This window comes from Lithobates pipiens, unplaced genomic scaffold (assembly GCF_037356315.1).
Source record: "Lithobates pipiens isolate NorthernLeopardFrog02 unplaced genomic scaffold, aLitPip1_a1.2 Scaffold_22, whole genome shotgun sequence".
Classification (NCBI taxonomy): Eukaryota; Metazoa; Chordata; class Amphibia; order Anura; family Ranidae; genus Lithobates; species Lithobates pipiens.
This window is the reverse complement of record NW_027507784.1, coordinates 253,777-378,775: the sequence shown is the minus strand read 5'-3', so window position 1 is coordinate 378,775 and position 124,999 is coordinate 253,777. Positions and strand designations below refer to the sequence as shown.

The 124,999-nt window shown below is 51.4% G+C and overlaps 1 protein-coding gene across 2 annotated transcripts; it reads left to right on the top strand.

The window, feature by feature from the left end:
* The first annotated feature begins 59,414 nt into the window (after positions 1-59,414).
* LOC144000288 (carbonic anhydrase 4-like) lies at positions 59,415-112,869 on the top strand. 2 transcript variants are annotated; one of them, XR_013278216.1, is made up of 10 exons: positions 59,415-59,454; positions 93,568-93,636; positions 93,828-93,854; positions 95,818-95,982; positions 97,971-98,113; positions 104,599-104,688; positions 107,753-107,825; positions 110,343-110,506; positions 111,325-111,667; positions 111,820-112,869. XR_013278216.1 is itself a non-coding variant. In XM_077494018.1 (9 exons), the coding sequence occupies exons 2-9, from the start codon at positions 93,579-93,581 to the stop codon at positions 111,559-111,561; spliced, it is 957 nt and encodes a 318-aa protein (XP_077350144.1). In that variant the 5' UTR covers positions 59,415-59,454; positions 93,568-93,578; the 3' UTR covers positions 111,562-112,869. The 2 variants fall into 2 exon arrangements, 1 of the variants encoding a protein (XP_077350144.1); XM_077494018.1 differs by having other exon boundaries at positions 111,325-112,869.
* The last annotated feature ends 12,130 nt before the right edge of the window (positions 112,870-124,999 follow it).

Below are 124,999 nucleotides of genomic sequence, written 5' to 3'. Positions count from 1 at the left end.
GGTTGGTCCCTGTTGCATGGAGTGGACGGAGTTGGTCCCTGTTGCATGGAGTGGACGGGGTTGGTCCCTGTTGCATGGAGTGGAAGGGGTTGGTCCCTGTTGCATGGAGCGGATGGGGTTGGTCCCTGTTTCATGGAGCGGACGTGGTAGGTCCCTGTTGCATGGGACAGATGTCTGTACAGATACGTGGGCCACTCCGGCTGCGTGCATGGGGTAGGTCCACATTGCATGGAGTGGATGGGGTAGGTCCCTGTTGCATGGAGTGGGCTGGGTAGGTCCCTATTGCATGGAGTGGACGGGGTAGGTCCCTGTTGCATGGAGTGGGCTGGGTAGGTCCCTGTTTCATGGAGCGGACGGGGTTGGTCCCTGTTGCATGGAGCGGACGGGGTAGGCCCCCTGTTGCCTGGAGCGGATGGGGGTAGGTCCCTGTTGCATGGGACAGATGTCTGTACAGATACGTGGGCCACTCCGGCTGCGTGCATGGGGTAGGTCCCCGTTGCATGGAGTGGATGGGGTAGGTCCCTGTTGCATGGAGTGGACGGGGTTGGTCCCTGTTGCATGGAGCGGACGGGGTAGGTCCCTGTTGCATGGAGCGGACGGGGTAGGTCCCTGTTGCATGGAGCGGACGGGGTAGGTCCCTGTTGCATGGAGCGGACGGGGTAGGTCCCTGTTGCATGGAGCGGACGGGGTAGGTCCCTGTTGCATGAAGCGGACGGGGTAGGTCCCTGTTGCATGAAGTGGACGGGGTAGGTCCCTGTTGCATGGAGTGGATGGGGTAGGTCCCTGTTGCATGGAGCGGACGGGGTAGGTCCCTGTTGCATGGAGCGGACGGGGTTGGTCCCTGTTGCATGGAGTGGACGGGGTTGGTCCCTGTTGCATGGAGTGGACGGAGTTGGTCCCTGTTGCATGGAGTGGACGGAGTTGGTCCCTGTTGCATGGAGTGGACGGAGTTGGTCCCTGTTGCATGGAGTGGACGGGGTTGGTCCCTGTTTCATGGAGCTGACGTGGTAGGTCCCTGTTGCATGGGACAGATGTCTGTACAGATACGTGGGCCACTCCGGCTGCATGCATGGGGTAGGTCCCCATTGCATGGAGTGGATGGGGTAGGTCCTTGTTGCATGGAGTGGGCTGGGTAGGTCCCTGTTGCATGGAGTGGATGGGGTAGGTCCTTGTTGCATGGAGTGGGCTGGGTAGGTCCCTGTTGCATGGAGCGGACGGGTAGGTCCCTGTTGCATGGAGCGGACGGGGTAGGTCCCTGTTGCATGGAGCGGACGGGGTAGGTCCCTGTTGCATGGAGCGGACGGGGTAGGTCCCTGTTGCATGGAGCGGACGGGGTAGGTCCCTGTTGCATGGAGCGGACGGGGTAGGTCCCTGTTGCATGGAGCGGACGGGGTAGGTCCCTGTTGCATGGAGCGGACGGGGTTGGTCCCTGTTGCATGAAGCGGACGGGGTAGGTCCCTGTTGCATGAAGTGGACGGGGTTGGTCCCTGTTGCATGGAGCGGACGGGGTTGGTCCCTGTTGCATGGAGCGGACGGGATTGGTCCCTGTTGCATGGAGTGGGCTGGGTAGGTCCCTGTTGCATGGAGTGGACGGGGTAGGTCCCTGTTGCATGGAGTGGGCTGGGTAGGTCCCTGTTTCATGGAGCGGACGGGGTTGGTCCCTGTTGCATGGAGCGGACGGGGTAGGTCCCTGTTGCCTGGAGCGGATGGGGTTGGTCCCTGTTTCATGGAGCTGACGTGGTAGGTCCCTGTTGCATGGAGCGGACGTGGTAGGTCCCTGTTGCATGGGACAGATGTCTGTACAGATACGTGGGCCACTCCGGCTGCGTGCATGGGGTAGGTCCCCGTTGCATGGAGTGGATGGGGTAGGTCCCTGTTGCATGGAGTGGACGGGTTGGTCCCTGTTGCATGGAGTGGACGGGGTTGGTCCTGTTGCATGGAGCGGACGGTATTGGTCCCTGTTGCATGGAGCGGAGGGGGTTGGTCCCTGTTGCATGGAGCGGACGGGGTTGGTCCCTGTTGCATGGAGCGGACGGTATTGGCCCCTGTTGCATGGAGCGGACGGTATTGGTCCCTGTTGCATGGAGCGGAGGGGGTTGGTCCCTGTTGCATGGAGCAGACGGGGTTGGTCCCTGTTGCGTGGAGCGGACGGGGTAGGTTCCTGTTGCATGGAGCGGACGGGGTTGGTCCCTGTTGCGTGGAGCGGACGGGGTAGGTTCCTGTTGCATGGAGCGGACGGGGTAGGTCCCTGTTGCGTGGAGCGGACGGAGTAGGTTCCTGTTGCGTGGAGTGGACAGGGTAGGTTCCTGTTGCATGGAGTGGACGGGGTAGGTTCCTGTTGCATGGAGTGGATGGGGTAGGTTCCTGTTGCATGGAGGTGTCCTTGCGGACGGAGTAGGTTCCTGTTGCGTGGAGTGGACGGGGTAGGTTCCTGTTGCATGGAGTGGACGGGGTAGGTTCCTGTTGCATGGAGTGGACGGGGTAGGTTCCTGTTGCATGGAGTGGACGGGGTAGGTTCCTGTTGCATGGAGTGGACGGGGTAGGTTCCTGTTGCATGGAGTGGACGGGGTAGGTTCCTGTTGCATGGAGCGGACGGAGTAGGTTCCTGTTGCATGGAGTGGACGGGGTAGGTTCCTGTTGCATGGAGCGGACGGAGTAGGTTCCTGTTGCATGGAGTGGACGGGGTAGGTTCCTGTTGCATGGAGCGGACGGAGTAGGTTCCTGTTGCGTGGAGTGGACGGGGTTGGTCCCTGTTGCATGGAGCGGACGGGGTAGGTCCCTGTTGCATGGAGCAGACGGGGTTGGTCCCTGTTGCATAATTGCTGCCATGTCTTCACCTCCAGGAATGTCTGAGAGTCCTCCCTACAGCAGGAATACTATCTTGATCCCTATGGTGAAGTATGCCGAGTACTACTCTCAGCTGCACTACCCTTCGTAAGGATAGGGATTAGAGATTGGGTTTGGGGTAAGAGTTAGGGGTTTGGTTTGGAGTTAAGGAGTTAGGGTTAGAGTAAGGGGCCACAGTTATGTTTAGGGTTTAGAGATAGGAGTTAGGGATTAGAGTTTGGGATAAGGGGTTAGCGTTAAAGGTTAGAGTTAGGGGTTACGGTTAGACTTGGGGTTATGAGCTAGGGTTAGAGTAAGGGGGTTAAGGTTTAAGTTAGGGGCTAGAGATAGTGTTAGTGTTTAGAGTTAGATTCATGGTTAGGGGTTAGAGTTAGGGGTTATGTTAAGGAGTTAAAGCATTTAAGGTTAGAGGTAGGGGTTAGCAGTAGTGGTTAGGGGTCGGGGTTGGAAATATGGTTTAGGGTTAGGGGTTGGGATTGGGGTTAGAGATAGAGTTAGGGGTTAAGGCAGTGTTAATTTAGCGACTAAAACAACCAAAACATTTTTTTTAGTCGACCAAAATGACTAAAACATTTTAGTCGAGTAAATGAATGCTATTTTAGTCAACTAAAAGACAACTAATACAAAAACAATTGAGATGACTAAAATACGACTAAAAACCATTTTAGTTTCATAGGTATGAATACAACCAAATTGCAATTACTGAAATGTACTGGAGATTTTAGTCGACTAAATAGGACTAAAACTGAAACAATTGCAGAAGACTAAAATGGGACTAAAATGCCATTTTAGTCCTGAGACAACTGAGTTAAGATTAGAGTTAGGGGCTAGAGTTAGGGGTTGGGGTTAGTATTAGGGGTTGTGGGTAGGGTTAGGGTTGGGATTAAGGGGTTAGGGGTTAGAGGTGGGGGCTAGAGTTAGGGGTTAGATGTAGGGGTTCGGGTTGAGATTACGGGGTTAGAATTAGAGGTTAGGGTTAGAGTTAGGTGTTAAGGTTAGACTTAGGGGTTAGCAGTAGGGTTAGGGTTGGAGTTAGGGGTTTGGGGTAGGGTTGGGATGAAAGGGTCACAGGATTAGGGGTTAGCGGTTACAGTTATGGGTTACAGTTAAGGGTTATGTTTAGGCTTAGGGGTTAAAAGTAGGGGTTTGGTGTTGGGTGTAGAATTAGGGTAAGGTGAGGGTTAGGGGTGGGGTTTGGTGTTGGTGTTAGATTAGGGGTAGGGTTAGATGTTGGGGTTAGTGGTTTAGTGTTGGGTGATAGGAGTGGTGTTTGGTGTTGGGGGCAGGTTAGGTGTTTGATGTTAGGGTTAGGGTTTTGGTGTTAGGGTTGGGTGTTAGGGGTGGGGTTTGGTGTTAGGTTTAGGGGTGGGGGTAGGGCTTGTGATGGAATCTGGACACCCTGACTGGGTATCTCCACCAATAAGCTGCTTCCTAAAGCTCTGGAACACGGGACCAGTGGATCTGGCTATAGTTACCCCAAGAACTAGGCAACATCTGTTTTGGAATAAACCAGAATAAGAACTGTTTATTTGAATGAGAATACAGGCGTTTATACACTTGAGAAGGAGGTCACTCACCTCATTAAAGATGACCCAAAGTTTTACCCAAAACATTGCGCAGTAGTTTAGTATTACGGGGTACAGCTGACTCATGGCTAATCCCATCACAGAGGATCATTAATTAACCACCTGGATGACTCAGATGTCTCATTGTGGGGTTTGGTGTTGGGGGTAGTGTTAGGGGTGGGGTTAGGTGTTTAGGTTAGGGGTGGGGTTAAGGTCTTGGAGTAGAGATAGGGGTGGGGTTTGGTGTTAGGATTAGGGGTGGGGTTTAGGTATTGGGGGTGGTGTTTGGGGTAGGATTAGGGGTAGTGTTTGGAGTAGTATTAGGGGGGGGTTAGGTGTTGGAGTAGTATTAGGGGTGGGGTTAGGTGTTGGAGTAGTATTAGGGGTGGGGTTTGGGGTTAGGGTGGGGTTATGTGTTTGGATAGGATTAGGGGTGGGGTTAGGTGTTGAGGGTAGGATTAGGGGTGGTGTTAGGTGTTGGGAATTTTGGTGTTGGGGGTAGGATTAGGGACGGGGTTAGGTGTTGGGGGTAGGATTAGGGGTGGGGTTAGGTTTGGGGGTAGTATTAGGGGGGTGGTTAGATGTTGGGGGTAGGATTAGGGGTGGAGTTAGGTGTTGGGATAGGATTAGTGGTGGGGTCAGGGATAGAATTAGGGGTGGGGCTAGGTGTTGGCAGTAAGATTAGAGGTGGGGCTTGGTGTAGGGTTAGGGGTGGGGTTAGGTGTTGGGGGTAGGATTAGGGGTGGGGATTGGTGTTGGGGTAGGATTAGGGGTGGGGTTAGGTGTTGGGGATAGGATTAGGGGTGGGGCTAGGTGTTGAAAGTTGGATTAGGGGTGGGGTTCAGTGTTGGGGTAGGATTAGGGGTGGGGTTAGGTGTTGGGGGTAGGATTAGGGGTGGGGTTAGGTGTTGGGGGTAGGGTTAGGGTGGGGTTAGATGTTGGGATAGGATTAGGGATGGGGTTTGGTGTTTGGGTAGGATTAGGGGTGGGGTTTGGTGTTTGGGTAGTATTAGGGGTGGGGTTAGGTGTTGGGGATAGGATTAGCGGTGGGGCTAGGTGTTGAAAGTTGGATTAGGGGTTGGGTTCAGTGTTGGGGGTAGGATTAGGGGTGGGGTTAGGTGTTGGGGGTAGGATTAGGGGTGGGGTTAGGTGTTGGGGGTAGGGTTAGGTTGGGGTTAGATGTTGGGATAGGATTAGGGGTGGGGTTTGGTGTTTGGGTAGTATTAGGGGTGGGGTTTGGTGTTTGGGTAGGATTAGGGGTGGGGTTAGGTGTTGGGGATAGGATTAGGGGTGGGGCTAGGTGTTGAAAGTTGGTTTAGGGGTGGGGTTCAGTGTTGGGGGTAGGATTAGGGGTGGGGTTTGGTTTTTGGGTAGTATTAGGGATGGGGTTTGGTGTTTGGGTAGTATTAGGGGTGGAGTTAGGTGTTAGGGATAGGATTAGGGGTGGGGTTTGGTGTTTGGGTAGTATTAGGGATGGGGTTTGGTGTTTGGGTAGTATTAGGGGTGGGGTTAGGTGTTAGGGATAGGATTAGGGGTGGGGTTTGCTGTTGGGGTGGGGTTTGGTGTTGGGGATTTTGGTGTTGGGGAAGTATTAGGGGTGGGGTTTGGTGTTGGGGGTGGAGTTTGGTGTTGGGGTAGTATTAGGGGTGGGGTTTGATGTTGGGGTAGTATTAGGGGTTGGGTTTGATGTTGGGGTAGGATTAGGGGTTGGGTTTGGTGTTGGGGTAGGATTAGGGGTGGGGTTCGTTGTTGGGGTGAGGTTTGGTGTTTTGTGTAGTATTAGGGGTGGGGTTTGATGTTGGGGTAGGATTAGGGGTTGGGTTTGGTGTTGGGGTTAGGATTAGGGGTGGGGTTTGGTGTTGGGGTAGGATTAGGGGTGGGGTTCGTTGTTGGGGTGAGGTTTGGTGATAGGGTAGTATTAGGGGTGGGGTTTGGTGTTGGGGGTGGAGTTTGGTGTTGGGATAGGATTAGGGGTGGGGTTTGGTGTTGGGGTAGTATTAGGGGTGGGGTTTGTTTTTGGGGTGGGCTTTGGTGTTGGGGATAGGATTAGGGGTGGGTTTTGGTGTTGGGGGTGGAGTTTGGTGTTGGGGTAGTATTAGGGGTGGGGTTAGGTGTTGGGGTAGTATTAGGGGTGGGGTTTGGTGTTAGGAGTGGGGTTTGTTGTTGGGGGTGGAGTTAGGGGTAGGATTAGGGGTGGGGTTTGGTGTTGGGGGTAGGATTAGGGGTGGGGTTAGGTGTTGGGATAGGATTAGGGGTGGGGTTTGGTGTTGGGGGTAGGATTAAGGTGGGGTAGGTGTCAGGGTGGGGTTTGGTGTTGGGGGTAGGATTAGGGGTTTGGAGTTTGGGATAGGATTAGGGGTGGGGTTTGGTGTTGGGGAAAGGATTAGGGGTGGGGTTTGGTGTTGGGGGGTAGGATTAAGGTGGGGTAGGTGTCGGGGGTAGAATTAGGGGTGGGGTTTGGTGTTGGGGGTAGGATTAGGGGTTTGGAGTTGGGGATAGGATTAGGGGTGGGGTTTGGTGTTGGGGGTGGGGTTTGGTGTTGGGGATAGGATTAGGGGTGGGGTTTGGTCTTGGGGTGGGGTTTGGTGTTGGGGGTAGGATTAGGTGTGGGATTTGGTGTTGGGGTGGGGTTTGGTGTTGGGGTAGTATTAGGGGTGGGGTTTGGTGTTGGGGTAGTATTAGGGGTAGGGTTTGGTGTTGGGGTGGGGTTTGGTGTTGGGGATAGGATTAGAGGTGGGTTGAGTGTTGGGGGTGGGATTAGGAGTAGGGTTTGGTGTTAGGGGTGGGGTTTGGAGTTGGGGATAGGATTAGGGGTGGGGTTTGGTGTTGGAGGTGGGGTTGGTGTTAGGGGTGGGGTTTGGGGTTGGGGATAGGATTAGGGGTGGGGTTTGGTGTTAGGGGTGGGATTTGGGGGTGGGGATTGGTGTTGGGGGTGGGGTTTGGTGTTGGGGGTGGGGTTTGGTGTTAGGGGTGGGATTAGGAGTAGGGTTTGGTGTTAGGGGTGGGGTTTGGAGTTGGGGATAGGATTAGGGGTGGGGGTTGTGGTGGGGTTTGGTGTTGGGGTAGTATTAGGGGTGTGGTTTGGGGTTGGGGTGGGGTTTGGTGTTGGGGTAGTATTAGGGGTGGGGTTTGGTGTTGGGGGTGGGGTTTGGTGTTAGGGGTGGGGTTTGGTGTTGGGGGTGGGGTTTGGTGTTGGGGATAGGATTAGGGGTGGGGTTTGGTGTTTTGGATAGGATTAGGGGTGGGGTTTGGTGTTGGGGATAGGATTAGGGGTGGGGTTTGGTGTTGGGGTAGTATTAGGGGTGGGGTTTGGTGTTGGAGGTGGGGTTTGGCGCTTGGGATAGGATTAGGGGTGGGGTTTGGTGTTGGGGTGGGGTTTGGTGTTGGGGATAGGATTAGGGGTGGGTTTAGTGTTGGGGATAGGATTAGGGGTGGGGTTTGGTGTTGGGGATAGGATTAGGGGTGGGGTTTAGTGTTGGGGTAGTATTAGGGGTGGGGTTTGGTGTTGGGGTGGGGTTTGGTGCTTGGGATAGGATTAGGGGTGGGGTTTGGTGTTGGGGGTGGGGTTTGATGGTGGGGATAGGATTAGGGGTGGGGTTTGGTGTTGGGGTGAAGTTTGGTGTTGGGGTAGTATTAGGGGTGGGGTTTGGTGTTGGGGTGGGGTTTGGTGCTTGGGATAGGATTAGGGGTGGGGTTTGATGTTGGGGGTGGGGTTTGGTGTTGGGGATAGGATTAGGGGTGGGGTTTGGTGTTGGGGTGAGGTTTGGTGCTTGGGATAGGATTAGGGGTGGGGTTTGGTGTTGGGGGTGGGGTTTGGTGTTGGGGATAGGATTAGGGGTGTGGTTTGGTGTTGGGGATAGGATTAGGGGTGGGGTTTGGTGTTGGGGGTGGGGTTTGGTGTTGGGGTAGTATTTGGGGTGGGGTTTGGTGTTGGGGTGAGGTTTGGTGCTTGGGATATGATTAGGGGTGGGGTTTGGTGTTGGGGGTGGGGTTTGGTGTTGGGGATAGGATTAGGGGTGGGGTTTGGTGTTGGGGTGAGGTTTGGTGTTGGGCTGAGGTTTGGTGTTGGGGTAGTATTAGGGGGTGGGTTTTGGTGTTGGGGGTGGGGTTTGGTGTTGGGGGTGGGATTAGGAGTAGGGTTTGGTGTTAGGGGTGGGATTTGGTGTTATGGGTGGGATTAGGGGTGGGGTTTGGTGTTGGGGTAGTATTAGGGGTGGGGTTTGGTGTTGGGCTGAGGTTTGGTGTTGGGGTAGTATTAGGGGTGGGGTTTGGTGTTGGGCTGAGGTTTGGTGTTGGGGATAGGATTAGGGGTGGGGTTTTGGTGTTGGGGGTGGGGTTTGGTGTTAGGGGTGGGATTAGGAGTAGGGTTTGGTGTTAGGGGTGGGATTTGGTGTTAGGGGTGGGATTAGGGGTGGGGTTTGGTGTTAGGGGTGAGGTTTGGTGTTGGGGATAGGATTAGGGGTGGGGTTTGGTGTTAGGGGTGGGATTAGGGGTGGGATTTGGTGTTAGGGGTGGGATTAGGGGGTGGGATTTGGTGTTGGGGGTGGAGTCAGGGCATACAGTAAGGTCCTCGGTGTGGGTTGGACGGTGTAATCTGCTCTCACCATACATGATACAATTTCTGTACAATCTCCTCTTCCCTCCAGTAGAGGAATGACCTCGTATCGGAAGGAATGTTGTATTTTGTGGAGTGATGTTATTGTGCAGAGACAGGAGCGGACTGACAACTCATGGGGCCCCCGGGCAATAGGAGATTATGGGGCCCCCAAGCAATCAGATAATATGGGGCCACACAGGAAAATTCCTCTCCGAAACTCGGGCAGTCACCTGCGGAGTCCCTCAAGGCTCTCCGTTGTCACCCGTTCTCTTCAACATTTACATTCGCCCACTCCTTCCAATCATCAGATGCTCAGATCTCGGCTTCCACTCTTATGCAGGCCATACACGGTCGAATTTCGAACGAATTTTCTTTTCAAAATCAGAAAATTCGTTTTTTTTGTGATCCGATGGCGCCACCATTGATTTTCGAAATTCGGCCGACCAAGCCTTCAATTTCACCTCATGTTGCTACAGAAAAGAATTTTCTTGGCTGGGAATCTTCTTTTCTCTCCGTACATTTTCTTTTATCTCCGTACATTTTCTTACGTTTCTCGCACGATTCTCCCATCATTGATTAGAAAATCGTTCGTTTTTCTAAAAATTTCCAACATGTCCGATTCCTCAAATTTTATTTCTGCACGAAAATCGGCTGTTGCTGCAGCCCACTAATGGTGCGAAATTCATACGAAAATTCTTAGATACGATTTTCGAAAGAAAATTCTTTCGAAATTCGAACCGTGTATGGCTAGCATTACGCTGACGACACGCAACTTTATTTCCGGATCAATGGAAAAAAAGATCACCAACAACAACTTGAAAACTGCCTCAAATCAATAGAGGACTGGATGACCACCAACTCCCTCCAGCTGAACCAATCAAAGACAGAGCTTCTTATCTTACACCCAAATCATAAGCCCGCAACCAAAACCTCCTGGTCTCCACCAACCGTCTTTGGGCAGACTATCTCCCCAAAGACCAAAGCCAAGAGTCTCGGGGTTATTTTAGACGCACAAATGTCAATGGATGCGCAAATAGGATCTGTAGTCAGTGGATCTCACCATCTGCTGCGCATGCTTCGCAGACTCCTCCCTTTTATCCCAAAGAATGACAAAGCAGTGGTAGTTGGAACAATCATTAATTCAGGACTGGACTACGCAAACTCGCTTTACATAGGATTACCACAATATCAACTTGTGTGATTACAACTGATCCAAAACACGGCGGCAAGGCTGATAACAGGAAAAAAACCCTGGGAATCCATTTCTCCTTCGCTGAGGAGCTTACATTGGCTAACCGTAAAAAATCGGATCACGTTCAAGACCCTTTGTCTCACCCACAAATGCGTGCATAGAGAAGCTCCGCAATACCTAATGGAGAAAATAAATCATTACACACCAAACCGCAGTCTTCCATCAGCCAACAAAAACCTCCTCCTCGTGCCCAAAGCCCGGTATAAATCCAAGGGGGATCGGAGATTCGCTGTCCAAGGGCCTCGGCTATGGAATGCTCTACCAATCAACATCCGCCTGGAAGAAAATCACCTGGCTTTTAGGAAAAGACTCAAGACCTTCCTCTTTTAGCAGATGATCAAAGCTCGCCACAGCGCCTAGAGGCGATTCAGTTCGCATTGTGCGCTATACAAGTATTTCATTCATTCATTCATTCACAGTATACACAAACACACACACACAGTATACAATCACACAGTATACACAAACACACACACACAGTATACAATCACACAGTATACACAGGCACACAAAAGGATGTCGGTAAGGGACATTTCAGAGACAGATGTAAGAAAAAACACAGATTTTTACATACTTTCCATGGTTTTACTGAGGCTGGCAACCTTGATGGGGCCCCCTAGTGGCACGGGGCCCTCGGGCAGTGCCCGAGTGGCCCAATGGTCAGTCCGCCCCTGTGCAGAGAACTTTGTACTGCTCTGCAGATCGTGTTGGTGATATAAGGATGATGGGAAATTCTTGCAGAGACAGATCGTTCTCTGACCTCCCCCTCCCCCTTCTCACAATTGGTCTCACTTCTATTTATTGTACACAAATTTACAGGAAGCGTCTCGCTGGGTGAATCTCTGGAATCCGATCTGGTGTGTGCTGGAAGGAAGATGCAGGTGAAAGGGGCGGGGCTTTCCTGCAGCTGGCTGTCCAAAGGTCGATCGGAATTCATCTCCGGGACCACCGAACGTCCGTCCCCCCCGACACAAGTCCATCGTTCAGCTGGAAAACGTTCCTCCTTATTATTATTATTATTATTGCCCTATCTAAGTGTCACATCCTATTAATAATAAGAATATCTGTGACCCCCAGGCTGGGGGACGATAATAATATTCTTATTATTGGGGTCATTTCTATTTATTATGATGATTATTATTACCGGGCAAAAGACAGAAACCACAAAACATTGGGGGGGGGAGGGGGGTTCTACTCACAGAATGACAATTATATCAAATCCCACAGAACACCGTCCAGTCCCTCCTACCTCGAGCCCCCCAGACCGACAGTCGTGTGGTCATCAGTGCCGATACCAAGGATTTATATATGTACGGGCCCGCCTCCTCAGTGTAGCAGGGGGGTCGGGGCAGCCTCACTGATTGGGGGGGTACAAGCACCAATCTCCCTGTATAGCCTTTCAATAAAGCAGCTGACAGACGCTTCTCCTCCTCTCCCTGCTGACAGACGCTCCTCCTCCTCTCTCTCCCACAGCTTTAATGAAAGGCTAAACAGGGAGATCAGTGCTTGTAACTGCCCCACCACTGCACCGATCACCCCTGACTGACTTCTGAGTCCTCCTCCATCTCGCTGTGTCCTCCCCTGGCTTCCTGGGTCCTCCTGCAGCTCCCGGGGTCCTCCTCTGGCTCCCCTGGTCCTCCTCCAGCTCCCTGTGTCCTCCTCCGGCTCCCTGTGTCCTCCTCTGGATCCCCCGGTCCTCCTCCAGCTCCCTGTGTCCTCCTCTGGCTCCTCCGGTCCTCCTCCAGCTCCCTGTGTCCTCCTCTGGCTCCCCCGGTCCTCCTCCAGCTCCCTGTGTCCTCCTCTGGCTCCCCTGGTCATCCTCTGGCTCCCTGTGTCCTCCTCCGGCTCCCTGTGTCCTCCTCCGGCTCCCCCGGTCCTCCTCCGGCTCCCCCGGTCCTCCTCCAGCTCCCTGTGTCCTCCTCTGGCTCCCCTGGTCATCCTCTGGCTCCCTGTGTCCTCCTCTGGCTCGCCGGGTCCTCCTCCGGCTCCCTGTGTCCTCCCCCGGTCCTCCCCTGGCTCCTCCGGTCCTCCTCCGGTTCCCCCGGGCCTTCCCGGTCCTCCTCCGGCTCCCCCGGTCCTCCCCGGTCCTCCTCTGGCTCCCCCAGGCCTCCTACAGCTCCCTGTGTCCTCCTCCGCCTCCCCAGTGCCCATCAGTGATGCGTATTGGTGCCTCATCATCAGTGTCACCTATCAGGGCCAGCTACCAGTGCGCTTCAGTGCTATCTTATCAGTGCTGCATTTTAGAGTGTCCTCATCAGTGCCGCCTCATCAGTGCCGCCTCATCAGTGCCGCCTCAGCTCTGCTGCATATTAGTGCCATTGTCACAAGTATCGGTATCGGCGAGTACTGAAAAAACATATCGGTTACTTATCAGTCTTATAAAAGTCGTATCGGTGCAACACTAATCGTAACGTGTGACAGGACAAATAGTGATCCAATAGGCTGGCTCTGAGGAGGAGGTTGGTCCTCAAAACGCATTAGCTTACTGGATCTCCATTTGTTCTGTGGTTCCAGACTCCCCAAGTCTTATGAGGGCAGCAAGGCGAGACTTATCCACGAAAGCCAGGATGGAATTATAGTTTATCATCATCTCTTGGCCCACTCTGTGTTTGTGACTACTTAGAAGTAGGGATGAGCCGAACACCCCCCGGTTCGGTTCGCACCAGAACTTTCGAACGGACCCCACGTTCGTTACGAACGTTAGAACCCCATTGAAGTCTATGGGACTCGAACGTTCGAAATGAAAAGTGCTAATTTTAACGGCTAATATGCAAGATAGTGTCCTAAAAAGGGTTTGGGGACCTGGCTCCTGCCCCAGGGGACATGGGTCAATGCCTAAAATGTTTTTAAAAATTGCCGTTTTGGCGGGAACACTGATTTTAATGACGATTAAAGTGAAAAAAAAAAGTGAAATATTCCTTTAAATATGGTGCCTGGGGGGTGTCTGTAGTATGCCTGTGAAGTGCCACGTGTTTCCCGTGTTTAGAACAGTCCCTGCACAAAATGACATTAAGCGGAAATAACACCATTTAAAACTGCTTGCGGTTTTAATGTTATATCTGGTTCCTGCAATATGGATGAAAATCATTGAGAAACATGGCATGGGTAGCCCTCCCTGCCCATTACCAGCCTATTTGGGTCTTGTACGCATATTAAGGGAAACCCTGTACCCATATTTAAAAAATGAAATGCGTGTGGCCCCCAGGCCCTATATACTCAGAACAGCAAGGGACTGTGTAGGTTTGTTGTGTTAAGTAGAATCTGTTTGTCATTTTCAACTGGTACATTTTTAAAGTGTAGCTCCAGTCAAAAAAACTATTTTTAAGCTTTTTGGAAAACATAGGGAAGGGTTATCACCCCTGTATAATTTGTTTTGTCGTCCATCTTTTTTCATCTCACTTGCTGTTGTCTCCTTCCGTTTGCAAGTAGGAGTTGTTTGTAAGTTGGATGTTTGAAAGTAGGGGCCTGCCCTATATGCTCTGCAGAAATGGCGGAACAAGGTGTTGGTTTTGCCACAACATTGTAAGCCCTGAAAGTGACTCTTGGTGGGTGGTGGAGCGCCCTGCTGTGAACGATTATATCAAGAATTGTAATTACATGCCATTGTTGAACAGTGGTAGAAAAATTGACCTTTGGTGGTTGTGGTGCTGGTGCCACAACACTATAAGTCCTCACCGTTACTCTGGGTGGGCACAGGAACGGGCCCTCCTGTGAAATATTATATCAAGAATTGTAATTACATGTCCCTGTTAAACAGGGGCAGAAAAATTGGGTCTTAGGCACTGGTGCTGGTGCCACCACACTGCAACCTCTCCCATATACTCTAGTTTTATTGCAGGAATTAGCCCTGCTGCAAAGCATTGCATCAAAAATTGTAATTAAACGCCCCTGTTAAACAGGGGCAGAAAAATTGGGCCTTAGGCACTGGTGCTGGTGCCACCACACTCCAACCTATGCCATATACTCTAGTTTTATTGCAGGAATTAGCCCTGCTGCAAAGCATTGCATCAAAAATTGTAATTAAACGCCCCTGTTAAACAGGGGCAGAAAAATTGGGCTGCTGGCATCACCCAGAACCAAAAATGTTCTTCCAACATATCAGAGGAAGAGGATAGACAATCAACATAACAGGACAGTCACTCAGCATCAGCATAGGCAGTCTTGAAGGGATGTGGTATTTCAAAAAAAATTATTCGGTTACATCAGCTTCAGGTGCTTGGTAGCTGTGGGTGATCCAAGACTGATTCATCTTGATGAAGGTCAGTCGATCAACTGATTCGGTGGACAGGAGCACCCTGTGATCGGTAACAAAGCCACCAGCAGCACTGAAGGTGCATTCCGAAAGAACGCTGGATGCAGGACAGGCCAGTAGCTCAATTGCATACTGTGCAAGCTCTGGCCAGTGATCCATCCTCAAGACCCAGTAAGCCAGAGGATTTTCGGTGGGAAAGGTGTCCAAGTCTGACCTTGCCCCTAGGTATTCCTGCACCATGTAAATCAGACGCTGGCGATGGGTGCTGGAACCAATCATACCTTGGGGCTGCGGACTAAAAAATTGTCTGAAAGCATCAGTCAGACGGCCACCTTCTCCACCGCTCCTTCTGACCGATGCCTCAGCAACACGTTGTCCAGGACCAGGAGTTTGTAACCTCCCAGTCTCTGGGAACGCGTTGCACAGAGCTTTCTGCAAGGCCTCCCGGAGATGTCTCATCCTCTGCTCCCTCTGCGATGGCAAGATAAGGTCGGCAACCTTACCCTTGTACCGTGGATCAAGGAGAGTGGCCAGCCAGTAATGGTCCGTCTCCTTGATCCGAAGAATACGAGGATCCTTCCGCAGGCTTTGCAGGATCAGGGAGGCCATGCAGCGTAGGTTAGCTGAGGCATTCGGTCCGGAGTCCTCTGGGTCACTAAGGACAACATGATCCGCAGCTACCTCCTCCCAGCCACGTACAAGTCCACGTGTTTCTTGGGACTGTAAATCATCCCTATAAGACTGCTGCTGCTGATGCTGAGTGCCAGCCTCCACCTCCATGCTGACACAATCTTCCTCCTCCTCCTCTTCCTCCTCCTCACCCTCTTCCTGTGTGATGGGTGGCACAGCAGGAACACTGTCTGGATAAAGGGGGCCTTGAGAGGCAAGGAAGTCCTCCTCTTCCTGCCTCTGTTCTGCCTCAAGTGCCCTGTCCATTATTCCACGCAGCGTATGCTCCAAGAGGTGGACAAGAGGTACAGTGTCACTGATGCATGCACTGTCACTGCTCACCATCCTTGTGGCCTCCTCAAACGGTGACAGGACAGTGCATGCATCCCTGATCATGCCCCACTGGCGTGGTGAGAAAAAACCAAGCTCCCCTGACCCTGCCCTGGTGCCGTAGTCACACAGATACTCATTGATGGCCCTCTGCTGCGTGTGCAGCCGCTGCAGAATGGCCAATGTTGAGTTCCATCTGGTGGGCATGTCACATATAAGGCGGTTCTTGGGCAGGTTCAACTCCTTTTGGAGCTCAGCCAGCCGAGCACAGGCATTAAATGATCGGCGGAGATGCACACAGACTTTCCTGGCCTGCTTCAGGACATCATGTAAGCCGGGGTACCTGCCCAAGAACCGCTGCACCACCAGGTTAAGGACGTGAGCTACACAGGGCACATGGGTCAGTTGTCCCTGTCGGAGGGCGGAGAGGAGGTTGGTGCCATTGTCGCAAACCACCATTCCTGGCTTAAGCTGGCGTGGCGTCAACCACCTCTCGGCCTGCCCCTGCAGAGCTGACAAAACATCCGCCCCAGTGTGGCTCCTGTCCCCCAAACAAACCAGCGCAAGCACGGCATGGCATCGTTTTGCCTGCGTACTTGCGTAGCCCCTGGGACGCCTACGGAGCACCGCTGGTTCTGAGGACAGAGCACTGGAAGAGGCCATGGAGGAAGAAGAAGAGGAGGGGGTGGAGGAGAGAGGTGTGTCACAACCAATAGTAGCATTTTGGAGGCGTGGTGGCGGAACAACCTCCAACACTACTGCACCTTGTCCTGCATCCTTCCCAGCAGCCAGAAGAGTGACCCAATGGGCCGCGAAAGACAGGTAACGTCCCTGTCCATGCCTGCTGGACCATGAGTCAGCGGTAATATGCACCTTACCGCTGACCGCCCTGTCCAGCGAGGCAAGGACATTGCCTTCCACATGCCGGTAGAGAGCCGGAATCGCCTTTCGTGAGAAAAAGTGGCGTTTGGGGACCTGCCACTGAGGAACCGCACATTGTACAAACTCACGGAAGGGGGCCGAGTCTACCAACTGAAAAGGCAGCAGTTGAAGTGCTAGCAATTTAGCCAAGCTAGCATTCAACCGCTGGGCATGTAGATGGCTGGGAGTAAACTTCTTCCGCCGGTCCAGCAGCTGGGGCAGGGACATTTGCCTGCTATAATCGGACGTGGGTGTACCGCTAGCAGAGTTCCCGGAAGCACTTGGCTGTGACACACCTAATTCTACCCCTTCAGTCCTCTCAGAGCAGGTTTCAGAGAGGACTGAAGGTCTAGTGGGGTTGGAGATGCCAGCTGATGAGGAGCAAGGAGAGGTCCGCTTTGTTCTTTGGTGTGGGTCTTTGAGATACGCTTGCCAACGAGCTGCATGGCAGGTCAACATATGTCTGGTCAAGCATGTGGTGCCCAAGCGGCTGATGTTTTGGCCACGTGAGATACGCTTGAGACATATGTTGCAAATAGCAGCGGTGCGATCTGATGCACTCGTCTCAAAAAAGGCCCACACCAAAGAACTTTTAGAATAACGCGCAGAGGAAGCGCTCTGCGCAGGCGGAGCTCTGCGGTGTGATTCAGTCGGTGTGCTGCCCCTAAGCTGGCCCCCGGAGGGCATCCTGCCTCGTTGGACATGTGCCTCCTCCTCCCTCCTTCCAGGCACCCACGTGGAGTCAGTGCCCTCATCATCCCCTCCCTCTTCATCGCTGTAGCAAACCTGGCAGTATGCTGCAGCTTGTGGAACATGACTGCCAGATTGCTGTGCTTCTTGAGCATCCCCTCTCTCTGCATTCACGCTACTGCCTTCCTCTAGCTGAGTGTCATCATCAGAGCCCACCAAACACTGGGCATCCTCCTGGAGCATGTACCCAACACTGTGCTCAAAGAGTTCAGGAGACTCCTCAGGAGGACGTGGTGGGTCTAGGGAAGGAGTCACTGATGATGACATTGAGAGGAGGGACGACGATGTGTTAGCAGCTGCTTTGCTAGTACCCTGAGACTGGGTGAGAGAGGATGAGGAGGATGAAGAGGGCTTGGTCATCCACTCTACCAAGTCGTTGGCATGTTGCGGTTCAACATGTCCAGCTGCAGAAAAGAAGGACAAGCGTGTCCCATGGCCACGTGCTGATGACAATGCACCACGTCCACGACCAGCACTGTTGTCTCTAGACACAGAGCCTGCTTGCCCTCTTTTATCGGCTCGTGCCTGTCTGCCTCTCCTTGCTGGCCTTCCAGACATGGTAATGGCCTGAAGGGAGTTGGGTAAAACAGTAGTTGGGTAGTTTATATTGTGCTGGAGGCACACAACACCCACTAACTCCTGCAGATGCCTTTATTATAGAACAGCAGAGATAAAGGGGTATATACAGATGTATACTGTGCTGTGCTGGAGGCACACACAACTTCCAATAACTCCTGCAGATGGCAATTGGGCTCAAATAGAGAACAGCTATGTAGGTGGATTATAGCGGTATGTACTGGGTACAGAGCACGCAGACAGCACGCACTATCTCCTAACACTACTGACTGCAAGCTCTATTATTAAAGATGGACCACTAGCTATATAGGTGAGGTGAATATCACGGTGTATACTGCGGTCAGGGCATGCAGACAATAACCAGAAAACAGCAGAGATAAAGGGGTATATACAGATGTATACTGTGCTGTGCTGGAAGCACACACAACTTCCAATAACTCCTGCAGATGGCAATTGGGCTCAAATAGAGAAGAGCTATGTAGGTGGATATAGCGGTATGTACTGGGTACAGAGCACGCAGACAGCCCGCACTATCTCCTAACACTACTGACTGCAAGCTCTATTATTAAAGATAGATCACTAGCTATATAGGTGAGGTGAATATAGTGGTGTATACTGCGGTCAGGGCACGCAGACAATAACCACTACACAGCAGCAAGATAGGAAATCAGCCAAAAACGATCGGTGTGTACTGTGTTTAAGGTACACAGAACACCCACTGCTTCAGATGCCAACACACTACACGAGGCCGCCTCAAAGGCGGCCTTATATAGTGTGGGGCGTGCACTACACAGCCTGAGCTATGATTGGCCACAGGCAGGATGCCTGTGGCCAATCATGGCTCTCCTCGCTGCTGGCGATGCGATTGGCCAAGCATGCGGGGTCACAGTGCATGCTTGGCCAATCACGAGCCAGCAATGCACTGCGCCATCGCAGTGCATTGTGGGCCGTGAGCGCCACACGAATTTTGACACGAACGGACCAAGAGTTCGGATTTCGCCGAACGGACGGACAGCCAATGTTCGAGTCGAACACGAAGCTCATCCCTACTTAGAAGGCCAAAAGCCTGAATGGCCACCAGGAGGTAGAAATGGTCATCTCCATGGTGCCCTTCCTCCAAAACCAAGTGAAAAATGTTGGTGCCAGCACTAAGATCCGGTCTCATCGATGGCAACCAAGGCAGGACGTTTTCTCTGGGAGGGATAGGGGAAGGTAGAAGGTTTTCCCCCGGGAGGGACAAGGGAAGGCAGAACGTTTTCTCCGGAAGGGACAGGAGAAGGTAGAACGTTTTCTCCGGAAGGGACAGGGGAAGGTAGAACGTTTTCTCTGGGAGGGACAGGGGAAGGCAGAACGTTTTCTCTGGGAGGGACAGGGGAAGGCAGAACGTTTTCTCTGGGAGGGACAGGGGAAGGCAGAACGTTTTCTCTGGGAGGGACAGGGGAAGGCAGAACGTTTTCTCCGGGAGGGACAGGGGAAGGCAGAACGTTTTCTCCGGGAGGGACAGAGGAAGGCAGAACGTTTTCTCCGGGAGGGACAGGGGAAGGCAGAACATTTTCTCCGGGAGGGACAGGGGAAGGCAGAACGTTTTCTCCGGGAGGGACAGGGGAAGGCAGAACGTTTTCTCCGGGAGGGACAGGGGAAGGCAGAACGTTTTCTCCGGGAGGGACAGGGGAAGGCAGAATGTTTTCTCCGGGAGGGACAGGGGAAGGCAGAACGTTTTTCTCCGGGAAGGAAAGGGGAAGGCAGAACGTTTTCTCTGGGAGGGACAGGGGAAGGTAGAACGTTTTCTCCGGGAGGGACAGGGGAAGGCAGAACGTTTTCTCCGGGAGGGACAGGGGAAGGCAGAACGTTTTCTCCGGGAGGGACAGGGGAAGGCAGAACGTTTTCTCTGGGAGGGACAGGGGAAGGCAGAACGTTTTCTCTGGGAGGGACAGGGGAAGGCAGAACGTTTTCTCTGGGAGGGACAGGGGAAGGCAGAACGTTTTCTCTGGGAGGGACAGGGGAAGGTAGAACGTTTTCTCCGGAAGGGACAGGGGAAGGTAGAACGTTTTCTCCGGAAGGGACAGGGGAAGGCAGAACGTTTTCTCCAGGAGGGACAGGGGAAGGCAGAACGTTTTCTCTGGGAGGGACAGGGGAAGGCAGAACGTTTTCTCTGGGAGGGACAGGGGAAGGCAGAACGTTTTCTCTGGGAGGGACAGGGGAAGGCAGAACGTTTTCTCTGGGAGGGACAGGGGAAGGCAGAACGTTTTCTCCGGGAGGGACAGGGGAGGGTAGAACGTTTTCTCTGGGAGGGACAGGGGAAGGCAGAACGTTTTCTCTGGGAGGGACAGGGGAAGGTAGAACGTTTTCTCTGGGAGGGACAGGGAAAGGCAGAACGTTTTCTCTGGGAGGGACAGGGGAAGGCAGAACGTTTTCCCCCGGGAGGGACAGGGGAAGGTTGAACATTTTCTCCGGGAGGGACAGGGAAAGGCAGAACGTTTTCTCTGGGAGGGACAGGGGAAGGCAGAACGTTTTCTCTGGGAGGGACAGGGGAAGGCAGAACGTTTTCTCTGGGAGGGACAGGGGAAGGCAGAACGTTTTCTCTGGGAGGGACAGGGGAAGGCAGAACGTTTTCTCCGGGAGGGACAGGGGAAGGCAGAACGTTTTCTCCGGGAGGGACAGGGGAAGGTAGAACGTTTTCTCCGGGAGCGACAGGGGAAGGCAGAACGTTTTCCCTGGGAGGGACAGGGGAAGGCAGAACGTTTTCTCTGGGAGGGACATGGGAAAGGTAGAACGTTTTCTCCGGGAGGGACAGGGGAAGGCAGAACGTTTTCTCTGGGAGGGACAGGGGAAGGCAGAACGTTTTCTCTGGGAGGGACAGGGGAAGGCAGAACATTTTCTCCGGGAGGGACAGGGGAAGGTAGAACGTTTTCTACAGGAGGGACAGGGGAAGGTAGAGCGTTTTCTCTGGGAGGGACAGGGGAAGGCAGAACGTTTTCTCCGGGAGGGAGAGGGGAAGGCAGAACGTTTTCTCCGGGAGGGACAGAGGAAGGCAGAACGTTTTCTCCGGGAGGGACAGGGGAAGGCAGAACATTTTCTCCGGGAGGGACAGGGGAAGGCAGAACATTTTCTCCGGGAGGGACAGGGGAAGGCAGAACGTTTTCTCCGAGAGGGACAGAGGAAGGCAGAACGTTTTCTCCGGGAGGGACAGGGGAAGGCAGAACGTTTTCTCCGGGAGGGACAGAGGAAGGCAGAACGTTTTCTCCGGGAGGGACAGGGGAAGGCAGAACATTTTCTCCGGGAGGGACAGGGGAAGGCAGAACATTTTCTCTGGGAGGGACAGGGGAAGGCAGAACGTTTTCTCCGGGAGAGACAGGGGAAGGCAGAACATTTTCTCCGGGAGGGACAGGGGAAGGCAGAACGTTTTCTCTGGGAGGGACAGGGGAAGGCAGAACGTTTTCTCCGGGAGGGACAGGGGAAGGCAGAACGTTTTCTCCGGGAGGGACAGGGGAAGGCAGAACCTTTTCTCCGGGAGGGACAGGGGAAGGTAGAACGTTTTCTCCGGGAGGGACAGGGGAAGGTAGAACGTTTTCTCCGGGAGGGACAAGGGAAGGCAGAACGTTTTCTCCGGGAGGGACAGGGGAAGGCAGAACGTTTTCTCTGGGAGGGACAGGGGAAGGCAGAACGTTTTCTCTGGGAGGGACAGGGGAAGGCAGAACGTTTTCTCTGGGAGGGACAGAGGAAGGCAGAACGTTTTCTCCGGGAGGGACAGGGGAAGGCAGAACGTTTTCTCCGGAAGGGACAGGGGAAGGCAGAACGTTTTCTCCGGGAGGGACAGGGGAAGGCAGAACGTTTTCTGTGGGAGGGACAGGGGAAGGCAGAACGTTTTCTCCGGGAGGGACAGGGGAAGGCAGAACGTTTTCTCCGGGAGGGACAGGGGAAGGCAGAACGTTTTCTCCGGGAGGGACAGGGGAAGGCACAACGTTTTCTCTGGGAGGGACAGGGGAAGGTAGAACGTTTTCTCCGGGAGGGACAGGGGAAGGCAGAACGTTTTCTCCGGGAGGGACAGGAGAAGGCAAAATGTTTTCTCCGGGAGGGACAGGGGAAGGCAGAACGTTTTCTCCGGGAGGGACAGGGGAAGGCAAGACGTTTTCTCCGGGAGGGACAGGGGAAGGCAGAACGTTTTCTCCGGGAGGGACAGGGGAAGGCAGAACGTTTTCTCTGGGAGGGACAGGGGAAGGCAGAACATTTTCCCCCGGGAGGGACAGGGGAAGTTAGAACGTTTTCTCCGGGAGGGACAGGGGAAGGTAGAACGTTTTCTCCGGGAGGGACAGGGGAAGGCAGAACGTTTTCTCCGGGAGGGACAGGGGAAGGCTAAATGTTTTCTCTGGGAGGGACAGGGGAAGGCAGAACGTTTTCTCTGGGAGGGACAGGGGAAGGCAGAATGTTTTCTCCGGGAGGGATAGAAGAAGACAGAACGTTTTCTCTGGGAGGGACAGGGGAAGGCAGAACGTTTTCTCTGGGAGGGACAGGGGAAGGCAGAATGTTTTCTCCGGGAGGGATAGAAGAAGACAGAACGTTTTCTCTGGGAGGGATAGAAGAAGACAGAACGTTTTCTCTGGGAGGGACAGGGGAAGGCAGAACGTTTTCTCTGGGAGGGACAGGGGAAGGTAGAACGTTTTCTCCGGAAGGGACAGGGGAAGGTAGAACGTTTTCTCCGGGAGCGACAGGGGAAGGCAGAACGTTTTCCCTGGGAGGGACAGGGGAAGGCAGAACGTTTTCTCTGGGAGGGACATTGGAAAGGTAGAACGTTTTCTCCGGGAGGGACAGGGGAAGGCAGAACGTTTTCTCTGGGAGGGACAGGGGAAGGCAGAACGTTTTCTCTGGGAGGGACAGGGGAAGGCAGAACATTTTCTCCGGGAGGGACAGGGGAAGGTAGAACGTTTTCTACAGGAGGGACAGGGGAAGGTAGAGCGTTTTCTCTGGGAGGGACAGGGGAAGGCAGAACGTTTTCTCCGGGAGGGAGAGGGGAAGGCAGAACGTTTTCTCCGGGAGGGACAGGGGAAGGCAGAACGTTTTCTCCGGGAGGGACAGAGGAAGGCAGAACGTTTTCTCCGGGAGGGACAGGGGAAGGCAGAACATTTTCTCCGGGAGGGACAGGGGAAGGCAGAACATTTTCTCCGGGAGGGACAGGGGAAGGCAGAACGTTTTCTACGGGAGAGACAGGGGAAGGCAGAACATTTTCTCCGGGAGGGACAGGGGAAGGCAGAACGTTTTCTCTGGGAGGGACAGGGGAAGGCAGAACGTTTTCTCCGGGAGGGACAGGGGAAGGCAGAACGTTTTCTCCGGGAGGGACAGGGGAAGGCAGAACCTTTTCTCCGGGAGGGACAGGGGAAGGTAGAACGTTTTCTCCGGGAGGGACAGGGGAAGGTAGAACGTTTTCTCCGGGAGGGACAAGGGAAGGCAGAACGTTTTCTCCGGGAGGGACAGGGGAAGGCAGAACGTTTTCTCTGGGAGGGACAGGGGAAGGCAGAACGTTTTCTCTGGGAGGGACAGGGGAAGGCAGAACGTTTTCTCTGGGAGGGACAGAGGAAGGCAGAACGTTTTCTCCGGGAGGGACAGGGGAAGGCAGAACGTTTTCTCCGGAAGGGACAGGGGAAGGCAGAACGTTTTCTCCGGGAGGGACAGGGGAAGGCAGAACGTTTTCTCTGGGAGGGACAGGGGAAGGCAGAACGTTTTCTCCGGGAGGGACAGGGGAAGGCAGAACGTTTTCTCCGGGAGGGACAGGGGAAGGCAGAACGTTTTCTCCGGGAGGGACAGGGGAAGGCACAACGTTTTCTCTGGGAGGGACAGGGGAAGGTAGAACGTTTTCTCCGGGAGGGACAGGGGAAGGCAGAACGTTTTCTCCGGGAGGGACAGGAGAAGGCAAAATGTTTTCTCCGGGAGGGACAGGGGAAGGCAGAACGTTTTCTCCGGGAGGGACAGGGGAAGGCAAGACGTTTTCTCCGGGAGGGACAGGGGAAGGCAGAACGTTTTCTCCGGGAGGGACAGGGGAAGGCAGAACGTTTTCTCTGGGAGGGACAGGGGAAGGCAGAACATTTTCCCCCGGGAGGGACAGGGGAAGGTAGAACGTTTTCTCCGGGAGGGACAGGGGAAGGTAGAACGTTTTCTCCGGGAGGGACAGGGGAAGGCAGAACGTTTTCTCCGGGAGGGACAGGGGAAGGCTAAATGTTTTCTCTGGGAGGGACAGGGGAAGGCAGAACGTTTTCTCTGGGAGGGACAGGGGAAGGCAGAATGTTTTCTCCAGGAGGGATAGAAGAAGACAGAACGTTTTCTCTGGGAGGGACAGGGGAAGGCAGAACGTTTTCTCTGGGAGGGACAGGGGAAGGCAGAATGTTTTCTCCGGGAGGGATAGAAGAAGACAGAACGTTTTCTCTGGGAGGGATAGAAGAAGACAGAACGTTTTCTCTGGGAGGGACAGGGGAAGGCAGAACGTTTTCTCTGGGAGGGACAGGGGAAGGTAGAACGTTTTCTCCGGAAGGGACAGGGGAAGGTAGAACGTTTTCTCCGGAAGGGACAGGGGAAGGCAGAAGGTTTTCTCCGGGAGGGACAGGGGAAGGCAGAACGTTTTCTCCGGGAGGGACAGGGGAAGGCAGAACGTTTTCTCCGGGAGGGACAGGGGAAGGCAGAACGTTTTCTCTGGGAGGGACAGGGGAAGGCAGAACGTTTTCTCTGGGAGGGACAGGGGAAGGCAGAACGTTTTCTCCGGGAGGGACAGGGGAGGTTAGAACGTTTTCTCTGGGAGGGACAGGGGAAGGCAGAACGTTTTCTCTGGGAGGGACAGGGGAAGGTAGAACGTTTTCTCTGGGAGGGACAGGGAAAGGCAGAACGTTTTCTCTGGGAGGGACAGGGGAAGGCAGAACGTTTTCCCCCGGGAGGGACAGGGGAAGGTTGAACATTTTCTCCGGGAGGGACAGGGAAAGGCAAAATGTTTTCTCTGGGAGGGACAGGGGAAGGCAGAACGTTTTCTCTGGGAGGGACAGGGGAAGGCAGAATGTTTTCTCCGGGAGGGATAGGGGAAGGCAGAACGTTTTCTCTGGGAGGGACAGGGGAAGGCAGAACGTTTTCTCTGGGAGGGACAGGGGAAGGTAGAACGTTTTCTCCGGAAGGGACAGGGGAAGGTAGAACGTTTTCTCTGGGAGGGACAGGGGAAGGCAGAACGTTTTTTCCCGGAGGGACAGGGGAAGGTACAACGTTTTCTCTGGGAGGGAAAGGGGAAAGCAGAACGTTTTCTCCGGGAGGGACAGGGGAAGGTAGAACGTTTTCTCTGGGAGGGACAGGGAAAGGCAGAACGTTTTCTCTGGGAGGGACAGGGGAAGGCAGAACGTTTTCTCTGGGAGGGACAGGGAAAGGCAGAACGTTTTCTCTGGGAGGGACAGGGGAAGGCAGAACATTTTCTCCGGGAGGGACAGGGGAAGGTAGAACGTTTTCTCTGGGAGGGACAGGGGAAGGCAGAACGTTTTCTCTGGGAGGGACAGGGGAAGGTAGAACGTTTTCTCTGGGAGGGACAGGGAAAGGCAGAACGTTTTCTCTGGGAGGGACAGAAGGCAGAACGTTTTCCCCCGGGAGGGACAGGGGAAGGTTGAACGTTTTCTCCGGGAGGGACAGGGATAGGCAAAATGTTTTCTCTGGGAGGGACAGGGGAAGGCAGAACGTTTTCTCTGGGAGGGACAGGGGAAGGCAGAATGTTTTCTCCGGGAGGGATAGGGGATGGCAGAACGTTTTCTCTGGGAGGGACAGGGGAAGGTAGAGCGTTTTCTCTGGGAGGGACAGGGGAAGGCAGAACGTTTTCTCTGGGAGGGAGAGGGGAAGGCAGAACGTTTTCTCCGGGAGGGACAGGGGAAGGCAGAACGTTTTCTCCGGGAGGGACAGAGGAAGGCAGAACGTTTTCTCCGGGAGGGACAGGGGAAGGCAGAACGTTTTCTCCGGGAGGGACAGGGGAAGGCAGAACGTTTTCTCCGGGAGGGACAGGGGAAGGCAGAACGTTTTCTCTGGGAGGGACAGGGGAAGGCAGAACGTTTTCTCTGGGAGGGACAGGGGAAGGCAGAACGTTTTCTCTGGGAGGGACAGGGGAAGGCAGAACGTTTTCTCTGGGAGGGACAGGGGAAGGCAGAACGTTTTCTCTGGGAGGGACAGGGGAAGGCAGAACGTTTTCTCCGGGAGGGACAGGGGAAGGCAGAACGTTTTCTCCGGGAGGGACAGGGGAAGGCAGAACGTTTTCTCCGGGAGGGACAGGGGAAGGCAGAACGTTTTCTCCGGGAGGGACAGGGGAAGGCAGAACGTTTTCTCCGGGAGGGACAGAGGAAGGCAGAACGTTTTCTCCGGGAGGGACAGGGGAAGGCAGAACGTTTTCTCCGGGAGGGACAAGGGAAGGCAGAACGTTTTCTCCGGGAGGGACAGGGGAAGGCAGAACGTTTTCTCTGGGAGGGACAGGGGAAGGCAGAACGTTTTCTCCGGGAGGGACAGGGGAAGGCAGAACGTTTTCTCCGGGAGGGACAGGGGAAGGTAGAACGTTTTCTCCGGGAGGGACAGGGGAAGGCAAAACGTTTTCTCTGGGAGGGACAGGGGAAGGCAGAACGTTTTCTCTGGGAGGGACAGGGGAAGGCAGAACATTTTCTCCGGGAGGGACAGGGGAAGGTAGAACGTTTTCTACAGGAGGGACAGGGGAAGGTAGAGCGTTTTCTCTGGGAGGGACAGGGGAAGGCAGAACGTTTTCTCCGGGAGGGACAGGGGAAGGTAGAACGTTTTCTCCGGGAGCGACAGGGGAAGGCAGAAGGTTTTCCCTGGGAGGGACAGGGGAAGGCAGTACGTTTTCTCTGGGAGGGACATGGGAAAGGTAGAACGTTTTCTCCGGGAGGGACAGGGGAAGGCAGAACGTTTTCTCTGGGAGGGACAGGGGAAGGCAGAACGTTTTCTCTGGGAGGGACAGGGGAAGGCAGAACATTTTCTCCGGGAGGGACAGGGGAAGGTAGAACGTTTTCTACAGGAGGGACAGGGGAAGGTAGAGCGTTTTCTCTGGGAGGGACAGGGGAAGGCAGAACGTTTTCTCCGGGAGGGAGAGGGGAAGGCAGAACGTTTTCTCCGGGAGGGACAGGGGAAGGCAGAACGTTTTCTCCGGGAGGGACAGAGGAAGGCAGAACGTTTTCTCCGGGAGGGACAGGGGAAGGCAGAACATTTTCTCCGGGAGGGACAGGGGAAGGCAGAACATTTTCTCCGGGAGGGACAGGGGAAGGCAGAACGTTTTCTCCGGGAGAGACAGGGGAAGGCAGAACATTTTCTCCGGGAGGGACAGGGGAAGGCAGAACGTTTTCTCTGGGAGGGACAGGGGAAGGCAGAACGTTTTCTCCGGGAGGGACAGGGGAAGGCAGAACGTTTTCTCCGGGAGGGACAGGGGAAGGCAGAACGTTTTCTCCGGGAGGGACAGGGGAAGGCAGAACCTTTTCTCCGGGAGGGACAGGGGAAGGTAGAACGTTTTCTCCGGGAGGGACAGGGGAAGGTAGAACGTTTTCTCCGGGAGGGACAAGGGAAGGCAGAACGTTTTCTCCGGGAGGGACAGGGGAAGGCAGAACGTTTTCTCTGGGAGGGACAGGGGAAGGCAGAACGTTTTCTCTGGGAGGGACAGGGGAAGGCAGAACGTTTTCTCTGGGAGGGACAGAGGAAGGCAGAACGTTTTCTCCGGGAGGGACAGGGGAAGGCAGAACGTTTTCTCCGGAAGGGACGGGAAGGCAGAACGTTTTCTCCGGGAGGGACAGGGGAAGGCAGAACGTTTTCTCTGGGAGGGACAGGGGAAGGCAGAACGTTTTCTCCGGGAGGGACAGGGGAAGGCAGAACGTTTTCTCCGGGAGGGACAGGGGAAGGCACAACGTTTTCTCCGGGAGGGACAGGGGAAGGCACAACGTTTTCTCTGGGAGGGACAGGGGAAGGTAGAACGTTTTCTCCGGGAGGGACAGGGGAAGGCAGAACGTTTTCTCCGGGAGGGACAGGAGAAGGCAAAATGTTTTCTCCGGGAGGGACAGGGGAAGGCAGAACGTTTTCTCCGGGAGGGACAGGGGAAGGCAAGACGTTTTCTCCGGGAGGGACAGGGGAAGGCAGAACGTTTTCTCCGGGAGGGACAGGGGAAGGCAGAACGTTTTCTCTGGGAGGGACAGGGGAAGGCAGAACATTTTCCCCCGGGAGGGACAGGGGAAGGTAGAACGTTTTCTCCGGGAGGGACAGGGGAAGGTAGAACGTTTTCTCCGGGAGGGACAGGGGAAGGCAGAACGTTTTCTCCGGGAGGGACAGGGGAAGGCTAAATGTTTTCTCTGGGAGGGACAGGGGAAGGCAGAACGTTTTCTCTGGGAGGGACAGGGGAAGGCAGAATGTTTTCTCCGGGAGGGATAGAAGAAGACAGAACGTTTTCTCTGGGAGGGACAGGGGAAGGCAGAACGTTTTCTCTGGGAGGGACAGGGGAAGGCAGAATGTTTTCTCCGGGAGGGATAGAAGACAGAACGTTTTCTCTGGGAGGGATAGAAGAAGACAGAACGTTTTCTCTGGGAGGGACAGGGGAAGGCAGAACGTTTTCTCTGGGAGGGACAGGGGAAGGTAGAACGTTTTCTCCGGAAGGGACAGGGGAAGGTAGAACGTTTTCTCCGGAAGGGACAGGGGAAGGCAGAAGGTTTTCTCCGGGAGGGACAGGGGAAGGCAGAACGTTTTCTCCGGGAGGGACAGGGGAAGGCAGAACGTTTTCTCCGGGAGGGACAGGGGAAGGCAGAACGTTTTCTCTGGGAGGGACAGGGGAAGGCAGAACGTTTTCTCTGGGAGGGACAGGGGAAGGCAGAACGTTTTCTCCGGGAGGGACAGGGGAGGTTAGAACGTTTTCTCTGGGAGGGACAGGGGAAGGCAGAACGTTTTCTCTGGGAGGGACAGGGGAAGGTAGAACGTTTTCTCTGGGAGGGACAGGGAAAGGCAGAACGTTTTCTCTGGGAGGGACAGGGGAAGGCAGAACGTTTTCCCCCGGGAGGGACAGGGGAAGGTTGAACATTTTCTCCGGGAGGGACAGGGAAAGGCAAAATGTTTTCTCTGGGAGGGACAGGGGAAGGCAGAACGTTTTCTCTGGGAGGGACAGGGGAAGGCAGAATGTTTTCTCCGGGAGGGATAGGGGAAGGCAGAACGTTTTCTCTGGGAGGGACAGGGGAAGGCAGAACGTTTTCTCTGGGAGGGACAGGGGAAGGCAGAACGTTTTCTCTGGGAGGGACAGGGGAAGGCAGAACGTTTTCTCTGGGAGGGACAGGGGAAGGCAGAACGTTTTCTCCGGGAGGGACAGGGGAAGGCAGAACGTTTTCTCCGGGAGGGACAGGGGAAGGTAGAACGTTTTCTCCGGGAGCGACAGGGGAAGGCAGAACGTTTTCCCTGGGAGGGACAGGGGAAGGCAGAACGTTTTCTCTGGGAGGGACATGGGAAAGGTAGAACGTTTTCTCCGGGAGGGACAGGGGAAGGCAGAACGTTTTCTCTGGGAGGGACAGGGGAAGGCAGAACGTTTTCTCTGGGAGGGACAGGGGAAGGCAGAACATTTTCTCCGGGAGGGACAGGGGAAGGTAGAACGTTTTCTACAGGAGGGACAGGGGAAGGTAGAGCGTTTTCTCTGGGAGGGACAGGGGAAGGCAGAACGTTTTCTCCGGGAGGGAGAGGGGAAGGCAGAACGTTTTCTCCGGGAGGGAGAGGGGAAGGCAGAACGTTTTCTCCGGGAGGGACAGAGGAAGGCAGAACGTTTTCTCCGGGAGGGACAGGGGAAGGCAGAACATTTTCTCCGGGAGGGACAGGGGAAGGCAGAACATTTTCTCCGGGAGGGACAGGGGAAGGCAGAACGTTTTCTCCGGGAGAGACAGGGGAAGGCAGAACATTTTCTCCGGGAGGGACAGGGGAAGGCAGAACGTTTTCTCTGGGAGGGGCAGGGGAAGGCAGAACGTTTTCTCCGGGAGGGACAGGGGAAGGCAGAACGTTTTCTCCGGGAGGGACAGGGGAAGGCAGAACCTTTTCTCCGGGAGGGACAGGGGAAGGTAGAACGTTTTCTCCGGGAGGGACAGGGGAAGGTAGAACGTTTTCTCCGGGAGGGACAAGGGAAGGCAGAACGTTTTCTCCGGGAGGGACAGGGGAAGGCAGAACGTTTTCTCTGGGAGGGACAGGGGAAGGCAGAACGTTTTCTCTGGGAGGGACAGGGGAAGGCAGAACGTTTTCTCTGGGAGGGACAGAGGAAGGCAGAACGTTTTCTCCGGGAGGGACAGGGGAAGGCAGAACGTTTTCTCCGGAAGGGACAGGGGAAGGCACAACGTTTTCTCTGGGAGGTACAGGGGAAGGTAGAACGTTTTCTCCGGGAGGGACAGGGGAAGGCAGAACGTTTTCTCCGGGAGGGACAGGAGAAGGCAAAATGTTTTCTCCGGGAGGGACAGGGGAAGGCAGAACGTTTTCTCCGGGAGGGACAGGGGAAGGCAAGACGTTTTCTCCGGGAGGGACAGGGGAAGGCAGAACGTTTTCTCCGGGAGGGACAGGGGAAGGCAGAACGTTTTCTCCGGGAGGGACAGGGGAAGGCAGAACATTTTCCCCCGGGAGGGACAGGGGAAGGTAGAACGTTTTCTCCGGGAGGGACAGGGGAAGGTAGAACGTTTTCTCCGGGAGGGACAGGGGAAGGCAGAACGTTTTCTCCGGGAGGGACAGGGGAAGGCTAAATGTTTTCTCTGGGAGGGACAGGGGAAGGCAGAACGTTTTCTCTGGGAGGGACAGGGGAAGGCAGAATGTTTTCTCCGGGAGGGATAGAAGAAGACAGAACGTTTTCTCTGGGAGGGACAGGGGAAGGCAGAACGTTTTCTCTGGGAGGGACAGGGGAAGGCAGAATGTTTTCTCCGGGAGGGATAGAAGAAGACAGAACGTTTTCTCTGGGAGGGATAGAAGAAGACAGAACGTTTTCTCTGGGAGGGACAGGGGAAGGCAGAACGTTTTCTCTGGGAGGGACAGGGGAAGGTAGAATGTTTTCTCCGGAAGGGACAGGGGAAGGTAGAACGTTTTCTCCGGAAGGGACAGGGGAAGGCAGAAGGTTTTCTCCGGGAGGGACAGGGGAAGGCAGAACGTTTTCTCCGGGAGGGACAGGGGAAGGCAGAACGTTTTCTCTGGGAGGGACAGGGGAAGGCAGAACGTTTTCTCTGGGAGGGACAGGGGAAGGCAGAACGTTTTCTCTGGGAGGGACAGGGGAAGGCAGAACGTTTTCTCTGGGAGGGACAGGGGAAGGTAGAACGTTTTCTCTGGGAGGGACAGGGAAAGGCAGAACGTTTTCTCTGGGAGGGACAGGGGAAGGCAGAACGTTTTCCCCCGGGAGGGACAGGGGAAGGTTGAACATTTTCTACGGGAGGGACAGGGAAAGGCAAAATGTTTTCTCTGGGAGGGACAGGGGAAGGCAGAACGTTTTCTCTGGGAGGGACAGGGGAAGGCAGAATGTTTTCTCCGGGAGGGATAGGGGAAGGCAGAACGTTTTCTCTGGGAGGGACAGGGGAAGGCAGAACGTTTTCTCTGGGAGGGACAGGGGAAGGTAGAACGTTTTCTCCGGAAGGGACAGGGGAAGGTAGAACGTTTTCTCTGGGAGGGACAGGGGAAGGCAGAACGTTTTTTCCCGGAGGGACAGGGGAAGGTACAACGTTTTCTCTGGGAGGGACAGGGGAAGGTACAACGTTTTCTCTGGGAGGGACAGGGGAAGGCAGAACGTTTTCTCTGGGAGGGACAGGGGAAGGCAGAACGTTTTCTCTGGGAGGGACAGGGGAAGGCAGAACGTTTTCTCTGGGAGGGACAGGGGAAGGCAGAACGTTTTCTCTGGGAGGGAAAGGGGAAAGCAGAACGTTTTCTCCGGGAGGGACAGGGGAAGGTAGAACGTTTTCTCTGGGAGGGACAGGGAAAGGCAGAACGTTTTCTCTGGGAGGGACAGGGGAAGGCAGAACGTTTTCTCTGGGAGGGACAGGGGAAGGCAGAACGTTTTCTCTGGGAGGGACAGGGGAAGGCAGAACATTTTCTCCGGGAGGGACAGGGGAAGGTAGAACGTTTTCTCTGGGAGGGACAGGGGAAGGCAGAACGTTTTCTCTGGGAGGGACAGGGGAAGGTAGAACGTTTTCTCTGGGAGGGACAGGGAAAGGCAGAACGTTTTCTCTGGGAGGGACAGAAGGCAGAACGTTTTCCCCCGGGAGGGACAGGGGAAGGTTGAACGTTTTCTCCGGGAGGGACAGGGATAGGCAAAATGTTTTCTCTGGGAGGGACAGGGGAAGGCAGAACGTTTTCTCTGGGAGGGACAGGGGAAGGCAGAATGTTTTCTCCGGGAGGGATAGGGGAAGGCAGAACGTTTTCCCCCGGGAGGGACAGGGGAAGGTTGAACATTTTCTCCGGGAGGGACAGGGAAAGGCAGAACGTTTTCTCTGGGAGGGACAGGGGAAGGCAGAACGTTTTCTCTGGGAGGGACAGGGGAAGGCAGAACGTTTTCTCTGGGAGGGACAGGGGAAGGCAGAACGTTTTCTCTGGGAGGGACAGGGGAAGGCAGAACGTTTTCTCCGGGAGGGACAGGGGAAGGCAGAACGTTTTCTCCGGGAGGGACAGGGGAAGGTAGAACGTTTTCTCCGGGAGCGACAGGGGAAGGCAGAACGTTTTCCCTGGGAGGGACAGGGGAAGGCAGAACGTTTTCTCTGGGAGGGACATGGGAAAGGTAGAACGTTTTCTCCGGGAGGGACAGGGGAAGGCAGAACGTTTTCTCTGGGAGGGACAGGGGAAGGCAGAACGTTTTCTCTGGGAGGGACAGGGGAAGGCAGAACATTTTCTCCGGGAGGGACAGGGGAAGGTAGAACGTTTTCTACAGGAGGGACAGGGGAAGGTAGAGCGTTTTCTCTGGGAGGGACAGGGGAAGGCAGAACGTTTTCTCCGGGAGGGAGAGGGGAAGGCAGAACGTTTTCTCCGGGAGGGACAGGGGAAGGCAGAACGTTTTCTCCGGGAGGGACAGAGGAAAGCAGAACGTTTTCTCCGGGAGGGACAGGGGAAGGCAGAACATTTTCTCCGGGAGGGACAGGGGAAGGCAGAACATTTTCTCCGGGAGGGACAGGGGAAGGCAGAACGTTTTCTCCGGGAGAGACAGGGGAAGGCAGAACGTTTTCTCCGGGAGAGACAGGGGAAGGCAGAACATTTTCTCCGGGAGGGACAGGGGAAGGCAGAACGTTTTCTCTGGGAGGGACAGGGGAAGGCAGAACGTTTTCTCCGGGAGGGACAGGGGAAGGCAGAACGTTTTCTCCGGGAGAGACAGGGGAAGGCAGAACCTTTTCTCCGGGAGGGACAGGGGAAGGTAGAACGTTTTCTCCGGGAGGGACAGGGGAAGGTAGAACGTTTTCTCCGGGAGGGACAAGGGAAGGCAGAACGTTTTCTCCGGGAGGGACAGGGGAAGGCAGAACGTTTTCTCTGGGAGGGACAGGGGAAGGCAGAATGTTTTCTCCGGGAGGGATAGAAGAAGACAGAACGTTTTCTCTGGGAGGGACAGGGGAAGGCAGAACGTTTTCTCTGGGAGGGACAGGGGAAGGCAGAATGTTTTCTCCGGGAGGGATAGAAGAAGACAGAACGTTTTCTCTGGGAGGGATAGAAGAAGACAGAACGTTTTCTCTGGGAGGGACAGGGGAAGGCAGAACGTTTTCTCTGGGAGGGACAGGGGAAGGTAGAACGTTTTCTCCGGAAGGGACAGGGGAAGGTAGAACGTTTTCTCCGGAAGGGACAGGGGAAGGCAGAAGGTTTTCTCCGGGAGGGACAGGGGAAGGCAGAACGTTTTCTCCGGGAGGGACAGGGGAAGGCAGAACGTTTTCTCTGGGAGGGACAGGGGAAGGCAGAACGTTTTCTCTGGGAGGGACAGGGGAAGGCAGAACGTTTTCTCTGGGAGGGACAGGGGAAGGCAGAACGTTTTCTCCGGGAGGGACAGGGGAGGTTAGAACGTTTTCTCTGGGAGGGACAGGGGAAGGCAGAACGTTTTCTCTGGGAGGGACAGGGGAAGGTAGAACGTTTTCTCTGGGAGGGACAGGGAAAGGCAGAACGTTTTCTCTGGGAGGGACAGGGGAAGGTAGAACGTTTTCCCCCGGGAGGGACAGGGGAAGGTTGAACATTTTCTCCGGGAGGGACAGGGAAAGGCAAAATGTTTTCTCTGGGAGGGACAGGGGAAGGCAGAACGTTTTCTCTGGGAGGGACAGGGGAAGGCAGAATGTTTTCTCCGGGAGGGATAGGGGAAGGCAGAACGTTTTCTCTGGGAGGGACAGGGGAAGGCAGAACGTTTTCTCTGGGAGGGACAGGGGAAGGTAGAACGTTTTCTCCGGAAGGGACAGGGGAAGGTAGAACGTTTTCTCTGGGAGGGACAGGGGAAGGCAGAACGTTTTTTCCCGGAGGGACAGGGGAAGGTACAACGTTTTCTCTGGGAGGGACAGGGGAAGGCAGAACGTTTTCTCTGGGAGGGACAGGGGAAGGCAGAACGTTTTCTCTGGGAGGGACAGGGGAAGGCAGAACGTTTTCTCTGGGAGGGACAGGGGAAGGCAGAACGTTTTCTCTGGGAGGGAAAGGGGAAAGCAGAACGTTTTCTCCGGGAGGGACAGGGGAAGGTAGAACGTTTTCTCTGGGAGGGACAGGGAAAGGCAGAACGTTTTCTCTGGGAGGGACAGGGGAAGGCAGAACGTTTTCTCTGGGAGGGACAGGGGAAGGCAGAACGTTTTCTCTGGGAGGGACAGGGGAAGGCAGAACATTTTCTCCGGGAGGGACAGGGGAAGGTAGAACGTTTTCTCTGGGAGGGACAGGGGAAGGCAGAACGTTTTCTCTGGGAGGGACAGGGGAAGGTAGAACGTTTTCTCTGGGAGGGACAGGGAAAGGCAGAACGTTTTCTCTGGGAGGGACAGAAGGCAGAACGTTTTCCCCCGGGAGGGACAGGGGAAGGTTGAACGTTTTCTCCGGGAGGGACAGGGATAGGCAAAATGTTTTCTCTGGGAGGGACAGGGGAAGGCAGAACGTTTTCTCTGGGAGGGACAGGGGAAGGCAGAATGTTTTCTCCGGGAGGGATAGGGGAAGGCAGAACGTTTTCCCCCGGGAGGGACAGGGGAAGGTTGAACATTTTCTCCGGGAGGGACAGGGAAAGGCAGAACGTTTTCTCTGGGAGGGACAGGGGAAGGCAGAACGTTTTCTCTGGGAGGGACAGGGGAAGGCAGAACGTTTTCTCTGGGAGGGACAGGGGAAGGCAGAACGTTTTCTCTGGGAGGGACAGGGGAAGGCAGAACGTTTTCTCCGGGAGGGACAGGGGAAGGCAGAACGTTTTCTCCGGGAGGGACAGGGGAAGGTAGAACGTTTTCTCCGGGAGCGACAGGGGAAGGCAGAACGTTTTCCCTGGGAGGGACAGGGGAAGGCAGAACGTTTTCTCTGGGAGGGACATGGGAAAGGTAGAACGTTTTCTCCGGGAGGGACAGGGGAAGGCAGAACGTTTTCTCTGGGAGGGACAGGGGAAGGCAGAACGTTTTCTCTGGGAGGGACAGGGGAAGGCAGAACATTTTCTCCGGGAGGGACAGGGGAAGGTAGAACGTTTTCTACAGGAGGGACAGGGGAAGGTAGAGCGTTTTCTCTGGGAGGGACAGGGGAAGGCAGAACGTTTTCTCCGGGAGGGAGAGGGGAAGGCAGAACGTTTTCTCCGGGAGGGACAGGGGAAGGCAGAACGTTTTCTCCGGGAGGGACAGAGGAAGGCAGAACGTTTTCTCCGGGAGGGACAGGGGAAGGCAGAACATTTTCTCCGGGAGGGACAGGGGAAGGCAGAAAATTTTCTCCGGGAGGGACAGGGGAAGGCAGAACGTTTTCTCTGGGAGAGACAGGGGAAGGCAGAACGTTTTCTCCGGGAGAGACAGGGGAAGACAGAACATTTTCTCCGGGAGGGACAGGGGAAGGCAGAACGTTTTCTCTGGGAGGGACAGGGGAAGGCAGAACGTTTTCTCCGGGAGGGACAGGGGAAGGCAGAACGTTTTCTCCGGGAGGGACAGGGGAAGGCAGAACCTTTTCTCCGGGAGGGACAGGGGAAGGTAGAACGTTTTCTCCGGGAGGGACAGGGGAAGGTAGAACGTTTTCTCCGGGAGGGACAAGGGAAGGCAGAACGTTTTCTCCGGGAGGGACAGGGGAAGGCAGAACGTTTTCTCTGGGAGGGACAGGGGAAGGCAGAACGTTTTCTCTGGGAGGGACAGGGGAAGGCAGAACGTTTTCTCTGGGAGGGACAGAGGAAGGCAGAACGTTTTCTCCGGGAGGGACAGGGGAAGGCAGAACGTTTTCTCCGGAAGGGACAGGGGAAGGCAGAACGTTTTCTCCGGGAGGGACAGGGGAAGGCAGAACGTTTTCTCTGGGAGGGACAGGGGAAGGCAGAACGTTTTCTCCGGGAGGGACAGGGGAAGGCAGAACGTTTTCTCCGGGAGGGACAGGGGAAGGCAGAACGTTTTCTCCGGGAGGGACAGGGGAAGGCACAACGTTTTCTCTGGGAGGGACAGGGGAAGGTAGAACGTTTTCTCCGGGAGGGACAGGGGAAGGCAGAACGTTTTCTCCGGGAGGGACAGGAGAAGGCAAAATGTTTTCTCCGGGAGGGACAGGGGAAGGCAGAACGTTTTCTCCGGGAGGGACAGGGGAAGGCAGAACGTTTTCTCCGGGAGGGACAGGGGAAGGCAGAACGTTTTCTCCGGGAGGGACAGGGGAAGGCAGAACGTTTTCTCCGGGAGGGACAGGGGAAGGCAGAACATTTTCCCCCGGGAGGGACAGGGGAAGGTAGAACGTTTTCTCCGGGAGGGACAGGGGAAGGTAGAACGTTTTCTCCGGGAGGGACAGGGGAAGGCAGAACGTTTTCTCCGGGAGGGACAGGGGAAGGCTAAATGTTTTCTCTGGGAGGGACAGGGGAAGGCAGAACGTTTTCTCTGGGAGGGACAGGGGAAGGCAGAATGTTTTCTCCGGGAGGGATAGAAGAAGACAGAACGTTTTCTCTGGGAGGGACAGGGGAAGGCAGAACGTTTTCTCTGGGAGGGACAGGGGAAGGCAGAATGTTTTCTCCGGGAGGGATAGAAGAAGACAGAACGTTTTCTCTGGGAGGGATAGAAGAAGACAGAACGTTTTCTCTGGGAGGGACAGGGGAAGGCAGAACGTTTTCTCTGGGAGGGACAGGGGAAGGTAGAACGTTTTCTCCGGAAGGGACAGGGGAAGGTAGAACGTTTTCTCCGGAAGGGACAGGGGAAGGCAGAAGGTTTTCTCCGGGAGGGACAGGGGAAGGCAGAACGTTTTCTCCGGGAGGGACAGGGGAAGGCAAAACGTTTTCTCTGGGAGGGACAGGGGAAGGCAGAACGTTTTCTCTGGGAGGGACAGGGGAAGGCAGAACGTTTTCTCTGGGAGGGACAGGGGAAGGCAGAACGTTTTCTCCGGGAGGGACAGGGGAGGTTAGAACGTTTTCTCTGGGAGGGACAGGGGAAGGCAGAACGTTTTCTCTGGGAGGGACAGGGGAAGGTAGAACGTTTTCTCTGGGAGGGACAGGGAAAGGCAGAACGTTTTCTCTGGGAGGGACAGGGGAAGGCAGAACGTTTTCCCCCCGGAGGGACAGGGGAAGGTTGAACATTTTCTCCGGGAGGGACAGGGAAAGGCAAAATGTTTTCTCTGGGAGGGACAGGGGAAGGCAGAACGTTTTCTCTGGGAGGGACAGGGGAAGGCAGAATGTTTTCTCCGGGAGGGATAGGGGAAGGCAGAACGTTTTCTCTGGGAGGGACAGGGGAAGGCAGAACGTTTTCTCTGGGAGGGACAGGGGAAGGTAGAACGTTTTCTCCGGAAGGGACAGGGGAAGGCAGAAGGTTTTCTCCGGGAGGGACAGGGGAAGGCAGAACGTTTTCTCTGGGAGGGACAGGGGAAGGCAGAACATTTTCTCTGGGAGGGACAGGGGAAGGCAGAACGTTTTCTCTGGGAGGGACAGGGGAAGGCAGAACGTTTTCTCCGGGAGGGACAGGGGAGGTTAGAACGTTTTCTCTGGGAGGGACAGGGGAAGGCAGAACGTTTTCTCTGGGAGGGACAGGGGAAGGTAGAACGTTTTCTCTGGGAGGGACAGGGAAAGGCAGAACGTTTTCTCTGGGAGGGACAGGGGAAGGCAGAACGTTTTCCCCCGGGAGGGACAGGGGAAGGTTGAACATTTTCTCCGGGAGGGACAGGGAAAGGCAAAATGTTTTCTCTGGGAGGGACAGGGGAAGGCAGAACGTTTTCTCTGGGAGGGACAGGGGAAGGCAGAATGTTTTCTCCGGGAGGGATAGGGGAAGGCAGAACGTTTTCTCTGGGAGGGACAGGGGAAGGCAGAACGTTTTCTCTGGGAGGGACAGGGGAAGGTAGAACGTTTTCTCCGGAAGGGACAGGGGAAGGTAGAACGTTTTCTCTGGGAGGGACAGGGGAAGGCAGAACGTTTTTTCCCGGAGGGACAGGGGAAGGTACAACGTTTTCTCTGGGAGGGACAGGGGAAGGCAGAACGTTTTCTCTGGGAGGGACAGGGGAAGGCAGAACGTTTTCTCTGGGAGGGACAGGGGAAGGCAGAACGTTTTCTCTGGGAGGGACAGGGGAAGGCAGAACGTTTTCTCTGGGAGGGAAAGGGGAAAGCAGAACGTTTTCTCCGGGAGGGACAGGGGAAGGTAGAACGTTTTCTCTGGGAGGGACAGGGAAAGGCAGAACGTTTTCTCTGGGAGGGACAGGGGAAGGCAGAACGTTTTCTCTGGGAGGGACAGGGGAAGGCAGAACGTTTTCTCTGGGAGGGACAGGGGAAGGCAGAACATTTTCTCCGGGAGGGACAGGGGAAGGTAGAACGTTTTCTCTGGGAGGGACAGGGGAAGGCAGAACGTTTTCTCTGGGAGGGACAGGGGAAGGTAGAACGTTTTCTCTGGGAGGGACAGGGAAAGGCAGAACGTTTTCTCTGGGAGGGACAGAAGGCAGAACGTTTTCCCCCGGGAGGGACAGGGGAAGGTTGAACGTTTTCTCCGGGAGGGACAGGGATAGGCAAAATGTTTTCTCTGGGAGGGACAGGGGAAGGCAGAACGTTTTCTCTGGGAGGGACAGGGGAAGGCAGAATGTTTTCTCCGGGAGGGATAGGGGAAGGCAGAACGTTTTCCCCCGGGAGGGACAGGGGAAGGTTGAACATTTTCTCCGGGAGGGACAGGGAAAGGCAGAACGTTTTCTCTGGGAGGGACAGGGGAAGGCAGAACGTTTTCTCTGGGAGGGACAGGGGAAGGCAGAACGTTTTCTCTGGGAGGGACAGGGGAAGGCAGAACGTTTTCTCTGGGAGGGACAGGGGAAGGCAGAACGTTTTCTCCGGGAGGGACAGGGGAAGGCAGAACGTTTTCTCCGGGAGGGACAGGGGAAGGTAGAACGTTTTCTCCGGGAGCGACAGGGGAAGGCAGAACGTTTTCCCTGGGAGGGACAGGGGAAGGCAGAACGTTTTCTCTGGGAGGGACATGGGAAAGGTAGAACGTTTTCTCCGGGAGGGACAGGGGAAGGCAGAACGTTTTCTCTGGGAGGGACAGGGGAAGGCAGAACGTTTTCTCTGGGAGGGACAGGGGAAGGCAGAACATTTTCTCCGGGAGGGACAGGGGAAGGTAGAACGTTTTCTACAGGAGGGACAGGGGAAGGTAGAGCGTTTTCTCTGGGAGGGACAGGGGAAGGCAGAACGTTTTCTCCGGGAGGGAGAGGGGAAGGCAGAACGTTTTCTCCGGGAGGGACAGGGGAAGGCAGAACGTTTTCTCCGGGAGGGACAGAGGAAGGCAGAACGTTTTCTCCGGGAGGGACAGGGGAAGGCAGAACATTTTCTCCGGGAGGGACAGGGGAAGGCAGAAAATTTTCTCCGGGAGGGACAGGGGAAGGCAGAACGTTTTCTCTGGGAGAGACAGGGGAAGGCAGAACGTTTTCTCCGGGAGAGACAGGGGAAGGCAGAACATTTTCTCCGGGAGGGACAGGGGAAGGCAGAACGTTTTCTCTGGGAGGGACAGGGGAAGGCAGAACGTTTTCTCCGGGAGGGACAGGGGAAGGCAGAACGTTTTCTCCGGGAGGGACAGGGGAAGGCAGAACCTTTTCTCCGGGAGGGACAGGGGAAGGTAGAACGTTTTCTCCGGGAGGGACAGGGGAAGGTAGAACGTTTTCTCCGGGAGGGACAAGGGAAGGCAGAACGTTTTCTCCGGGAGGGACAGGGGAAGGCAGAACGTTTTCTCTGGGAGGGACAGGGGAAGGCAGAACGTTTTCTCTGGGAGGGACAGGGGAAGGCAGAACGTTTTCTCTGGGAGGGACAGAGGAAGGCAGAACGTTTTCTCCGGGAGGGACAGGGGAAGGCAGAACGTTTTCTCCGGAAGGGACAGGGGAAGGCAGAACGTTTTCTCCGGGAGGGACAGGGGAAGGCAGAACGTTTTCTCTGGGAGGGACAGGGGAAGGCAGAACGTTTTCTCCGGGAGGGACAGGGGAAGGCAGAACGTTTTCTCCGGGAGGGACAGGGGAAGGCAGAACGTTTTCTCCGGGAGGGACAGGGGAAGGCACAACGTTTTCTCTGGGAGGGACAGGGGAAGGTAGAACGTTTTCTCCGGGAGGGACAGGGGAAGGCAGAACGTTTTCTCCGGGAGGGACAGGAGAAGGCAAAATGTTTTCTCCGGGAGGGACAGGGGAAGGCAGAACGTTTTCTCCGGGAGGGACAGGGGAAGGCAGAACGTTTTCTCCGGGAGGGACAGGGGAAGGCAGAACGTTTTCTCCGGGAGGGACAGGGGAAGGCAGAACGTTTTCTCCGGGAGGGACAGGGGAAGGCAGAACATTTTCCCCCGGGAGGGACAGGGGAAGGTAGAACGTTTTCTCCGGGAGGGACAGGGGAAGGTAGAACGTTTTCTCCGGGAGGGACAGGGGAAGGCAGAACGTTTTCTCCGGGAGGGACAGGGGAAGGCTAAATGTTTTCTCTGGGAGGGACAGGGGAAGGCAGAACGTTTTCTCTGGGAGGGACAGGGGAAGGCAGAATGTTTTCTCCGGGAGGGATAGAAGAAGACAGAACGTTTTCTTTGGGAGGGACAGGGGAAGGCAGAACGTTTTCTCTGGGAGGGACAGGGGAAGGCAGAATGTTTTCTCCGGGAGGGATAGAAGAAGACAGAACGTTTTCTCTGGGAGGGATAGAAGAAGACAGAACGTTTTCTCTGGGAGGGACAGGGGAAGGCAGAACGTTTTCTCTGGGAGGGACAGGGGAAGGTAGAACGTTTTCTCCGGAAGGGACAGGGGAAGGTAGAACGTTTTCTCCGGAAGGGACAGGGGAAGGCAGAAGGTTTTCTCCGGGAGGGACAGGGGAAGGCAGAACGTTTTCTCCGGGAGGGACAGGGGAAGGCAGAACGTTTTCTCTGGGAGGGACAGGGGAAGGCAGAATGTTTTCTCCGGGAGGGATAGAAGAAGACAGAACGTTTTCTTTGGGAGGGACAGGGGAAGGCAGAACGTTTTCTCTGGGAGGGACAGGGGAAGGCAGAATGTTTTCTCCGGGAGGGATAGAAGAAGACAGAACGTTTTCTCTGGGAGGGATAGAAGAAGACAGAACGTTTTCTCTGGGAGGGACAGGGGAAGGCAGAACGTTTTCTCTGGGAGGGACAGGGGAAGGTAGAACGTTTTCTCCGGAAGGGACAGGGGAAGGTAGAACGTTTTCTCCGGAAGGGACAGGGGAAGGCAGAAGGTTTTCTCCGGGAGGGACAGGGGAAGGCAGAACGTTTTCTCCGGGAGGGACAGGGGAAGGCAGAACGTTTTCTCTGGGAGGGACAGGGGAAGGCAGAACGTTTTCTCTGGGAGGGACAGGGGAAGGCAGAACGTTTTCTCTGGGAGGGACAGGGGAAGGCAGAACGTTTTCTCCGGGAGGGACAGGGGAGGTTAGAACGTTTTCTCTGGGAGGGACAGGGGAAGGCAGAACGTTTTCTCTGGGAGGGACAGGGGAAGGTAGAACGTTTTCTCTGGGAGGGACAGGGAAAGGCAGAACGTTTTCTCTGGGAGGGACAGGGGAAGGCAGAACGTTTTCCCCCCGGAGGGACAGGGGAAGGTTGAACATTTTCTCCGGGAGGGACAGGGAAAGGCAAAATGTTTTCTCTGGGAGGGACAGGGGAAGGCAGAACGTTTTCTCTGGGAGGGACAGGGGAAGGCAGAATGTTTTCTCCGGGAGGGATAGGGGAAGGCAGAACGTTTTCTCTGGGAGGGACAGGGGAAGGCAGAACGTTTTCTCTGGGAGGGACAGGGGAAGGTAGAACGTTTTCTCCGGAAGGGACAGGGGAAGGTAGAACGTTTTCTCTGGGAGGGACAGGGGAAGGCAGAACGTTTTTTCCCGGAGGGACAGGGGAAGGTACAACGTTTTCTCTGGGAGGGACAGGGGAAGGCAGAACGTTTTCTCTGGGAGGGACAGGGGAAGGCAGAACGTTTTCTCTGGGAGGGACAGGGGAAGGCAGAACGTTTTCTCTGGGAGGGACAGGGGAAGGCAGAACGTTTTCTCTGGGAGGGACAGGGGAAGACAGAACGTTTTCTCTGGGAGGGAAAGGGGAAAGCAGAACGTTTTCTCCGGGAGGGACAGGGGAAGGTAGAACGTTTTCTCTGGGAGGGACAGGGAAAGGCAGAACGTTTTCTCTGGGAGGGACAGGGGAAGGCAGAACGTTTTCTCTGGGAGGGACAGGGGAAGGCAGAACGTTTTCTCTGGGAGGGACAGGGGAAGGCAGAACATTTACTCCGGGAGGGACAGGGGAAGGTAGAACGTTTTCTCTGGGAGGGACAGGGGAAGGCAGAACGTTTTCTCTGGGAGGGACAGGGGAAGGTAGAACGTTTTCTCTGGGAGGGACAGGGAAAGGCAGAACGTTTTCTCTGGGAGGGACAGAAGGCAGAACGTTTTCCCCCGGGAGGGACAGGGGAAGGTTGAACGTTTTCTCCGGGAGGGACAGGGATAGGCAAAATGTTTTCTCTGGGAGGGACAGGGGAAGGCAGAACGTTTTCTCTGGGAGGGACAGGGGAAGGCAGAATGTTTTCTCCGGGAGGGATAGGGGAAGGCAGAACGTTTTCTCTGGGAGGGACAGGGGAAGGCAGAACGTTTTCTCTGGGAGGGATAGGGGAAGGCAAAACGTTTTCTCTGGGAGGGACAGGGGAAGGTAGAACGTTTTCTCTGGGAGGGACAGGGGAAGGCAGAACGTTTTCTCTGGGAGGGACAGGGGAAGGCAGAACGTTTTCTCTGGGAGGGACAGGGGAAGGCAGAACGTTTTCTCCGGGAGGGACAGGGGAAGGCAGAACGTTTTCTCCGGGAGGGACAGGGGAAGGCAGAACGTTTTCTCCGGGAGGGACAGGGGAAGGCAGAACGTTTTCTCCGGGAGGGACAGGGGAAGGCAGAACGTTTTCTCCGGGAGGGACAGAGGAAGGCAGAACGTTTTCTCCGGGAGGGACAGGGGAAGGCAGAACATTTTCTCCGGGAGGGACAAGGGAAGGCAGAACGTTTTCTCCGGGAGGGACAGGGGAAGGCAGAACGTTTTCTCTGGGAGGGACAGGGGAAGGCAGAACGTTTTCTCCGGGAGGGACAGGGGAAGGCAGAACGTTTTCTCCGGGAGGGACAGGGGAAGGTAGAACGTTTTCTCCGGGAGGGACAGGGGAAGGCAAAACGTTTTCTCTGGGAGGGACAGGGGAAGGCAGAACGTTTTCTCTGGGAGGGACAGGGGAAGGCAGAACATTTTCTCCGGGAGGGACAGGGGAAGGTAGAACGTTTTCTACAGGAGGGACAGGGGAAGGTAGAGCGTTTTCTCTGGGAGGGACAGGGGAAGGCAGAACGTTTTCTCCGGGAGGGAGAGGGGAAGGCAGAACGTTTTCTCCGGGAGGGACAGGGGAAGGCAGAACGTTTTCTCCGGGAGGGACAGAGGAAGGCAGAACGTTTTCTCCGGGAGGGACAGGGGAAGGCAGAACATTTTCTCCGGGAGGGACAGGGGAAGGCAGAACATTTTCTCCGGGAGGGACAGGGGAAGGCAGAACGTTTTCTCCGGGAGGGACAGGGGAAGGCAGAACATTTTCTCCGGGAGGGACAGGGGAAGGCAGAACGTTTTCTCCGGGAGGGACAGGGGAAGGCAGAACGTTTTCTCCGGGAGGGACAGGGGAAGGCAGAACGTTTTCTCGGGGAGGGACAGGGGAAGGCAGAACCTTTTCTCCGGGAGGGACAGGGGAAGGTAGAACGTTTTCTCCGGGAGCGACAGGGGAAGGCAGAACGTTTTCTCCGGGAGGGACAGGGGAAGGCAGAATGTTTTCTCCGGGAGGGACAGGGGAAGGCAGAACGTTTTCTCCGGGAAGGACAGGGGAAGGCAGAACGTTTTCTCTGGGAGGGACAGGGGAAGGTAGAACGTTTTCTCCGGGAGGGACAAGGGAAGGCAGAACGTTTTCTCCGGGAGGGACAGGGGAAGGCAGAACGTTTTCTCCGGGAGGGACAGGGGAAGGCAGAACGTTTTCTCCGGGAGGGACAGGGGAAGGCAGAACGTTTTCTCCGGGAGGGACAGGGGAAGGCAGAACGTTTTCTCCGGGAGGGACAGGGGAAGGCAGAACGTTTTCTCCGGGAGGGACAGGGGAAGGTAGAACGTTTTCTCCGGGAGCGACAGGGGAAGGCAGAACGTTTTCTCCGGGAGGGACAGGGGAAGGCAGAATGTTTTCTCCGGGAGGGACAGGGGAAGGCAGAACGTTTTCTCCGGAAGGGACAGGGGAAGGTAGAACGTTTTCTCTGGGAGGGACAGGGGAAGGTAGAACGTTTTCTCCAGGAGGGACAGGGGAAGGTAGAACGTTTTCTCCGGGAGGGACAAGGGAAGGCAGAACGTTTTCTCCGGGAGGGACAGGGGAAGGCAGAACGTTTTCTCCGGGAGGGACAGGGGAAGGCAGAACGTTTTCTCCGGAAGGGACAGGGGAAGGCAGAACGTTTTCTCCGGGAGGGACAGGGGAAGGCAGAACGTTTTCTCTGGGAGGGACAGGGAAAGGCAGAACGTTTTCTCCGGGAGGGACAGGGGAAGGCAGAACGTTTTCTCCGGGAGGGACAGGGGAAGGCAGAACGTTTTCTCCGGAAGGGACAGGGGAAGGTAGAACGTTTTCTCTGGGAGGGACAGGGGAAGGTAGAACGTTTTCTCCAGGGGGGACAGGGGAAGGTAGAACGTTTTCTCCGGGAGGGACAAGGGAAGGCAGAACGTTTTCTCCGGGAGGGACAGGGGAAGGCAGAACGTTTTCTCTGGGAGGGACAGGGGAAGGCAGAACGTTTTCTCTGGGAGGGACAGGGGAAGGCAGAACGTTTTCTCTGGGAGGGACAGAGGAAGGCAGAACGTTTTCTCCGGGAGGGACAGGGGAAGGCAGAACGTTTTCTCCGGAAGGGACAGGGGAAGGCAGAACGTTTTCTCCGGGAGGGACAGGGGAAGGCAGAACGTTTTCTCTGGGAGGGACAGGGGAAGGCAGAACGTTTTCTCCGGGAGGGACAGGGGAAGGTAGAACGTTTTCTCCGGGAGGGACAGGGGAAGGCAGAACGTTTTCTCCGGGAGGGACAGGAGAAGGCAAAATGTTTTCTCTGGGAGGGACAGGGGAAGGCAGAACGTTTTCTCCGGGAGGGACAGGGGAAGGCAGAACGTTTTCTCCGGGAGGGACAGGGGAAGGCAGAACGTTTTCTCCGGGAGGGACAGGGGAAGGCAGAACGTTTTCTCCGGGAGGGACAGGGGAAGGCAGAACATTTTCCCCCGGGAGGGACAGGGGATGGTAGAACGTTTTCTCCGGGAGGGACAGGGGAAGGTAGAACGTTTTCTCCGGGAGGGACAGGGGAAGGCAGAACGTTTTCTCCGGGAGGGACAGGGGAAGGCAAAATGTTTCTCTGGGAGGGACAGGGGAAGGCAGAACGTTTTCTCTGGGAGGGACATGGGAAGGCAGAATGTTTTCTCTGGGAGGGACAGGGGAAGGCAGAACGTTTTCTCTGGGAGGGACAGGGGAAGGCAGAACGTTTTCTCTGGGAGGGACAGGGGAAGGTAGAACGTTTTCTCCGGAAGGGACAGGGGAAGGTAGAACGTTTTCTCCGGAAGGGACAGGGGAAGGCAGAACGTTTTCTCCGGGAGGGACAGGGGAAGGCAGAACGTTTTCTCCGGGAGGGACAGGGGAAGGCAGAACGTCTTCTCTGTGAGGGACAGGGGAAGGCAGAACGTTTTCTCTGTGAGGGACAGGGGAAGGCAGAACGTTTTCTCTGGGAGGGACAGGGGAAGGCAGAACGTTTTCTCTGGGAGGGACAGGGGAAGGCAGAACGTTTTCTCCGGGAGGAACAGGGGAGGGTAGAACGTTTTCTCTGGGAGGGACAGGGGAAGGCAGAACGTTTTCTCTGGGAGGGACAGGGGAAGGTAGAACGTTTTCTCTGGGAGGGACAGGGAAAGGCAGACCGTTTTCTCTGGGAGGGACAGGGGAAGGCAGAACGTTTTCCCCCGGGAGGGACAGGGGAAGGTTGAACATTTTCTCCGGGAGGGACAGGGAAAGGCAAAATGTTTTCTCTGGGAGGGACAGGGGAAGGCAGAACGTTTTCTCCGGGAGGGACAGGGGAAGGCAGAATGTTTTCTCTGGGAGGGATAGGGGAAGGCAGAACGTTTTCTCTGGGAGGGACAGGGGAAGGCAGAACGTTTTCTCTGGGAGGGAGAGGGGAAGGTAGAACGTTTTCTCCGGAAGGGACAGGGGAAGGTAGAACGTTTTCTCCGGGAGGGACAGGGGAAGGCAGAACGTTTCCTCCCGGAGGGACAGGGGAAGGTAGAACGTTTTCTCTGGGAGGGACAGGGGAAGGCAGAACGTTTTCTCTGGGAGGGACAGGGGAAGGCAGAACGTTTTCTCTGGGAGGGACAGGGGAAGGCAGAACGTTTTCTCTGGGAGGGACAGGGGAAGGCAGAACGTTTTCTCTGGGAGGGACAGGGGAAGACAGAACGTTTTCTCTGGGAGGGACAGGGGAAGGCAGAACGTTTTCTCCGGGAGGGACAGGGGAAGGTAGAACGTTTTCTCTGGGAGGGACAGGGAAAGGCAGAACGTTTTCTCTGGGAGGGACAGGGGAAGGCAGAACGTTTTCTCTGGGAGGGACAGGGGAAGGCAGAACGTTTTCTCTGGGAGGGACAGGGGAAGGCAGAACGTTTTCTCTGGGAGGGACAGGGGAAGGCAGAACATTTTCTCTGGGAGGGACAGGGGAAGGTAGAACGTTTTCTCTGGGAGGGACAGGGGAAGGCAGAACGTTTTCTCTGGGAGGGACAGGGGAAGGTAGAACGTTTTCTCTGGGTGGGACAGGGAAAGGCAGAACGTTTTCTCTGGGAGGGACAGAAGGCAGAACGTTTTCCCCCGGGAGGGACAGGGGAAGGTTGAACGTTTTCTCCGGGAGGGACAGGGATAGACAAAATGTTTTCTCTGGGAGGGACAGGGGAAGGCAAAACGTTTTCTCTGGGAGGGACAGGGGAAGGCAGAATGTTTTCTCCGGGAGGGATAGGGGAAGGCAGAACGTTTTCTCTGGGAGGGACAGGGGAAGGCAGAACGTTTTCTCTGGGAGGGATAGGGGAAGGCAGAATGTTTTCTCTGGGAGGGACAGGGGAAGGTAGAACGTTTTCTCTGGGAGGGACAGGGGAAGGCAGAACGTTTTCTCTGGGAGGGACAGGGGAAGGTAGAACGTTTTCTCCGGGAGGGACAGGGGAAGGCAGAACGTTTTCTCCGGGAGGGACAGGGGAAGGCAGAACGTTTTCTCTGGGAGGGACAGGGGAAGGCAGAACGTTTTCTCCGGGAGGGACAGGGGAAGGCAGAACGTTTTCTCTGGGAGGGACAGGGGAAGGCAGAACGTTTTCTCCGGGAGGGACAGGGGAAGGTAGAACGTTTTCTCCGGGAGGGACAGGGGAAGGTAGAACGTTTTCTCTGGGAGGGACAGGGGAAGTTAGAACGTTTTCTCCGGGAGGGACAGGGGAAGGTAGAACGTTTTCTCTGGGAGGGACAGGGGAAGGCAGAACGTTTTCTCTGGGAGGGACAGGGGAAGGCAGAACGTTTTCTCTGGGAGGGACAGGGGAAGGCAGAACGTTTTCTCCGGGAGGAACAGGGGAGGGTAGAACGTTTTCTCTGGGAGGGACAGGGGAAGGCAGAACGTTTTCTCTGGGAGGGACAGGGGAAGGTAGAACGTTTTCTCCGGGAGGGACAGGGGAAGGCAGAACGTTTTCTCCGGGAGGGACAGGGGAAGGCAGAACGTTTTCTCCGGGAGGGACAGGGGAAGACAGAAAATGTTCTACAACTACAATACACATTATCATGGTCGGTGTAAACTGTGACTACCACTGGGAATACCCTTCATGTCTTTTCTCTGACATGGCCCAGCAGAGGCTCCAAAATAAGCACAAAAATCACAGGTGCCCCATTCACAGTGGGGGTCACTGTAGAGTAGGATTGCCACCTGTCTGGAATTCACCTGGACAATCTGGGTTTTGAATCATGTGTCCGGACACAATATTCAGATAGGAATGTGGCTGGGCACAGGGCCTGACAGGAGAGACAGGGGGCGCTATGCATGAAGCTTTACTATTCTCTTTGGAGCGCCCAAAGCTCTCCCAAGTCTGTTACAATTCTATAGTTTATACAAAAATAAACAAATTGCTGTGCGCCAATAAAGTGTTGGGGTTTGGCTTGAAGAAATGACAACCCTATTGTATAGACACCCCATTCACATTGGGGGTTCATTGTACAGACACCCCCCTTACAGTGGGGCTCATTGTAGAGGAGCCCCCTTACGCTGGGAGAGGCTGATGGAGGGGTTCAGGGAAAAGTGACCTGTTGATATCATCGGGTAAATCTGCAGCTTTTGTAGACATGACCCCCCAATCTCCTTTGTTGGGGCTCCCCAGTGTTGTCACCCATTACACAGGTTTTCGGTGGAGGATACAAGTGGTAGCTTTAGAAAACACCGGCACTGTCTACAGTTGTCACCATCAGGAAACTCGCCCTGAGAAATGTCACGCCGTCATCACCGAGTGCATGGAGACAGGAAGTGGCTGCAACGTGGATGCAGCAGATCAGCAGCACTGACATGTCATCAAGGATGAAAAAGATAAAAAAGAAGGATTTGTAATGGTCTAGAGTACAGCAAGCAAACTGAGGTCCATTCAGCTGGATATCCATCTCTTATAGGCAGTTGTGGTAGCATAGCACCCCTTGTCTCCTCCCCCCTCACCCCACCACCACCAATCACTCCCTCTCTCCCTGCCTGGTCCCATCCCCTAAGACTACACATGCAGCTTCCCTCTCCCCATTGGCACCATTAGAGGCAGAAAGCAGGGGTAGTCAGAAGACTCAGCAGCCCCATTGAGAACCTCCAGGCCTGGCCTCCGGTCTGTGTTGTAGTCATACGTTTGACATTTAGGACACCCCCTGTGATTGGCCATAGACACTGAGGCCACGCCTACTCTGATGATTGTGATTTCATTTCCACTGGAAGGTTTCAGTCCAAGAGGTTTTATTGGAGGATTTTCATACAGAACTGACCATGACCACCAATGATGGGAGTTCCGGAGAGAAGGAAGAATGGAAGGACCTCTAAATGACCATCATTTATCTCCATAATGGCGGAGTGCTGTCCTTCCAACGCAGAGACTTTGGTGCAAGAGCCACCATGTAGAGTTTCCAAACCCCAATTCATCCATTAGGAAGCCATTACCTCCTATATATAGTATCTAACGAGGGAGGCCAATACCTCCTATCTATAGTCTCTGAAGAGGGAGACCAATACCTCCTATCTATAGTCTCTGAAGAGGGAGGCCAATACCTCCTATCTATAGTCTCTGATGAGGGAGGCCAATACCTCCTATCTATAGTCTCTGATGAGGGAGGCCAATACCTCCTATCTATAGTCTCTGATGGGGGAGGCCAATACCTTCTATATATAGTTTCTGAAGAGGGAGGCCAATACCTCCTATCTACAGTCTCTGAAGAGGGAGGCCAATACCTCCTATCTATAGTCTCTGAAGAGGTAGGCCAATGCCTCCTATCTACAGTCTCTGAAGAGGGAGGCCAATGCCTCCTATCTATAGTTTCTGAAGAGGGAGGCCAATACCTCCTATCTATAGTCTCTGAAGAGGTAGGCCAATGCCTCCTATCTATAGTCTCTGAAGAGGGAGGCCAATGCCTCCTATCTATAGTTTCTGAAGAGAGAGGCCAATGCCTCCTATCTACAGTCTCTGAAGAGGGAGGCCAATGCCTCCTATCTATAGTTTCTGAAGAGGTAGGCCAATGCCTCCTATCTACAGTCTCTGAAGAGGGAGGCCAATGCCTCCTATCTATAGTTTCTGAAGAGAGAGGCCAATGCCTCCTATCTACAGTCTCTGAAGAGGTAGGCCAATGCCTCCTATCTACAGTCTCTGAAGAGGGAGGCCAATGCCTCCTATCTATAGTCTCTGATGGGGGAAGCCATTACCTCCTATATATAGTATCTAACGAGAGAGGCCAATACTTCCTATCTATAGTCTCTGAAGAGGGAGGCCAATACCTCCTATCTATAGACTCTGATGGGGGAGGCCAATACCTCCTATCTATAGTCTCTGAGGAGGGAGGCCAATACTTCCTATCTATAGACTCTGATGGGGTAGGCCAATACCTCCTATCTATAGTCTCTGACGAGGGAGGCCAATACATCCTATGTATAGACTCTGATGAGAGAGGCCATTACCTCCTTTATATAGTCTCTAATGAGAGAGGCCAATACCTCCTATCTATAGACTCTGAAGAGGGAGGCCAATATCTCCTATCTATAGTCTCTGATGAGGGAGGCCAATACCTCCTATCTATAGACTCTGAAGAGGGAGGCCAATATCTCCTATCTATAGTCTCTGATGAGGGAGGCCAATACATCCTATGTATAGACTCTGATGAGAGAGGCCATTACCTCCTTTATATAGTCTCTAATGAGAGAGGCCAATACCTCCTATCTATAGACTCTGAAGAGGGAGGCCAATATCTCCTATCTATAGACTCTGAAGAGGGAGGCCAATATCTCCTATCTATAGTCTCTGATGAGGGAGGCCAATACCTCCTATCTATAGACTCTGATGAGGGAGGCCAATATCTCCTATCTATAGTCTCTGATGGGGGAGGCCAATACCTCCTATCTATGGACTCTGATGAGGGAGGCCAATACCTCCTATCTCCAGTCTCTGAAGAGGGAGGCCAATACCTCCTATCTATAGTCTCTGAGGAGGGAGGCCAATACTTCCTATCTATAGTCTCTGATGGGGGAGGCCAATACCTCCTATCTATAGTCTCTGAGGAGGGAGGCCAATACTTCCTATCTATAGTCTCTGATGGGGGAGGCCAATACCTCCTATCTATAGACTCTGATGAGGGAGGCCAATATCTCCTATCTATAGTCTCTGATGGGGGAGGCCAATATCTCCTATCTATAGTCTCTGATGAGGAAGGCCAATACCTCCTATCTATAGACTCTGAAGAGGGAGGCCAATATCTCCTATCTATAGACTCTGATGGGGTAGGCCAATACCTCCTATCTATAGACTCTGATGAGAGAGGCCATTACCTCCTTTATATAGTCTCTGATGAGGGAGGCCAATACCTCCTATCTATAGACTCTGAAGAGGGAGGCCAATATCTCCTATCTATAGTCTCTGATGAGGGAGGCCAATACCTCCTATCTATAGACTCTGATGAGGGAGGCCAATATCTCCTATCTATAGTCTCTGATGGGGGAGGCCAATACCTCCTATCTATAGACTCTGATGAGGGAGGCCAATACCTCCTATCTCCAGTCTCTGAAGAGGGAGGCCAATACATCCTATGTATAGTCTCTGATGGGGGAGGCAAATACCTCCTATCTATAGACTCTGATGAGGGAGGCCAATACCTCCTATCTCCAGTCTCTGAAGAGGGAGGCCAATACCTCCTATCTATAGTCTCTGAGGAGGGAGGCCAATACTTCCTATCTATAGACTCTGATGGGGGAGGCCAATACCTCCTATCTCCGGGAGGGACAGGGGAAGGCAGAACGTTTTCTCCGGGAGGGACAGGAGAAGGCAAAATGTTTTCTCTGGGAGGGACAGGGGAAGGCAGAACGTTTTCTCTGGGAGGGACAGGGGAAGGTAGAACGTTTTCTCCGGAAGGGACAGGGGAAGGCAGAACGTTTTCTCCGGGAGGGACAGGGGAAGGCAGAACGTTTTCTCCGGGAGGGACAGGGGAAGGCAGAACGTTTTCTCCGGGAGGGACAGGGGAAGGCAGAACGTTTTCTCCGGGAGGGACAGGGGAAGGCAGAACATTTTCCCCCGGGAGGGACAGGGGAAGGTAGAACGTTTTCTCCGGGAGGGACAGGGGAAGGTAGAACGTTTTCTCCGGGAGGGACAGGGGAAGGCAGAACGTTTTCTCCGGGAGGGACAGGGGAAGGCAAAATGTTTCTCTGGGAGGGACAGGGGAAGGCAGAACGTTTTCTCTGGGAGGGACAGGGGAAGGCAGAATGTTTTCTCTGGGAGGGACAGGGGAAGGCAGAACGTTTTCTCTGGGAGGGACAGGGAAAGGCAGAACGTTTTCTCTGGGAGGGACAGAAGGCAGAACGTTTTCCCCCGGGAGGGACAGGGGAAGGTTGAACGTTTTCTCCGGGAGGGACAGGGATAGACAAAATGTTTTCTCTGGGAGGGACAGGGGAAGGCAAAACGTTTTCTCTGGGAGGGACAGGGGAAGGCAGAATGTTTTCTCCGGGAGGGATAGGGGAAGGCAGAACGTTTTCTCTGGGAGGGACAGGGGAAGGCAGAACGTTTTCTCTGGGAGGGACAGGGGAAGGTAGAACGTTTTCTCCGGAAGGGACAGGGGAAGGTAGAACGTTTTCTCCGGAAGGGACAGGGGAAGGCAGAACGTTTTCTCCGGGAGGGACAGGGGAAGGCAGAACGTTTTCTCCGGGAGGGACAGGGGAAGGCAGAACGTTTTCTCTGTGAGGGACAGGGGAAGGCAGAACGTTTTCTCTGTGAGGGACAGGGGAAGGCAGAACGTTTTCTCTGGGAGGGACAGGGGAAGGCAGAACGTTTTCTCTGGGAGGGACAGGGGAAGGCAGAACGTTTTCTCCGGGAGGAACAGGGGAGGGTAGAACGTTTTCTCTGGGAGGGACAGGGGAAGGCAGAACGTTTTCTCTGGGAGGGACAGGGGAAGGTAGAACGTTTTCTCTGGGAGGGACAGGGAAAGGCAGACCGTTTTCTCTGGGAGGGACAGGGGAAGGCAGAACGTTTTCCCCCGGGAGGGACAGGGGAAGGTTGAACATTTTCTCCGGGAGGGACAGGGAAAGGCAAAATGTTTTCTCTGGGAGGGACAGGGGAAGGCAGAATGTTTTCTCTGGGAGGGACAGGGGAAGGCAGAATGTTTTCTCCGGGAGGGATAGGGGAAGGCAGAACGTTTTCTCTGGGAGGGACAGGGGAAGGCAGAACGTTTTCTCTGGGAGGGACAGGGGAAGGTAGAACGTTTTCTCCGGAAGGGACAGGGGAAGGTAGAACGTTTTCTCCGGGAGGGACAGGGGAAGGCAGAACGTTTCCTCCCGGAGGGACAGGGGAAGGTAGAACGTTTTCTCTGGGAGGGACAGGGGAAGGCAGAACGTTTTCTCTGGGAGGGACAGGGGAAGGCAGAACGTTTTCTCTGGGAGGGACAGGGGAAGGCAGAACGTTTTCTCTGGGAGGGACAGGGGAAGGCAGAACGTTTTCTCTGGGAGGGACAGGGGAAGACAGAACGTTTTCTCTGGGAGGGACAGGGGAAGGCAGAACGTTTTCTCCGGGAGGGACAGGGGAAGGTAGAACGTTTTCTCTGGGAGGGACAGGGAAAGGCAGAACGTTTTCTCTGGGAGGGACAGGGGAAGGCAGAACGTTTTCTCTGGGAGGGACAGGGGAAGGCAGAACGTTTTCTCTGGGAGGGACAGGGGAAGGCAGAACATTTTCTCTGGGAGGGACAGGGGAAGGTAGAACGTTTTCTCTGGGAGGGACAGGGGAAGGCAGAACGTTTTCTCTGGGAGGGACAGGGGAAGGTAGAACGTTTTCTCTGGGAGGGACAGGGAAAGGCAGAACGTTTTCTCTGGGAGGGACAGAAGGCAGAACGTTTTCCCCCGGGAGGGACAGGGGAAGGTTGAACGTTTTCTCCGGGAGGGACAGGGATAGACAAAATGTTTTCTCTGGGAGGGACAGGGGAAGGCAAAACGTTTTCTCTGGGAGGGACAGGGGAAGGCAGAATGTTTTCTCCGGGAGGGACAGGGGAAGGCAGAACGTTTTCTCTGGGAGGGATAGGGGAAGGCAGAACGTTTTCTCTGGGAGGGACAGGGGAAGGCAGAACGTTTTCTCTGGGAGGGACAGGGGAAGGCAGAACGTTTTCTCTGGGAGGGATAGGGGAAGGCAGAACGTTTTCTCTGGGAGGGACAGGGGAAGGTAGAACGTTTTCTCTGGGAGGGACAGGGGAAGGCAGAACGTTTTCTCTGGGAGGGACAGGGGAAGGTAGAACGTTTTCTCCGGGAGGGACAGGGGAAGGCAGAACGTTTTCTCCGGGAGGGACAGGGGAAGGCAGAACGTTTTCTCTGGGAGGGACAGGGGAAGGCAGAACGTTTTCTCCGGGAGGGACAGGGGAAGGCAGAACGTTTTCTCTGGGAGGGACAGGGGAAGGCAGAATGTTTTCTCCGGGAGGGACAGGGGAAGGTAGAACGTTTTCTCCGGGAGGGACAGGGGAAGGTAGAACGTTTTCTCTGGGAGGGACAGGGGAAGTTAGAACGTTTTCTCCGGGAGGGACAGGGGAAGGTAGAACGTTTTCTCTGGGAGGGACAGGGGAAGGCAGAACGTTTTCTCTGGGAGGGACAGGGGAAGGTAGAACGTTTTCTCCGGGAGGGACAGGGGAAGGCAGAACGTTTTCTCCGGGAGGGACAGGGGAAGGCAGAACGTTTTCTCCGGGAGGGACAGGGGAAGGCAGAACGTTTTCTCTGGGAGGGACAGGGGAAGGCAGAACGTTTTCTCCGGGAGGGACAGGGGAAGGCAGAACGTTTTCTCCGGGAGGGACAGGGGAAGACAGAAAATGTTCTACAACTACAATACACATTATCATGGTCGGTGTAAACTGTGACTACCACTGGGAATACCCTTCATGTCTTTTCTCTGACATGGCCCAGCAGAGGCTCCAAAATAAGCACAAAAATCACAGGTGCCCCATTCACAGTGGGGGTCACTGTAGAGTAGGGTTGCCACCTGTCTGGAATTCACCTGGACAATCTGGGTTTTGAATCATGTGTCCGGACACAATATTCAGATAGGAATGTGGCTGGGCACAGGGCCTGACAGGAGAGAGGGGGCGCTATGCATGAAGCTTTACTATTCTCTTTGGAGCGCCCAAAGCTCTCCCAGGTCTGTTACAATTCTATAGTTTATACAAAAATAAACAAATTGCTGTGCGCCAATAAAGTGTTGGGGTTTGGCTTGAAGAAATGACAACCCTATTGTATAGACACCCCATTCACATTGGGGGTTCATTGTACAGACACCCCCCTTACAGTGGGGCTCATTGTAGAGGAGCCCCCTTACGCTGGGAGAGGCTGATGGAGGGGTTCAGGGAAAAGTGACCTGTTGATATCATCGGGTAAATCTGCAGCTTTTGTAGACATGACCCCCCAATCTCCTTTGTTGGGGCTCCCCAGTGTTGTCACCCATTACACAGGTTTTCGGTGGAGGATACAAGTGGTAGCTTTAGAAAACACCGGCACTGTCTACAGTTGTCACCATCAGGAAACTCGCCCTGAGAAATGTCACGCCGTCATCACCGAGTGCATGGAGACAGGAAGTGGCTGCAACGTGGATGCAGCAGATCAGCAGCACTGACATGTCATCAAGGATGAAAAAGATAAAAAAGAAGGATTTGTAATGGTCTAGAGTACAGCAAGCAAACTGAGGTCCATTCAGCTGGATATCCATCTCTTATAGGCAGTTGTGGTAGCATAGCACCCCTTGTCTCCTCCCCCCTCACCCCACCACCACCAATCACTCCCTCTCTCCCTGCCTGGTCCCATCCCCTAAGACTACACATGCAGCTTCCCTCTCCCCATTGGCACCATTAGAGGCAGAAAGCAGGGGTAGTCAGAAGACTCAGCAGCCCCATTGAGAACCTCCAGGCCTGGCCTCCGGTCTGTGTTGTAGTCATACGTTTGACATTTAGGACACCCCCTGTGATTGGCCATAGACACTGAGGCCACGCCTACTCTGATGATTGTGATTTCATTTCCACTGGAAGGTTTCAGTCCAAGAGGTTTTATTGGAGGATTTTCATACAGAACTGACCATGACCACCAATGATGGGAGTTCCGGAGAGAAGGAAGAATGGAAGGACCTCTAAATGATCATCATTTATCTCCATAATGGCGGAGTGCTGTCCTTCCAACGCAGAGACTTTGGTGCAAGAGCCACCATGTAGAGTTTCCAAACCCCAATTCATCCATTAGGAAGCCATTACCTCCTATATATAGTATCTAACGAGGGAGGCCAATACCTCCTATCTATAGTCTCTGAAGAGGGAGACCAATACCTCCTATCTATAGTCTCTGAAGAGGGAGGCCAATACCTCCTATCTATAGTCTCTGATGAGGGAGGCCAATACCTTCTATATATAGTTTCTGAAGAGGGAGGCCAATACCTCCTATCTACAGTCTCTGAAGAGGGAGGCCAATACCTCCTATCTATAGTCTCTGAAGAGGTAGGCCAATACCTCCTATCTACAGTCTCTGAAGAGGGAGGCCAATGCCTCCTATCTACAGTCTCTGAAGAGGTAGGCCAATGCCTCCTATCTATAGTCTCTGAAGAGGGAGGCCAATACCTCCTATCTATAGTTTCTGAAGAGGGAGGCCAATACCTCCTATCTATAGTCTCTGAAGAGGTAGGCCAATGCCTCCTATCTATAGTTTCTGAAGAGGGAGGCCAATGCCTCCTATCTATAGTTTCTGAAGAGAGAGGCCAATGCCTCCTATCTACAGTCTCTAAAGAGGGAGGCCAATGCCTCCTATCTATAGTTTCTGAAGAGAGAGGCCAATGCCTCCTATCTACAGTCTCTGAAGAGGTAGGCCAATGCCTCCTATCTACAGTCTCTGAAGGGGGAGGCCAATGCCTCCTATCTACAGTCTCTGAAGAGGGAGGCCAATGCCTCCTATCTATAGTTTCTGAAGAGAGAGGCCAATGCCTCCTATCTACAGTCTCTGAAGAGGTAGGCCAATGCCTCCTATCTACAGTCTCTGAAGAGGGAGGCCAATGCCTCCTATCTATAGTCTCTGATGGGGGAAGCCATTACCTCCTATATATAGTATCTAACGAGAGAGGCCAATACTTCCTATCTATAGACTCTGATGGGGGAGGCCAATACCTCCTATCTATAGTCTCTGAGGAGGGAGGCCAATACTTCCTATCTATAGACTCTGATGGGGTAGGCCAATACCTCCTATCTATAGTCTCTGACGAGGGAGGCCAATACATCCTATGTATAGACTCTGATGAGAGAGGCCATTACCTCCTTTATATAGTCTCTAATGAGAGAGGCCAATACCTCCTATCTATAGACTCTGAAGAGGGAGGCCAATATCTCCTATCTATAGTCTCTGATGAGGGAGGCCAATACCTCCTATCTATAGACTCTGAAGAGGGAGGCCAATATCTCCTATCTATAGACTCTGATGAGGGAGGCCAATACATCCTATGTATAGACTCTGATGAGAGAGGCCATTATCTCCTTTATATAGTCTCTAATGAGAGAGGCCAATACCTCCTATCTATAGACTCTGAAGAGGGAGGCCAATATCTCCTATCTATAGTCTCTGATGAGGGAGGCCAATACCTCCTATCTATAGTCTCTGATGAGGGAGGCCAATACCTCCTATCTATAGACTCTGATGAGGGAGGCCAATATCTCCTATCTATAGTATCTGATGGGGGAGGCCAATACCTCCTATCTATAGACTCTGATGAGGGAGGCCAATACCTCCTATCTCCAGTCTCTGAAGAGGGAGGCCAATACCTCCTATCTATAGTCTCTGAGGAGGGAGGCCAATACTTCCTATCTATAGTCTCTGATGGGGGAGGCCAATACCTCCTATCTATAGACTCTGATGAGGGAGGCCAATATCTCCTATCTATAGTCTCTGATGGGGGAGGCCAATATCTCCTATCTATAGTCTCTGATGAGGGAGGCCAATACCTCCTATCTATAGACTCTGAAGAGGGAGGCCAATATCTCCTATCTATAGACTCTGATGGGGTAGGCTAATACCTCCTATCTATAGACTCTGATGAGAGAGGCCATTACCTCCTTTATATAGTCTCTGATGAGGGAGGCCAATACCTCCTATCTATAGACTCTGAAGAGGGAGGCCAATATCTCCTATCTATAGTCTCTGATGAGGGAGGCCAATACCTCCTATCTATAGACTCTGATGAGGGAGGCCAATATCTCCTATCTATAGTCTCTGATGGGGGAGGCCAATACCTCCTATCTCCAGTCTCTGAAGAGGGAGGCCAATACCTCCTATGTATAGTCTCTGATGGGGGAGGCCAATACCTCCTATCTATAGACTCTGATGAGGGAGGCCAATACCTCCTATCTCCAGTCTCTGAAGAGGGAGGCCAATACCTCCTATCTATAGTCTCTGATGGGGGAGGCCAATACCTCCTATCTCCAGTCTCTGAAGAGGGAGGCCAATACTTCCTATCTATAGTCTCTGATGGGGGAGGCCAATACCTCCTATCTCCAGTCTCTGAAGAGGGAGGCCAATACATCCTATGTATAGTCTCTGATGGGGGAGGCCAATACCTCCTATCTATAGACTCTGATGAGGGAGGCCAATACCTCCTATCTCCAGTCTCTGAAGAGGGAGGCCAATACCTCCTATCTATAGTCTCTGAGGAGGGAGGCCAATACTTCCTATCTATAGACTCTGATGGGGGAGGCCAATACCTCCTATCTCCAGTCTCTGACGAGGGAGGCCAATACATCCTATGTATAGACTCTGATGAAAGAGGCCATTACCTCCTTTATATAGTCTCTAATGAGAGAGGCCAATACCTCCTATCTATAGACTCTGAAGAGGGAGGCCAATACCTCCTATCTATAGACTCTGAAGAGGGAGGCCAATACCTCCTATCTATAGACTCTGATGGGGTAGGCCAATACCTCCTATCTACAGTCTCTGATGGGGGAGGCCAATACCTCCTATCTATAGACTCTGAAGAGGGAGGCCAATACCTCCTATCTATAGACTCTGAAGAGGGAGGCCAATACCTCCTATGTATAGTATAAGGACGGAGTATGGGAGGTTATATCTGACGTACACTTTATTACACAATTATAATGACCGGAGTGGGTGACTTCTATCTCCTCTGCAGAGATTTTCTTCATCCTGAGTGATGATTGAAGTTGATGGTACAGTTGACATACAATGATTGAGGAATGTCTGTAGAACTTTCCTTGCCTGGGGCAGAATTTCTCCCAGAGTCGTCCTTGCCCCCGGCGGTGTGTATATGTTCACAAGACAAGCGATCTCTTCCTATAAATACAAACTCCGTCGAGACTGCCAAAGTGACCCCCCAGAGCATCTCCGAGGAGCAAGGTGAGTTCTATTGCTGGGCCAATACTGTACATGCTACACGCTACACGCTACATGCTACACGCTACATGCTAATACATCAGAGAGGATTCATATTAGAAGAGTGAGGGGACATCACTGGTAATAGAGGGTTCTTGGGAGACCCGACTTTCCCTGTGCCTGGTGAGACGGCGGTCATCTGTAGTCGGCGAGGAGCCGCATTACTCACTTGGGTGCGAATTATTTGGATGCCGGATCTGCTTTTCACTATCATTCCCTCCGAAGTCCCCCCTCACACTATATATATATATACATATGGAGTATCACCTCACACTATATATATGGAGTATCACCTCACACTATATATATGGAGTATCACCTCACACTATATATATATATATATATATTTCTTTTAGTGATTGGTCGAGCAATTTCTTTTTTATGTTTTGCATTCATCATTTAACTCCTGTGTTTATTATTTATCATTTATTTCACAATAATTTTCTTTCTGTGATGACTGCCTTAGTTTTCCATGTAATAGCTGCTCACTTCTAAAACATTCTTTTGTTTTATTAGGATGAGTGGGATATCACTTATAGCATTTGTCGTGTGATACTCGCTTTAGTTTTTCATTTATTGAGAGTTTATTCACCATTACTTTTCTGATTAGTATATTTATCTCCTCGTTATATCAGCGCTGCATCTTTATTCTATTTTATTGTATTTGAGTTCAGTGTTGGACTTTATGGTGTTGGCAGCTTTTTATTTTATTTTATTTCTCAGTGGATTGTTTTTGTTTAGCGCAGCGTTAATCTTTGGCTTTATTCAACCTTCCCGCCTATCTAATGTTGGATTATTTACGGAGGATATTCTATATACAGTGGTGTGAAAAAGTGTTTGCCCCCTTCCTCATTTCCTGTTCCTTTGCATGTTTGTCACACTTAAGTGTTTCGGAACATCAAACCAATTTAAACAATAGTCAAGGACAACACAAGTAAACACAAAATGCAATTTGTAAATGAAGGTGTTTATTATTAAAGGTGAAAAAAAATCCAAACCATCATGGCCCTGTGTGAAAAAGTGATTGCCCCCCTAAACCTAATAACTGGTTGGGCCACCCTTAGCAGCAACAACTGCAACCAAGCGTTTGCGATAACGTGCAATGAGGCTTTTACAGCGTCCTGGAGGAATTTTGGCCCACTCATCTTTGCAGAATTGTCCTAATTCAGTTACATTAGAGGGTTTTCGAACATGAACGGCCTTTTTAAGGTCATACCACAACATCTCAATAGGATTCAGGTCAGGACTTTGGCTAGGCCACTCCAAAGTCTTCATTTTGTTTTTCTTCAGCCATTCGGTGGTGGACTTGCTGGTGTGTTTAGGATCATTGTCCTGCTGCAGAACCCAAGTTTGTTTCAGCTTGAGTACACGAACAGATGGTCGGACATTCTCCTTCAGGATCTCTTGGTAGACAGCAGAATTCATAGTTCCTTTTATCACGGCAAGTCTTCCAGGTCCTGAAGCAGCAAAACAGCCCCAGACCATCACACTACCACCACCATATTTTACTGTTGGTATAATGTTCTTTTTATGAAATGCAGTGTTCCTTCTACGCCAGATATACTTGGACACACACCTTCCAAAGAGTTCCACTTTTGTCTCATCGCTCCACAGAATGTTGTCCCAAAAGTCTTGGGGATCATCAAGATGTGTTGTGGAGAAATTGAGACGAGCTTTGATGTTCTTTTTGCTCAGCAGTGGTTTTCTCCTTGGAACTCTGCCATGCAGGCCATTTTTGCCCAGTCTTTTCCTGATGGTGGAGGCATGAACGCTGACCTTAACTGAGGCAAGTGAGGCCTGCAGTTCCTTGGACGTTGTTGTGGGGTCTTTTGTGACCTCTTGGATGAGTCGTCGCTGCGCTCTTGGGGTAATTTTGGGCGGCCGGCCACTCCTGGGAAGGTTCACCACTGTTCCATGTCTTCGCCATTTGTGGATAATGGCTCTCACTGTGGTTTGCTGGATTCCCAAAGCTTTGGAAATGGCTTTATAACCCTTTCCAGACTGATAGATCTCAATTACTTTCTTTCTCAATTGTTCCTGAATTTCTTTGGGTCTCGGCATGATGTGTAGCTTTTAAGGATCTTCTGGTGGACCTTACTGTGTCAAGCAGCTCCTATTTAAGTGATGCCTTGATTGTGAACAGGTGTGGCAATAATCAGGCCTGGGTGTGGCTAGAGAAATTGAACTCCGGTGTGGACAACCACAGTTATAGTATGTTTTAACAAGGGGGGCAATCACTTTTTCACACAGGGCCATGATGGTTTGGATTTTTTTTCACCTTTAATAATAAACACCTTCATTTACAAATTGCATTTTGTGTTTACTTGTGTTGTCCTTGACTATTGTTTAAATTGGTTTGATGTTCCGAAACACTTAAGTGTGACAAACATGCAAAGGAACAGGAAATGAGGAAGGGGGCAAACACTTTTTCACACCACTGTATACGGATATTACAGTGATTTATGGCCCGGCAGGCAAGTTGCATTTTACTTATCAAAAGGGCCAGAGGAGTTACTTGCAGGGGATTGTAAAATGTAAATTTGTGTGATCAGACTTGAAAAGAATAGTAAAATGTCCATGGTGGTCAATGGTGTTCCATGGGGGTCCATAGTAGTCCATGGGGGTCCATGGGGGTCAATGGTGTTCCATGGGGGTCCATAGTAGTCCATGGGGGTCAATGGTGTTCCATGAGGGTCCATAGTAGTCCATGGGGGTCCATAGTAGTCCATGGTGGTCCATGGGGGCCAATGGTGGTCCATGGTAGTCCATGGTGGTCAATGGTGTTCCATGGGGGTCCATAGTAGTCCATGGGGGTCCATAGTAGTCCATGGTGGTCCATGGGGGCCAATGGTGGTCCATGGTAGTCCATGGTAGTCCATGGTGGTCAATGGTGTTCCATGGGGGTCCATAGTAGTCCATGGGGGTCCATGGTGGTCCATAGGGGTCTATGGTGGTGCATAGTAGTCCATGGTGGTCCATGGGGGTCCATGGTGGTCTATGGTGGTCCATAGTAGTCCATGGTGGTCCATAGGAGTCTATGGTGGTCCATAGTAGTCCATGGGAGTACATGGTGGTCCATAGTAGTCCATCGTGGTCCATGGGGGTCCATGGCGGTCCATAGGGGTCCAGGGGGTCCATGGTGCTCCATGGGGTCCATGGGGGTCTATGGTGGTCCATGAGGGTCCATGGGGGTCCATGGTGGTCCATACGGTTCCATGGGGGTCTATGGTGGTCCATGGAGGTCCATGGGGGTCTATGGTGGTCCATGGGGGTCTATGGTGGTCCATACGGGTCCATGGGGGTCTATGGTGGTTCATGGGGGTTGTTAGTGCAATTTGGTAAGAGGGCATTCATTCATTTTTGTATCACGTTCTTTCTTCTCCAGGATGAGAGTGCAGGTCTAGATTATAATACACATTTTTGCCGGTGTGGAAGGTATATATCGGTGCATTATTATTATGGGCTGGACACATGCTGGATTGTAGTAGCTCTATTCTTGCTACGATGAATGGGACTCCACCTCATTGTAATATTTACTCTGTTGGATTTTGCCATCTGTTGCAAGTATCTTGTGAAACTTTCTTCTGTGCCGGGACTCAATAAATGTATTCTCAGGAAGAAGTGGGTCGGCTCTGGAGGAACTTGTATTATAGTAATAATTCATTAATAACCATCCTCATCCTTATACATCTACATCACTACATGTGACTGTGGGGCTGATTTACTAAGATGAATGCGCTGCGCCGGTTCAGACCTTCATTTGTGTGTCAGATAAATTATTCAGTGAGCATGTGAACCGGCGCACACATAAGCGCAACAGATGATAATATGCCGGCGCACGCGATAAGGATATGCCATTGATAATAGCGCACGCCGTATCATTAACAGTCCATTCACACAGGGGCAACACGACCTCCGACGCGACTTTGGGAGACAACTTGGACACGACTTGAGTGTGAGTCACAGCGCGGCTTGGGGCGACTTACAACACGACTTTAAGTCGCCCCCAGGCCAGGCAACTTTAATTAAAAAAAAACAAAAATGGCATGGGTTCCCAAGAGCATACCAGGCCCTTCAGGTCCGGTATGGATATTAAGGGGAACCCCGCGCCAAAACAAATAAATAAAATGGCGTGGGGGTCCCCCTCAAAATCCATACCAGACCCTTATGCGAGCACGCAACCTGGCAGGCCACAGGAAAAGAGGGGGGAACGAGAGAGCACCCCCCCCAACCTTACCAGGCCACATGCCCTCAACATTGGGAGGGTGCTTTGGGGTGCCCCCCAAAGCACCTTGTCCCCATGTTGATGAGTATAAGGGCCTCATCCCCACAACCCTGGCCGGTGGTTGTGGGGGTCTGCGGGCGGGGGCTTATCGGAATCTGGAAGCCCCCTTTAACAAAGGGACCCCCAGATCCCGGCCTTCCCCCCCTGTGTGAAATGGTAAGGGGGTACAAATACCCCTACCATTTCACCAAAAAAGTGACAAAAAAGTGTTAAAAATGACAAGAAACAGTTTTTGACAATTCCTTTATTAAAGTCTTCTTCTTTCATCTTCTTTCTTCTGGACTTCTTTTATCTTCTTTCCTTCATCCTTCGGTTTCTTCCTCCATCTTCTTCTTCCTCCACCCCCCTTCTTCTTGCTCCGGTGTTCTTTATTTTATTTATTTTTTTAAAGCCACATCAGCGAATCATCGAGCGAGACTAGAATCAACTTCACGTTCATCACTGTCTCTTATTAGTCTTCACATCATTGTAGCTATATTTTATTTACTCCCACTTTTTTTTTTTTTTTGTTAAGATAAGTTTCATATATAACTTTATTTTGTTATCATTAAAAGTTTGACTTATTTCATCTCGCTCCATTTTATAATTATTTTAACCTCTTCCCTTCTCCCCTCCCCTAATCCCACCATGTCAGTAGTGTTCCTCTCCTAAATATCTTCCTCTCATAGCTGTCTTTTTGGTCTTAATTGTGCTGCATAACTCCATTCCTGTTTAACCACTTGAGATCCGCGCTATTGCCAAATGACGGCTACAGCGCGGATCTCCTTTTCCGGGACGACGTCAATAGACGTAGTCCCGTGTACGAGCGGCCTGCGCGCCCCCTGAGGGGCGCGCGCGGCGCACTCTGTGATCGGCGAGTCCATGAGACTCGCCTGATCACCGATCCGTGCAAGGGGTCGATCCCGACCCCTTATCACGTGATCAGCTGTCAGCCAATGACAGCTGATCAGGTGACATAACGGAGCCGGGAATCAGCTAGTATTCCTCCTCGCGCTGACAGCGCGAGGAGAAAAAAAATAAGCCGATCACCGGCGGCCGTGATCGGGACATCAGTCCCGATCACGGCCAGCAATACAAGCGACCACCTGCCCCCTGCCAGTGCCCACCTGCCCCCTGCAGTGCCATCCTGAATAAAAGTAAGTGCCCCCCGTCAGTGCCACCCAGCAGTGCCCATAGTGCCACCCACAGTGCCACCCACAGTGCCACCTACAGTGCCCACAATCTGCCTCAAAGGTGCTGCACCCCAGTGCCGCCCATCAGTGCCCAGCAGTGCCGCCCATCAGTGCCCAGCAGTGCCACCTATCAGAACCACCTATCAGTGCCACCTATCAGTGCCCATCAGTCCCATCTATCAGTGGTACCTATCAGTGCCCATCCGTGCCACCCATCCGTGCCATCTTATCTGTGCCCATCTTTGCCCATCAGTGCCGCCTTAACTATGCCTATCAGTGCCCACCAATGCAGCCTATCAGTGCCCACCAATGCAGCCTATCAGTGCCGCCTAATCAGCGCACTTCAATGAAGGAGAAAAATGACCTGTTTGCAAAATTTTATAACAAACTATTAAACATGATTTTTTTTTTTTGCATCTTTTTTTGTTTGTTTAGCAAAAAGTAAAACTCCGAGCTGTAACTAAATACCACCAAAAGAAAGCTCTATTTGTGGGAAAAAAATGATAGAAATTTCATTTGGGTACAGTGTTGTATGACCGCGTAATTGTCATTCAAAGTGCATCAGCGCTGAAAGCTGAAAATTGGTCTGGGCAGGAGGGGGGTTTAAGTGCCCAGTAAGCAAGTGGTTAAAATCTTTCCATCCATTCCATTTTTTTACAAATGCTGCTCTTTCATCTTCATCTCTCACACACATACTTTCATAATGAAATATTCCCTCTACCGCGTCTACCCACTCCCATATCGTTGGGCATTCAACCTCGTACCATTTCCTGGGAATCAATTTTTTCGCGGCATTTAAAAGATGTGGGATAATTGTATCTTGGTATTGTTTGACCCCCCATCAGTCCCGTGAAAAAGTACTGTCCAGGGATCCGCGTTTACAGTTACCGTATATACTCGAGTATAAGCCGAGATTTTCAGCCCCTTTTTTTTAGGCTGAAAGTGCCCCCCTCGGCTTATACTCGAGTCACCGCCGTCTGCCTACCTGATCAGCGTGTCGTGCAGACAGACGGCGGCCATTCCACTATTCAAAAGCTGCGCCTCCCTGTCTGTGATAGGCGGAACACTCAATTTCCCAGCAGTCAGTGGTCCGCCTATCATGGACATCCTCTCATCCTCATACTACGGACGAGGATGAGAGGATGTCCGTGATAGGCGGAACACTGACTGCTGGGAAATTGAGTGTTCCGCCTATCACAGACGGAGGCGCCGGTTTTGAACAGTGCAATGGCCGCCGCCTGTCACAGACGAGGAGGAGAGGTGCGGCGATCCTGGCATGGCCGCCGTATGTTTTTTAAACATGCAGATCGGTGCAAAATGGCACACAGAGGCTGCAGAAGGACAAAGAGGCACAGGACACAGGTAGGCTGCGATGGACACAGTGATGGACACAGTGATGGACACAGGGATGGACACAGGGATGGACACAGTGATGGACACAGTGATGGACACAGGGATGGACACAGGGATGGACACAGGGATGGACACAGTGATGGACACAGTGATGGACACAGGGATGGACACAGTGATGGACACAGGGATGGACACAGTGATGGACACAGGGATGGACACAGTGATGGACACAGGGATGGACACAGGGATGGACACAGTGATGGACACAGGGATGGACACAGTGATGGACACAGGGATGGACACAGGGATGGACACAGGGATGGACACAGTGATGGACACAGGGATGGACACAGGGATGGACACAGTGATGGACACAGGGATGGACACAGTGATGGACACAGTGATGGACACAGGGATGGACACAGGGATGGACACAGGGAGGGACACAGGGATGGACACAGGGATGGACACAGGGATGGACACAGGGATGGACACAGTGATGGACACAGTGATGGACACAGGGATGGACACAGTGATGGACACAGGGATGGACACAGGGATGGACACAGGGATGGACACAGTGATGGACACAGGGATGGACACAGGGATGGACACAGGGATGGACACAGTGATGGACACAGGGATGGACACAGTGATGGACACAGTGATGGACACAGGGATGGACACAGGGAGGGACACAGGGATGGACACAGGGATGGACACAGGGATGGACACAGGGATGGACACAGTGATGACACAGTGATGGACACAGTGATGGACACAGGGATGGACACAGGGAGGGACACAGGGATGGACACAGGGATGGACACAGTGATGGACACAGGGAGGGACACAGGGATGGACACAGTGATGGACACAGTGATGGACACAGGGATGGACACAGGGAGGGACACAGGGATGGACACAGGGATGGACACAGTGATGGACACAGGGAGGGACACAGTGATGGACACAGCGATGGACACAGGGATGGACACAGGGATGGACACAGTGATGGACACAGGGAGGGACACAGGGATGGACACAGGGATGGACACAGGGATGGACACAGTGATGGACACAGGGAGGGACACAGGGATGGACACAGCGATGGACACAGGGATGGACACAGGGATGGACACAGCGATGGACACAGGGATGGACACAGGGATGGACACAGCGATGGACACAGGGATGGACACAGGGATGGACACAGCGATGGACACAGGGATGGACACAGGGATGGACACAGGGATGGACACAGCGATGGACACAGGGATGGACACAGGGATGGACACAGGGATGGACACAGCGATGGACACAGGGATGGACACAGGGATGGACACAGGGATGGACACAGCGATGGACACAGGGATGGACACAGGGATGGACACAGGGATGGACACAGCGATGGACACAGGGATGGACACAGCGATGGACACAGGGATGGACACAGGGATGGACACAGTGATGGACACAGGGATGGACACAGGGATGGACACAGGGAGGTATACAGCTGCAGATGGGCATTGTTGACCCTCTTTTCCACTCTTAAGCTGTAACAGTAGCTGCTGCATGTCTCACCCCCGGCTTATACACGAGTCAATAAGTTTTCCCATTTTTTTTGTAGTAAATTAGAGGCCTCGGCTTATATTCGGATCGACCTATACTCGAGTATATACGGTATTTGGGTTATTTCCTTTATCCTTTGTAGGATCTCATCCCAGTATATCTTAATTTTTGCACATCCCCACCATAAGTGTGTCATTGTTCCTGTCACTTTACAGCCGCGCCAAGACACTCGGCCGTCCTTCCCTGTTGATATATAACAGTTTTATCCGGAGTATTATACCACCGAGACAGGGCTCGACAAAACCCGGGCGCCCGGTCGCATTGGCGACTAGAAATAGCGACCTCGCGCCTGGGGCAGCACAGCTGGGGGTATCCTGTCTCTGTGGACCCCCCCAGCGTGATCGCGTCGGGCCGTTCCGCCGGCGGCCGAAAATTTAGGCCGCGGCTTTGAGGCCTTCTGCGGTCCTATGATTCCTTATGGAATCTGGCGCCCTCTTGTGGTCGCTGTTGGTATGACAAACCAGCAATGCTAATGAAGTTTCCTCTGCCTGTTTTATATTACCTGCCTCTTCCCTTTATTTAGAACCCCCTAAACATTTTATATATTTTTTATTCTAACACCCTAGAGAATAAAATGGTGGTTGTTGCAATACTGTCTGTCACACCGTATTTGTGCAGCGGACTTACAAGCGCACTTTTGTTGGGAAAAATAATTTAGTTAATAAAAAAATAAGACAACAGTAAAGTTAGCCCAATTTTTTTTTATATTGTGAAAGATAATGTTACGCCGAGTAAATTGATACCCAACATGTCACGCTTCAAAATTGCGCCCGCTCATGGAATGGCGACAAACTTTTAGCCTTTAAAATCTCCATAGGCGACGTTTAAAAAAATTCTACAGGTTGCACGTTTTGAGTTACAGAGGAGGTCTGGGGCTAGAATTATTGCTCTCGCTCTACCGATCGCAGCGATACCTCACATGTGTGGTTCGAACACCGATTTTATATGCGGGCAGGACAGGGCGCGTTTAAAAAAAAAAAATTCTGCTTATTTTAACTTTTTTTTTTTTCCACTGTTCTTTTAAAAAAAATGTTGTGTCACTTTTATTCTTATTACAAGGAATGTAAAAATCCCTTGTAATAGAAAAAGCATGACAGGTCCTCTTAAATATGAGATCCGGGGGGTCCCCTCACTTGTTTCCATGTCAGGCCAGGGACAGGTCCGGATCGCCGTCACCGACCTGGCTCCTAACTTTTTAAGCTGGCTCCTAGATTCCAAGCAAATTTGTCAACCCCTGATATATATACACCGCTCACCTCACCGCTCACCTCACCGCTCACCTCACCGAGAGATACGTTTATAATTCATCTCGGCTGTCTTATTGTCTGTTGCCGAACTGTGTGTTATTTTCCGGTATTTTATTTATTATTTCTTTATCCTTTTGTGACCCTAATTCCTGTTCCCATTTTTTTTATATATGGCGGTATCTCTATCTGGCTGGCCGATATCAACAGCTCATACAGCCTTGAGATTGTACCCTTAGTTCTGTCTGCCATACAGAGTCGCTGAGTTCATCTTCAGCTCTGATTGGCTGAGGCAGCTTTTCTATAAAATGTACCAGCTGGAGATATCGCCACCTATCGTTCGCCAAAAATCCCGTGTGTGCTAAATCTTCAAGTGAAATAAGTTTCCCTTTTTTAATTACCGTATATACTCAAGTATAGGCCGACCCGAATATAAGCCGAGGCCCCCAATTTACCCCAAAAAAACTGGGAAACTTATTGACTCGTGTATAAGCCGAGGGTGAGACATGCCTGTCCATCCCTGTGTGTCCGTCCATCCCTGTGTGTCCGTCCATCCCTGTGTGTGTGTCCGTCCATCCCTGTGTGTGTGTCCGTCCATCCCTGTGTGTCCATCCATCCATCCCTGTGTGTGTGTCCGTCCATCCCTGTGTGTGTGTCCGTCCATCCCTGTGTGTGTCCGTCCATCTCTGTGTGTCCATCCATCCATCCCTGTGTGTGTGTCCATCCATCCATCCCTGTGTGTGTGTCCATCCATCCATCCCTGTGTGTGTGTCCATCCATCCATCCCTGTGTGTGTGTCCATCCATCCATCCATCCATCCCTGTGTGTGTGTCCATCCATCCCTGTGTGTGTGTCCATCCATCTCTGTGTGTGTGTCCGTGCAGCCTTGTGTGTCCAGCCTACCTGTGTCCCTACCTCCGTCCCGTGCCTCTGTCGTCCCGTGCCTCCGTCCCGTGCCTCCGTCGTCCCGTGCCTCCGTCCCGTGCCTCCGTCCCGTGCCTCCGTCGTCCCGTGCCTCCTCCGTCCCGTGCCTCCGTCCCGTGCCTCCGTCGTCCCGTGCCTCTGTCCCGTGCCGAGCCTCCGTCCTTCTGCCATGCCAGGATCGCCGCTCTTCGTCGGCGCCTCGGCGGCCATTCCTCTGTTCAAAAGCCGCGCCTCCGTCTGTGATAGGCGGAACACTCAATTTCCCAGCAGTCTGTGTTCCGCCTATCACGGACATCCTCTCATCCTCGTCCGTAGTATGAGGATGAGCGGATGTCTGTGAACACTGACTGCTGGGAAATTGAGTGTTCCGCCTATCACAGACGGAGGCGCGGCTTTTGAATAGTAGAATGTCCGCCGTCTGTCTGCACGACACGCTGATCAGGTAGGCAGACGGCGATGACTCGAGTATAAGCCGAGGGGGGCACTTTCAGCCTCAAAAAAGAGGCTGAAAATCTCGGCTTATACTCGAGTATATACGGTACATCCTTTATTTGTGACCCTTCTTTTTTAATCCAATTCCCTCCTATCTCCCTTTTACCGGGGGGGGGGGGGGGGGGGAAATATTCATTTTCTTTTAAAACTATCAACGGTGAATTATAGTGTCCATTTAATCTTTTATATACCCCATCCCAAATCTTCAATGCAATCCGTGTCAACTCATTTGTATTTGTGTCTAGTGCCCTATATTTAGGGGGATTCCATATTATCTCACTAAGTTGTGCCTTTACTATATATACATTCTAGATTCACCCACCTTTTTTCATCCTTTTTCTTCCTTACCCATCCGACAATTCTTGACAATACGGCAGCCTGGTAATAATATTGCAGATCAGGGACGGCCAGTCCCCCTTTCATTTTCTCGTGTTTTAATACCCTATGGGAGATCCTAGGTTTTTTTTATTATTCCATATATATTTACTCGTTAAAGATTTTAATTTTAAAAAAATAACTGGGGGATATATTGATCGGCAACATCTGGAATTTATATAGTATTTTTGGGAGGATAAACATTTTAAACACGTTTATTCGGCCCAGCCAAGATGTAGATCCATTAGCTACCCTTCTAAATTCCATTTTGATTTCATTTAATAATGGAATATAGTTTAAGTGGTAAATCTTATCCATAGTACGTGATAATTTTATTCCCAGATATTTCAATTCTTTTTCCCACTTAAATTTGCATTTTTCCTGAATTAATTGTACTTCTTGTTTGCTAACATTTATATTGAGGATTTCCGATTTTATTTGATTAATTTTAAAATTTGATAATTTCCCATAATCGTCGAGGGCCTCAATTATTTTTAGCAATGAACTTTTGGGGTTGCTGATATAAAATAATACGTCATCCGCATATGCAGCAAGTTTGTGCTCCTCCTGCCCCGCTATAATTCCTTTTATTTCTGGCTGGGTTCACACTGCTGCGGGGGGGAGATCCGGATGTGATTCGCACCGCACTGCAGTGCAAATCACATCCGATCTCCGTAGCGATGCGAGTTCAGCCATACAGATAGTATACAGATAGTATACAGATAGTATGGCTGAATTCGCATCGCTCCCGCAGCAAACTCGCACGGGACCCTTTTTTTGGTCCGCAGCAGAATCGGATCGCATGGGTGTTCACACCATGCGATCCGATTCCTGTGCGAGTCTGCAGATCGCACTGCGATATGCGGACTGATCTGGGGGTGTCATTAACATATCATTGACACTCCCAGCCGTCCGCATAGGGCAGTGTGAACTGCCGGCGGGAGGTGTGCGATGCGGGAAAACGCCGCGGATTTGCGGCGTTCCCGCATCGCTATAGTGTGAACCTAGCCTAAAGGTTCCAATGAAAGCGCAAAAAGAAGGGGCGAGAGTGGGCAGCCCTGTCTGGTCCCGTTTTCCATCTCAAAGGGAGGGGAGGGTAACCCGTTGATATTTACAGTCGCTGTGGGATGCTGATACAATGTTTTGATCCACTTGGCCATTCTTGGACCGATACCCATTTTATCTATTGTTTGAAACATAAATCCCCAGTCAACCCTATCAAAGGCTTTTTGGGCATCTGTTGATAATAATAAGGCTGGGGTTTCCGTCTCCTCCCTTTGAGATAGTAATAATAAGGTTCTAACCCCATTATCTTTTCCCTCCCTGCCGGGCACAAACCCCACCTGGTCCGGATGTACCAGAAAGTTCATTACTGTCTTCATTCTATTTGCCAATACCTTGGCAAATAATTTGGTATCTGCATTTAATATTGATATTGGTCTGAAACTGGCGCATTTGGTTTCATCTTTCCCTTCCTTTCGTATGACGGTGATTGAGGCAGACAATGCCTCTTTACTTATGTCATATTCTATCCCGATTCCATTCATATACCTACAAAGTTTCGGTATCAGGATTTCCTTAAACCTTTTATAATAATAGATTGTTAATCCGTCAGGTCCTGGACTCTTCCCCAAGGCTGAGTCTGCCAATGCCTTGTTTATTTCTGCTTCTGTTATGGGGTTTTCTAAGTTTTCTTTGTCTATTTCCCTGATCTTAGGAAGTCTCGCCTTATTCAGATATTTGTCTATTTCTTTTGTATCCCCTCCTTTTTTCAACTTCTTATTTTTTATTGCATATAATCTCTCTATATAATATGTTTCAAATGTTTCTGCTACCTCCTTTGAAGTGTACACCAGATCCCCATGTTCTGTTTGTATTCTCTCTATATAGTTGGTGGCTTTTTTCTTTTGGAGTATATTAGCTAAATATTTAGTGGGTTTATTCCCGTCTTGATATCTTACTTTCCTCCATTGATTGAGATATTTTTTTGTTTCTTGTTCCCTTAGCCCGTGTAGTTCTTCTCTATTGGATAATAAATTCTGATATATCTTCTTATCCGCTATCCCCAATTTATGTTGTTGTTCTATCTTACGGATTTCCTCCCTAAGTTTATTAGTCCTTTCGGCCCGTTCTTTTTTTTTTCTGTGAACCCCGAGCTATCAGAATCCCACGGATATATGCCTTATGGGTGTCCCACAGGACTTGCCCGGAAATGCCCTCAGTTTCATTTATTGAGAAATACTTTTCTATTTCTCTACCTACTACTTCACCCCCCCTCTTTGTCTTGGATTAGTTCTTCATTTAACCGCCACCTAGTGGCTGGTTTATTATATCCGGGGATCTGCATCTTCATTTTTATTGGAGCGTGGTCTGACTGTGTTATTATTTCTATACTTGTTTCCAATACTGTCTCAAGGACTCTATGTTCCACCGAAATATAGTCGATCCTGGAATATGTCCCGTGCATAGGGGAGAAGAACGTATAATCCAATATTTTGGGGTGTTGTGCTCTCCAGATGTCAACTAGTTATTCAAATCTTGAATTATCTTTTTCAATTGAGCATTGCTCCTTCCCTGTGCACAGTACGTACTGTCCAACTCGGGATTCAGACAAAAGTTCAGGTCTCCCATCAAGACCACATAACCACTTTTAAATTCCTGTATTTTAGTCAATATTCCTTTCAAAAATTTTATAGGGTTTTTAATCGGGGAGTAAATATTTACCATAGTATACTTTATATTACTAGTTTTCCTTTTAGAAATAGATATCTTCCTTCTGGGTAGGGATGAGCTTCGTGTTCGAGTCGAACGCATGTTCGACTCGAACATCGGTCGTTCGTGCGTTCGCCGAATTCCGAACGTTTGGGCCGTTCGCGGCAAAATTCGTGTGGCCCACAATGCACTGCGATGGCGCAATGCATTGCTGTCTCACGATTGGCCAAGCATGCACTGTGACCCCGCATGCTTGGCCAATCGCAGCGCCAGTAGCGGGAAGAGCAATGGTTGGCCACAGGCATCCTGCCTGTGGCCAATCATAGCTCAGACTGTGTAGTGCACGCCCCACACTATATAAAGCTGCCTTTCAGGCGGCCTCGTGTAGTGTTTGTTAGCATCTGAAGCAGTGGGTGTTCTGTGTACCTTCAACACAGTACACACCAATCGTTTTTGGCTGATTTACTATTTTGCTCTTGTGTAGTGGTTACTGTCTGTGCCCTGACCGCAGTATACACCACTATATTCACCTCACCTATATAGCTAGTGATCTAGCTTTAATAATAGAGCTTGCAGTCAGTAGTGTTAGTGCGTGCTGTGTGCCTGCTCTGTACCCAGTACATACCACTATATACACCTACATAGCTGTTCTCTATTTGAGCCCGATTGACATCTGCTGGAGTTATTGGAAGTTGTGTGTGCCTCCAGCACAGCACAGTATACAGCTGTATATACCCCTTTATCTCTGCTGTTTTCTGGTTATTGTCTGCGTGCCCTGACCGCAGTATACACCGTGATATTCACCTCACCTATATAGCTAGTGGTCCATCTTTAACAATAGAGCTTGCAGTCAGCAGTGTCACTCAGGAGATAGTGCGTGCTGTGTGCCTGCTCTGTACCCAGTACATACCGCTATTATCCACCTACATAGCTGTTCTCTATTTGGGCCCGATTGTCATCTGCTGGAGTTATTGGAAGTTGTGTGTGCTTCCAGCACAGCACAGTATACATCTGTATATACCCCTTTAACTCTGCTGTTCTATAAAAAAGGCATCTGCAGGAGTTAGTGGGTGTTGTGTGCCTCCAGCACAATATAAACTACCCAACTACTGTTTTACCCAACTCCCTTCAGGCCATTACCATGTCTGGAAGGCCAGCAAGGAGAGGCAGACAGGCACGAGCCGATAAAAGAGGGCAAGCAGGCTCTGTGTCTAGAGACAACAGTGCTGGTCGTGGACGCGGTGCATCGTCATCAGCACGTGGCCACGGGACATGCTTGTCCTTCTTTTCTGCAGCTGGACATGTTGAACCGCAACATGCCAACGACTTGGTAGAGTGGATGACCAAGCCCTCTTCATCCTCCTCATCCTCTCTCACCCAGTCTCAGGGTAGTAGAAAAGCAGCTGCTAACACATCGTCGTCCCTCCTCTCAATGTCATCATCAGTGACTCCTTCCCTAGACCCACCACGTCCTCCTGAGGAGTCTCCTGAACTCTTTGAGCACAGTGTTGGGTACATGCTCCAGGAGGATGCCCAGTGTTTGGTGGGCTCTGATGATGACACTCAGCTAGAGGAAGGCAGTAGCGTGAGCACAGAGAGAGGGGATGCTCAAGAAGGACAGCAATCTGGCAGTCATGTTCCACAAGCTGCAGCATACTGCCAGGTTTGCTACAGCGATGAAGAGGGAGGGGATGATGAGGGCACTGACTCCACGTGGGTGCCTGGAAGGAGGGAGGAGGAAGAGGAGGAGGAGGCACATGTCCAACGAGGCAGGATGCCCTCCGGGGGCCAGCTTAGGGGCAGCACACCGACTGAATCACACCGCAGAGCTCCGCCTGCGCAGAGCGCTTCCTCTGCGCGTTATTCTAAAAGTTCTTTGGTGTAGGCCTTTTTTGAGACGAGTGCATCAGATCGCACCGCTGCTATTTGCAACATATGTCTCAAGCGTATCTCACGTGGCCAAAACATCAGCCGCTTGGGCACCACATGCTTGACCAGACATATGTTGACCTGCCATGCAGCTCGTTGGCAAGCGTATCTCAAAGACCCACACCAAAGAACAAAGCGGACCTCTCCTTGCTCCTCATCAGCTGGCATCTCCAACCCCACTAGACCTTCAGTCCTCTCTGAAACCTGCTCTGAGAGGACTGAAGGTGTAGAATTAGGTGTGTCACAGCCAAGTGCTTCCGGGAACTCTGCTAGCGGTACACCCACGTCCGATTATAGCAGGCAAATGTCCCTGCCCCAGCTGCTGGACCGGCGGAAGAAGTTTACTCCCAGCCATCCACATGCCCAGCGGTTGAATGCTAGCTTGGCTAAATTGCTAGCACTTCAACTGCTGCCTTTTCAGTTGGTAGACTCGGCCCCCTTCCGTGAGTTTGTACAATGTGCGGTTCCTCAGTGGCAGGTCCCCAAACGCCACTTTTTCTCACGGAAGGCGATTCCGGCTCCCTACCGGCATGTGGAAGGCAATGTCCTTGCCTCGCTGGACAGGGAGGTCAGCGGTAAGGTGCATATTACCGCTGACTCATGGTCCAGCAGGCATGGACAGGGACGTTACCTGTCTTTCACGGCCCATTGGGTCACTCTTCTGGCTGCTGGGAAGGATGCAGGACAAGGTGCAGTAGTGTTGGAGGTTGTTCCGCCACCACGCCTCCAAAATGCTACTATTGGTTGTGACACACCTCTCTCCTCCACCCCCTCCTCTTCTTCTTCCTCCATGGCCTCTTCCAGTGCTCTGTCCTCAGAACCAGCGGTGCTCCGTAGGCGTCCCAGGGGCTACGCAAGTACGCAGGCAAAACGATGCCATGCCGTGCTTGCACTGGTTTGTTTGGGGGACAGGAGCCACACTGGGGCGGATGTTTTGTCAGCTCTGCAGGGGCAGGCCGAGAGATGGTTGACGCCATGCCAGCTTAAGCCAGGAATGGTGGTTTGCGACAATGGCACCAACCTCCTCTCCGCCCTCCGACAGGGACAACTGACCCATGTGCCCTGTGTAGCTCACGTCCTTAACCTGGTGGTGCAGCGGTTCTTGGGCAGGTACCCCGGCTTACATGATGTCCTGAAGCAGGCCAGGAAAGTCTGTGTGCATTTCCGCCGATCATTTAATGCCTGTGCTCGGCTGGCTGAGCTCCAAAAGGAGTTGAACCTGCCCAAGAACCGCCTTATATGTGACATGCCCACCAGATGGAACTCAACATTGGCCATGCTGCAGCGGCTGCACACGCAGCAGAGGGCCATCAATGAGTACCTGTGCGACTACGGCACCAGGACAGGGTCAGGAGAGCTTGGTTTTTTCTCACCACGCCAGTGGGGCATGATCAGGGATGCATGCACTGTCCTGTCACCGTTTGAGGAGGCCACAAGGATGGTGAGCAGTGACAGTGCATGCATCAGGGACACTATACCTCTTGTCCACCTCTTGGAGCATACGCTGCGTGGAATAATGGACAGGGCACTTGAGGCAGAACAGAGGCAGGAAGAGGAGGACTTCCTTGCCTCTCAAGGCCCCCTTTATCCAGACAGTGTTCCTGCTGTGCCACCCATCACACAGGAAGAGGGTGAGGAGGAGGAAGAGGAGGAGGAGGATGATTGTGTCAGCATGGAGGTGGAGGCTGGCACTCAGCATCAGCAGCAGCAGTCTTATAGGGATGATTTACAGTCCCAAGAAACACGTGGACTTGTACGTGGCTGGGAGGAGGTAGCTGCGGATCATGTTGTCCTTAGTGACCCAGAGGACTCCGGACCGAATGCCTCAGCTAACCTACGCTGCATGGCCTCCCTGATCCTGCAAAGCCTGCGGAAGGATCCTCGTATTCTTCGGATCAAGGAGAGGGACCATTACTGGCTGGCCACTCTCCTTGATCCACGGTACAAGGGTAAGGTTGCCGACCTTATCTTGCCATCGCAGAGGGAGCAGAGGATGAGACATCTCCGGGAGGCCTTGCAGAAAGCTCTGTGCAACGCGTTCCCAGAGACTGGGAGGTCACAAACTCCTGGTCCTGGACAACGTGTTGCTGAGGCATCGGTCAGAAGGAGTGGTGGAGAAGGTGGCCGTCTGACTGATGCTTTCAGACAATTTTTTAGTCCGCAGCCCCAAGGTATGATTGGTTCCAGCACCCATCGCCAGCGTCTAATTTACATGGTGCAGGAATACCTAGGGGCAAGGTCAGACTTGGACACCTTTCCCACTGAAAATCCTCTGGCTTACTGGGTCTTGAGGATGGATCACTGGCCAGAGCTTGCACAGTATGCAATTGAGCTACTGGCCTGTCCTGCATCCAGCGTTCTTTCGGAACGCACCTTCAGTGCTGCTGGTGGCTTCGTTACCGATCACAGGGTGCGCCTGTCCACCGAATCAGTTGATCGACTGACCTTCATCAAGATGAATCAGTCTTGTATCACCCACAGCTACCAAGCACCTGAAGCTGATGTAACCGAATAATTTTTTTTGAAATACCACATCCCTTCAAGACTGCCTATGCTGATGCTGAGTGACTGTCCTGTTATGTTGATTGTCTATCCTCTTCCTCCTCCGCTGATATGTTGGAAGAACATTTTTGGTTCTGGGTGATGCCAGCAGCCCAATTTTTCTGCCCCTGTTTAACAGGGGCGTTTAAGTACAATTTTTGATGCAATGCTTTGCAGCAGGGCTAATTCCTGCAAAAAAACTAGAGTATATGGCAGAGGTTGCAGTGTGATGGCACCAGTGCCTAAGGCCCAATTTTTCTGCCCCTGTTTAACAGGGGCGTTTAAGTAAAATTTTTGATGCAATGCTTTGCAGCAGGGCTAATTCCTGCAATAAAACTAGAGTGTATGGCAGAGGTTGCAGTGTGATGGCACCAGTGCCTAAGGCCCAATTTTTCTGCCCCTGTTTAACAGGGGCGTTTAAGTACAATTTTTGATGCAATGCTTTGCAGCAGGGCTAATTCCTGCAATAAAACTAGAGTGTATGGCAGAGGTTGCAGTGTGATGGCACCAGTGCCTAAGGCCCAATTTTTCTGCCCCTGTTTAACAGGGGCGTTTAAGTAAAATTTTTGATGCAATGCTTTGCAGCAGGGCTAATTCCTGCAAAAAAACTAGAGTGTATGGCAGAGGTTGCAGTGTGATGGCACCAGTGCCTAAGGCCCAATTTTTCTGCCCCTGTTTAACAGGGGCGTTTAAGTAAAATTTTTGATGCAATGCTTTGCAGCAGGGCTAATTCCTGCAAAAAAACTAGAGTGTATGGCAGAGGTTGCAGTGTGATGGCACCAGTGCCTAAGGCCCAATTTTTCTGCCCCTGTTTAACAGGGACATGTAATTACAATTCTTGATATAATATTTCACAGGAGGGCCCCTTCCTGTGCCCACCCAGAGTAACTGTGAGGACTTATAGTGTTGTGGCACCAGCACCACAACCACCAAAGGTCAATTTTTCTACCACTGTTCAACAATGGCATGTAATTACAATTCTTGATATAATCGTTCACAGCAGGGCGCTCCAGCGGCCACCAAGAGTCACTTTGAGGGCTTACAATGTTGTGGCAAAACCAACACCTTGTTCCGCCATTTCTGCAGAGCATATAGGGCAGGCCCCTACTTTCAAACATCCAACTTACAAACATCTCCTACTTGCAAACGGAAGGAGACAACAGCAAGTGAGATGAAAAAAGATGGACGACAAAACAAATTATACAGGGGTGATAACCCTTCCCTATGTTTTCCAAAAAGCTTAAAGATATTTTTTTTGACTGGAGCTACACTTTAAAAATGTACCGGTTGAAAATGACAAACAGATTCAACTTAACACAACAAACCTACACAGTCCCTGTCTTGTTTGCACCGCCTGTATACTGCTGTTCTGAGTATATAGGGCCTGGGGGCCACACGCATTTCCTTTTTTTAATATGGGTACGGGGTTCCCCTTAATATGCGTACAAGACCCAAATAGGCTGGTAATGGGCAGGGAGGGCTACCCATGCCATTTTTCTCAATGATTTTCATCCATATTGCAGGAACCAGATATAACATTAAAACCGCAAGCAGTTTTAAATGACGTTATTTCCGTTTAATGTCATTTTGTGCAGGGACTGTTCTAAACACGAGAAACACGTGGCACTTCACAGGCATACTACAGACACCCCCCAGGCACCATATTTAAAGGAATATTTCACTTTTTTTTTCACTTTAATCGTCATTAAAATCAGTGCTCCCGCCAAAACGGTAGTTTTTAAAACTTTTTTTTGCAGTGACCCATGTCCCCTGAGGCAGGAGGCAGATCGCCAAACCCTTTTTAGCATACTATCTTGCATATTAGCCGTTAAAATTAGCACTTTCCAATTCGAACGTTCGAGTCCCATAGACTTCAATGGGGTTCTAACGTTTGTGCCGAACGCGGGGGTCGTTCGCAAGTTCTGGTGCGAACCGAACCGGGGGGTGTTCGGCTCATCCCTACTTCTGGGTCTGTTTCTCTTCCCTCTACAATAAAACGGGTATTTTTCCCAAATCCTATTGCTACTCCTCTTGCTCTATTTGTAATTGTATCCCCATAATACCAGCTCAGATAGTCTTTAGAATGAAGCCTAATCTTTGACGTATGTGAGATGTGCGTCTCTTGTAGAAAAATCACGTCTGCCTGATACTGTTTCAGTTCTACCAAAATTTTGTGCCTCTTTTTTGCTGTATTGAGCCCCTTAACATTATAGGACAGAAAATGTAAATCCTTTTTTTTGTTATCCATATCCTATATTTTGACCAAGTTTGCTTTTCTTTTTCCATAGGATTTCACTACTGACATGTCCCCTCCCTATTATCCCCCATCCCTCCCTTCCCCCCTCCCCTATCAACCCTCCCCCCTCCCTTTGGCCAACAACCGGCCCTCGACTTGTTAATAAGCCAGAATTCTCTGGCCATTTCCAAGTCTTTAATATTCTTGAGGTGGGGTTCTACATTTGGCCTCCGTATCCTCCCTCTTTAGATGTAACTCTTAGAAGTGAGAGGGTTACTGGGCCCATCTCCCATCCAGCCCTATATTCATCCAATCTCCTCCCTACCCCCCCACCCCCCCCTCCTGAAAACTTAGCGACAGTTCTCTCATAGATTTTCATCATGCCCCTCCAGCCAGCCCGGAATAGTTGGGGGTTTGGATTTCCAATTTCTCACAGAAAGCCCGTAACTCTTCAGGGAAACTTAGCTTAGCCATTCTTCCATCTTTAAATGCTAGCAGACATGCCGGGAATCCCCAACTGTATCTAATATTCTGTGCTCTCAACTGTTCCAGCAGGGGTTTTAATAGACGCTTTCTAGCCAGAGTCTCAGGCGCTAGATCTGGAAATTTTTGTACCTCTATTTCTGCATATTTTAAGGGGACTTTCCAGATCTCCGCCTTATCTTCGTAGTGTTCAAATCTAATAATGATGTCTCGTGGTCTTCCTGTTTCTTCTGACTTTTTCTTCCCGACCCGATGCACCCTCTCAATTTTGGGGAATGCCTCTTCTCCTCTGTCTAGTATAGGTCGAAATATATCTTCTATAATCTCCCTAAGCTCCTCTTTCTTATTTTCTGGGACAGATCATATTCTCAAGTTTTTTCTTCTATTTCTATTCTCTTGATCTTCAAGTCGATAGAGGATTCTCCTCTGGTTTCGACATGCGACTTTGACTTGTTCCTGTACTTTATTTAACTCCTGAACTTGTAAGTTGATTCTTTCTTCTGCTGCCTCCACTCTTGTTAATAAGTGTCCTAGATCACTTCTTATCATACTTATCTCCGATTTTATGGCATTCTCCAGTTTTAAGAGCATCTCCCTCATCACCTCTTTTGTTAACCGTTGGTCATCCGGTCTTTGATCTTCACATTTACTTAATTCTGGTTCACTCTCTGTTGTCATTTCGTCCCTGGAATGATCTAAAGTTTCCTCAGTTTTTTTCTATCCAATCCCCTACTCTTCTCAGAATTGGAGGGCTGCTTTTCCTTCCCTCCACTCCTCGGGCTCGCCCCTTGGGTCATGTATTGTTTTATAGTGCTTTCAGTAGTTAATTTTTTTGGGGGTCTTGGGGCCTCCCCCCTTTGATTGTTTTGAGGCTCTTCTCATGGTGCTTTTTTTTTATCTCTCGTGGTCGTCTCCCCAGGTTGTTGGTCTTCTTATAGCCCCACTGGCTTATTGTATCTTCGCGACTTATTTTACAGGGCGAAATCTGATATTTTAACTTAGTAACCTCCTATACCCCTCAGCGATGTAATTCAGCTTACCAACAGAGCCAGGTATTAGTAGGCCCTTGAGTGTAATTCCCTGATAGATATAATATTCAGAACAACAACCACGCCTATCTGATCCTGGCGTTGCTCTTCATGTTCCTGTCGACTAACCAACCAACCAAATGGCCTCTTATATAATATCCGCCGTACTGAGCTGCATCCGTGACTACTAAGGAGATTTCCAGATAATTGTGGCGTACGTATTTATTTACGGCCTATTACTTCCTGGTTCGCAATCAGTCAATTAAATTAAAGCGGGAGTCCACCGGGACTCCGCGTTTTTTTTTTTTTTTTAAAAGCCAGCAGCTACAAATACTGCAGCTGCTGACTTTTAAAATAGTGACACTTACCCGCCCAGCGCGCCCGCGATGTCGGCACCCGAAGCCGATCTGTAGCTCGTCACTCGGGTGCTGCCGCCGCCATCTTGGGTATGGGAATCAGGAAATGGAGCCTTTCGGCTTCATTTCCCGGTTCCCTACTGCGCATGCGCGAGTTGCGCTGCGCAATAAGGACGGTCCCCGCTGCCTCTGGGATCTGTGTGTTTCCCAGCAGGCAGCGGGGCACTTGCAGAAGGGGGCGGGCACTTGCGGAAAGGGGCGTATTCTACGCCCCTTTCCGCAGAGAGCTATCCCGGAAGTGGGTGCAGTTACCTGGATTATCCAGGTAACTGCACCCCCCCTCCCCCCTGAAAGGTGCCAATTGTGGCGCCGGAGGGGGGGATGATTCCGATGAGCGGAAGGTCCATTTAAGGGTGGACCTCCGCTTTAAATATATTTCCCCTGCAGTCTATTGAATATGGGATTTAGGGCAATGGCCAGGCTTGTCCTATGCCAGGTATTATTTCTCTGTGTTTCTGAGCATTGTCCAACTGGTACCCTCATATGTGCGCCATTTTAATTATCTATGTTGCAAACGGAAGGAAATTTCCCAGCTGTTGTAGCATACCTATTATTTCCAGCCAATCACCACTATTTATCGGTCTGAGTTAATATTATACATGTAGAAACAGGTGAGAAGTACAAACCGGTGATTGCTGGGAATAACTGCGTGTCCCTAAAAACCAACTAGCAAAGTTTTCAGGCAATTCTATCCTTATGCTGTTTCTTGCTAGTTACTATGGTATTAGCAGTCAGGTTAGTTAATTCATATAATAATAGTTCTTATGTCGGCATATAGGGAAAACACAGTGACTACCAAACGTTATCCGTTTCATATGTTACTCCTCAGAGATTCGCGGTGTTGTCCACCTGGTAGCCTCGTTTGACCCTCTCGGTGATATTCTATTTTGCAACCAGCCAGGTGGGATTCAAAGCAATTTTGCCAGTCCTCCCATTCCTGGGCTGCAACCACAGGATTAGAAATAGGTCAGTGACATATACTTCAGTGCCAGCAAATGGGGTAGTACAGGGCAGCTTTAAAAAGTACTCTCCCACTGCATTTGAAGATCTTATCAGCCGGTAACCATATACAGACAGCCGCTATATAAATCAATGTTGAGCCTGTCCCCTGTTTTCACCACAGAATTAGCACTGTATTGGGGAATAGCAATAGCAGACTGTCAGTCAAGCACAGTTCATACACAGACCAAAGCGAATTTCAGAATATCAGTCAGACTTATCTGCATCCAAACGTTGTGCCTCTCATGCTGGTCTCCTTCTGGGGTTCCGTCGCCACGCTGGTCTCTATGTTTCTTCAGCGTTCCACAGCGTTATATGGAGGAGGTGGGGGAGGCGGACGGGCGGTGGAGGGAGAGCGGGGGGGGAGAGCGAGGTCCGGGAAGCCTATTACCTGTGCTGCCTGCTTAACCTCGCCGGTGGGTAGATGGATGCCGGAGAGGACCCGTACGGAGATTTAGCATGTCTACCGGAGCCTCTCACCCTCCGGACGTCTCCACCTTTTACTTCCGGGCGCCCTCTCCAGCAAGCCTCCTCTGAGCCCCTCCCTCCTTACTGAGCATCCCTACGTCATCAGGACCTGCTCCGGTGTTCTCGTCCGGCATCTTCCTCCATGGCGTCTCTTCTTCGTTCTCGGGCCACTCTGCGCAATGGGAGGCTCTCGCTGTGTGACGCTTCTCTTCTTCTCACAGTTCTTATATAACGGAGGGCGGGGACACCGTTGGACAGTGAAGAAGGTTCTGGTAGGTATATTCCATGGTACAGGCAGTGGGCACTCATCTTTATGGTAAGGAAGGGCCCAGTGGATTGTGAAGAAGGTTCTGGTAGGTATATTCCATGGTACAGGCAGTGGGCACTCATCTTTATGGTAAGGAAGGGCTCAGTGGACGGTGAAGAAGGTTCTGGTAGGTATATTCCATGGTACAGGCAGTGGGCACTCATCTTTATGGTAAGGAAGGGTTCAGTGGATGGTGAAGAAGGTTCTGGTAGGTATATTCCATGGTACAGGCAGTGGGCACTCATCTTTATGGTAAGGAAGGGCTCAGTGGATGGTGAAGAAGGTTCTGGTAGGTATATTCCATGGTACAGGCAGTGGGCACTCATCTTTATGGTAAGGAAGGGTTCAGTGGATGGTGAAGAAGGTTCTGGTAGGTATATTCCATGGTACAGGCAGTGGGCACTCATCTTTATGGTAAGGAAGGGCTCAGTGGACGGTGAAGAAGGTTCTGGTAGGTATATTCCATGGTACAGGCAGTGGGCACTCATCTTTATGGTAAGGAAGGGCTCAGTGGATGGTGAAGAAGGTTCTGGTAGGTATATTCCATGGTGCAGGCAGTGGGCACTCATCTTTATGGTAAGGAAGGGTTCAGTGGACAGTGAAGAAGGCTCTGGTAGGTATATTCCATGGTACAGGCAGTGGGCACTCATCTTTATGGTAAGGAAGGGCTCAGTGGACAGTGAAGAAGGTTCTGGTAGGTATATTCCATGGTACAGGCAGTGGGCACTCATCTTTATGGTAAGGAAGGGCTCAGTGGACAGTGAAGAAGGTTCTGGTAGGTATATTCCATGGTACAGGCAGTGGGCACTCATCTTTATGGTAAGGAAGGGCTCAGTGGACAGTGATGAAGGTTCTGGTAGGTATATTCCATGGTACAGGCAGTGGGCACTCATCTTTATGGTAAGGAAGGGCTCAGTGGATGGTGAAGAAGGTTCTGGTAGGTGTATTCCATGGTACAGGCAGTGGGCACTCATCTTTATGGTAAGGAAGGGTTCAGTGGATGGTGAAGAAGGTTCTGGTAGGTATATTCCATGGTACAGGCAGTGGGCACTCATCTTTATGGTAAGGAAGGGCCCAGTGGATGGTGAAGAAGGTTCTGGTAGGTATATTCCATGGTACAGGCAGTGGGCACTCATCTTTATGGTAAGGAAGGGCTCAGTGGACAGTGAAGAAGGTTCTGGTAGGTATATTCCATGGTACAGGCAGTGGGCACTCATCTTTATGGTAAGGAAGGGCTCAGTGGATGGTGAAGAAGGTTCTGGTAGGTATATTCCATGGTACAGGCAGTGGGCACTCATCTTTATGGTAAGGAAGGGTTCAGTGGATGGTGAAGAAGGTTCTGGTAGGTATATTCCATGGTACAGGCAGTGGGCACTCATCTTTATGGTAAGGAAGGGTTCAGTGGACAGTGATGAAGGTTCTGGTAGGTATATTCCATGGTACAGGCAGTGGGCACTCATCTTTATGGTAAGGAAGGGCCCAGTGGATTGTGAAGAAGGTTCTGGTAGGTATATTCCATGGTACAGGCAGTGGGCACTCATCTTTATGGTAAGGAAGGGTTCAGTGGACAGTGAAGAAGGTCCTGGTAGGTATATTCCATGGTACAGGCAGTGGGCACTCGTCTTTATAGTAAGGAAGGGCCCAGTGGATTGTAAAGAAGGTTCTGGTAGGTATATTCCATGGTACAGGCAGTGGGCACTCATCTTTTTGGTAAGGAAGGGCCCAGTGGATTCTGAAGAAGGTTCTGGTAGGTATATTCCATGGTACAGGCAGTGGGCACTCATCTTTATGGTAAGGAAGGGCCCAGTGGATTGTGAAGAAGGTTCTGGTAGGTATATTCCATGGTACAGGCAGTGGGCACTCATCTTTATGGTAAGGAAGGGCCCAGTGGTTGGTGAAGAAGGTTCTGGTAGGTATACTCCATGGTACAGGCAGTGGGCACTCATCTTTATGGTAAGGAAGGGTTCAGTGGATAGTGAAGAAGGTTCTGGTAGGTATACTCCATGGTACAGGCAGTGGGCACTCATCTTTATGGTAAGGAAGGGCTCAGTGGATGGTGAAGAAGGTTCTGGTAGGTGTATTCCATGGTACAGGCAGTGGGCACTCATCTTTATGGTAAGGAAGGGTTCAGTGGATGGTGAAGAAGGTTCTGGTAGGTATATTCCATGGTACAGGCAGTGGGCACTCATCTTTATGGTAAGGAAGGGTTCAGTGGACAGTGAAGAAGGTTCTGGTAGGTATATTCCATGGTACAGGCAGTGGGCACTCATCTTTATGGTAAGGAAGGGTTCAGTGGATAGTGAAGAAGGTTCTGGTAGGTATATTCCATGGTACAGGCAGTGGGCACTCATCTTTATGGTAAGGAAGGGTTCAGTGGACAGTGAAGAAGGTTCTGGTAGGTATATTCCATGGTACAGGCGGTGGGCACTCATCTTTATGGTAAGGAAGGGTTCAGTGGGCGGTGAAGAAGGTTCTGGTAGGTATATTCCATGGTACAGGCAGTGGGCACTCATCTTTATGGTAAGGAAGGGTTCAGTGGATGGTGAAGAAGGTTCTGGTAGGTATATTCCATGGTACAGGCAGTGGGCACTCATCTTTATGGTAAGGAAGGGTTCAGTGGATGGTGAAGAAGGTTCTGGTAGGTATATTCCATGGTACAGGCAGTGGGCACTCATCTTTATGGTAAGGAAGGGTTCAGTGGGCGGTGAAGAAGGTTCTGGTAGGTATATTCCATGGTACAGGCAGTGGGCACTCATCTTTATGGTAAGGAAGGGCTCAGTGGACGGTGAAGAAGGTTCTGGTAGGTATATTCCATGGTACAGGCGGTGGGCACTCATCTTTATGGTAAGGAAGGGTTCAGTGGACGGTGAAGAAGGTCCTGGTAGGTATATTCCATGGTACAGGCGGTGGGCACTCATCTTTATGGTAAGGAAGGGCCCAGTGGATGGTGAAGAAGGTTCTGGTAGGTATATTCCATGGTACAGGCAGCGGGCACTCATCTTTATGGTAAGGAAGGGCCCAGTGGACGGTGAAGAAGGTTCTGGTAGGTATATTCCATGGTACAGGCAGTGGGCACTCATCTTTATGGTAAGGAAGGGTTCAGTGGGCGGTGAAGAAGGTTCTGGTAGGTATATTCCATGGTACAGGCAGTGGGCTCTCATCTTTATGGTAAGGAAGGGCTCAGTGGACGGTGAAGAAGGTTCTGGTAGGTATATTCCATGGTACAGGCGGTGGGCACTCATCTTTATGGTAAGGAAGGGTTCAGTGGACGGTGAAGAAGGTCCTGGTAGGTATATTCCATGGTACAGGCGGTGGGCACTCATCTTTATGGTAAGGAAGGGCCCAGTGGATGGTGAAGAAGGTTCTGGTAGGTATATTCCATGGTACAGGCAGCGGGCACTCATCTTTATGGTAAGGAAGGGCCCAGTGGACGGTGAAGAAGGTTCTGGTAGGTATATTCCATGGTACAGGCAGTGGGCTCTCATCTTTATGGTAAGGAAGGGCTCAGTGGACGGTGAAGAAGGTTCTGGTAGGTATATTCCATGGTACAGGCAGTGGGCACTCATCTTTATGGTAAGGAAGGGCTCAGTGGACGGTGAAGAAGGTTCTGGTAGGTATATTCCATGGTACAGGCAGTGGGCACTCATCTTTATGGTAAGGAAGGGTTCTGTGGATGGTGAAGAAGGTTCTGGTAGGTATATTCCATGGTACAGGCGGTGGGCACTCATCTTTATGGTAAGGAAGGGTTCAGTGGATGGTGAAGAAGGTTCTGGTAGGTATATTCCATGGTACAGGCAGTGGGCACTCATCTTTATGGTAAGGAAGGGCCCAGTGGACGGTGAAGAAGGTTCTGGTAGGTATATTCCATGGTACAGGCAGTGGGCACTCATCTTTATGGTAAGGAAGGGCTCAGTGGATGGTGAAGAAGGTTCTGGTAGGTATATTCCATGGTACAGGCAGTGGGCACTCATCTTTATGGTAAGGAAGGGCCCAGTGGACGGTGAAGAAGGTTCTGGTAGGTATATTCCATGGTACAGGCAGTGGGCACTCATCTTTATGGTAAGGAAGGGTTCAGTGGACAGTGAAGAAGGTTCTGGTAGGTATATTCCATGGTACAGGCAGTGGGCACTCATCTTTATGGTAAGGAAGGGTTCAGTGGACGGTGAAGAAGGTTCTGGTAGGTATATTCCATGGTACAGGCAGTGGGCACTCATCTTTATGGTAAGGAAGGGTTCAGTGGGCGGTGAAGAAGGTTCTGGTAGGTATATTCCATGGAACAGGCAGTGGGCACTCATCTTTATGGTAAGGAAGGGTTCAGTGGACGGTGAAGAAGGTTCTGGTAGGTATATTCCATGGTACAGGCAGTGGGCACTCATCTTTATGGTAAGGAAGGGTTCAGTGGACGGTGAAGAAGGTTCTGGTAGGTATATTCCATGGTACAGGCAGTGGGCACTCATCTTTATGGTAAGGAAGGGTTCAGTGGACAGTGAAGAAGGTCCTGGTAGGTATATTCCATGGTACAGGCAGTGGGCACTCATCTTTATGGTAAGGAAGGGCTCAGTGGATGGTGAAGAAGGTTCTGGTAGGTATATTCCATGGTACAGGCAGTGGGCACTCATCTTTATGGTAAGGAAGGGCTCAGTGGACGGTGAAGAAGGTTCTGGTAGGTATATTCCATGGTACAGGCGGTGGGCACTCATCTTTATGGTAAGGAAGGGTTCAGTGGACGGTGAAGAAGGTCCTGGTAGGTATATTCCATGGTACAGGCGGTGGGCACTCATCTTTATGGTAAGGAAGGGCCCAGTGGATGGTGAAGAAGGTTCTGGTGGGTATATTCCATGGTACAGGCAGTGGGCACTCATCTTTATGGTAAGGAAGGGCTCAGTGGACGGTGAAGAAGGTTCTGGTAGGTATATTCCATGGTACAGGCGGTGGGCACTCATCTTTATGGTAAGGAAGGGTTCAGTGGACGGTGAAGAAGGTCCTGGTAGGTATATTCCATGGTACAGGCAGCGGGCACTCATCTTTATGGTAAGGAAGGGCCCAGTGGACGGTGAAGAAGGTTCTGGTAGGTATATTCCATGGTACAGGCAGTGGGCACTCATCTTTATGGTAAGGAAGGGCCCAGTGGACAGTGAAGAAGGTTCTGGTAGGTATATTCCATGGTACAGGCAGTGGGCACTCATCTTTATGGTAAGGAAGGGTTCAGTGGTTGGTGAAGAAGGTTCTGGTAGGTATATTCCATGGTACAGGCAGTGGGCTCTCATCTTTATGGTAAGGAAGGGCCCAGTGGTTGGTGAAGAAGGTTCTGGTAGGTATATTCCATGGTACAGGCAGTGGGCACTCATCTTTATGGTAAGGAAGGGCCCAGTGGACAGTGAAGAAGGTTCTGGTAGGTATATTCCATGGTACAGGCAGTGGGCACTCATCTTTATGGTAAGGAAGGGCCCAGTGGACAGTGAAGAAGGTTCTGGTAGGTATATTCCATGGTACAGGCAGTGGGCACTCATCTTTATGGTAAGTTAGGGCTCAGTGGACGGTGAAGAAGGTTCTGGTAGGTATATTCCATGGTACAGGCAGTGGGCACTCATCTTTATGGTAAGGAAGGGTTCTGTGGATGGTGAAGAAGGTTCTGGTAGGTATATTCCATGGTACAGGCGGTGGGCACTCATCTTTATGGTAAGGAAGGGCTCAGTGGATGGTGAAGAAGGTTCTGGTAGGTATATTCCATGGTACAGGCAGTGGGCACTCATCTTTATGGTAAGGAAGGGCCCAGTGGACGGTGAAGAAGGTTCTGGTAGGTATATTCCATGGTACAGGCAGTGGGCACTCATCTTTATGGTAAGGAAGGGCCCAGTGGATAGTGAAGAAGGTTCTGGTAGGTATATTCCATGGTACAGGCAGTGGGCACTCATCTTTATGGTAAGGAAGGGTTCAGTGGACAGTGAAGAAGGTTCTGGTAGGTATATTCCATGGAACAGGCAGTGGGCACTCATCTTTATGGTAAGGAAGGGCTCAGTGGATAGTGAAGAAGGTTCTGGTAGGTATATTCCATGGTACAGGCAGTGGGCACTCATCTTTATGGTAAGGAAGGGTTCAGTGGACAGTGAAGAAGGTTCTGGTAGGTATATTCCATGGTACAGGCAGTGGGCACTCATCTTTATGGTAAGGAAGGGCTCAGTGGATGGTGAAGAAGGTTCTGGTAGGTATATTCCATGGTACAGGCAGTGGGCACTCATCTTTATGGTAAGGAAGGGCCCAGTGGATGGTGAAGAAGGTTCTGGTAGGTATATTCCATGGTACAGGCAGTGGGCACTCATCTTTATGGTAAGGAAGGGTTCAGTGGTTGGTGAAGAAGGTTCTGGTAGGTATATTCCATGGTACAGGCAGTGGGCTCTCATCTTTATGGTAAGGAAGGGCCCAGTGGTTGGTGAAGAAGGTTCTGGTAGGTATATTCCATGGTACAGGCAGTGGGCACTCATCTTTATGGTAAGGAAGGGTTCTGTGGATTGTGAAGAAGGTTCTGGTAGGTATATTCCATGGTACAGGCGGTGGGCACTCATCTTTATGGTAAGGAAGGGCTCAGTGGATGGTGAAGAAGGTTCTGGTAGGTATATTCCATGGTACAGGCAGTGGGCACTCATCTTTATGGTAAGGAAGGGCCCAGTGGACGGTGAAGAAGGTTCTGGTAGGTATATTCCATGGTACAGGCAGTGGGCACTCATCTTTATGGTAAGGAAGGGTTCAGTGGACAGTGAAGAAGGTTCTGGTAGGTATATTCCATGGTACAGGCAGTGGGCACTCATCTTTATGGTAAGGAAGGGCTCAGTGGATGGTGAAGAAGGTTCTGGTAGGTATATTCCATGGTACAGGCAGTGGGCACTCATCTTTATGGTAAGGAAGGGCCCAGTGGATGGTGAAGAAGGTTCTGGTAGGTATATTCCATGGTACAGGCAGTGGGCACTCATCTTTATGGTAAGGAAGGGTTCAGTGGTTGGTGAAGAAGGTTCTGGTAGGTATATTCCATGGTACAGGCAGTGGGCTCTCATCTTTATGGTAAGGAAGGGCCCAGTGGTTGGTGAAGAAGGTTCTGGTAGGTATATTACATGGTACAGGCAGTGGGCACTCATCTTTATGGTAAGGAAGGGCTCAGTGGACGGTGAAGAAGGTTCTGGTAGGTATATTCCATGGTACAGGCAGTGGGCACTCATCTTTATGGTAAGTTAGGGCTCAGTGGACGGTGAAGAAGGTTCTGGTAGGTATATTCCATGGTACAGGCAGTGGGCACTCATCTTTATGGTAAGGAAGGGTTCTGTGGATTGTGAAGAAGGTTCTGGTAGGTATATTCCATGGTACAGGCGGTGGGCACTCATCTTTATGGTAAGGAAGGGCTCAGTGGATGGTGAAGAAGGTTCTGGTAGGTATATTCCATGGTACAGGCAGTGGGCACTCATCTTTATGGTAAGGAAGGGTTCAGTGGACGGTGAAGAAGGTTCTGGTAGGTATATTCCATGGTGCAGGCAGTGGGCACTCATCTTTATGGTAAGGAAGGGTTCAGTGGACGGTGAAGAAGGTCCTGGTAGGTATATTCCATGGTACAGGCGGTGGGCACTCATCTTTATGGTAAGGAAGGGCCCAGTGGATGGTGAAGAAGGTTCTGGTGGGTATATTCCATGGTACAGGCAGTGGGCACTCATCTTTATGGTAAGGAAGGGCTCAGTGGACGGTGAAGAAGGTTCTGGTAGGTATATTCCATGGTACAGGCGGTGGGCACTCATCTTTATGGTAAGGAAGGGTTCAGTGGACGGTGAAGAAGGTCCTGGTAGGTATATTCCATGGTACAGGCAGCGGGCACTCATCTTTATGGTAAGGAAGGGCCCAGTGGACGGTGAAGAAGGTTCTGGTAGGTATATTCCATGGTACAGGCAGTGGGCACTCATCTTTATGGTAAGGAAGGGTTCAGTGGTTGGTGAAGAAGGTTCTGGTAGGTATATTCCATGGTACAGGCAGCGGGCACTCATCTTTATGGTAAGGAAGGGCCCAGTGGACGGTGAAGAAGGTTCTGGTAGGTATATTCCATGGTACAGGCAGTGGGCACTCATCTTTATGGTAAGGAAGGGTTCAGTGGTTGGTGAAGAAGGTTCTGGTAGGTATATTCCATGGTACAGGCAGTGGGCACTCATCTTTATGGTAAGGAAGGGTTCAGTGGACGGTGAAGAAGGTTCTGGTAGGTATATTCCATGGTACAGGCAGTGGGCTCTCATCTTTATGGTAAGGAAGGGCCCAGTGGTTGGTGAAGAAGGTTCTGGTAGGTATATTCCATGGTACAGGCAGTGGGCACTCATCTTTATGGTAAGGAAGGGCTCAGTGGACGGTGAAGAAGGTTCTGGTAGGTATATTCCATGGTACAGGCAGTGGGCACTCATCTTTATGGTAAGGAAGGGCTCAGTGGACAGTGAAGAAGGTTCTGGTAGGTATATTCCATGGTACAGGCAGTGGGCACTCATCTTTATGGTAAGTTAGGGCTCAGTGGACGGTGAAGAAGGTTCTGGTAGGTATATTCCATGGTACAGGCAGTGGGCACTCATCTTTATGGTAAGGAAGGGTTCTGTGGATGGTGAAGAAGGTTCTGGTAGGTATATTCCATGGTACAGGCGGTGGGCACTCATCTTTATGGTAAGGAAGGGCTCAGTGGATGGTGAAGAAGGTTCTGGTAGGTATATTCCATGGTACAGGCAGTGGGCACTCATCTTTATGGTAAGGAAGGGCCCAGTGGACGGTGAAGAAGGTTCTGGTAGGTATATTCCATGGTACAGGCAGTGGGCACTCATCTTTATGGTAAGGAAGGGTTCAGTGGACAGTGAAGAAGGTTCTGGTAGGTATATTCCATGGTACAGGCAGTGGGCACTCATCTTTATGGTAAGGAAGGGCTCAGTGGATGGTGAAGAAGGTTCTGGTAGGTATATTCCATGGTACAGGCAGTGGGCACTCATCTTTATGGTAAGGAAGGGCCCAGTGGATGGTGAAGAAGGTTCTGGTAGGTATATTCCATGGTACAGGCAGTGGGCACTCATCTTTATGGTAAGGAAGGGTTCAGTGGACGGTGAAGAAGGTTCTGGTAGGTATATTCCATGGTACAGGCAGTGGGCACTCATCTTTATGGTAAGGAAGGGTTCAGTGGACAGTGAAGAAGGTTCTGGTAGGTATATTCCATGGTACAGGCAGTGGGCACTCATCTTTATGGTAAGGAAGGGCTCAGTGGATGGTGAAGAAGGTTCTGGTAGGTATATTCCATGGTACAGGCAGTGGGCACTCATCTTTATGGTAAGGAAGGGCCCAGTGGATGGTGAAGAAGGTTCTGGTAGGTATATTCCATGGTACAGGCAGTGGGCACTCATCTTTATGGTAAGGAAGGGCCCAGCAGATGGGGAAGGAGGTTTAGATATGATCTGAATTGTGTGTAATGGCTCCTTTCTTTCAGGCTGGAGGAGTATGGCGTCACGTTTCCAGATCCTCCTGCTGGCTCTTTGTCTTCCTCAGTCCAGAGCAGGTAATACTGCAATAGCCAATTGCTGGTAATCAATACTTCCCTCCCATCCCTGAGTTATCACTGCTCGTTTCCTCATCAATACGTTATGTAGAAGATTAGTCCCTGAGATGTGACTTTGTCTATTGATCTAAATGACGTCACATGTGAGACTTCCTCCTCCTCCTCATCATCATCTTCATTCTTCTCCTCAGATTGGTGTTATACCGAACCGTCCTGTGGTGAGTCTCTGCGCCCGCCTTGTATATCGCAATATCATATATAAATACATCAAATACAGTCTAATCATTATATACATCATCTATAGGAGGTATATGAATGGGGATGTATATTCTACAGGCAGTATATGAATATGTATATATAGTATCTGACAAAAGTAAGCACACCCCCTCAGTGACATTTCTTCTCTCTTTTCATGTGACAACACTGAAGAAATGACACTTGTCTACAATGTAAAGTAGTGAGTGTACAGCTTGTATAACAGTGTAAATTTCCTGTCCCCTCAAAATAACTCAACACACAGCCATTAATGTCTAAACCGCTGGCAACAAAAGTCAGTACACCCCTAAGTGAAAATCTCCAAATTGGGCCCAATTAGCCATTTCCCCTCCCCCGGTGTCATGTGACTTGTTAGTGTTACAAGGTATCAGGTGTGTTAAATTTGGTGTTATCGCTCTCACTCTCTCATACTGGTCACTGGAAGTACAACATGGCACCTCATGGCAAAGAACTCTCTGAGGATCTGAAGATAAGAATTGTTGCTGTACATAAAGATGGCCTAGGCTAGAAGAAGATCGCCAAGACCCTGAAACTGATCTGCAGCACGGTGACCAAGACCATACAGCGGTATAACAGGACAGGTTCCCCTCAGAACAGGCCTCGCCATGGTCCACCAAAGAAGTTGAGGTCACGTGATCAGCGTCATATCCAGAGGTTGTCTTTGGGAAATAGACGTATGAGTGCTGCCAGCATTGCTGCAGAGGTTGTAGGGGTGGGGGGGTCAGCCTGTCAGTGCTCAGACCATACGCCGCACACTGCATCAAATTGGTCTGCATGGCTGTCATCCCAGAAGGAAGCCTCTTCTAAATATGATGCACAAGAAAGACCACAAACAGTTTGCTGAAGACAAGCAGACTAAGGAGATGGATTACTGGAACCATGTCCTGTGCTCTGATGAGACCAAGATAAAGGTATTTGGTGTCAGATGGTGTCAGGCGTGTGTGGGGGCAACCAGGTGAGGAGGACAAAGACAAGTGTGTCTCTACAGTCAGGCATGGTGGTGGGGGTGTCATGGTCTGGGGCTGCATGAGTGCTGCCGGCACTGGGAGGCTACAGATCATTGAGGAGACCATGAATGCCTACATGTACTGTGACATACTGAAGCGGAGCATGATCCCCTCCCTTCAGAGACTGGACCGCAGGGCAGTATTCCAACATGATAACCACCCCAAACACACCTCCAACACCACCACTGCCTTGCTAAAGAAGCTGAGGGTAAAGGTGATGGACTGGCCAAGCATGTCTCCAGACCTAAACCCTATTGATCATCTGTGGGGGATCCTCAGAGGGAAGGTGGAGGAGGGGAAGGTCTCCAACATCCACCACCTCTGTGATGTCATCATGGGGGAGGGGAAGAGGACTCCAGTGGTGACCTGTGAAGCTCTGGTGACCTCCATGCCCAAGAGGGTGAAGGCAGTGCTGGAAAATAATGGCAGCCACACAAAATATTGACACTTCGGGCCCAATTTGGAGATTTTCACTTAGGGGTGTCCTGACTTTTGTTGCCAGCGGTTTAGACATTAATGGCTGTGTGTTGAGTTATTTTGAGGGGATAGGAAATTTACACCGTTATACAAGCTGTACACTCACTACTTTACATTGTAGACAAGTGTCATTTCTTCAGTGTTGTCACATGAGAAGAGAGAAGAAATGTCACTGAAGGGTGTACTTACTTTTGTCAGATACCGTATATATAATGTGTATGGATACAGATGTATATTCTATAGGGGGTATGTGGTATACAGATGTAAATTCTATAGGGGGTATATGGTATACAGATGTATATTCTATAGGGGGTATATGGTATACAGATGTATATTCTATGGGGGGTATATGGTATACAGATGTATATTCTATAGGGGGTATATGGTATACAGATGTATATAATTCGGGTCTCATTCGCAGCTCCCAGTAGTTGGACATCAGAGAAATTCTGTAACGGATCTCGCCAATCACCTGTAGACATTCCAGAAAGCTCCGCCCAGTACAATGGCAGCCTGGGACCATTCCAGTTCACAAACTACGGTGACCCCATCAAACTCCAAACAATCAGCAACACCGGGCACACAGGTACCTACATGTACTATACTGAGCACCCCTCCTATATACAGTGCCATCTATACCATAGATATACTGAGCGCCCCTCCTATATACACTGCCAGCTACACCATAGATATACTGAGCGCCCCTCCTATATACAGTGCCTGTTACACCATAGATATATTGAGCGCCCCTCCTATATACAGTGCCTGTTACAGCATAGATATACTGAGCGCCCCTCCTATATACAGTGCCTGTTACAGCATAGATATACTGAGCGCCCCTCCTATATACAGTGCCTGTTACACCATAGATATACTGAGCGCCTCTCCTATATACACCATAGATATACTGAGCGCCCCTCCTATATACACCATAGATATACTGAGTGCCCCTCCTATATACAGTGCCAGCTACACCATAGATATACTGAGCGCCCCTCCTATATACAGTGCCAGCTACACCATAAATATACTGAGCGCCCCTCCTATATACAGTGCCAGCACCACCATAGATATACTGAGCACCCCTCCTATATACAGTGCCAGCACCACCATAGATATACTGAGCACCCCTCCTATATACAGTGCCTGTTACATCATAGATATACTGAGCGCCCCTCCTATATACAGTGCCAGCACCACCATAGATATACTGAGCACCCCTCCTATATACAGTGCCTGTTACATCATAGATATACTGAGCGCCCCTCCTATATACACCATAGATATACTGAGTGCCCCTCCTATATACAGTGCCAGCTACACCATAGATATACTGAGCGCCCCTCCTATATACAGTGCCAGCTACACCATAAATATACTGAGCGCCCCTCCTATATACAGTGCCAGCACCACCATAGATATACTGAGCACCCCTCCTATATACAGTGCCTGTTACATCATAGATATACTGAGCGCCCCTCCTATATACACCATAGATATACTGAGTGCCCCTCCTATATACAGTGCCAGCTACACCATAGATATACTGAGCGCCCCTCCTATATACAGTGCCAGCTACACCATAAATATACTGAGCGCCCCTCCTATATACAGTGCCAGCACCACCATAGATATACTGAGCACCCCTCCTATATACAGTGCCTGTTACATCATAGATATACTGAGCGCCCCTCCTATATACACCATAGATATACTGAGTGCCCCTCCTATATACAGTGCCAGCTACACCATAGATATACTGAGCGCCCCTCCTATATACAGTGCCAGCTACACCATAAATATACTGAGCGCCCCTCCTATATACAGTGCCAGCACCACCATAGATATACTGAGCACCCCTCCTATATACAGTGCCTGTTACATCATAGATATACTGAGCGCCCCTCCTATATACACCATAGATATACTGAGTGCCCCTCCTATATACAGTGCCAGCTACACCATAGATATACTGAGCGCCCCTCCTATATACAGTGCCAGCTACACCATAAATATACTGAGCGCCCCTCCTATATACAGTGCCAGCACCACCATAGATATACTGAGCACCCCTCCTATATACAGTGCCTGTTACATCATAGATATACTGAGCGCCCCTCCTATATACACCATAGATATACTGAGTGCCCCTCCTATATACAGTGCCAGCTACACCATAGATATACTGAGCGCCCCTCCTATATACAGTGCCAGCTACACCATAAATATACTGAGCGCCCCTCCTATATACAGTGCCAGCACCACCATAGATATACTGAGCACCCCTCCTATATACAGTGCCTGTTACATCATAGATATACTGAGCGCCCCTCCTATATACACCATAGATATACTGAGTGCCCCTCCTATATACAGTGCCAGCTACACCATAGATATACTGAGCGCCCCTCCTATATACAGTGCCAGCTACACCATAAATATACTGAGCGCCCCTCCTATATACAGTGCCAGCACCACCATAGATATACTGAGCACCCCTCCTATATACAGTGCCTGTTACACCATAGATAATGAGCGCCCTTCTTGTTATACTGTTCTGAATTGTCTCCGCAGTGGAGATCGCGGTTGGCGATGGAGTCTCCGTGTCTGGGGGGGGTCTGCCGTCTCTCTACACCGCCAAAGCCTTTCATTTTCATTGGGATAATGGCAGTGCGGGCTCCGAGCACCGACTGACCGGCAAACAGTATCCTATGGAGGTAAGTCGCTGTATTCCGGGTTCATCTCGCTGAGTGGTGGGGGAGGGGTCTGGACTGCCGACGTTCCGTATAAAGTCCTTTACTGACAAGATTTCCCAACTGACACTTTTACCTTTTCCAATGAAATAGGATTTCTGTGCTCCCCATGAAATGTCTTTTCTTGGGGTTCATTGAAGGACGCGGAGTCTTTCACCTCCATTAGCAGTCCAGCTGAGGGGTGGGCAACACCGGTCCAAGGACATCAGAAGACCAGCGGCCGGGTGATGGGCCATACGCCCAGAACTTGCATCCAACAAGACCCCAACCCCCGCCTGGCACCACAGAAACAGAAGACCAGGCGGGAGGCCGGGACTTGGGAAATAGAATGCTTAATGCTAATGAAGGAAGGAAACCCAAAAGCTTGGAAGAGGTGTAACCGGGCCCTGAACTACCGTATGGGGCCCATCCAGGACGACCAATGGAATCAGCTGAGAAATGGAGACACACCCTCAACCATAGTTAAAGAAGGAGGGCAGCTCCAGTTGGACGGGTGTATTGCAGAACATGGTCCTGGCGGAAGAAAAATGAGAAACCACTTTAGGTCTGAAGAAGACGTAGGCATTGGTTCCCCTGATCCAAACAAGAACCCCTCGAGGGGGAACCAATCTACCTGGAAAGAGTCCAGATGGTGGTCCCTGAACTAAAATATGACCCCACAGGGGCATCAGATGGTACAAATGGGGCATGGTACATGAGAACTACTGACACAAGGCATAGCAGATTGACCTTCTTAACAAAAACAGTGAGGAAAAACCCGACCCGACCCGACCCGACCCGAGCTAAGAACCCAGAAATGTCCAAGAAATGGAGAACACCCCTGGGGGGGGGGAGGGGATTGGCTGGAAATCTTTTCCATAATCAGAACAGCACAAAGTAAGATATTCCGGACTCCCCAGAGCCTCAGTCAGGAGTCTTCTTATGCCGCGTACACGCGATTGCACATTCCGACAACAAAGTCCATGTTTTTTTCCAACAGATGTCGGCTCAGACTCGTCTTGCCTGCACACGGGTCACACAAAGTTGGTTGTAAATTCCAAACGTCAAGAACGCGGTGAGGTACAACACGTACGACGAGCCGAGAAAACTGAAGTTCGATAGCCAGTGCGGCTCTTCTGCTTGATTCCGAGGATGCGCGGCACTTTGTGCGTCGGAGTTGTCTACACGCGATCGGAATTTACGCGAATGGATTTTGTTGTCCGTAAATTTGAGATCCAGATCTCCAATTTTGTGTGTCAGAAATTCCGATGGAAAAAGTCAGATGGAGCCCCGCACACGGCCGGAATTTCCGACAACAAGCTCCGTGTGTGCGGGGCATTAGATTGGCAAGGGGCTCTCTTCTAGGTCAATCCAGGCCAAGGACCATCACCATTACCTTCCATTTGTAGTCTGTGAAACACCAAAGGAGGAAGAGCCGAGGTTCACCTGAATAGATCCCCTTGAATGAGCCGAGCGTCCCCCACTACCACTAGAGGGGCCCCCCACTAACACTAGAGGGGCCCCCCACTAAGACTACAGGGATCCCCCACTAAGACTACAGGGATCCCCCACTAACACTACAGGGATCCCCCACTAACACTATAGGGCCCCCCACTAACACTAGAGGGATCCCCCAATAACACTAGAGGGATCCCCCACTAACACTAGAGGGATCCCCCACTAAGACTAGAGGGATCCCCCACTAACACTAGAGGGATCCCCCACTAAGACTACAGGGATCCCCCACTAAGACTACAGGGATCCCCCACTAACACTACAGGGATCCCCCACTAACACTTCAGGGATCCCCCACTAAGACTACAGGGATCCCCCAATAACACTAGAGGGATCCCCCACTAACACTAGAGGGGTCCCCCACTAACACTAGAGGGATCCCCCACTAACACTAGAGGGGCCCCCCACTAACACTACAGGGATCCCCCACTAAGACTACAGGGATCCCCCACTAACACTAGAGGGGCCCCTAATAACACTAGAGGGGCCCCCAATAACACTAAAGGGATCCCCCACTAAGACTACAGGGATCCCCCACTAACACTACAGGGATCCCCCACTAACACTAGAGGGGCCCCCTAATAACACTACAGGGGCCCCCAATAACACTACAGGGATCCCCCACTAACAGTAGGGGGGTCCCCCACTAACACTACAGGGATCTGGGGCTGAAGGACAAGCACTAGAGGACAAGGGCTGAAGGTCAAGGAGTAGAAGACAAGGATTGAAGGAAAAGGAGTAGAGGACAAGGATTGAAGGACAATGATTGGAGGACAAGGGCTGAAGGACAAGGACTGGAGGGCAGGGCCTGAAGGACAAGGACTGGAGGACAGGGGCTGAGGGACAAGGACTGGAGGACAGGGGCTGAAGGACAAGGACTGGAGGGCAGGGCCTGAAGGACAAGGACTGGAGGGCAGGGCCTGAAGGACAAGGACTGGAGGACAAGGGCTGAAGGACAAGGAGTAGAAGACAAGGATTGAAGGACAAGGGTTGAAGGACAAGGACTGGAGGACAAGGGCTGAAGGACAAGCACTGGAGGACAAGGGCTGAAGGACAAGCACTGGAGGACAAGGGCTGAAGGTCAAGGAGTAGAAGACAAGGATTGAAGGACAATGATTGGAGGACAAGGACTGGACGAGAAGGCTTGAAGGACAGGGATTGGAGGACAAAGATTGAAAGACAAGGATTGAAGGACAAGGGATGAAGGACAAGGAGTAGAAGACAAGGGATGAAGGACAAGGAGTAGAGGACAAGGATTGAAGGACAAGGACTGGAGGGCAAAGATTGGAGGAAAAGGATTGAAGGACAAGGATTGGAGGACAAGGACTAGGATTGAAGGACAGGGATTAGAGAACAAGGATTGGGGACAACGACTGGAGGACAAGGATTGGAGGACAAGGACTGGAGGACAAGGACTGGAGGACAAGGACTGGAGGACAAGGATTGGAGGACAAGGATTGGAGGACAAGAACTGGAGGACAAGGATTGGAGGACAAGGACTAGGATTGAAGGACAGGGATTGGAGAACAAGGATTGGGGACAACGACTGGAGGACAAGGATTGGAGGACAAGGACTGGAGGACAAGGACTGGAGGACAAGGACTGGAGGACAAGGATTGGAGGACAAGGATTGGAGGACAAGAACTGGAGGACAAGGATTGGAGGACAAGGATTGGAGGACAAGGACTGGAGGACAAGGACTGGAGGACAAGGATTGGAGGACAAGGATTGGAGGACAAGGATTGGAGGACAAGAACTGGAGGACAAGGATTGGAGGACAAGGACTGGAGGACAAGGATTGGAGGACAAGGATTGGAGGACAAGGACTGGAGGACAAGGATTGGAGGACAAGGACTGGAGGACAAGGATTGGAGGACAAGGACTGGAGGACAAGGATTGGAGGACAAGGATTGGAGGACAAGGACTGGAGGACAAGGACTGGAGGACAAGGATTGGAGGACAAGGATTGGAGGACAAGGACTGGAGCACAAGGATTGGAGGACAAGGACTGAAGCACAAGGATTGGAGGACTAGGACTAGGATTGAAGGACAGGGATTGGAGGACAAGGATTGGAGGACTAGGATTGAATGACAGGGATTGGAGGACAGGGATTGGAGGAGAAGGATTGAAGGACAGGGATTGGAGGAGAAGGATTGAAGGACAGGGACTGGAGGAGAAGGATTGAAGGACAGGGATTGGAGGAGAAGGATTGAAGGACAGGGATTGGAGGAGAAGGATTGAAGGACAAGGACTAGGATTGAAGGACAGGGATTGGAGGAGAAGGATTGAAGGACAAGGATTGGAGGACAAGGACTGGAGCACAAGGATTGGAGGACTAGGACTAGGATTGAAGGACAGGGATTGGAGGAGAAGGATTGAAGGACAAGGATTGGAGGACTAGGATTGAATGACAGGGATTGGAGGACAGGGATTGGAGGAGAAGGATTGAAGGACAGGGATTGGAGGAGAAGGATTGAAGGACAGGGACTGGAGGAGAAGGATTGAAGGACAGGGATTGGAGGAGAAGGATTGAAGGACAGGGATTGGAGGAGAAGGATTGGAGGACAAAGACTAGGATTGAAGGACAGGGATTGGAGGAGAAGGATTGAAGGACAAGGACTGGAGGACAAGGACTGGAGGACAAGGATTGGAGGACAAGGATTGGAGGACAAGGATTGGAGGACAAGGACTGGAGGAGAAGGATTGAAGGACAGGGATTGGAGGAGAAGGATTGAAGGACAGGGATTGGAGGAGAAGGATTGAAGGACAGGGATTGGAGGAGAAGGATTGGAGGACAAAGACTAGGATTGAAGGACAGGGATTGGAGGAGAAGGATTGAAGGACAAGGACTGGAGGACAAGGACTGGAGGACAAGGATTGGAGGACAAGGACTGGAGGACAAGGATTGGAGGACAAGGATTGGAGGACAAGGATTGGAGGACAGGGATTGGAGGAGAAGGATTGAAGGACAAGGACTGGAGGACAAGGACTGGAGGACAAGGATTGGAGGACAAGGATTGGAGGACAAGGATTGGAGGACAAGGATTGGAGGACAAGGACTGGAGGAGAAGGATTGAAGGACAAGGATTGGAGGTTGGATAGAAAGCTCTCCTGTGTAAGAATCATTCTGGTCTGAGCTGCCTGCAGGTTATGAGAAGATTCCAGCACTGATTACCGATCCAACCAAATTGGTGAGATATCTGCTGAATCAGAGAGATGTTGTCTGACAGACCCCCCACAGCCTGTATCCTCCACTTGGGCTAACACTGGGGTCAGTATTGTGGTGAGCACGTGGGGGCAGGGGTGGGACTGACAATGTCAAAGTGCTGGGGGGATGGGGTCCTGTAGGTCCTAGTTGACCACATAACCTAGAAAGTCTGGGAGGGGGGGGGGAGGGTAGATTTGGTGAATATCATACAACATTTTGGGGTCACAGTTCCCTAAAGAGGTAAATGTTAACTATGGGTAAGAGAGTGGTGCCCGGGTACAAGCCCTGACACCGCACTAGACATGCGCAATTCATTTATTGAAATTCATTTTTTAACAAATTTTCCAGAATTTTTGTAAATTCGAAAATGAAGGAAATTTGAGAATCTGAACGAACTGATAAAAACTTAACTATTATTTACTATTAAATTCTGGGTATTGGAATTTCCTTTCCAAGTTGTCTGTTGTGAACGTCACAAATATGAAGGAATTTTCTGAAAAGACGAATGTCGCATCCAAACAAATGGATTTCGAATTTACAAATTTACAGATTTTGGATTTTCGAATTTGCTAATTTTGATCATAACAAATTACCCAAAAAACGAAAAAAACAAAAACGAATGAAATGAAAACTAAAACAAACTAATTTTTCAGCAGTGCTCATGTCTGCACCGAACTGACACAAAAAGTGGGGCAGTGACCCCCGGGGGGGACAGCACAGGGCAGAGGTAGGTCTCCCAATCTGTGTGGGGCCTTCACTTACCTCTGTAGCTGCATGTACTGGGAAGACATTCATCCTTAAAGGACTGTCAGTAATATTTGCTTCACTCTTCTGTCCCCGGGACAAGAAAACATGAAGTACTTTGTGTCATGGTGATCGGCGCTTCCTAAGACTAACACCCCCCCCCCCCGACAGCATCAGAAGAAGACATTGGCTTGTCTCGGATGACCCGCCCCTTCTGCATCCCTGGGGGTGGGGCCTAGAGGGGCATTTAGGTCAATTTTACAATGATAACACCAGATATGTTATTACCATTAATAATAGATGGTATATAAAGATTTGTATATAGGGATCGGTATATAAAGATTTGTATATAGGGATCGGTATATACTTGTAGGATGAGGACAGATATAGACTACAATAGATGGTATATAAGGATTGGTACATAAAGATCGGTATATAAGGATTGTTATGTAAGGATCTGTGTATAGGATCAGTATATAAGGATAGGTATATAGGGATCACTATATAAGGATAGGTATATAGGGATCAGTATATAAGGATCTGTGTATAGGGATCAGTATATAAGGATCTGTGTATAGGGATCAGTATATAAGGATTTGTGTATAGGGATCGGTATATAAGGATCTGTGTATAGGATCAGTATATAAGGATTTGTGTATAGGGATCAGTATATAAGGATTTGTATATAGGGATCAGTATATAAGGATAGGTATATAGGGATCAGTATATAAGGATCTGTGTATAGGGATCAGTATATAAGGATTTGTATATAGGGATCAGTATATAAGGATAGGTATATAGGGATCGGTATATAAGGATTTGTGTATAGGGATCAGTATATAAGGATTTGTGTATAGGGATCGGTATATAAGGATCTGTGTATAGGATCAGTATATAAGGATTTGTATATAGGGATCAGTATATTAGGATCTGTATATAGGGATCGGTATATCCGCGTAGGATGAGGACTGGCGTAGACTCACGATGATCTCTTTCCTCCAGATGCACATCGTACACACCAAGAACGGGATGAATCTGACAGATGCCAAGAACGTGTCGGATGGGATCGCAGTGTTGGGATTCTTCATTGATGTGAGTCCAGCCCTAAATTCAGAGCTTCTTTCATTGAAGGACCAATGTCGGTGTATAGGGATCAGTATGTGGGTGTAGGACCTCAATGTCAGTGTGTAGGGATCGGTATGTGGGTGTAGGACCTCAATGTCAGTGTGTAGGGATTGGTATGTGGGTGTAGGACCTCAATGTCGGTGTATAGGGATCGGTATGTCAGTGTAGGACCTCAATGTCAGTATATAGGGATCGGTATGTGGGTGTATAGGGATCGGTATGTGGGTGTATAGGGATCGGTATGTGGGTGTAGGACTTCAATGTCGGTGTATAGGGATCGGTATGTGGGTGTGTAGGGATCGGTATGTGGGTGTATAGGGATCGGTATGTGGGTGTATAGGGATCGGTATGTGGGTGTGTAGGGATCGGTATGTGGGTGTATAGGGATCGGTATGTGGGTGTATAGGGATCGGTATGTGGGTGTGTAGGGATCGGTATGTGGGTGTATAGGGATCGGTATGTGGGTGTGTAGGGATCGGTATGTGGGTGTGTAGGGATCGGTATGTGGGTGTGTAGGGATCGGTATGTGGGTGTGTAGGGATCGGTATGTGGGTGTGTAGGGATCGGTATGTGGGTGTATAGGGATCGGTATGTGGGTGTATAGGGATCGGTATGTGGGTGTATAGGGATCGGTATGTGGGTGTGTAGGGATCGGTATGTGGGTGTATAGGGATCGGTATGTGGGTGTGTAGGGATCGGTATGTGGGTGTGTAGGGATCGGTATGTGGGTGTATAGGGATCGGTATGTGGGTGTATAGGGATTGGTATGTGGGTGTGTAGGGATCGGTATGTGGGTGTATAGGGATCGGTATGTGGGTGTGTAGGGATCGGTATGTGGGTGTATAGGGATCGGTATGTGGGTGTATAGGGATCGGTATGTGGGTGTGTAGGGATCGGTATGTGGGTGTATAGGGATCGGTATGTGGGTGTATAGGGATCGGTATGTGGGTGTGTAGGGATCGGTATGTGGGTGTATAGGGATCGGTATGTGGGTGTGTAGGGATCGGTATGTGGGTGTGTAGGGATCGGTATGTGGGTGTATAGGGATCGGTATGTGGGTGTGTAGGGATCGGTATGTGGGTGTATAGGGATCGGTATGTGGGTGTATAGGGATCGGTATGTGGGTGTATAGGGATCGGTATGTGGGTGTGTAGGGATCGGTATGTGGGTGTATAGGGATCGGTATGTGGGTGTGTAGGGATCGGTATGTGGGTGTGTAGGGATCGGTATGTGGGTGTATAGGGATCGGTATGTGGGTGTATAGGGATTGGTATGTGGGTGTGTAGGGATCGGTATGTGGGTGTATAGGGATCGGTATGTGGGTGTGTAGGGATCGGTATGTGGGTGTATAGGGATCGGTATGTGGGTGTATAGGGATCGGTATGTGGGTGTGTAGGGATCGGTATGTGGGTGTATAGGGATCGGTATGTGGGTGTATAGGGATCGGTATGTGGGTGTGTAGGGATCGGTATGTGGGTGTATAGGGATCGGTATGTGGGTGTGTAGGGATCGGTATGTGGGTGTGTAGGGATCGGTATGTGGGTGTGTAGGGATCGGTATGTGGGTGTATAGGGATCGGTATGTGGGTGTGTAGGGATCGGTATGTGGGTGTATAGGGATCGGTATGTGGGTGTATAGGGATCGGTATGTGGGTGTATAGGGATCGGTATGTGGGTGTGTAGGGATCGGTATGTGGGTGTATAGGGATCGGTATGTGGGTGTGTAGGGATCGGTATGTGGGTGTGTAGGGATCGGTATGTGGGTGTATAGGGATCGGTATGTGGGTGTATAGGGATTGGTATGTGGGTGTGTAGGGATCGGTATGTGGGTGTATAGGGATCGGTATGTGGGTGTGTAGGGATCGGTATGTGGGTGTATAGGGATCGGTATGTGGGTGTATAGGGATCGGTATGTGGGTGTGTAGGGATCGGTATGTGGGTGTATAGGGATCGGTATGTGGGTGTATAGGGATCGGTATGTGGGTGTGTAGGGATCGGTATGTGGGTGTATAGGGATCGGTATGTGGGTGTGTAGGGATCGGTATGTGGGTGTATAGGGATCGGTATGTGGGTGTGTAGGGATCGGTATGTGGGTGTATAGGGATCGGTATGTGGGTGTATAGGGATCGGTATGTGGGTGTGTAGGGATCGGTATGTGGGTGTATAGGGATCGGTATGTGGGTGTATAGGGATCGGTATGTGGGTGTGTAGGGATCGGTATGTGGGTGTATAGGGATCGGTATGTGGGTGTAGGATCTCATCTATCCAGGGAAGGGTGTGTAAACGCCCGGCAGGATTCCAGCACGCAGTTGGCTTTATTTCCCTCATACAGGATGGTAAATACAATATAAAGACGATCGTTACTAATCCATTTCCACCAATGAGGAGTTCATATAAGATCTATAGAAAGAGAAGGCGGAGCTCCGACCTCCTGCACTGCCAAAGATGAAATGGATTCACACAGAAAAAACAAGAAACATTTATCGTTACTCCGAGGATTCCGAGCCGCGTCTTCCAGGAATCTCCAACACAGAGCAGATGTTGGGAGGAGTCAGATGACATCACAGACGTGATTGGCTATCGCTGCGGCTCTGATGAAGAGGGCACTCCCTCGTAACGTGTAAGCCGTCTGTGATGTCATCTGGCTCCTCCCAACATCCGGGTTGGAGATTCCTGGAAGACACGGCTCGGAATCTTTGGAGTAACGATAAGCCGGTCTTGTTTTCAGGATGTGAATCCATTTCATGTCGGCGAGGCGGAAGGTCGGGGCTCCTCCTCCTCCTTCTATTGGCTCCCTCCGAAGGGCTGGCTGAGCTCCGGAGAATCCTCGTTATTCCAGGCGGTCTCCACCAAGCCCTCCCCTCCCCCCATTTAGATGCCATCTATCCTCATAGTAGGCCAGTAGCCAACCAGCCCTCCCCCCTCCCCCACTGGTTCCCAGAGCTCCCTCTGGTGGCACAGGGACTATAATACACCGCTGGGGGTCCTTTTCTCTTCTCTCCATGGAGGTGATTGTTCTGCTCTCTTCACAGATTGTAGATTCGGTGAGCTCCTCCCCCCAGATGACATCACTCTCCAACCTTTTACAACAAGTCTCTGTTCCTGGTAAGTAGACTCCACTAACGCGTTTCGTCCATTCTCACTTCTCCCCTATGAGAGTCCTGACATGCTGATTCCACTCACAGGAGGGGTATATAAAGAGTGGGGTGTCTTATTTGCCCCACCCCCATGGAGGATGACGGGGGAAGAATTAGAAGGAATGGATTCTTTATATTTCATTGTTCCGGCTTAGAGAAACGGAATCCAGAGGCCGACCCCCTTCCTTCACAGTGCAGCTGCTCCGCTTACACACCCAAACCAGCGGAGATCACTGGAGTAGCGGTGTAGTTGTGGTGAAGTAGCAGTGTAGTAGAGCTGTAGTAGTGGTGTAGTTGCAGTGTAGTAGCAATATAGTAGTAGTTTAGTAGTGGTGTAGTAGCAATGTAGTAGCAGTGTAGTAGGGTGTAGAAGTGATGCAGTAGCAGTGTAGTAGCAGTATAGTAGGGCTGTAATAGTGGTGTAGTAGCAGTGTGGTAGCAATGTAGTAGGAGTGTAGAATTGGTATAGTAGGGCTGTAGTAGTGGTGTAGTAGAAATGTAGTAGGAGTGCTGTAGTGCTGTACTAGTGATGTAGTAGCAGTGTAGTAGTGGTGTAGTAGCAGCGTAGTGTGTACTGGGGTGTAGTAGCAGTGTAGTAGGGGTGTAGTAGCAGTATAGTAGGGTGCAGAAGTGATGCAGTAGCAGTGTAGTAGTGGTGTAGTAGCAGTATAGTAGGGCTGTTCGTTGGGGTGCTGATCGTTGGGGTGCTGATCGTTGGGGGTGCCGATCCTTGGGGGTGCTGATCGTTGGGGTGCTGATCGTTGGGGGTGCTGATCGTTGGGGGTGCTGATCGTTGGGGTGCTGATCGTTGGGGTGCTGATCGTTGGGGGTGCTGATCGTTGGGGGTGCCGATCGTTGGGGGTGCCGATCGTTGGGGGTGCCGATCGTTGGGGTGCCGATCGTTGGGGTGCCGATCGTTGGGGTGCTGATCGTTGGGGGTGCTGATCGTTGGGGTAATGATTGTTGGGGGTGCCGATCATTGGGGTGCTGATAGTTGGGGGTGCCGATCATTGGGGTGCTGATAGTTTGGGGTGCCGATCATTGGGGTGCTGATAGTTGGGGGTGACGATCATTGGGGTGCTGATAGTTGGGGGTGCCGATCATTGGGGTGCCGATCATTGGGGTGCCGATCATTGGGGTGCTGATAGTTGGGGGTGCTGATCGTTGGGGTGCTGATTGTTGGGGTGCTGATTGTTGGGGTGCTGATAGTTGGGGGTGCCGATCATTGGGGTGCTGATAGTTTGGGGTGCTGATAGTTGGGGGTGCCGATCATTGGGGTGCTGATAGTTGGGGGTGCCGATCGTTGGGGTGCTGATAGTTGGGGGTGCTGATCGTTGGGGTGCTGATAGTTGGGGGTGCTGATAGTTGGGGGTGCCGATCGTTGGGGTGCTGATCGTTGGGGTGCTGATCATTGGGGGTGCTGATCGTTGGGGTGCTGATCGTTGGGGGTGCTGATCGTTGGGGGTGCCGATCGTTGGGGGTGCCGATCGTTGGGGTGCTGATAGTTGGGGGTGCTGATCGTTGGGGGTGCTGATCGTTGGGGTGCCGATCGTTGGGTTCTGATCATTGGGGGTGCTGATCATTGGGGTGCTGAACGTTGATGTTGCTGATAGTTGGGGTGCTGATCGTTGGGGGTGCTGATTGTTGGGGTGCCGATTGTTGGGGTGCCGATTGTTGGGGTGCCGATTGTTGGGGTGCGATTGTTGGGGGTGCCGATCGTTGGGGTGCTGATCGTTGGGGGTGCTGATCGTTGGGGGTGCCGATCGTTGGGGTGCTGATCGTTGGGGGTGCTGAACGTTGATGTTGCTGATTGTTGGGGTGCTGATCGTTGGGTTGCTGATAGTTGGGGTGCTGATAGTTGGGGGTGCTGATCATTGGGGTGCTGATTGTTGGGGTTCTGATCATTGGGGTGCTGATTGTTGGGGTTCTGATCATTGGGGTGCTGATTGTTGGGGTTCTGATCATTGGGGTGATGATAGTTGGGGTGCTGATCGTTGGGGGTGCTGATCATTGGGGTGCTGATTGTTGGGGTTCTGATCATTGGGGTGCCGATCGTTGGGGTTCTAATCATTGGGGTGCTGATCATTGGGGTGCTGATCGTTGGGGGTGCCGATCATTGGGGTGCTGATCATTGATGATGCTGATCATTGGGGGTGCTGATCGTTGGGGTTCTGATCGTTGGGGTGCTGATCATTGGGGTGCTGATCGTTGGGGGTGCTGATCATTGATGATGCTGATGATTGGGGGTGCTGATCGTTGGGGGTGCCGATCGTTGGGGTGCTGATCGTTGGGGTGCCGATCGTTGGGGTGCTGATCGTTGGGGTGCTGATCGTTGGGGGTGCTGATCATTGGGGTGCTGATCATTGGGGGTGCTGATCGTTGGGGTGCCGATCGTTGGGGTGCTGATCATTGGGGAGATGGGTTGTATGAAGGAACAATGGCGCCTGGTCATGCCTTTCCCTTCTCTGACCTTCCTTGGTTCCAGGTACAAAGCTGCCTCTGAATTCCTCTCTGTCTCTGGATGGTTTGTTGGGCAATGTCAGCCGCACCTCCTACTTCCGCTACTTGGGCTCTCTGACCACCCCGACATGTGATGAGGCCGTAGTGTGGACCGTCTTCAAGAATCCCATCTATGTCCCGCGCACGGTGGTAAGTCCTCTGACTCATAGCTCCCCCTCCCCCATTCCCAGATCTTATTCCTATGGCTTTTCCCCGAGGGGCGTCTCCTCTACACTGAGGTTCACAGCCAGTCCTTCCTGTATTCTCTGTCGTTGTCCACACCTGGAGTACAGCACGGGGAGCGGCTCCTAACGCTGAGGCCCCCGCAGTGTGGAGAACGTCACCTTGTCTGATGGATGAGAGGGCAGGAATCTCATTGAGGAGTAAGGGGCTCTTCCCTGGAGGTAGGTAGCGCGGTCCCATCTCTTATCAGTTAGTTCTCTTTTCCGGTGATGTTCTGTGACATCCAATGTCTTCTCTTCTTCATCTACAAACATTGATTGACATGACAGGTCCTCCTCCCCCGCTTCCTCCTTATGGCTTTCCCTTCCCCCATGCTGACTTCGTTCCTCAGCCCAGTGCCAGGGGGCGCCGTCACTGCCAGAGCCCATCGTCCTGAGGCCGGGTTCACACCTATGGCGTTTGCTTTTCATACATTTCTGCGGTGCTTTTTGTGTGTTTGGTGCGTTATTTAGGCTTTGTTTGGCCAATTTGTTGTTGGGCAGATAAAAAAATGACAAAAACGCGACAGCTGAAAAAAGCAGAGCTGTGAACGTGCCCCTGAGGAAGTCATGTTACATGGACTATAGTGAGTTTCTGCAGAAAGCACAGAGAAACGCGTCGGTGTGAACCACGCCTAGTGGCCAAACCTTTCCATTTTCTGGCGGCGAGTCGGATGTGCTGGTGGCAGGCGCTCGTCTCTCCTTCCGTACAATCCAATTTGTAGATTGTTTGTCGTTCCTCCGCAGGTACAAGCCTTCACCACTTCTCTCAACTACAATGAGTCGGGAAACCTGGAGCCGATGGTGAACAATTTCCGCCCTCCTCAGCCCCTCAACGGCCGGCAGGTCCAGAAGTCCTTCAACATGTCGTCATCCGCCAACAGCACCGCGGCCCCCAGTACCGGCAGCACCGTCCAGTCCAGCGGTATCCTGTGTGCGGCGCTGCTGCTCCTCTACCAGGGGGTGGCGACCAATGTCATCTGAAATCTTCTCACATCCTTGTATTAGGGAAGGTCTGCCTGTCTAAAACTGGCACTTCAAACAGGGGTGGGCACCTCTAATGTCTGCCCCGAGAGCTCGGGGGCTTCACCTATGGGTGGACACCTCTGTCTGTCCATGGGGATTGGGTGATTCAGCGATGGGTGGAGACCTCTGTCTGTCCATGGGGATTGGGTGATTCAGCGATGGGTGGAGACCTCTGTCTGTCCATGGGGATTGGGTGATTCAGCGATGGGTGGAAACCTCTAATGTCTGTCCATGGGGATTGGGTGATTCAGCGATGGGTGGAGACCTCTCATGTCTGTCCATGGGGATTGGGTGATTCAGCGATGGGTGGAGACCTCTGTCTGTCCATGGGGATTGGGTGATTCAGCGATGGGTGGAGACCACTGTCTGTCCATGGGGATTGGGTGCTTCAGCTATGGGTGGAAACCTCTAATGTCTGTCCATGGGGATTGGGTGATTCAGCGATGGGTGGACACCTCTAATGTCGGTCAATGGGGATTGGGTGATTCAGCGATGGGTGGAGACCTCTCATGTCTGTCCATGGGGATTGGGTGATTCAGCGATGGGTGGACACCTCTAATGTCGGTCAATGGGGATTGGGTGCCTCAGCGATGGGTGGAGACCTCTGTCTGTCCATGGGGATTGGGTGATTCAGCGATGGGTGGACACCTCTAATGTCGGTCAATGGGGATTGGGTGCCTCAGCGATGGGTGGACACCTCTAATGTCGGTCAATGGGGATTGGGTGCCTCAGCGATGGGTGGAGACCTCTGTCTGTCCATGGGGATTGGGTGATTCAGCGATGGGTGGACACCTCTAATGTCGGTCAATGGGGATTGGGTGCCTCAGCGATGGGTGGACACCTCTAATGTCGGTCAATGGGGATTGGGTGATTCAGCTATGGGTGGACACCTCTGACTGTCCATGGGGATTGGGTGATTCAGCGATGGGTGGACCTCCTAAATTTTGGGCTGTGAAACTTCCCCCACCTCTCACACCCTGACCAGGAGGTTTTACTGTAGCAGCTGCAGAGGGGTGAAGACCACTAAAATCCCCAGACATTGGAAGAAGAAAAAAAATAACTCCATCCCAGTTTCCACCTCGAACTGAAATAAATGTTTTGTTAGATTGGCCCTTTAATGAAACAGATGAGTAAATGAACGTTGAGCCCTTCTGTATTGTCCCATGGCTGAAGAAAATGTAACACCATGTATGATGTCATTTCCTTTGTATGTGGGAGCCAAATAGAGTCGTTAATGTCAATAAATTATTTAAATCTGGAAATCAACGCATTGTGTGTAATTGTGTGAGATTTAGGGCACCACGGCAGCATTAAAAATCTGCCACCATAGATCACACCACAACATCTCACCATAGATCACATCACAACATCTCACCAGAGGTCACATCACAACATCTCACCAGAGGTCACATCACAACATCTCACCAGAGGTCACATCACAACATCTCACCAGAGGTCACAGGACATCACAACATCTCACCAGAGGTCACAGGACATCACAACATCTCACCAGACGTCACAGGACTTCATAACATCTCACCAGAGGTCACAGGACTTCATAACATCTCACCAGAGGTCACAGGACATCACAACATCTCACCAGAGGTCACAGGACATCACAACATCTCACCAGAGGTCACAGGACACCACAACATCTGACCAGACGTCACAGGACATCACAACATCTCACCAGAGGTCACAGGACATCACAACATCTCACCAGAGGTCACAGGACATCACAACATCTCACCAGAGGTCACAGGACATCACAACATCTCACCAGAGGTCACAGGACTTCATAACATCTCACCAGAGGTCACAGGACATCACAACATCTCACCAGACGTCACAGGACATCACAACATCTCACCAGAGGTCACAGGACACCACAACATCTGACCAGAGGTCACAGGACACCACAACATCTCACCAGACGTCACAGGACATCACAACATCTCACCAGAGGTCACAGGACACCACAACATCTCACCAGAGGTCACAGGACATCACAACATCTCACCAGACGTCACAGGACATCACAACATCTCACCAGAGGTCACAGGACTTCATAACATCTCACCAGAGGTCACAGGACATCACAACATCTCACCAGACGTCACAGGACATCACAACATCTCACCAGAGGTCGCAGGACACCACAACATCTGACCAGAGGTCACAGGACACCACAACATCTCACCAGACGTCACAGGACATCACAACATCTCACCAGAGGTCACAGGACACCACAACATCTCACCAGAGGTCACAGGACATCACAACATCTCACCAGAGGTCACAGGACATCACAACATCTCACCAGAGGTCACAGGACATCACAACATCTCACCAGAGGTCACAGGACATCACAACATCTCACCAGAGGTCACAGGACATCACAACATCTCACCAGAGGTCACAGGACATCACAACATCTCACCAGAGGTCACAGGACATCACAACATCTCACTAGAGGTCACAGGACTTCACAACCTCTCACCAGAGGTCACAGGACATCACAACATCTCACCAGAGGTCACAGGACATCACAACATCTCACCAGAGGTCACAGGACACCACAACATCTCACCAGAGGTCGCAGGACATCACAACATCTCACCAGAGGTCACAGGACTTCACAACATCTCACCAGAGGTAACGGGACACCACAACATCTCACCAGACGTCACAGGACATCACAACATCTCACCAGAGGTCACAGGACATCACAACATCTCACCAGAGGTCACAGGACATCACAACATCTCACCAGACGTCACAGGACATCACAACATCTCACCAGAGGTCACAGGACTTCATAACATCTCACCAGAGGTCACAGGACATCACAACATCTCACTAGACGTCACAGGACATCACAACATCTCACCAGAGGTCACAGGACTTCATAACATCTCACCAGAGGTCACAGGACTTCACAACATCTCACCAGACGTCACAGGACATCACAACATCTCACCAGAGGTCACAGGACACCACAACATCTCACCAGAGGTCACAGGACATCACAACATCTCACCAGACGTCACAGGACATCACAACATCTCACCAGAGGTCACAGGACACCACAAGATCTCACCAGAGGTCACAGGACACCACAACCTCTCACCAGAGGTCACAGGACATCACAACATCTCACCAGACGTCACAGGACATCACAACATCTCACCAGAGGTCACAGGACACCACAACATCTCACCAGAGGTCACAGGACATCACAACATCTCACCAGAGGTCACAGGACATCACAACATCTCACCAGAGGTCACAGGACATCACAACATCTCACCAGAGGTAACGGGACACCACAACATCTCACTAGAGGTCACAGGACTTCACAACCTCTCACCAGAGGTCACAGGACATCACAACATCTCACCAGAGGTCACAGGACATCACAACATCTCACCAGAGGTCACAGGACATCACAACATCTCACCAGAGGTCACAAGACTTCACAACCTCTCACCAGAGGTCACAGGACATCACAACATCTCACCAAAGGTCACAGGACATCAAAACATCTCACCAGAGGTCACAGGACATCACAACATCTCACCAAAGGTCACAGGACATCACAACATCTCACCAGAGGTCACAGAACTTCACAACATCTCACCAGAGGTCACAGAACTTCACAACATCTCACCAGAGGTCACAGGACATCACAACATCTCACCAGAGGTCACAGGACATCACAACATCTCACCAAAGGTCACAGGACATCAAAACATCTCACCAGAGGTCACAGAACTTCACAACATCTCACCAGAGGTCACAGAACTTCACAACATCTCACCAGAGGTCACAACATCTCACGAGAGGTCACAGGACATCACAACATCTCACGAGAGGTCACAGAACTTCACAGCATCTCACCAGAGGTCACAGGACATCACAACATCTCACCAGAGGTCACAGGACATCACAACATCTCACCAGAGGTCACAGGACATCACAACATCTCACCAGAGGTCACAGAACTTCACAGCATCTCACCAGAGGTCACAGGACATCACAACATCTCACCAGAGGTCACAGGACATCACAACATCTCACTAGAGGTCACAGGACATCACAACATCTCACCAGAGGTCACAGGACATCACAACATCTCACCAGAGGTCACAGGACATCACAACATCTCACCAGAGGTCACAGGACTTCACAACATCTCACCAGAGGTCCAAGGACATCACAACATCTCACCAGAGGTCACAGGACACCACAACATCTTACCAGAGGTCACAGGACATCACAACATCTCACCAGAGGTCACAGGACACCACAACATCTCACCAGAGGTCACAGGACATCACAACATCTCACCAGACGTCACAGGACATCACAACATCTCACCAGAGGTCACAGGACACCACAACATCTCACCAGAGGTCACAGGACATCACAACATCTCACCAGACGTCACAGGACATCACAACATCTCAGCAGAGGTCACAGGACACCACAACATCTCACCAGAGGTCACAGGACATCACAACATCTCACCAGAGGTCACAGGACATCACAACATCTCACCAGAGGTCACAGGACATCACAACATCTTACCAGAGGTCACAGGACATCACAACATCTCACCAGAGGTCACAGGACATCACAACATCTCACCAGAGGTAACGGGACACCACAACATCTCACTAGAGGTCACAGGACTTCACAACCTCTCACCAGAGGTCACAGGACATCACAACATCTCACCAGAGGTCACAGGACATCACAACATCTCACCAGAGGTCACAGGACATCACAACATCTCACCAGAGGTCACAGGACGTCACAACATCTCACCAGAGGTCACAGGACATCACAACATCTCACCAGAGGTCACAGAACTTCACAACATCTCACCAGAGGTCATAGGACATCACAACATCTCACCAGAGGTCACAGGACACCACAACATCTCACCAGAGGTCGCAGGACATCACAACATCTCACCAGAGGTCACAGGACTTCACAACATCTCACCAGAGGTAATGGGACACCACAACATCTCACCAGAGGTCACAGGACTTCACAACCTCTCACCAGAGGTCACAGGACATCACAACATCTCACCAAAGGTCACAGGACATCAAAACATCTCACCAGAGGTCACAGGACATCACAACATCTCACTAGAGGTCACAGAACTTCACAACATCTCACCAGAGGTCACAGAACTTCACAACATCTCATCAGAGGTCACAGGACATCACAACATCTCACCAATGGTCACAGGACAACAAAACACCTCACCAGAGGTCACAGAACTTCACAACATCTCACCAGAGGTCACAGAACTTCACAACATCTCACCAGAGGTCACAGGACATCACAACATCTCACCAGAGGTCATAACATCTCACCAGAGGTCACAGGACATCACAACATCTCACCAGAGGTCACAGGACATCACAACATCTCACCAGAGGTCACAGGACATCACAACATCTCACCAGAGGTCACAGGACTTCACAACATCTCACCAGAGGTCACAGGACATCACAACATCTCACCAGAGGTCACAGACTAATCTCACCAGAGGTCACAGGACATAACAACATCTCACCAGAGGTCACAGGACATCACAACATCTCACCAGAGGTCACAGGACATCACAACATCTCACCAGAGGTCACAGGACATCACAACATCTCACCAGAGGTCACAGGACACCACAACATCTCACCAGAGGTCACAGGACATCACAACATCTCACCAGAGGTCACGGGACATCAAAACACCTCACCAGAGGTCACAGAACTTCACAACATCTCACCAGAGGTCACAGGACTTCACAACATCTCACCAGAGGTCACAGGACATCACAACATCTCACCAGAGGTCACAACATCTCACCAGAGGTCACAGGACATCACAACATCTCACTAGAGGTCACAGGACATCACAACATCTCACCAGAGGTCACAGGACATCACAACATCTCACCAGAGGTCACAGGACATCACAACATCTCACCAGAGGTCACAGGACTTCACAACATCTCACCAGAGGTCACAGGACATCACAACATCTCACCAGAGGTCACAGACTAATCTCACCAGAGGTCACAGGACATAACAACATCTCACCAGAGGTCACAGGACATCACAACATCTCACCAGAGGTCACAGGACATCACAACATCTCACCAGAGGTCACAGGACATCACAACATCTCACCAGAGGTCACAGGACATCACAACATCTCACCAGAGGTCACAGGACACCACAACATCTCACCAGAGGTCACAGGACATCACAACATCTCACCAGAGGTCACGGGACATCACAACATCTCACTAGAGGTCACAGGACATCACAACATCTCACCAGAGGTCACAGGACTTCACAACATCTCACCAAAGGTAGCAGGACTTCACAACATCTCAACCAGAGGTCACAGGACTTCACAACATCTCACCAGAGGTCATAGGACATCACAACATCTCACCAGAGGTCACAGGACTTCACAACATCTCACCAAAGGTCACAGGACATCACAACATCTCACCAGAGGTCACAGGACTTCACAACATCTCACCAAAGGTCACAGGACATCACAACATCTCACCAGAGGTCACAGGACATCACAACATCTCACCAGAGGTCACAGGACACCACAACATCTCACCAGAGGTCGCAGGACATCACAACATCTCACCAGAGGTCACAGGACTTCACAACATCTCACCAGAGGTAATGGGACACCACAACATCTCACCAGAGGTCACAGGACTTCACAACCTCTCACCAGAGGTCACAGGACATCACAACATCTCACCAAAGGTCACAGGACATCAAAACATCTCACCAGAGGTCACAGGACATCACAACATCTCACTAGAGGTCACAGAACTTCACAACATCTCACCAGAGGTCACAGAACTTCACAACATCTCATCAAAGGTCACAGGACATCACAACATCTCACCAAAGGTCACAGGACATCAAAACACCTCACCAGAGGTCACAGAACTTCACAACATCTCACCAGAGGTCACAGAACTTCACAACATCTCACCAGAGGTCACAGGACATCACAACATCTCACCAGAGGTCATAACATCTCACCAGAGGTCACAGGACATCACAACATCTCACTACAGGTCACAGGACATCACAACATCTCACCAGAGGTCACAGGACATCACAACATCTCACCAGAGGTCACAGGACATCACAACATCTCACCAGAGGTCACAGGACTTCACAACATCTCACCAGAGGTCACAGGACATCACAACATCTCACCAGAGGTCACAGACTAATCTAACCAGAGGTCACAGGACATCACAACATCTCACCAGAGGTCACAGGACATCACAACATCTCACCAGAGGTCACAGGACATCACAACATCTCACCAGAGGTCACAGGACATCACAACATCTCACCAGAGGTCACAGGACACCACAACATCTCACCAGAGGTCACAGGACACCACAACATCTCACCAGAGGTCACAGGACATCACAACATCTCACCAGAGGTCACGGGACATCACAACACCTCACCAGAGGTCACAGAACTTCACAACATCTCACCAGAGGTCACAGGACTTCACAAAATCTCACCAGAGGTCACAGGACATCACAACATCTCACCAGAGGTCACAACATCTCACCAGAGGTCACAGGACATCACAATATCTCACTAGAGGTCACAGGACATCACAACATCTCACCAGAGGTCACAGGACATCACAACATCTCACCAGACGTCACAGGACATCACAACATCTCACCAGAGGTCACAGGACTTCATAACATCTCACCAGAGGTCACAGGACATCACAACATCTCACCAGACGTCACAGGACATCACAACATCTCACCAGAGGTCACAGGACTTCATAACATCTCACCAGAGGTCACAGGACTTCACAACATCTCACCAGACGTCACAGGACATCACAACATCTCACCAGAGGTCACAGGACACCACAACATCTCACCAGAGGTCACAGGACATCACAACATCTCACCAGACGTCACAGGACATTACAACATCTCACCAGAGGTCACAGGACACCACAAGATCTCACCAGAGGTCACAGGACACCACAACCTCTCACCAGAGGTCACAGGACATCACAACATCTCACCAGACGTCACAGGACATCACAACATCTCACCAGAGGTCACAGGACACCACAACATCTCACCAGAGGTCACAGGACATCACAACATCTCACCAGAGGTCACAGGACATCACAACATCTCACCAGAGGTCACAGGACATCACAACATCTCACCAGAGGTAACGGGACACCACAACATCTCACTAGAGGTCACAGGACTTCACAACCTCTCACCAGAGGTCACAGGACATCACATCTCACCAGAGGTCACAGGACATCACAACATCTCACCAGAGGTCACAGGACATCACAACATCTCACCAGAGGTCACAGGACTTCACAACCTCTCACCAGAGGTCACAGGACATCACAACATCTCACCAAAGGTCACAGGACATCAAAACATCTCACCAGAGGTCACAGGACATCACAACATCTCACCAAAGGTCACAGGACATCACAACATCTCACCAGAGGTCACAGAACTTCACAACATCTCACCAGAGGTCACAGAACTTCACAACATCTCACCAGAGGTCACAGGACATCACAACATCTCACCAGAGGTCACAGGACATCACAACATCTCACCAAAGGTCACAGGACATCAAAACATCTCACCAGAGGTCACAGAACTTCACAACATCTCACCAGAGGTCACAGAACTTCACAACATCTCACCAGAGGTCACAACATCTCACGAGAGGTCACAGGACATCACAACATCTCACGAGAGGTCACAGAACTTCACAGCATCTCACCAGAGGTCACAGGACATCACAACATCTCACCAGAGGTCACAGGACATCACAACATCTCACCAGAGGTCACAGGACATCACAACATCTCACCAGAGGTCACAGAACTTCACAGCATCTCACCAGAGGTCACAGGACATCACAACATCTCACCAGAGGTCACAGGACATCACAACATCTCACTAGAGGTCACAGGACATCACAACATCTCACCAGAGGTCACAGGACATCACAACATCTCACCAGAGGTCACAGGACATCACAACATCTCACCAGAGGTCACAGGACTTCACAACATCTCACCAGAGGTCCAAGGACATCACAACATCTCACCAGAGGTCACAGGACACCACAACATCTTACCAGAGGTCACAGGACATCACAACATCTCACCAGAGGTCACAGGACATCACAACATCTCACCAGAGGTCACAGGACATCACAACATCTCACCAGACGTCACAGGACATCACAACATCTCACCAGAGGTCACAGGACACCACAACATCTCACCAGAGGTCACAGGACATCACAACATCTCACCAGACGTCACAGGACATCACAACATCTCACCAGAGGTCACAGGACACCACAACATCTCACCAGAGGTCACAGGACATCACAACATCTCACCAGAGGTCACAGGACATCACAACATCTCACCAGAGGTCACAGGACATCACAACATCTTACCAGAGGTCACAGGACATCACAACATCTCACCAGAGGTCACAGGACATCACGACATCTCACCAGAGGTAACGGGACACCACAACATCTCACTAGAGGTCACAGGACTTCACAACCTCTCACCAGAGGTCACAGGACATCACAACATCTCACCAGAGGTCACAGGACATCACAACATCTCACCAGAGGTCACAGGACATCACAACATCTCACCAGAGGTCAGAGGACTTCACAACATCTCACCAGAGGTCACAGGACATCACAACATCTCACCAGAGGTCACAGAACTTCACAACATCTCACCAGAGGTCATAGGACATCACAACATCTCACCAGAGGTCACAGGACACCACAACATCTCACCAGAGGTCGCAGGACATCACAACATCTCACCAGAGGTCACAGGACTTCACAACATCTCACCAGAGGTTATGGGACACCACAACATCTCACCAGAGGTCACAGGACTTCACAACCTCTCACCAGAGGTCACAGGACATCACAACATCTCACCAAAGGTCACAGGACATCAAAACATCTCACCAGAGGTCACAGGACATCACAACATCTCACTAGAGGTCACAGAAATTCACAACATCTCACCAGAGGTCACAGAACTTCACAACATCTCATCAGAGGTCACAGGACATCACAACATCTCACCAAAGGTCACAGGACATCAAAACACCTCACCAGAGGTCACAGAACTTCACAACATCTCACCAGAGGTCACAGAACTTCACAACATCTCACCAGAGGTCACAGGACATCACAACATCTCACCAGAGGTCATAACATCTCACCAGAGGTCACAGGACATCACAACATCTCACCAGAGGTCACAGGACATCACAACATCTCACCAGAGGTCACAGGACATCACAACATCTCACCAGAGGTCACAGGACATCACAACATCTCACCAGAGGTCACAGGACATCACAACATCTCACCAGAGGTCACAGAACTTCACAGCATCTCACCAGAGGTCACAGGACATCACAACATCTCACCAGAGGTCACAGGACATCACAACATCTCACTAGAGGTCACAGGACATCACAAAATCTCGCCAGAGGACACAGGACATCACAACATCTCACCAGAGGTCACAGGACATCACAACATCTCACCAGAGGTCACAGGACTTCACAACATCTCACCAGAGGTCCAAGGACATCACAACATCTCACCAGAGGTCACAGGACACCACAACATCTTACCAGAGGTCACAGGACATCACAACATCTCACCAGAGGTCACAGGACATCACAACATCTCACCAGAGGTCACAGGACATCACAACATCTCACCAGACGTCACAGGACATCACAACATCTCACCAGAGGTCACAGGACACCACAACATCTCACCAGAGGTCACAGGACATCACAACATCTCACCAGACGTCACAGGACATCACAACATCTCACCAGAGGTCACAGGACACCACAACATCTCACCAGAGGTCACAGGACATCACAACATCTCACCAGAGGTCACAGGACATCACAACATCTCACCAGAGGTCACAGGACATCACAACATCTTACCAGAGGTCACAGGACATCACAACATCTCACCAGAGGTCACAGGACATCACAACATCTCACCAGAGGTAACGGGACACCACAACATCTCACTAGAGGTCACAGGACTTCACAACCTCTCACCAGAGGTCACAGGACATCACAACATCTCACCAGAGGTCACAGGACATCACAACATCTCACCAGAGGTCACAGGACATCACAACATCTCACCAGAGGTCACAGGACTTCACAACATCTCACCAGAGGTCACAGGACATCACAACATCTCACCAGAGGTCACAGAACTTCACAACATCTCACCAGAGGTCATAGGACATCACAACATCTCACCAGAGGTCACAGGACACCACAACATCTCACCAGAGGTCGCAGGACATCACAACATCTCACCAGAGGTCACAGGACTTCACAACATCTCACCAGAGGTAATGGGACACCACAACATCTCACCAGAGGTCACAGGACTTCACAACCTCTCACCAGAGGTCACAGGACATCACAACATCTCACCAAAGGTCACAGGACATCAAAACATCTCACCAGAGGTCACAGGACATCACAACATCTCACTAGAGGTCACAGAACTTCACAACATCTCACCAGAGGTCACAGAACTTCACAACATCTCATCAGAGGTCACAGGACATCACAACATCTCACCAAAGGTCACGGGACATCAAAACACCTCACCAGAGGTCACAGAACTTCACAACATCTCACCAGAGGTCACAGAACTTCACAACATCTCACCAGAGGTCACAGGACATCACAACATCTCACCAGAGGTCATAACATCTCACCAGAGGTTCCAGGACATCACAACATCTCACTAGAGGTCACAGGACATCACAACATCTCACCAGAGGTCACAGGACATCACAACATCTCACCAGAGGTCACAGGACATCACAACATCTCACCAGAGGTCACAGGACATCACAACATCTCACCAGAGGTCACAGACTAATCTCACCAGAGGTCACAGGACATAACAACATCTCACCAGAGGTCACAGGACATCACAACATCTCACCAGAGGTCACAGGACATCACAACATCTCACCAGAGGTCACAGGACATCACAACATCTCACCAGAGGTCACAGGACACCACAACATCTCACCAGAGGTCACAGGACATCACAACATCTCACCAGAGGTCACGGGACATCACAACACCTCACCAGAGGTCACAGAACTTCACAACATCTCACCAGAGGTCACAGGACTTCACAACATCTCACCAGAGGTCACAGGACATCACAACATCTCACCAGAGGTCACAACATCTCACCAGAGGTCACAGGACATCACAACATCTCACTAGAGGTCACAGGACATCACAACATCTCACCAGAGGTCACAGGACATCACAACATCTCACCAGAGGTCACAGGACATCACAACATCTCACCAGAGGTCACAGGACTTCACAACATCTCACCAGAGGTCACAGGACATCACAACATCTCACCAGAGGTCACAGACTAATCTCACCAGAGGTCACAGGACATAACAACATCTCACCAGAGGTCACAGGACATCACAACATCTCACCAGAGGTCACAGGACATCACAACATCTCACCAGAGGTCACAGGACATCACAACATCTCACCAGAGGTCACAGGACATCACAACATCTCACCAGAGGTCACAGGACACCACAACATCTCACCAGAGGTCACAGGACATCACAACATCTCACCAGAGGTCACGGGACATCACAACATCTCACTAGAGGTCACAGGACATCACAACATCTCACCAGAGGTCACAGGACTTCACAACATCTCACCAAAGGTAGCAGGACTTCACAACCTCTCACCAGAGGTCACAGGACATCACAACATCTCACCAGAGGTCACAGGACATCACAACATCTCACCACAGGTCACAGGACATCACAACATCTCACCAGAGGTCACATGACTTCACAACATCTCACCAGAGGTCACAGGACATCACAACATCTCACCAGAGGTCACAGAACTTCACAACATCTCACCAGAGGTCATAGGACATCACAACATCTCACCAGAGGTCACAGGACACCACAACATCTCACCAGAGGTCGCAGGACTTCACAACATCTCACCAGAGGTCACAGGACATCACAACATCTCACCAGAGGTCACAACATCTCACCAGAGGTCACAGGACATCACAACATCTCACTAGAGGTCACAGGACATCACAACATCTCACCAGAGGTCACAGGACATCACAACATCTCACCAGAGGTCACAGGACATCACAACATCTCACCAGAGGTCACAGGACTTCACAAC

Excerpts from the sequence above, each read along its gene's own strand:
- LOC144000288 (XM_077494018.1), top strand. The coding sequence starts at position 93,579 with ATGGCGTCACGTTTCCAGATCCTCCTGCTGGCTCTTTGTCTTCCTCAG. Across the intron at positions 107,826-110,342 it reads ACAACAAGTCTCTGTTCCTG|GTACAAAGCTGCCTCTGAAT; the intron begins GTAAGTAGACTC and ends CCTTGGTTCCAG. Across the intron at positions 110,507-111,324 it reads TCTATGTCCCGCGCACGGTG|GTACAAGCCTTCACCACTTC; the intron begins GTAAGTCCTCTG and ends GTTCCTCCGCAG.